We start from the raw sequence: 107390 nt of genomic DNA, 5'->3' as shown, positions 1-107390 counted from the left end.
GGGGGGTGTCTCAGATTCCTGCTTGTCAGGGTCCTATTGGTCCACGGGAGCCCGGAGCGGGGGTCTCAGATTCCTGCTTGGGTCCTTGTTCTCCTGTCCGAGCTCAGGTTTTGTGGCGGGAACTTTTGCCATCTTAAGTAGCCCTTTCTTTCTGCCAGCCCAACAATAAGAAGATAATTTAAGGTTAAATGAGGTCATAAGGGTAGAACCCTGATCTGATAGATTAGACATGAGTAGATTTTGTCTCCCTTTTCTTTCTCTCCTGACCCACTATGGAATGACAAAGTGAGAAGGCAGCTATCTATAAGCCAGGAAGAAAACTCTCACCAGAAACCAAATTGGCCTTGATCTTGGATTCCCAATCTCCACAACTGTAAGAAAGAAATTTCTGTTGTTTAAGATATCCAGTATGTAGTATTTTGTCATAGCAACCTAAGCAGACTAAGATAGCATTCAAAAAGATGAAATACCGAGGAATAAATTTAAGGGGATGAAAAGTTTGTGCACTGAAAACCATAAAATATTGTTGAAAGAAATTAAAGAAAACCTAAATAAATGGAAAGACATCATGCTCATGAATTGGAATACTGAATATTCAACACACCAATACTTGTCAAAGCGATCTACTGATTCAATACAATCCCTATCAAAATCCTACTGGCCTTTTTGCAAAAATGGAAAAGCTGATCCTCAAATTCATATAAAGTTACAAGGGAGCCAAAACAATATTAGAAAAGAAGAACAAGGGGTCCCTGGGTGACTCATTGGGTTAAGCCTCTGACTTCAGCTCAGGTCATGATCTCAGGGTCCTGGGATGGAGCCCCGCATCGGGCTCTCTGCTCAGCAGGGACCCTGCTTCCCCCTCTCTCTCTCCCTGCCTCTCTACCTACTTGTGATCTCTCTCTATGTCAAATAAATAAATAAAATCCTTTAAAAAAAGAAAAGAAAAGAAAAGAAGAACAAAACTGGAGAACTTACACTTTCCCATTTTAAAACTTACTACAAAGCTACAGGAATCAAAACAGTATGGTACAGATTTCTTCCTGCTATCAAAAAACAGAGTTCCCATGAAAACTTTTATAAACTGAAATGGCATAGAGTGAAAAAGCAATTAACATTAATTTACATGGAAATTATTCCCAGACTGAAAAAACAATCTCCTTCAGGCTTTTCAGATACTTTAGGACACATCTTGCTAATGGATGCATAGCATAAATCAAGATTAAGCACAGATGCTCAAAGACACAGTACAAAGCTACGGTGGCTTGATACTGAGATGTAGTTCCCAGGGAAAGAGCTTGGTTGTGCCACTCTTGCTGCTCATGGTGCATGCTGTCTCTATAAAAGCTCACTACAAAACAAATGCTGAATGGTTTTTTTCTCCCTTTTAATCTTTTGTCATAAAAGCAACAATCCTTTTAAGATTTCTTTCAGTTAATGAAAACAGGTACCAATGTAGGTTTTTTGTAAAAGCAAAATGGCATAACACAAATTTTTAAAAAGCAGGGGATACCTACACTGACACAAGATAAACATATAGACCAATGGAGTAAAATTAACAGTCTAGAAACAAACCCATATGTGTATGGCAAATTGATTTTTGATATGGAGGTCAAGACCATTCACTGGGAGTAACAATAGACTCTTCAACAGATAATTCTGGGACAACACGCAAACGAATGAAATGGAATCCCTATGATACAACATATATAAAAACTAACTGAAAGTGAATCAATGACTTAAACATAAGAGCTAAAATCATAAAATTCTTACAAAACCCTAGGAGCAAATCCTATAGAATCAAAATTTAAATGGAGTCACTTATGATGGGGACAAAATGGTATTGGCCAGTGCAGGCACATTAAAGCAAAACAAAACTTAGCCTTTCCTGACAAATTGCAGTAACTTATGGCTCCTCTCAGAAACCAGCCCAGGATAGTGATGCCCCAAAATGCCATGTCTGTTCATGTCATCTTTGGACTTTCTTTTTTCTCCAATTCAGCTACCCTGACACAAATACAAAGACCAATCAACCAATCAAATGAAAAAGCCAAGTAACTTTCATGTTTACCCCATAAACACCTTTTAACTTTAAACTCATTGCTCTCTCAGTGTTGAGTTTCCCGGTTTACAGTTCAAAGAAACTCATCTTTCTGTTTTATTTTACTCAGTGTGCGGAGTGAGGTTTTTTGCAATCCTTATGAATTTGGATTTGGCAATGGGTTTTTAAGTATGACACCAAAAGCACACCATAAGAGAAAAAATAAACTAGGCTTCATCAAAAATTTAAGTTGGTACATCAAAGCAAGAAAGTGAAAAGACAACTTACAGAATGGAAGAAAATATTTGCAAATCATTTATCTGATAAGGATCTAATATCCAGAATATAGAAAGAACTCATAACTTAAACAACAAAGACAACCTAATTAAAAAAGGGGCAAAGGACTTGAATAGACATTTCTCCAAAGATACACAAATGGCCAACACAGACATGAAAAGATGTGCAACATCACTAGCCTTAGGAAAACACAAATCAAAACCACAATAAGATACTATTTCATACCTACTAGGATGATAACTTTTTTTTTTTTTTAAAGAAATTTGGTGAGGATGTGAAGAAATTGGAACCACCACATATTGATTTCTGTTGGTATGTAAAATGTCTTAACCACTGTGGAAAACAATTTTATCAAGTTCTCAAATATTTAAGAATAGAATTACCATATGACTCAGCAATTCCATTCCTAGGTATTTGACAAGCTATCTCCATGGCTCTAGGCTGATTTGTGGGGCATGTACCAACCAGTTGTAGCAAGAATCCTAAGTCAGTTTACAGAGAACTGTATATCTGGATCCACCTGGATATCTGATCACCTTCAATATCTGATCAAACTCTTAGTCCCCACCCTTGGTGTCTGATCACCCTGATTTGCCCTCAGTCAGAATCCCAACAAGTCAGTTTAGCCAGAATGCCTCCTGACCCCTATTTCCTATTAAGAAACTTCCATCCACTGCCCTCCAACTCTGCTCCTCAGCTATAAACCACTACTTGTTCACACTGTATATTTGGAATTGAGCCCAGTTCTATACTGAAGTCTCTTTCCCTCCTTTGCAACAGTTCCTGAATAAAATCTGTTTTCACCACTTGAACTATGTCAGGCTCTGGTTTTCTTTTAGGGTATATTACACCCCACCAAAATTGAAAAAAGGACTCAAATACTACCACACAAATATTCACAGCAGCACTATACACAATAGTTGAAAGGCGTAAATAACCCAAATGGCCATCAATGGACCAATGCATAAAACTGTGGTATATACATACAATGGAACAGAATATAAGCCATAAAAAGGAATTAAGTACTGATACTTGCTACAAGGTGGATGGACCTGGAAAACATTATGCTAAGGGAAAGAAGACAGACACGAAAGAAATCACATGTTCCATTTTTGTGAAATATCCAAATTAGATAAATCTAAAGACTCTAAAAGTAATTGGTGTCTGCTAAGGTCTAAGAGAGGGAAAAATGGAAAGTAAATACTTAATGGGGGTGATGAAAATGTTTTGGAATTAGAGTTGATGGTTGCACAACATCATGAATGTACTAAATGCGACTGAATTATACTCTTAAAATGTTTCATTTTACGTTCTGTGAATTTCGCCTCAATGAGAATGAAGTTTATACCCAACAAAACAAAGTTGTTAAAGGTGCAGAACTGCAATTAGACATTGTCATGTATGCTGATTATTCCCTTTCTGAATTGTTAGAACTCTTCAGTGAGGTTGCTTCTGTTTGTTTTTTGGAATTTTTTAAACATTAAATTCATTAGCATTTGATATATACTATGGAGGGCTGAATGGCATGGACTAGTAACTATAGAAATGGTGACATTCCCTTTCCACTGGGATGCGCTGAGCAATAAAGCTCGTTCCAAGTTTTTCACTCTGAAAATTCAGAAGGGCACCCTACCCACCAAATAGCCACATCCTACCTCGAATTTTACGGAGCCGAATGCCTGGCCTGGGGAGGAGCTTCCCCCCCCACCCCCCCACCTCACCACCTCACCCCCCACCTCACCCCCCTGGTGGGGCCTGAGTCCCCAAGGCTTTGCGGGGACAGCCCTGGCAACACCACCCCTTCTCGCACAAGCCTCTCAAGTGCCGCCCGGCTCTCCCAACTCCACCTCTTCCGCCCGAGGTCCCCAGCTCGCCCCGCCCAGCGCACCAGTCGGAAGTGCGGGCGCCGGAACAGGCCCGGGCTGAATTGCGACGCTTCCGCCAGGGGACGCACGAAAGGAACCTGCAACCCGCAGGGCGGGGCCCTTGCCCGCACGTAGCATTCCAGCCGAGCCAGAGGCGCCGTCATGACGCCCAGCGTGGCGTCTTTCCGCACAGGTGGGCGGTGGCCGGTGGCCGGTGGCTGGTGGCTGGTGGCCGGTGGCGGTTAGGTGGGTGAGAGTGGCGGGCCCGCAGCGGACGGTTATGCGCGCGAGATCTTGGCCGGGGTCAGAGGTGAGCGAGCGGCTTCCCGAGTGGCTTTTCGCCGCTTTCCACAGAGTGGTGATCCCGCAGGAGGAAGGTGTTCCCAGAGACGGGAGCGGGCTGGGCTGAGCCTCCGCACCCCGGGTACTCGCCTCAGTTGCCTCTCGCAGTGTTTCCAAGCAACGGTTTTGGTTGTAGTTTTGACTTTTGGATTCCAGGTACGGGTGTTTCCGGAAATTCCCAAGAATTTCACGTAGCGCTTCTTTGGGAGAGGGTTTCTTGGTATCCATATTGAATAAAGGCTGTTCCTCTTGCTGTTGAGTTGTGGCGTTATGTTGGTAAAGCCTAAATTGTTTCAAAAAAAAAAAAAAATCGAACAGTTAAAGCGTCAGGTGGATCAAGAAAAGCCGTGGAATCAGTTAGGAGTTTTACAGTTGGATTAATTTATTGGCCCTCGCTGTGGTTACCGGGAGTTCAGAATTAAGAGCTATCTGTTCCTGGAAGCCGTCTCCTGTAACCATCGCATCAGGAGGGGCTGCGTTTTCCTGAAGTCCCTGGTAGGAAAATAGTGATTAGCAAGATTTTCGGAGTTAGATTGACTATAGTGTACGAAGGTTTGAGAACCATGATATAAAGTTAGATCAAAATTAAGAAAAAAGATGTACATTATTAGTCTGAGCAGAATTCGATCTTTAAGTGCACCGCTTTTTAAAATCTAAAAACGGGTGCTGGATTGAATGGCCTGAAGGTTGTAAGCTTTAGTAGAAAGAATCTACGATTAAAAAATTGAGAGAGTCTGAATTCCAGTCTGTGGTGTGATCTTGGGAAAATTTTTCGCTTTGGTGCCTTATTTTGTAAAAGGAGACGATAATGACAATGGTCTTTTCACAGGGTTCTGGTAAATCTTATATGCGGTCGTAGAGCTTGGTTTGTAAATTGTATACGTAGTTAATGGTATTAAAAATTTTAAAGTTGGGACGCTTTCCTCTTCCCACCCCTCTCCCCAGTTTAGTGACAGGAGATCTAATTTTAAAATCACCACATTTTGCCTATACCTGGTGTATCTTCATTTTTAGATTCAATGGTCAGAAGTTTTCACCTTAACTTGAACTAGAGCTAGAGCTGTTGGAAGGTAGGATTAGTGTCTTCCTTTTTAAATTATTATTCCTGGAACTTGGATGGTGCCTGTCATTTCTGGGTTTTGTTTGTTGCGTAAACCCAAACTGGCAAAACCTAAGCTTTGGGTTCGCCAAAACCAAACAAAAACAGTTTCACATGGAGAATACTGTTTTCTGTCAGTTGAGAATGTGGTTTTTATAGCTTAGTGGTATGTAGACACACAAGTTAGAGGGAATTAGGTAAAATTAGCCTTTGCATCCCCTGGAGATTTAAAAAAAAAAAAAATGCTGATCCCTAGGCCCTCACACCAGTCAATCAGAATCACTGAAAGGTAGGGCATGAGTATACTACTTTTTTTTTTTTTTTTAAGATTTTATTTATTTATTTGACAGAGAGAGATCACAAGTAGGCAGAGAGGCAGGCAGAGAGAGAGAGGAGGAGGCAGGCTCCCCGCCCAGCAGAGAGCCCGATGTAGGGCTCGATCCCAGGACCCTGGGACCACGACCCGAGCCGAAGGCAGAGGCTTTAACCCACTGAGCCACCCAGGCGCCCCGAGTATACTACTTTTTAAAGCTCCCCAGGTTATTCTGTTGAGCAGCCAGGATGAGAACCCATGTGTTAGAGGAATGAGATTCTTCAGCAGTGTATCCAGTTTGCTTGAAGGAAGGGAAAGGTTAGAAGGACTGGAGCTGTATCTGCAAAATGGAGCTTGGGATATTTGGGGGATCTTTAGAGAACTTTTATCAGCAGGTGTGATGAAGTGTATGATTTGTAAAGTGAACTGTACAGTGACAAAGGGCAGTGGGTAGATTGTTAATTCTAATTCCGTATTATACTGTTATTGTTCCTAATTCCATAGGAACAATAACAGTAGCAGCAGTGGTGGTGAGGAGGAGAAATCTGAAGACATTTGAAGACATTTATTCTTTTCTCTCCCGATGTTAAATATCGTGAAGAAAGCAAGTAATGATTTAATTTGCAAACTTTATTTTACTGCACCTAGTTAAAACTGTACTTTAAATTCAAACTGTACTTTTTAACATTTGGGAAGACTGTGATACGTGATTTTTATTGTTGGTGATTATTCAAAAATGTGTTCAAAAATTTCTGTTTCTTAAGTAATTTTCCTTAGTAACAAAATCATCTGATTTCTCTTAATAGCTTTATGTTAATGTGGGGGGCTTTATTGTTTTTTTTCAGCACTGTAAGATTGATATTAAAGACATGGTTTTCAACCCTCTTCATCAATGCACATAAGTTATCTCTTCTTTTTGGACTTCCATTTTACACCACCATGGTAAGCTAGAGCTCATGATGATCTTATTTGTTTTTAGAGTGTTCTCTTCCTTTATCTCTTTAAAAATATCTGTATTACAGGTACAGAAATACTTATGTATGCCTAAGTTACCCTACCTGGGAAATTATTTAGCAGTCATCTGCAAAATCTTTTCTAGAAAATAGGGGACTCGGGCACCTGGGTGGCTAAGTCGGTTAAGCGGCTGCCTTCGGCTCAGGTCATTGATCCCAGAGTCCTGGGATGGAGTCCCACATTGGGCTCCCTGCTCAGCATGGAGCCTGCTTCTCCCTCTCCCTCTGCCTGCTGCTCTGCCTACTTGTGTTCTCTCTCTGTCTCTCTAACAAATAAGTAAAGTCTTTAAAAAAAAATTTTTTTTTAATGAAATAGGGGACTCATCTCTCAATTGAGTTGTATAATTATGTCTAACTGAGAAAAATAGTGGGTCTGTCCTAATGTTTGTGAAGCATTAAAAAATATTTACTTCTCCTGCCACAATTAAATCACTGGCAAGGAGGATGTGTATAAATACGAATGACTTCGGGGAGGCGTGGGAGGGGGTGGGCACAGGTTTCTCATATTTTAAAGTTCCTCTTAATTTAGATTTTTTTTTTAAGTTTAAAAACAAATGTAACCTGCTTACCACAAATAACGTTTAAAGCAGCATCAATGTTAGCCTTCTAATGGCACATTTCTATTCACTGACTTACAGTCGTTAAGCATATTTGGGGCTGGGCATTTACCTTTTGCCATGAAAAATTTTAAAGAGAAAGGGAAAAGGAATCACTTAATTGTGTTTGAGAGAAGCAGCAGCATTTAACAATGAAAAACTAAACACTGACCACAGTGCTGAAGAAACCTTTGAAAACATTTATCCTCTTTTGATCTTGCATACGCACCACTGCCCTATTAGAGAAAAGTAGAGCTGTCCCACTGCTGATCTCGACTTATATTTTGCATCCATATTAGCTATCACTTCCCTCTCAAGTGTTAGGAGGTTGTGAATAAATGATGCTTATAAACATAAGCAGTCACATCTCACTAGAGCTTTTGAAGTTTTGATTTCAGAAGCATTTTCTTGAGAAGACTGACAACTAAATGTCTTAGAGTATAGTTTGATTATGTTTATTATGATTTTTTATAAAAAATATTTTTATGATCAAAATAATGAAAAGAACCTTATATATTTGTTAAAAGGGTATATCTAGAGTTACAGTCTTTTGCTGGAAAATGGTTCATATTCAAGAATCTCATCTTGAATCCTGGGAACCAATTTTATTAGGAATCTGCTGCTTGTAAGATTATTTTCATAAGTTAAATTGGTATAAATTTTTTTTTTAAAGATTTTATTTATTTATTTGACAGAGAGAGATCACAAGTAGACAGAGAGGCAGGCAGAGAGAGAGAGGGAAGCAGGCTCCCTGCTGAGCAGAGAGCCCGATGCGGGACTCGATCCCAGGACCTTGAGATCATGACCTGAGCCGAAGGCAGCGGCTTAACCCACTGAGCCACCCAGGCGCCTGGTATAAATTTATTTTAACTGAACTTTTTGAAATGATGGCATATTTCACCCTTCTTTCACTTTTACATTTTAGATGTTTGGTAAAGTGAGTGGGTCGTTTTTTGTTTTTTGTTTTTTTAATTGCTGTCTAAAAAAAAACCAGCTGTTTTTGTCATCATATGAATTCTCCATCCCTAGAACTAGGGTGGCAGGGTCACTTAAACCTTTCCATGGTTTCCAAAGGCTGGCAATATTTTTTCCCCCCCTGCCTTCTTGGGATTTTGGTGGGTGCTAATTTTTAACCCATGGAGTTTAGTAGGTAGAGTTACTGGGCTCCACAAAATAAAACACAAAAATTTAGACCCTTACTAGTAAAAAATGAAAGTTCTCTGCCTCTCAACAGAATTAAAAATTAAAGATGATTATCATTGTGAATGAAAAATACTGTAACACTGTATGGTACCCAAACCACAAAATTAGAAAGAAATATCCTTGGTGTTAAATGTGCTTATATAAAACCTAGTTCTGGGGCACCTGGGTGACTCAGTAAGTTACGCCTCTGCCTTTGACTGGGGTCATGATCTCAGGGATCAAGCCCCCCATCAAGCTGCTCCTCCTCCCCCCTTCCCCGCTCTGCCTGCCTCTCTGCCTACTTGTGATCTCTGTCAAATAAATAAAATCTTTAAAAAATAAAAATATAAAACCTAGTACTTCTTATTCTTAGATGTCATTACAGAAGACAGTTTTACAAGTGAGGAAGACAGAGCTTTACCTTCCTTCTCTTGCCTTGATAAAAGGGTCACGAAATGGATGAAGAGTGGGAATCTATTATATATTCTCAAGCCCTACGTGCAGTAGTAAAACTATTATTTCATTAATTTCAGATGCATTTTTCTTTTACATTTTAATATTACTGAATTAATTGAGTCTGCAGTTAAGGACATCTTGCACTTATAATTGGCTGCAGTTGTTTCTTAATATAACCTAGGATACTGATGCATACTTACAGTTAGTGGTAACTTAAAGTCGTTGAAACATGGTAATGATAGCTATCATTTATTGCATTTCTACTGTGCACTGACCTAGAAACCTTATATTATAGATTCTCTGCATTAGAATATCAGGATTATCTTTTTTTTTTTTTTTTTTAAGATTTTATTTATTTGACAGACATAGCGAGAGAGCGAACACAAGCAGGGGGAGTGGTAGAGGGAGAAGCAGGCTTCTGTGAGCAGGGAGCCTGCTGCGGGGCTCAATCCCAGGACCTGGGATCATGACCTGAGCTGAAGGCAGATGCTTAACAACTGAGCCACCTAGGTGCCCCAAGATACGAGGATTTTCTGAATTGGTGTTAGGTACCAATATAACAACACCCCCAATTTCCAGGGTCCCTACCAGATTAGGATAGTTAATCTTTCCTTCACTTTAATTGCATACTTGATGGCTATATGTTTTCCTGAATAGTGCTCTTAGAATGTTGAACTTGAGGTTTATAAAATGGCAGTAGTTTCTGTATCCAACTCTTGGCTCTGTATCAGCCTCTATAAACACTAGCCAGAGAAAATAATTTTAGCATTTCTTACATAATTTATTGTCATAATCAGGTACCCAAAACTGACATGATTTTTCTTTGTAATATATCTTGAACATACAGTGGGGTGGGTGGATATAAAATAAAGGAAAATATCTTAGACATATTTTAGAAAAAACATTTATAAATATTTAATTTAGAAGTGTTATATTAAATTATTTTTTGTGAAAATAACTAATACCAAAAATACCGTTTACTTTTTACAGCAACAAGCTTTAGAACTAGCTTTGGATCGTGCTGAGGTGAGGTGTGACTAAGTTACATATTGAAATAGTGTTGTCTTAATTAACAAAACTCAGTTTTAAGAGATTTTTGTATGTGGTTCTCAACGGAGCATATTAATGTAATTTTAGGATAAGTATGCATATAATTTTGCCATAAATAAAAATGCTTTGGAATGAGGTTTGGCTCGTCTCTTATTTGGAATTCTTAGATGATGTTGTAGAATAAAAATTATTGAACAAAGAATTTCCAAAATTATGTTTTCCTGTTTTGATAAGTTTTGTAATTGCTCAGTTAGAAGGGAAGATAGTTCAAAAATATATAGAGTTCTTGCAGTTGGGTATGCTGTGCATATTCTGAACAACCATAAAACATTTTGAGGATAATTCTCACTTCTGAAACTATATGATTTTGCTTATATCACAGTGAAATATTGTGCTAAATTTTAGTGCAGTTTAAATTTCACTTGTTTGTAATATAAATTTAGAAGTTAGGTAGTTTTTCCTACAAACTATAATTTAATATGAATCGGGACTTGAGTGACTAGTCTTTTTGATCTTAATACAAGTTTTAAGTATTCTTAAAATAGAGCTGTTTGTGCACTAAGCAAAAGGCAAGCTGTTTTCATAAACTTTTCTTTTTTAGTATGTCATTGAAAGTGCCCGACAGAGACCTCCTAAAAGGAAATACCTGTCTAGTGGAAGGTATGCATACTTAATTGATTGATATCTTTGATTATTAGAAATAATGATTGCTACCATTTATTGCATTCCTTCTAGGCACTGTGCTAGAAATGTTACAGGTACTTTAAAGTTGATATTAACTATTGTATTCAATCCCACTTCACCCACAGTGTGGGGGAAATTGAGGAAAAAGTTAGGGAAAATTTCAGAATAGCATTCACTTCATGATAATTATAATATTATAGTCACATTATTTTTCATTAAATTTTAGAAAATCTGTATTTCAAAAACTTTATGACTTATATATTGAAGAATGTGAAAAAGAGCCTGAGGTTAAGGTAAGTGTAATTTTTTTATGTTATTATTGCTTTTAAAATGTAGAGGAAGACGGACATTCGAAGGAGTTAAATTTGAAGCAGTAATGATTTATGTTTTTGTCAGTTAACTAACATCTTTTCCAGCGAGACTAGCCAATTCTGCAGTTGACCCATAACCTTGGCTAATCTGGCACTGGGTAGAGATCACCTGCTTAAGTAAGAGAGGTGAATAGTGTTTGCTGAATAACAGAAAATATTTCCTTGAGTAGCCCAAAGAAGCCAAGTCACCATAAATATTATCATTTGCTTCTTTACCCCTTGAAAAGTGATTTGTAGACCAAAGACAGGAGGAAAAAGGTCACTATTTCCTCATGGTAATTTGTATTAGAAAGTTAAAGCTATTGTAAGGATGTGTAGGAAATTCAGGTGTGATAATAAAAGATTAATTTGGTCACAAAAATTAGTTCAGAGCCATGTTAACTCATTTTTATTTAGTATAAAAATATGGGCAATAAAAATGTAACAAACTTTTGGATTGTTGGGTTATAAGAGCCTTAAAAAGCTCTGTGAGCTTCTTTAAAGATGAATACCATTGTGCTCACTGTGGCAGCACATATGCTAATAATAAGTACCATTTGGGGTGCTTGGGTAGCTCAGTCATAAGCATTGGACTCTTGGTTTCCACTCAGGGGATGATCTCAGTTGTGAGATCGAGCCTGGCATAGAGCCTGCTTAAGATTCTCCCTCTCCCTCTGCCCCTTATGCTCTCTCTCTTAAAAAGAAAAATACCTTTTTACCTGTTAGGCAAAAAATTAGTGGAATGCTAATAGTATCTAGCCTTTAAGATCTTAACATAGGGAAAACAATAAGTATTGAATAAATCTTATGGTATGTTTCTCATAAGTTTTGTTGAGATATAAATGATGTACAATAAATTGCGCATGTTTAAAGTATATTTTGTAAGTTTTGACATAATGTACATCCATTAAACTATGGCCACAATCAATAAATATAGCAAATATATCCATCACCTCAGGGACAGAACTAAGATAGGATACATAAATAAAGATTCTAAATTGGGGTTGGCAACCATTATTTGCCAGATGAATCTAGCCCACTGCATGTTTTTGTAAATGAAGTTTTGTTGGAATCCAGCTGCAGCCATTCATTTCTGTCCTGTCTGTGGCTGAGTTCAAGGTATAACAGCAGAGTTAAGTATTGGCAACACAGACCATACATAGCCTACAAGCCTAAAATACTATCTAGCCCTTTAAGAAAGAAATTTTCTGACCTCTGATTTTTTGCTTACCCCAGAAGTAGAAACCAACTTGTCTTGAAGAGATACTCAATACTGTTCGAATTTATCTAACTGCCTTATGTCAGATTAGAAGGTTTTCTCTACCCTTGAAACTACTTTAAAATTTAGTCTCTCTCTACTAATCTTTTTTTTTTTTTTTTTTTTTTTTTTGGTGGGAGAAAGTGAGAGAGCATGCAGTGGGAAGGTGTAAAGGAAGAGGGAGAAAGACTCTGAAGCAGACTCTGCACTGAGCGTGGAGCCTGACATGGGGCTTGATCTCTAAACCCTGAGATCATGACCTGAGCTAAAACTGAGTCAGCTGCTTAACCAACTGCACCACACAGGTGTGTCCCTATACTCATTCTTCATTAAATAGTTCAACTGTTTTTTTCAATTCTCAAGATGCTGAGGGTTTTTATTCCATGGTTAGAGTAAATCAGTTTATCATTTGTCCCTGCATATAACTGTAGATATACATGTTTAACACAAAATACTTGGGTTTGTTTTTTGAGATCCTGTAAAACTATTCTATTAACTCAATTTTTTGTAAATAAAATTAGATTAAATGATTTCTAATATCTATATATGTGGGTTTCATTTTAAAACATACTCATTTCTAAAATAATGGATTTGGGGGCACCTGCGTGACTCAGTGGGTTAAAGCCTCTGCCTTCGGCTCAGGTCATGATCTCAGGGTCCTGGGATCAAGTCCCCACATCAGGCTCTCTGCTCAGCAGGGAGCCTGCTTCCCTTCCTCTCTCTCTGCCTGCCTCTCTGCCTACTTGTGATTTCTGTCTGTCAAGTAAATAAAAATTTAAAAAATAAAGTAATGTATTTTTAGGTACTATATTTCCCGATGACTTTTTTTTTTTTTTTTTTTTTTTTCACGGAATAGTTTCTAGGGGTGCCTGGGTGGCTCAGTTAGTTAAGCATCTGCCTTTGGCTTAGGACATGATTCCAGAGTCCCGGGACTGACCCTCTCAGGCACCTGGCTCAGAGGGGAGGCTGCTTCTCCCTCTTTCTCTGCCCCTTCCCTTGCTATTGCCTATATCCTCATACCCTTTCTCAAATAAATAAATAAAATCTTTAAAAAGAAAAGTTTCTAAAGAGCTGTTATATTGAGTTTATAGGAAATTGCCTAAATTCCTCACTTCTTACCAGCTAGGTATCTTTGAGCCTAACATTACAACTAAGTAGAGTTTTTGAATTTGTTTATATCTAATTTATGCCAGAAAATATTTTAAAAAGGGGATACTGGTAAGAGTATAATCAAAGCTAATACCCCAAATTCTTTATATGTAGACTTATACTTAAAAGAAACTATGTATATGACATCTATGTTTTATGTATTTGCCCTTAATGGTTTTACATTTTACTCATTTAAATATTTTTGTTTTATTCTACTTGTATGCAAATACATGTATTTTATATATGAGCATTTTTGTTTTTTTATAGATCACTTTTTTCTTTGTGGTATGAACTCATTTGTATAAAACATAGTAGGAGACCAAAATTGAATTTACATAGTTGTGTCTTGTATTTGGTGGCTGTATTGTTTGTGAATCTTCCCCATATATTCAGGATCATAATGTGGAAGGAATACTGAAAGTTTCATTCAAGTCTGAATGAATCAGTATTTTGGGGGCACCTGGGTAGCTCAATGGGTTAAGCCTCTGCCTTCGGCTCAGGTCATGATCTCAGGGTCCTAGGATCAAGCCCCACATCGGGCTCTCTGCTAAGCGGGAAATCTGCTTTCCCACTTCTCTCTCTTCCTGCCTCTCTGCCTATTTGTGATCTCTCTCTGTCAAATAAATAAATAAAATCTTAAAAAAAAAATCAGAGTATTTTTGCTAAGGTTATGCCAGCTTATTTTCATGAGCTCTGCCTCTTTTTAAAGCAGAAATTAAGAAGAAATGTGAATTTGTTAGAGAAGCTTGTTATGCAAGAGACATTGTCCTGTTTAGTGGTCAACCTATACCCAGGAAATGAGGGATACTCTCTGATGCTCAGGGGAAAAAATGGATCAGGTAAGAACCTTCGGAGAGCTGCAGCCACAAAAATCTCTCTGCAAGGCGGGATGTGATCTTTTAGTAGTAGTTTTTTAATCTGTTAAGTGGTCTGTCCCTCAGATCAGTGATGACTTGATAAAAGAAGGCATGAGCCCAAATTTTCCTTTTTACAATGTTTTGTTAGAAAATATGTGTAATATGATTGCCTTCATGAATAAGAATTCTAATTGAGGTAGGTCTTTGAAGTTAAATTATGTAAGACCTAACCTTTATATAATTGTCACAGTTTTCTTTCGCTATTTACATTTTAAGGTAGCGTAAGGTGTTTTATGTCTTTCTTCTGTATTTGAGTATACTCTGAGTCTGAAACCTTGAAAATAAAGCAGCCTCTCTGCCTTTTGAATAATTTTCTTACTTAGTAACATTTATTTCTATTAATATATCTTGAAAATAGAGTTTTGAAATATAAGCACTATTAGATTTCACTAAAGAGACATCTAGAAATTTGATACAGTGATGATGATATGGGTTCTACAAGGAAATCATCCAGTTAAGGATTTTTTTTTCTTTTGTTGATAATTAATTATAAAATGTAACAGAATTTTGTTCTGTATATAAGTGACCATTTTTCATATGAGGTACCAAGTTATCATGCTGATTTTCAGATTAGAGATAAGTAGTCTTCAAGGGACTTTCAGTTACCAGTGTGGGAATTTTCTCATATTCTGATTATTGTATTGCTGGCTGTGGTTTGAATTATGTTGTTAGGCAGATTGTTTTTGTAGTGTGTTGGGGGTTTTCTCCTTTCTGGCCTAAAATTATATACAATTTGCCAAGTGTTTTAGTAGTATGTGAAGTGATTCATTTATAAAACTTAAATAAAGAAGGACCTTAGGAAAGCCTTTGGGATTTATTCTTTTTTTTTTTTTTTTTATGGAAACTCATTTAAATTATATACCTAAGCTTTGCAGTGAGCGTGAACACTTTTCAGAAACTTTATATTTTAATATTAAGATTCTGAGACCATTCGACTGCCTTACGAAGAAGGAGAATTGCTTGAATACTTGGATGCAGAAGAATTACCTCCTATTTTGGTTGATCTCCTAGAAAAATCTCAGGTACAAAATTTTTCTCTTTAAAATGTCATTAGAGAGGCTCCTGGGTGACTCATTTGGTTAAGTATCTGCTTTCGGCTCAGGTCACAATCTCAGGATCCTGGGATGGAGCCCTGCACAGGTAGTCTCCTGCTCCCTATCCCTTTACTGCACCACCCCTCGCCCCTCCCCTCTCGTGCTCTAGCTCTCTGTCAAATAAATAAATCTTATAAAAAAAAATAAATAAATGTCTTTAGATTTGTCAGTTCTGTGGCATTTGTTATAAATAATATTTAATTGTGTTCTTGATGGTGCTGAGAACATGAAGTGAGACATTAGATATAGTTATATGGCAACCCATTTTATTGTGGGATACTCACCCTTTAGGCTGATGAATGAAATGTGTAGATTTAGTTGATCTTTCTAAAATTGCTCTAACAGTTAGTTCATTTGTTGGAAATCTCCCTATATCTACAATCAAGAGTATGGGAGAAACTATTTACTCCTTGGCTGCACTCCAGCAATACTATGTACTTAGGATAAAGAAGCTATCTAATTGGAATTTCCGTTTTCTCCTAGTCCTAGTTAACTAGCATCCACATCTCTTTTCACACTTTCTGCCTGCCTTTCTGTTAAAATAGATGAAGTATTCTGTTCTAAGAAATCTCCTCTGCTCGTATTCTGGATTCTGTTCCTTCTCAGGAATTTGCAGCTTTAATTCCTCTCTTATATCATCTGTTTTCCCCCTTTCTACTAGATGAAAAGCACAAGTATGTTGTACTATATCTCAGCTTTAAAAAAAAAAAAAAAATCCTCCCTTGAACCCATGTCCTTCTCCAGGTACTGTTCTATAATTCTGCTTTTCTTGACAGCAAAGCTGTTCACAAAATTGTATGTAATCATTCTGTCTTTTTTCCTCACATCTCATTCCTTTCTCTGCCTACCTTTTCAGCATTTAATATCACCATTCTACAGAAGCAGCTTTGTCAAGGTGACCAGTGATCTCCAAGGCACTGAATCAACTGGTCACTTTCTGTTCTCATCTTTTTTTTTTTTTTTTTAAGATTTTATTTATTTGTCAGCGAGCGCACAAGCAGGGGGAGCAGCAGTCAGAGGGAGAGGCAGACTCCCTACTGAGCAGGGAGCCCAGTGTAGGACTTGATCTCAGGACCCTGAGATCATAACCTGAGCCGAAAGCAGCCACTTAACTGACTGAGGCACCCAGGCATCCCTTCTGTTCTCATCTTAATTGTTCTCAACAAAATTGGGTGCAAATGACTGCTTCCTTCTTGGCACGCTCTTCTTTTGGCTTCGGAAACATTGCATTCTGGTTTTTCTTTTCTCTCTATTCCTTCTGTCTTCTTAACTGTCATCTTTTTTCCCTTCATAAATGTGTGATGGTTTCAAGATTCAATCCTATGCCTTCTATTTAGTAACAGTCTGTTGCTCAATGATCTCAACCAGTGTCATGAGTTTTAAAATGACATTTAATCCCTTGCTTATCTCTCCATGACTAGTCCATTAAGCTCCAAACTTACATTTACTAGGATATGTAATAGGTTCCTCAAACTTCACATGACGAGAACAGTACTTTTTATTTTCTACCTCTCAGACCAGTTTTAGTTTTCGTAATCCGTGACCCTGCTTTCCCCTTTCACAATCAGTACATCAGCAAATGTCACTTGTACCTTCAAAATATATGTGGTCATGATCTGCTATAGTTACCTTCCTGAACTTTCTGCTTTCATTCTAAAACCCCAGAAATCAGTTCTCCACAGACAGCTAGATTAAGCTTACAAAACCAAAAAGGAAAAAAAAGTTCCCAGCTTAAAATTTTCAGTGTCTTCTGACTGTACAAAACCCCTGCCTCCTTGGCATCATCTCCTGATTCTCATCCCTACTCACTACACTGCAGCCATCCATTGTTCTTTACATACTAAAACACACCAACCTTATTCCTATCTTAAGACCTTTCATCTGTTCTTCCTTGTGTGTGGAATGATCTGTGCATATGTCTGGCGCTTTTGTGAGTCAGGCCTCACCTGAAAAGTCACTTCCTCAGAGAGGTTTTTATCTGAACACACAATCTAAATTCGCTTCTCCCTATTTTATCTCCTTTCTAGCATTCGTCACTACCTAAGATTATCTTGTTTATTTCTGCACATGTTTATTGCCTGTCTTCCCACACTAAGAGTAAATAATTGTCCCACCACTGCTGTATCTGTGAAGCTTCTTGGATAGTGCCTGGCATATAGTTCACATTGTCATGGCTCAATAAATACTTGCTGAAAAGAATGAGCATAGTAAGAAATATAGCAAAGAAAGTCCCCAGTAAAAGTTCTGAAAGGGTAAAAAAACATAATACTGTACGTGACTATGTCAGGTTGTGATTAGCAAGACTTGAGTGATAAAGGTTCTTACTTTTGGACTAGAAAACAGTATGTTTAGCCGAAAATTATTGTTTAAATTCATAGTTCGCTTTCTTCCTTTTATTAATAAAGACAGTCATATTTCTGGAAGTCTTAGCAGAGCAAATAGTAGTTATTTCCAGAAACTGAAACTCTGGCAGAGATGATTGACAATTTAGAACATAGATGGACTTTAGAAAAATGACGAAGTTAGCAAAGTATAGCTGTGACCCAGTAAGCATCAAGACAGCATCTCCAGTGATTTGTTACACTGAAGTATATAAATGCCAGAACTCAATCTATAATTAGAATTCATTAAATGATTTTAAACTTCTTGAGTCATAGTGATGAACATAAAATAATTCCTTAGAAAAGTTTATATAGTGGTAAATCTACCAGTAAGGAAGGCCACTTAAGATTCTGTGAGTGACCGGAAGTATTGCAAAAGTATGTAAAGAACCTGAAACATTGAATGTAAGCACACTTATGTAGACTTTTAAAAAATGACATTTACTTAAATATTTTCACTCAAAACAGGTTAATATTTTTCATTGTGGATGTGTCATAGCAGAAATACGTGACTACAGGCAGTCCAGTAATATGAAGTCTCCTGGTTACCAAAGTAGGCATATTCTCTTACGGCCAACGATGCAGGTAAGGAATGTTTAAATGTTTTAGGGGCTCCTGACTGGCTCAGCTGCTGGAGTGGGTGACTCTTGATATCAGACTTAAAAGTTCAGGTTGGGAGTAGAGATTACTTAAAAATAAAATCTTAAAAAATAAAAGAATGTTAGGTTTTATTTAGAGTTTTATTCATGAAATATCTTCATATGTTTGCATGTCTTTATATTAATATATTTTTTTGTTTTTATTTTTTGTAGACTTTGGTCTGTGATGTACATTCAATAACAAGCGATAATCATAAATGGACCCAGGTTAGTTTGTTTTTAAATCCCAAAGAGACAAAATAAAGGAACAATACTTAACATTAAGTTAAGCAAAAGATATTTTATTTGTAGTTTTATTAAAATGTAAATTTTGAAATTCCTTTATGAGCTTTAGAAATCAGGGGTCTCTTTATCCATGCAGTAATCACTCAAGGAACTAAGCAGTTCCATCCCATTTGCTTTAGGACCATGGTGAAACAGGGTCAGGCTGACCTGATCTGTCCAATGTGTGAAACTTCGTTTTTTAATCCCCTCTCAAACAGAAGAAAAATTATTTGTTTTTGTACCATCGAGACAAATAGATACTGGTTTTCTATAATCTAGGATTCTAAAGCACGTCTAGCCTGTCCTGTTGCCGTTCACACCAGTTGTAGCACTAGAACCTTGAGACTAGCCAGTTAACTGTCCGGTGCTGGCTCAGTATGTATTTGGTGCCCACTCACAAGAGGGTGGATGGACTTCTCTGCTACTGTAGAGAGGAACAGTAACTAAACCAAAGAAAATATCGATAATGAAAATTATCTGCAAGATGTAGTTATGAATAAGATGCCATCATCAGTAACTGTCAAATGTTGGGTTTCAGTTTGGGCTATAATCTTTTTGCCTGCAAGGTTAAAAGCTGTTGAAAGAATATTTAAAACCAAAAAAAAACCCTCATTGGTCACCATAAGAGGTTATTAGGGTGTCAGTTTCTTATTCTGAATGTTGATGAATAAAGGGAGAGATCATAACATTTTATTCTGCTTTTTCTGTGTGAACTGTATGTTAGATAGCCAAATAGTAAATAGGGGAATATTCTTCAGAAAAATTAGATCTTTAAAGTTCTCATGACAAGAAAAAAAAATTTTTGTTGCTGTGGGTAACTGGACTTACTGCGATAGCCATTTTGCAGTGTGTACAAATACCAAATCACTTGTGTACCTGAAAATTAGTATGTCAGTTATACCTCAGTCGAAAAGTGGAAGAACAAACAATTAACCTGGTACAAAGTAATTGTTGGTAGAGGATATTTCTTATAAGCAGATGTGTAGTTTCTGTCTTTGAAAAATACCTGCGTTTTTTGAAAATTGCCACCTGTATCTTTATACAGCGGTTTATTTTCTTAATTTTCTTTCATAAAAACATGGACTTCGAGTTAACTTTTTCAGAGTATAGCACATTCAGATGTTTCAATAATTGTTTCAGTTGTTTTCAATAATTTATTTAAGAAGGTTCCAGTAAGAATCAGGAAGTATAGAAGACATTTAGGCATTTAGACAGTTTAGAATTTATAGAAGACAATTTAGCGTGTAGAAAACCATTTAACATTTCTGATATTGGTGAGAATTTGAATTTCTTTGGGTGAGGTGCATATAAATGGTGCTTTTGTAAGTAATGATTCCAAATAGCAGAAATTTTTAGTTGTGATTTCACGTATTACAGATACTAATAGCATCTCAACTTAATTTCCTTTAAATTTTACCAAAGTAGGCATATTCTCTTACCATTAAATGTTGATGTAGGTTCCATAGCATTCCTGCCTGATGGGTAATCTTAACAGAATTGAAAGGTGCACTTCCAGCTACTTAGCACATATATAGGAATAATTCCAGCTAATAGGTACAAAAGAAATGATGGGTTTTTTTCAAATGTCACTTTTGGAAGTCTTAATAAATTAATCTAGACAACTGTAATTCTTAGGTATAAAAACCATTAGATCATAGGTTCATAGGAATATTTAAAATACAGAGATTTGACCAACCCCACTGATGTAAAAATGGAACACCCGGACATTGTGTTCCTCCTGGTGTGATGCAAGAGAAAGTACGCAGTACACAGTAGTACCAATAAGAATTCTCATCTAAAAAAACAGAACCGGAATTAAATTAAGCTTCTAGATGTAACAGTTTACAAGAAATTCAGGAAATAAAAAAGATTATTAAACGACACAGTGAGAAAGCAACTAGTCAGATCCAGTTAAAGTCCACAAGGAAGTAGTTGCTCAAATCCAACAAACCGATTAATTGCTTGAGAAAAGGGAAAAAAAGTTGGGAGAAGAAGGTGATCACATTACAGAATTTAAAAAAGGAGTTTAAAACAGAAATCAGATACCGTAGGCCTTGTTTGAGTTCAAATTCAAACAAACTAAAACTACACTCTTGAGATAATGGGAAATTTAAAGCCAGACTGGATGTTAGAACTCCTTATCAGTTAGCAATGTATGCTGTAATAGATTATTTTAAAATACTCTAGCAAAACAAAAACATAAGTTACAGAGGGAGTTATTAAATGAAGTTAAGTGTTGGTACATGGGGTCACCAAACTTCTGCTTTTATGTATGTTTGAAAATACCCATAATAAAAAGTTGAAGTATTGAAAGAAGCAGTGTTTGTTTGCAAAAAATCTTACTCAACAATAGTATTGACTCATTTGACTGTAAAAAAATTTAATTGTTGCTATTAAAATATTTCAGTAATTCAAAAAAAAAGGAATGCAGTATTCCTTATGTAATATCAGTAAAACACCTGTGTACACTTTGGAATTGGGTATATAGAGCTTACACAGTATTAGTGTGATCATTTTTAGTCTTGTAAAAAAGTTAAGTTGAGTATAGAATGGGACTGTTAATCTCTGTGTTATTGAAAGTGCTATGATCCAACGTTTTGTAAGCTTTGTGGAAGCATATGATTTTATCTGTTCTGTTCACTACTTAATCCTCAGCTCTTAGAACAGGGCCTAACACATAGTAAGTGCTTGGCAAATATTTGTTGAATTAATGAATTCATTAATGGATTAATGAATAGGCACTCTTAGAACTTGACCATTTGAACACTGTTAGATAACTGAATTTCCATTAATACTTTCATTATGCTGTCAAGTTTTTGACGTTTACAAAAAGGTTGGAACTTGAAATACTGTGTTTTATGTTAGTATGTAACAGTTCCAAGGAATATTTCTAGATTAAGAGATATGTGTGATTTGAAAAACTTAAATCTGTTACCGGCATATGCTCTTATACATTTTAGGAAGATAAACTTTTGCTTGAGAGCCAACTGATCCTAGCTACAGCTGAACCACTGTGTCTTGATCCTTCTATAGCAGTAACCTGCACTGCAAACAGACTGCTTTATAACAAGCAAAAGATGAACACACGCCCAATGAAACGGTAATTGCCTTTGTAGATAGGTAAACCAAAAGATGTTCCTAGGCAAGTAGCTTTAAATTTTGCTATTTATGGTATCTTTCCCTTCCAAAGTATAAAAGTGCTCTGACTTTTTAAGAGCAGGATTTTGGGGGCACCTGGGTGGCTCAGTGGGTTAAGCCTCTGTCTTCGGCTCAGGTCATGATCCCAAAGTCCTGGGATCAAGCCCCACGTCAGGCTCTCTGCTTGGCAGGGAGCCTGCTTCCCCCCTTCTCTCTCTGCCTGCCTCTCTGCCTACTTGTGATCTCTGTCAAATAAATAAATAAATAATCTTTTTAAAAAAAAAAGGATTTAAATGGCCTTATATTACTTTATTTGTGTATTGTGGATTTTTAATACTGTGCTTTATATTGAAGTGGTGCATTCTCTGCATTTTGTGAAAGAAGAAACTTACTAAAGTTTAGAGTCTGTTTACTAAAAAGAGACTGAGAAGAGACAAGAATAAACAAAAAGAATAATTCCTGATTAATTACTAATAACCAATAACCTGTTTGTTTTGTTAATACTGCTTTTAAAGAAACAATTTGTAGTTTATTTTTGAAATCTGATAAAATATCACAGTCTGACAAGTCAGTTTATAACCAGATGCCTTTTTATAACATGGGAAGTCATCTTTAAATGTTTTTGCTCTCTCTTTTGCTTAATATTAACTTGGACTACAGTTATAGTTGGTTCATCATTAAGTACTTTTGACATAATTGTTTTAATGGCCCACTTTGGATAATCGTCAAGTTTAGAGGAGTTCAAAAACCTATCCATTTTTCTAAATTCCTTAATTTACTATGTAAACAGTATATGCTGGGTAAAAGGTACAGTTTCGGAAATAGTGAAGTAAGTTCATATAAGATCTGTCAGCAGCCCTATAAAATCTCTTTGTATCTCTCCACATCTCCATGCCCACTGCTAAATCATTGTTAAAGTCAGCATCCTCTTCATCTTGACTTCTTTTGTAAATTCCTGTTTGATCTTCCTGCTGCTGTGTTTCCTCCCTTTTGATCTATTTGCCACGTAAGCAAACTGGAAAAATCTTTTAAAAACGTCAAAGGAGGTTATATGCCACTACTTGCTTAAATTTCCCTAAGGCTTCCCCCTTTGTATTTTACATTAAATCTAAACACATTACCATTAATCTGTAAGGCTCCTTTCTTACTCTCTGACCTCATCTATTATGTGGACCCTCGTGCTCTAATCACACCTATTTTCTGTTTCTAAAAACAAATTTAAGTTTTTAATTCTTAATTTTAAATTCTTCTCTGTGCTTCAAATATTCATTCCCTGATCTTTCTTTTCTTTTCTCTCTCTTTTTTTTTTTTAAGATTTTATTTATTTATTTGAGAGAGAGCATGAGGGGTAGGGGGCAGAGGGAGAGGAAAAAGCAGATTCCTCACCAAGCAGGAAGCCCACCTTGGGGCTTGATCCTACGGCCCTGAGATCATGACCCAAGCCAAAGGCAGATGCCCAACCACTCGAGCACCCAGGCACCCTCCCTGATCTCATAGCCACTTCTTTCATGCTGTTCATAGCTCAGCTCACACAGCATTTCTTCAGAGTCCAGTCCTTCCTTTTACCTAATTCTGCCGTATCACTGACTCACCACAGTACCCTGTTGTGTTTCGTTTTGTTTTTTCAGTGCTCTTTGAAATGATCTTACCTGTTTACTTGTGAATGGCTGTTTTCCCTTCTGGACTGTCAGCTCCAAGTAACAGGAATTTTGTCTGTCTTATTCATTTTTGTTTTATCAGTCCCTGGGACTTTGCTTGGCAAGCAGTAGTGTTCTACAGATATTTGTGATTGACATATATAATGTTTACTGAATCAAGATTTATTCTGAGTTTCTTTTGTTTAGTTCACTCTCTTAATATTTTAGGTGTTTCAAGAGGTATTCCAGGTCCTCTCTGAATCGGCAACAGGATCTGTCTCATTGTCCACCTCCTCCACAGCTAAAATTACTTGATTTCTTACAAAAAAGGAAGGAAAGAAAAGCAGGTCAACATTATGACCTCAAGATATCTAAAGCAGGAAATGTAAGTATGTGTTTTTTAAATGAAGCTTATTATTATGCCAAAAACTTCGCTCATTTTGAATTTTCAGCATATTAATACTGTTTTTAATTTTCAGTGTGTAGATATGTGGAAGCGAAGTCCCTGTAATTTGGCCATACCTTCTGAAGTGGATGTAAGTCAGTTCATGAATTGCACTTATTTTCGTACAAAGTTCCTAAATTTAACTAATAGCAGCTTATATTCAGGGAAAACAAAGACTCACTTGTTTTAAAAACAGTAATTTTTTTTAAATCAATTGCTCATTTTTAAAATATTTTAGAATATTCTTTCACATTAACTTGTATAAAATTATAACACTTTAATACCTCTGTGTATTGCTATAAAAGGTCTGTGTTTAGGAACAATAAAAGAATTTTGAAATGGGAAAAGATGGTACATTATTACATAATATGTATAAATGTGTTCTTTTTTTCATAATACATCATTATAATTTCCCGGTAATTCTTCTTTTCTCAAATTAGTTAAATGTAAAAATTCACAATAGTGGAGCAGTGGCCAGAATTAGGAACTTCATATTTTTGTTTTCTGCTCATCCATAATATTCATGAGATATAAATAATCAAAAACATAAAAGAGAGGACACCTGGGTGGCTCAGTGGGTTAAAGCCTCTGCCCTCAGCTCAGGTCATGATCCCAGGGTCCTCTCTGCTCAGCAGGGAGCCTGCATCCCCCCCGCCCCCAACCACCCCCCCGCCTGCCTCTCTGCCTACTACTGATCTCTGTCTGTCAAATAAATAAATAAAAATCTTTTAAATAAATAAATAAAAGAGATACTTTGATGACTTGTCCCATATTTCTTTTACTTTCCTATTTCTCCTGTGTTCCTTTCTGTTTTTCACTCAAGTTTTTATAATTGGTTAGTTATTTTAACAGATGTTTGCTTTTCTTCTGCATCCTTGGATAGCTAGCACATGGGCTAGCACATGTACTAGGCTAGCACATTTATTATTCTTATTTTCTGAGATTAAAAGTTTCTGAAAAGCACAAAACCAAAGCCTTCAGAAGTACACTATATATATGACTAGAAGGGAGTATAAGCCACATTATTTTTTGATAACTTACATGTTTCCAGAGGAATGCAGCTTGAGAAGAGATATTAGTGTAAATATCAAAGGGTAGGATTTAGCTTTGGATGGTGACTGGGTATCTAAAGCAGTGCTTCTCAAACTTTAATGTATATCCTAATTACTTTGGCTTGCTTGTTAAAATGCAGAAGTTCTAACTCAGCAAGTCTGAGCTAGAACCTGAGATGCTATAATTTTTCCAGGTTCTCAGGTTGCATGGTGCTGGGGTCCACAGCCTATATTTGAGTAGCAAAATGCTAATATAAAGTTTCTCAGTCTGAGTATATCAGAAGAAGAATCTAGAATACCAGGTAAATGTAGATTTCATGTCCCACTTCAGACCTTCTAATTTAGTCAGCTCTCCAGGGAAAAGACATGGAAATCTGAATTTTTACCCAGTTCCCAGGTGAGCGTGATTTATCTTAAGGTCATGGTTACCAGGAAGATGAGAATACTTGATTCACACAGGCTGGTAGAAGATAATACAAAATATATAATCCATGTCTGATTAGAAAATGGAAAAGGTTCATAAAAATTTTATCAACTTTAATATAACTTACCTAGTCTTTTTCTAGCTTTCTCTACATGTACCTGGCATTCTAGATTCTTCTTCTGATTGACTCAGACTGAGAAACTTTGTATTAGCATTTTGCTTCTCAAATGTAGGCTGTGGACTCCAGTACCAGTTTTGTCCCACCTGTCACAGGAGAACTTTTGTTCCACTAAAACCCAGCCATAGGGAGCGTCAGGGTGGCTCGGTTGGCGAAGCATCTGCCTTTAGCTCCAGTCATGATCCTGGGATCTTGGGATTGAGCTCCACATCAGGCTCCCGGCTCTGTGGGGAGCCTGCTTCTCCATCTTCTTCCCCCCTCTCTCTCAAATAAACAAATAAATAAATAAATAAGTGGTTTAAAAACCCAGCCAAAGGAGAAGATTTTGGTCCTGATGATGTCTGTGACATTCAAACTGTCCCAAAGGACAAATGTAGTATCAAGTTATTGGATAAAAAGAAGAGGCACTGTCAAAAAAAACAGCTGTTTAAAAAAAAAAAAAACAGCTGTTTATTAACCTATTTAATGACAAAAGGGATTCTAATTTTGTTTTTAAAACCAATTGGTCAGATGATCAGGAGACTTACATTAAGCATAGTCGGTGATTTTAGCAATTCGAGAATTTTTGTGCTTGAAGCTGTATTGTATTGTTGAATTACTTGGGCTTTTCTCTTTGGTCACAGTACTGATTCCATTACATCTGCTGTCTCTTGATTGCTTAGGTAGAGAAATATGCTAAAGTGGAAAAGTCCATCAAATCTGATGACTCACAACCAACAGTCTGGCCAGCCCATGTAAGTCCATCCTTGCAGTCTTCTTTCTGATGAGACTGTTTCTGAATTTATTAAACATAAAGTGACTTTACTTTTAGGTTTTTATTTATTTATTTATTTTTTTAATTTAAAGGATATCCTGAGGGTTTAGTGAATTAAAAAACAGTTGTTTAGTTTTGTTTTTCATAAAATATGGTTTAGGGCATTCGTAATATATAACTGAATTTTTACTTCTGTTTCAGTTGCATATTGGTGGTTCTGATTGGTTTTCTGTTTCTAATTAGTAAGTTACTCTAAAGACGATTTGAAATGTTACATATAAGCTTTTCCCTAAGTACAGTAATATTTCTTGTATGTGATAAATAGAAGTAGATCTGTCTTCAAAAGTATTACCCCTTTAATATTTAGTATTTATATTCATATGTCCAGTATATCCAATTTTGCCACATTTCACTTGGGCTTGGTTAACTACCTCATTGGACCCTCATTCTTACACTGCTATATAGAAGAGAATCCTGGGCTTTATTCTCTTTGATGGTCTTAAACAGGTCTGTAGTCAAAATGTAATGTGTCTTCTGTTGCCAGAAGCAAGTTAGTGTGTCGTTTGTTAACTGATTATTTACTGAAGAAGATATTTATCTGGAATGTTCTTTTACAGGATGTAAAAGATGATTATGTATTTGAATGTGAAGCTGGTAATCAGTATCAGAAAACAAAGCTGACCATTTTGCAGTCACTTGGTGATCCACTATACTATGGTAAAATACAGCCATGTAAAGAAGATGAAGAAAATGACAGCCAGATGTCTCCATCCCAGTGAGTTCTGTTAAACACATGTAATTGACAAAATTAGGCATCCGAATTTATCCAGCAGCTACTAATGAACCATTAATAAATAAAAATTTCCCTTTGGGGATTCATTTGTTATTTAAGGACTCTAATTAGATTTGTCAGCAGACAAAAGTAAATTACAGTTACCATGTTGTCCAGGAGTTAAAATAATCTTTTTAAAAACCTAAGGTATACCTGTTTTGAAGGATATATCCCTCTTGTTATATTTAAGTGTTGACACTTTTGACTTCAACCTGTGAGCAGGAACTTGAAGTGTTTCTGAGATAGCAAGTTTACTATAAATGAAGCTGTTAAAGGTGCTTGGTATTATAGCACTGCATTTAAGAACAAAGACTCAGTACATAATATAGTTACTGGCTCTAAAAGAAAATACACATATACACATATTTGATCTTCTAAAACTTACAGACTATAAGTTACTACAAGGTAACAGTATTTAGTTTTGTTTTTATTGTTTGATTATTTGTTTTGTTCTTCAATCAAGTTGATGGCTGTTTCAAAAAGAAGAAACTACAAAGAGGAGCTCAACAAAAAAAGCAGGGGCCAGGACTATGTTAATTTTTTTATAAAGTCTTTCCTTAACACGATACTAAATGAAACAATAGTAGAAATGGATTTTTAAAGACCAGCCTCACCAATATCTAAGTGAAAGTCAATGAAAAGAAATAGTTTCAGTCAAAGAATCATTAGGTAATTTTTTCACATTAGCAGTTTCTATTGTTGAATACTACATAGATCAGATGTTTTGATTACCTGTGTCTTTAAAAATCTTCCCCTTAAGACATATGTTGGTTATTTTAAATTATGAACCTTTCTCAAACATAAGATAATATATGGTTTTTTTCTCATTTTAAAAAAAAAAAAACCAGTTCAAAAGCCAACTGATTAGATCTAACAAGAAGAGAATTGAATTTTTTGCCTTTACATCAGGGACTTGCTGCAAAAATGCTGCATGTTTTGTTACTTCCAGTCATTCTTCCATATTCATAAATTACTTGAGTTAATAACTTTGAAGTTAAAGTTTGAGCTGCATTAACCAAGTTTTTTCTTCTTTTACATTTTATATTTCAGCTCCTCCACAGATGATCATTCAAATTGGTAATTAAAAAATAAACAAATTCACTATTTTAATCTGTTAAGAAATCATATAAATGTCAAATTCTTTAAAAAGACTTGGTAAAGCCATTTTATTGAATTGGCAATAAACTACCTTCCTTGTCTAAAATATATTCTAAGATCTACTCTGTAGACATTATTAATGACTTCAAAAATCAAAGGTTAAAGTGAGAGGAAGGCCAAAGGCCTTGCACACAGTAGTTTAGTGAGTTTTGCTGTAGGGCAGACACTTGTAAGGATGTATAGCACTTGGTAACTCTGAGCTCAGATTTTGTTTTGATACGTAAGTTTTATGCCAAAATACATCTCCCTTAAATTAAATCAGCCAAATTATTCACAGGTATTTTATAATGCATGCAAAACTTGGTCACTGCTTCATAAGTTTAAATGTATTTTTAAAAGTTTTTTTATAATATCTCTGTAGTTTGACTCATTTTATAAAACTGCAGTCACTAAAATACGGAAGCCTTCAAAAGTAATCCCAGCACTCCTTAAGACAACTCTTAACATAATACTTTTCTCTCTTTTAAACATTTCAGGTTTATTATTGGATCAAAGACTGATGCTGAGAGGTAAAAATACTTGTGTTTTTATCTTTAATCGGGATGAATATGTAAAACTTCACTTTTATAGAATAGAGAGAACTCCACTAAGAGTCAAAACTTTGATTTTAGTTATACTTTAAATATTACTAGTGTTTTTTATAGATTTGAGAATTTAACACAAGAATAATGTTTAAAATACAGTGTATTTTAAATAAAGCATAGGGACGCCTGGGTGGCTCAGTGCGTTAAAGCCTCTGCCTTCGGCTCAGGTCATGATCTCAGGGTCCTGGGATCGAGCCCTGCATCGGGCTCTCTGCTCAGCGAGGAGCCTGCTTCCTCCTCTCTCTCTGCCTGCCTCTCTGCCTACTTGTGATCTCTGTCTGTCAAATAAATAAATAAAATCTTTAAAAATAAATAAATAAATAAATAAATAAGAAAGCATAGATACATCTATGGTAGCTAAGGAAGACAATCTCTAAGTAGTACTTTAATCAGAATGTAAGTGAAAGTCAGTGGGTAATTTCTTCGGCTGCTTCTTGGTTAAATAATCCCTGTAATTTCTGTATTAAAAGGAAGATACTTTATGTTTATCTTTAGATTGTTTATTAGCAAAATGTTTTGAGCATTAGCTTGTCATTGAAAAGATTAGAAGAATGTGTTTTTGGCATGAACCTAAATTATTTAGTTTGAATTTTTGTGTTAATTTTGATGGAAATTCTTTTATTAACCGTTATTATTTATTTTCTATAAATTTATGTTTAGAACAGTTACTTAATCCTTACTCACTCCTAATATTCTAGGGTAGTCAATCAGTACCAGGAATTGGTCCAGAATGAAGCCAAATGTCCAGTCAAAATGTCACACAGCTCCAGTGGCTCAGCCAGCTTGAGTCAGCTTTCTCCAGGAAAAGAAACAGAAGTGTGTTTGATTACTTTTTTTTGCCTAATTGTTTCTTAAGGAATCTAAGAAATGTTAAAGACTGTTTTTTTGAGGGATGGGGGATTAAATATTGTTTAATATTTAACTTTCTGTAATGGAAACTTTCAAGTATACACAAAGGTAGAGAGAAAAGTATAATGAACACACCTGTGTATACTAATCACCCGGCTTCAACAGTTTACTCTTTTCCCTGGAAAGATTTAAGAGTGGAAGCTTTGCCTTCAGTTTACCTTTCTGCTCTTCTCTGTCAAACTTTCTCCCCACCTCGTTACTTAGAAATCTTTCCTTCATACTTTATATATACTATAATGTCATGAATCTTCTTAGGTGAAATTATGTATTTTTTGTAACATCTGTAACACCCAGCCTATAACACTAAGAGTACTTTTCAGAGTTTTAAAGTCCATGTTCTCATCTAGACGCTATAGTGGTATTAATTTATGAGTTTCTAATTTGAGCTTAATTTTAATAAGCATGTTTAATGTCCCTGTTTCTTAGCAACCGGAGACTGTATCAGTTCAGTCTTCAGTATTGGGAAAGGGAGTAAAACATCGACCTCCACCCATCAAACTTCCCTCAAGCTCAGGAAATAGTTCTTCAGGTATTACACTTTGGTTTCTGTCATTTGGAGTAAAACACATGGTATAGTCATAATCCATTTTTAAAACTATACAAGTATTATGGCTTACTTAATTCACAGAATTTTGAATTATAAATGTAGGAAATAATTTTTATATTCTTCTAGGTAACTATTTTACACCACAGCAGGCCAGCAGCTTTCTTAAATCTCCAACTCCTCCACCTGCTTCCAAGCCGCCAAGTCTTTCTCGGAAGTCATCTGTGGATCTCAATCAAGTTAGCATGCTTTCTCCAGCTGCCCTGTCACCTGCCAGCTCATCACAAAGTGAGTTATAACTTAAATTCTTCATTAGCTCTTCATTAGCTTTTTGCATTAGTGTTTCTTAAAACAGCTATTTTTTTTTTGACCAGTGAAATACTGAAATCTGAATGTACTATGTACCCAAAATGTATAACTTTTGAGAAGCTTCAGGGGAATCTCTTGTTAATTGTATGTATTATGTGTTTATTGTAATTGTATTTGTTTTTCTGTATCTATGTATGCACTGTGTGTATACCTTACAGATTTACAACCTACACATCTCCTTAAATAATCTTGTTAAATGTGGCAATAAGATTCCAAAATATTTTTTATTCCAGTATTCACTAGGGATCATGTTACATTTTATGTAAACTATGTAGCTGATAAGAAAAAAAATGTCATAAGAGCTGTTGCTGCAGTCCTATCTTTGTATATATGTAAGAAACAAACTAATTCCAAGGTGGTGATAAAATAAACTGAAAGCCGATCTTTCAAAAACACTCCTACACTCTTAAAAATTGTAACCAGTTACTAAAATGTGGTAATAATCATAAGGCATTATTCTGAAAATATTAAAATGTAATTTTTACTACTGAATATTTTTTTTAACATCAAGAAAGCTTATGCAAGAATTCTAGCATTCATTTGGAAGAATTTCTTCAAATTAGAGTTTTCTGAGATATTTAGGTATCAATTTGCAAAAAAGCATTCCAGTTTTTTAGATTTTTTTATAGATAACTAAAGTGTGCTGAAAGTTTTAGTACACTGCACAGTGATAGGGTGGTCTTTGCCTTAGATATAAACATCTTCATCTTGATAGCTCAAAAGGTGTAATTTTTCTGCCTTCTTGTTTTGCACAAAGAAAAATTTATAAATTTCCTGGAAGTCTTATTCACACTTCTTATGTTGTGGGTATGGATTATGTTAATCTACTGCACACAGTTGTTACTTTAAGTAAGGGTTGAGTGACAGCTTCTGGACATTCACATTTCTTTCCTTTCTTTCTGCAGGACATGAAAGCTAAAAAAGAAAACACCTCAAGAGCTTTTGGTTTTATTTTTTTGTTTTTTGTTTTTGTTTTTTTTTAAAAAGTTGATAAACTGTGCATACTTCATTCACAACAGATTTTCTATACATTCTTACATTTAAACAGAAGTACACAGTTACTGTTAAAGATGCAGTATTATCTATCAAATATTTGCTTTATTATTGTGTTTTGTAAATTTGTTTGTCAGGATAAACTTGATGTGTTAGGAATTAAACATGTACATTTAGGTGCCAAATATGATTGTTAACCATATGTAATTTATTAACTATGTTCAGAGTTTATCTCAGACTGTTAGAGAAAATAAGTAATATTTTTAAATGAAGTTCTAAATTAGTGAAATCGTAAATAACGAAAATTAATTTGAATTCCTCTTAAACTTTTTAGGCCAAAGGTAGCATGTAGGAAATTAACTTTTAAATGGGTATTGTGGTAGTATACAAATGTATATTTTTACTGTTACTGTAATAGCATATCTGATGGAATTTTTAGGTGATATACTGCATCCTTAATTGTAATTGAGTGTAGCAACACTCATGTATCATGTGTAGAAATTAACACTTGCAGTTAACTGCTTAAAAAAAAAACTGGAACAAATTGTCAGTGCTAAGTAAGATTCCATTAACCTTATTTTAAAAAGGACTGGCCATTTATAACAAACTAGCAATTTTTATTTTTCTCAATGAGCAGGATCTGGAACTCCTAAGCCATCTACTCCTACACCAACCCCTTCATCGACCCCACACCCTCCTGATGCTCAGAGCTCAACTCCTATTACCCCTTCAGCCACCCCTACTCCCCAAGATTCAGGCTTCACCCCTCAGCCCACTTTGTTAACTCAATTTGCTCAGCAGCAAAGGTCTCTGAGCCAGGCAATGCCTGTAACGACCATTCCTCTTTCCACCATGGTAACATCCATAACTACAGGAACCACGGCCACCCAGGTCATGGCAAACTCTGCTGGACTTAACTTCATCAATGTTGTGGGCTCTGTTTGGTAAGTTTGCATTGATGCCCTGATTTTGGTTGGTTTTTTGTTTTGTGTGTGTGTGTGTGTGTGTGTGTTTTAAGATATTCTCAAATAAATTCTTACTTGTGAAATTAATAAATTGCATATTTCTGAAACTGAAAAATAGTTTAGATATGGATAGAAACTATCTCAACAAATATCTTTTAATTTATGTTTTAATTTTAGGTACCGTATGTATTATATGCACTGACCTGATACTACTACACATTGACAGCAGTATAGATTTTCTTGTTTATCCTCAGTGTTACCATTTTTTAATCCCTTGATTAATGCTTTTACTCTTTTTCAAATTATATTTTAAACCTTGATAAATATACAGTAATTAATTTTAGGTAATCTTACTATCCAGCATAAAAATGAAACAGAGCCCCCAAAACTGATTTAAAACTGAAATACTTAATTATGTATGTTTAGTAGTTTATTTTTTAATCCAGGGAATTAATATGTGACTGAAATTTTCTCTCATAGTGCAAGTTTTAATGCTTTGTCTTATTCTCCTGCAGTGGAGCTCAGGCTTTGATGAGTGGTTCAAACCCTATGCTGGGCTGTAACACTGGTGCCATAACTCCTGCAGGAATAAACCTGAGTGGCCTTCTCCCCTCAGGCGGTCTGCTACCAAATGCATTGCCCGGTGCAATGCAGGCAGCTTCTCAAGCAGGTCAGAATATTGGAAATAATAATCTCTAAAAAATTAAGTACATGCTAATATAAAAATGCCATTTTAAGCATATTATGTACACTTAACATTCTTATTTCTTGAAGCATTATGTACTAGGTATTTCATTTAAAAAGCCCTTGAAGTTCTGGTACTTAAAAACCATTTAGCAATTTTATGAAGAAACTTGGTAAGTTTCTGCAACTTATATCTGCCTTCCAAAATAATAAATTAACTTTGATAGCCTTACTGTCAGTGTAGTCCTCCAATTCCAGGTAAAAGAAATACATTTTGGTAACATAGGTTGTGTGAGAAAGGAAACAGAATGGCAATAAAAAGCCTGGGCTCTGGAACCAGACTGCCTAAGTTTGAATCGTGGTTGTACAACTACTGAATAATCACAGGAAAGTCACTTCACTTTCCTTGTTAATAAAATGAGGGAGAATTATGCTTTGCCTCATAGTTGTGAAGGTTGAATGAGTAAATACAGATCATGTACTTTAAACTGCCTGAGATGTAATAAGCATTCAAAAAAATTTACTGTCCTCATCATAAACAGTAATAGTTTTAGTGCAGTAGGAATTACTGTTACGTATACTGGAAAACAGTTCTAACAATTTATGCTATTTTTTAATGCTGTTTAAAATAATGTTTTGTAATATCTTGGAATAATCCAATTTCTTAAACTGTTGAGAAAAAAACAGGGAAAAGCAAACTTGACAAAGTAAGAAAAATTTATCAAAAAATTTCTGAATTATAAGAAGTCAAACCCAAAGAGTATAATTTAAACAGGTAACATATTGCTGTGATCTCATTTTAATGTTCATAAATGTTAGTGGCAGAAACTCTCGAAATGGAATCATGTGTTGAATTTAGGATGCTTATACTTACTTCTACCAATTAGTTACATGTGGCTGCAGATGGCCACTGTGGGGCCTAAAAGAAGTCACATAATATTTCTCCCTTGATCTCAGTTTCATTTGTTCTAAAATGGGAATAAAAATATATAACTTCAGATGGCCTTAGGAGATGTTAGTGAAGTGATTTGAAAGTGCCTTTGATAAGCAATAAGCATTTGATAGATGACATTAATTTTTAAAAGAATTATGGGGGTGCCTGGGTGGCTCAGTTGGTTAAGTGTCTGCCTTCGGCTCAGGTCATGATCTGAGGGTCCTGGGATCCTCCCTGCTCAGTGGGGAATCTGCCTCTCCCTCTCCCCCTCCTCCACCTTGTTCTCTCTCTGTCTCTCTCTCAAATAAAGTCTTTAAAAATAAATAAAGGAAGGAAGTTATGTCATATCTTTTCATGAGAATTTTTCCTGATGGGGGTATATCAATACTGTAATATTTTAATGTGATATGCTTCTTCAGTTTCTTATTACAAGGCTTTGATACCATAACCTGTGAATGTTCTGCCTTTTATCTTTTTATAATGCAATTACCTGCTGAGAGGACTAAATACATTTTAATTAGTGCTCAAATTGGTATATTTTGTTGGCAAAATATGCACATACTTTGAAACCATGGTCTGCAAACTACGTGAATGGTTACATGTTTAAAGGTTTCCTTAAAAAAAAAAAAAAAAAAAAAAAAGACGGGCACCTGGGTGGCTTAGTGGGTTAAAGCCTCTGCCTGCGGCTCTGGTCATGATCCCAGGGTCTTGGGATCGAGCCCCACCTCGGGCTCTCTGCTCAGCAGGGAGTCTGCTTCCCCCCTCTCTGCCTGCCTCTCTGCCTACTTGTGATATCTGTCTGTCAAATAAATAAATAAAATCTTTAAAAAAAATAAAATAATAAATTAAAAAAAAAAAACAGTGGAGAGGAAGAACATGCCACAGAGGCCATGTGTGGCCCACAAGGCCAGTCCCTGCTTTATGTGCTCTATGTTGCATCACAGATTTTGGGGATAAGTTCAGAAATAACAGCATTGTTTCCTGATCAGTTTTGACAAAACTCAGTGTTAACATTATTATTATTACTATTAGTACTTGAAAAAATAGCAAACAGCACATGGGTTCTCAGAGATGGGATTATTATTGTATATACTACTTAGCACTGAGAAATTTAAATAGATGTCCATACCTGAAATGTATTTGCACAAGAGTGTTAGTTTTATTATATTCATAGTGTCTGCATACTTCCTGATTACTTTCTCTAGCCACAGTCAAAATAGTGGTAAAAGAGATAATCATTTCTGAAATAATAAAATACAAGCTTTATTGCACTTTGAAGATAGTGCATGTTCTTCTACAAATTGAAGGTTTGTAGCAATCCTGCATCAAGCAAGGCTCTTGATTGACATTTTTGCAGTAGCTTTTCCTCCTTTCATTATCTCTGTATCACATTTTGGTAATTCTTGCAGTATTTCCGATTTTTTCATTATTCATTTTTCATAGTCCTCTGTGTTCAGTGATTGTGACACATTGAAAATTCAGTTCATGTACTTTTTAACAAAATATTTTAATTAAGGTTTGTACATTGTGTTTTCAGACATAATGCTATTACACATTTAATAGACTGCAGTATAGTATAAACATAATATACACTGTGAAATCAAAAAATTCATTTGACTTGCTTTATTGCAATACTTACTTTATTGCAGTGGTCTGGAATGGTACCCACAGTATCTTTGAGTTATGCTTATAAAATGTGTATCTGGTGCTCCGTATCTTTGAATAAGATCTTAGTGTTAATAGGTATTGATGATTTTTTTTGTTTTTTTCTAAAAGTATAGAAAAAATAACTGCATCTATGTAGAAAGTACTTAAAACGAATTTATAGATACTAAAGTATAAAATATTTTGAAGTGTAATAACATTTTAATTCTCTCTTGTAACCATGAGTTTTATTTAACAGGTGTTCCATTTGGTTTAAAAAATACTTCAAATCTCAGGCCCTTAAATCTACTCCAGGTAAATGTGATATACTGCTTTTGATTGAAGTTTTTATGCTTGATATCTTTTTTTAATGGTGTATATCTGATCATATAAGCATTTGAAATATTGAAGTCTGTTTGAAGTCTTCTAAGGGTGTGGTTAATTACTGCTTTCTTTGTATGATCATGAGGAAAGTGGACAAAGAGAAAGAATCTGTATCCTGCATACCACACTCATTGGCTCTAGCACCCTGCCTAATCAAGCACTAGCTGTTCAGTGGGGAGAATTAACAACTACCAAGGACTACACTTGCCTACAATAGAAGTAATAGATATACTTAGAAAATAATTCCTCTTTCAGTAGGCATTTTATGTATGTATTATATGTTTTACTGTTTGCTTACAGAAAGATTTTAAAAATAGGTAAGTGTTCTTTTCCAAAGCAGAATATGATTTCATAGCACTATTCCAGGCACCTAACAGTCACTCATAAATGTTTGTCAGCTTACAGTCTGTGTCTAATGATGAGGCATACTTACATGTTAGCAGTGTCAGCATATAAAAAGAGATTGAAAATGGAGAATTTATTAGTACACGTTGTGAACTTAAAATATTCTGGGTGTTATGCTAGGTCCTTTAATTTAAGTATGAGTTCCAGTATAAAGCTACCACACTGGAAAATGGATGGGACTGTCTACAGAGAACTTTTAGAAAAGGTAGACATGAATGTCTGGACACAAAATGGCAGAGCTTTGGATTATTAGGATATAACAGTATCAGACAGGAGCACCTGAGTAGCTCAGTCAGTTAAGCATCTGTCTTAGGCTCAGGCTATGATTCCAGCGTCCAGAGATTTAGCCCCATGTCAGACCTGCTCAGCAGGGAACCTGCTTTTCCCTTCCCCTCTGCCTGCTGCTCCCCCTGCTTGGTGCGTACTCTCTCTCTCTGTCAAATAAGTAAAATTTAAAAAAAGAACAGTACCAGACAAATCAACCCAACCTGGTTTTTAGGAATAACAAATCAGGAAGTATATTTCAAGCCAAAACTTAAAAAAACATTTCTTACACAAAATGCAAATAGTGTCTGTATTTATGGAATGTAATTGCAGAACAGTCCACTTGTAGTATCAACAGACCACAGATCATACTGGTTTATTTAGCCAACTTCTTTGCATATTGCTCTTGGAAAGGAGTGGAATTCCTTAATAGCAATAATTACAAGGAGTAAGTCTACATTTAAGTTACTAAAATTTCCTGCATTTATTATCTTAGCTGATTGAGGAAGGAAGAGTTGACCTATGCTAAATCCAAATTTTCCTAACAATGAGGTTTAGAGATAGTGACTTGAGGACAACCCTTTTTTTTTTTTTTTTTTTTTTTTTTGGCTATGCAGATCTAAGAGTTCTGTAGTTGGGTATTTATTTGCTTGGACTTCTTAATGACTTCGAAGTGCTTCTACAGTAGTCCCCTATTATCCCAGGAAGATGCATTTTCAAGACCCCCAGCAGGTGCCTAAAACATGGATAGAACCAAAACCCTGTATATACTGTTTTTTCCTCTACATACATACTGTTAACCTTAAAAATAAAACTCAGTTATTTTACCAGCAAAATGGTTTTATTTGGGAATAACAGAGAATTGCTTTTTGGGCCAAACAAGCTATAACAAAACCGTAGGGAAGTTCGACAAACGAAAGAGGGGAATGTTATTTTATGATGGAGGAGGAGGAAGCGGAGAAGGTTATTTTGAATGAAGTGCTTTGGAGAAAAGCAAGAGTTCAGGCTGATGACAGCTTCTCATGGGATGGCTGATTTCTTGTCGGAAATGCAGTGTACCTCTTTCCCTGCCAGGGCCTGTCACTTACGATTTTTTTTCCTGTTGAGGATTCTTTTGTTGGGATCTGTAATTGACAGTCTTCCTATAATTGACATTGAGCTTCCTGACTCTAGTCAATCATTTATGTTTTTCACAATACCTTCAGTGAAGTTTAATTTGTGAATTAGACATAGTAAGAGACTAACAGTAATGAAATAGAACAGTGATAATAAGTGTACTGTAATAGAAGTTACGTAAATATGGTTTCTCAAGTACAGGGTACTATACTTACCCTTCTTGTACTGTGAGATGATAAGATCCCTAGTTGATGAGATGAAGTGAGGTGAATGACATAGGTGTTGTGATGTAGTGTTAGGCTACTCTTGACCTGACCATGTCAGGAAGATCATCTACTTCTGGACTTCATTTGACTGTAGTAACTGAAACCAGGGAAAGCAAAACCATGCATGAAGGGAGATTACTATAGCTTAAATGCATTAGGAAGTAAATGGTCTTCCCTTTATTCTGTAAGGCTTTAACCCTCTATAAACCCTCTATAAGGGTTTAACCCTTATAGAATAAAGGGAAGACCATTTACTTCCTAACACATTTGAAAACCATAGTTTTAATATTTAACATGGAGTTTTCGGGATGCTTTAAAAAAGTATTTGGGTTTTTTGTTTGGGGTTTTTTTGTAGCAGTTTAGGTACAGAATGACAAAGCAAGTTAATACCTCTAAACTAAAAATATGGCTATCTAATGTACTTCCATTACAGCTTTAGAATTCCTTACTGTGTTATATAAAAATCCATGCATATGTGGGTTTTGGTAAAGCTAGAACAAACTAGAGAAGTTTTCTTAATATGTATATCACCAGTTTCTTGTTTATACTTTATAATGCGTTTAATGATGTTTTATATTGATGTGTAAGAAGAGTAAAAGCAGTATGTATATTTGGATAGCTAACTATTAAGCAAAATCATAGGTGTTTGAGAATACTTACCTGTGTGAGAGTCTAAAGTAATAGTGATTAAAAGTTGTTTTTAAATACATTTTTTTAAAGGGCAGGGGTATTGGTTTGGTTTGTTTTTTGTTCACCTGTTTCCTCAATCCACAGAAGAATGCCTGATACGTAGTGAATCTTCTGAAAGTGTTTATGAAATAAAGTTTTGGGCGCCTGGGTGGCTCAGTCGGTTCAGCGTCTGCCTTCGGCTCGGGTCATGATCCCAGGGTCCTGGGATCGAGCCCCACATCAGGCTTCCTGTTCCACAGGAGGCCTGCTTCTCCCTCTCCCACTACCCTGCTTGTATTCCCTCTCTCACTGTCTCTCTCTGTGAAATTTAAATAAAAAAAAAAAACTTAAAAAAAATGTGAAATGAGCTAATTAGTTCTTCTTTAAAGCTTCCAGGTGGTTCACTCATTTTTAACACTCTGCAGCAGCAGCAACAGCAGCTCTCTCAGTTTACACCACAGCAGCCTCAGCAACCTACAACTTCTAGTCCTCAACAGCCAGGGGAGCAGGTATGTGCTTTCCAGCCCTCCATTTGCTTTGTATTACAGAATTGTAACTTTTTTTTTTTTTTTTTAATTCCAACCATATTTGACATGGTTTTAGTTCAGACAGACAATTCTTGTTCTGCTTTTATTATCAGTAGCAGTGGTCAGTTATTAGGTACCTATTTCAAATTCTTTTTCTGCCCCTGTAGCCCATACATTTTTTGCCCAGTAATCATCCTTCTGTTTGCAGTGTTTTGTCTCTGTTGGAATAGAAATGTCCATGTTATCATGAAGCTTAGGGCAAAGGGAAGATAGACTTAAATAAATATTTGTATATTGTTAAACAGAACGAAATTGAGTAAGAACTGCAGTAAATTAAAGGAGAAGGAACTACAAGTTTTTGTGAACCCTCACTACACTTTGGAATCCTTAGGGAACTAAAAGTACTGATTCTTGGGTCCCATCACCCCCAGAGTCTCTCTTAGTTCACAAAGATTCCCCAGTTCAGTCTTGGCTGGGTTAAGCTCATCCTCTAGTAGATTCTCAGGAAGGACACATTCAAAACAATTTTTCATTATTCTTTAACACATGAAGGATTACTTGGCTAGATATAAAATTGATTTGCACTTTTTTTTAATTGTGGTAAAATACATGTAATAATTTGCCATCTTCAGTAAAATACACATAATATATAATTTGCCATTTTCATCATTTTAAATATGCATGTTAAGTATATTCATATTGTTAGGCGACCAGTTTCTACAGCATTTCCCTCTTGCAAAATTGAAACTCTGTACCCATTAAATAATAATTTCCTATTTCCCTCTCCTACTAGCCCTGACAACTGTCATTCTCCTGTTTTCTCTGCATTTGACTACTCTAGACAGTATTTGTCTTTCTGTGACTGGTTTACTTCACTTAGCATAATGTGCTCAATGTTATTCCATATTGTATATGTGTGTCAAAATTTCCTTAAAGGCTGAATAATATTCCATTGTATGTATATACCACATTTTGTTTATTTATTCATCTTTAAATAGACAATTTAGATTGCTTCCATCTTTTGGCTGTGGGGAATGATGCTGCTGTGAACATGGGTGTACAAACAGCTAAGTCCCTGCCTTTTTTTTTTTTTTTTCTTTAAGTCCCTGCTTTTCAGTTCTTTTGGATAATACTCAGGAGTGGGATTTTTAATTTTTTGAGGGACCTGCATACTGTTCCATATGACTGTACTGTTTTACATTCTCCCCAGCAGTGCACAAGGGTTTCTGTTTCTCCATATTCTCACAAGTTTTGACACTTGTTATTTTCCGGGGGCTCTTTTTTAATAGTAACTAACCATCCTCATAAATGTAAGGTAATAGCTCATTGTGATTTGTGTTTCCCTGATGATTAATGTTTTTTAACATCTTTTCATATACTTGCTGGTTGTTCATATATCTTATTTGGAGAAATGTCTGCTAAGGTTCTTTTGCTCCTTTTTTAAATCAATATCCAGGTAAATCCTCTCAAGATAAATGTCTTGTAACTTTTGAAATGTTTGACTTAATGTTATTTACTAAAATGTTATTTCAATCACAGTTGTAGGTTGTAGCAAAGGTTGTCTTTTTCAGAGCAAATGTTTTTAGTTTTGATGAAGTCTGAGTTATCAGTTTATCATGCCTTATGTGTTAGGAATGCCTCACCTAGCCCTGTGGCCCAGAGATTTTCTCCTTGTTGTTTTCTAACAGTTCTGTGGCTTTTCATTTACATCTGTGATCTCATTCCAGTTAATTTTTGTATAAGGTGTAAGATTCAGGTTAGAGGGTGAAAGGGATCATTGTTCAATTGCTACACTACTAGTTGTTGAAAAAGCTATCCTTAGTCATTTGAATTACCTTTGCACCTTTGTGTTAAGATAATATTTTCATGGCTCTCTGTGTTCTCTATTCTCTTCCATCTATCTATCTATCTATCCCTGTGTTGGTACCACACTGTCTTGATTAGTATAGACTATATAGTAAGTCTTAAAATCAGGCAGTGTGGTTCCTCCCATTTTATTTTTCAAAACTGCTTTTCTAGATCTTTTTTTTTTCCCCCCATCTAAATTTTAGAATTCTCTTGTCTATAGATAGAGAAAAAAAGAACGTGTTGGGATTTTTAAAGGAATTGAGTTGAACATGTAGGTCAGTTTGAAAGTGACTGTACCATCTTTACTATGTGAATTGCCAGTCTGTGAACACTTTGGTACTCTTTTTACAAGACCTAATGTTGGTATTTTTCACCTTATCGGGGGAAAAAAAATTTCACCAACTCAAAATTGTTTTTCTTTTTGTACAATCACGTATTATTTTTTTATTCAGGGTTCTGAACAAGGTTCAACCAGTCAAGAACAGGCTTTATCTGCTCAGCACGCTGCTGTTATTAACCTTGCTGGAGTAGGAAGTTTCATGCAGTCACAGGCAGCTGGTTGGTATCTTTATACCTTTATATGTTGAATTTACTAAAAATAACTGGTCACATAGGGATCTGAATATTTTAATTATTTCTTTTCCTTCTCTTACAAGCAGTAATGGCGGAAAAAATACGGTTCTATTTAATGCATGAACTAAGTTGATTGATGGTGCTCTCAGTTTTTTTTGTTAATATGACAGTTGATTAAAAGTGTTTTTACCTACATATATTAATAGCAGTTGGAGTTTCCTCACATTACAGTTGGTAAAATTTTATACAATTATCCAACTTACTAGGAAGCTAACTTACTAGGAAACTACCAAAACTGTTTAATCTTCAGTTCTCCTGGGTTACTGAGACTGCATTGTTCTTGATTGCATAATCTTTGGTCTCATTCTGGTAGCTTGCAAATTACATGAATCAAGACTTAATGGTCAGCATAAGTTTTATAAGCCACTTTTATCATTTGTTTAAAAAAATGAGATTATACTAAAATGACTGTTCACCACTTCTAGCAGTAAATGGTGAACCAAAGATTTACCTTTAATGAAGATACCTTGTCACTTAATGACAGTAATTATAACTTTACATTTAATTTAAGTTACTAAGCCATATGTATAAGTAAGCTATGATGGAGTTTGAGGATTGAGTGAACAAACATGTCAACATTTTGAATTATCACTGGGCTTAACTGTCCTATCTCTACAACTCCCAGTGTCTGAATTTAGAATAAGTAGGATCTTACATAATGCCCTATTTTGAGCTTGTGAATTTCCAGATGGAAATTTGTGATCATAAACCTTTACCACCCAAGTTATAAATCTCCTAAAATGGCTGTTGTATATTTTAGTGGAAAGAATTCTAGGCTGAAAAATCATGAGAACATTTCTAGCTCTAGACCTGTCAGTAATTACTTTTGAGTGAGTCACTTAGACCATCTTGACCTGGGGTTTTTTCATCTGTACATTGAGGGGGGTTAAACTGATTACTCTGCCCACCCCACCCCTCAACTTGAAAAGAAAGAAAATATTGCAGTCTTGGTTCAGCACCGTTGTTGGCTAGTAATGTAGACTGAAACTGATTGCAGCATCTTTTGTTTAAAGCTCTTATCCACCAGTTTTATCATTATGGTAGATTGGACTTCTCCCACTCCTTTCCTACTTCATTGATTAGATTTTAAAACAACATACTGTATTTTACGTTTTTGCAAGAAAGCCTTCTCAACAAAATAGCACTAGTATCAAATTTCATTGGGATGCAGGGAAAGGGATATAGTGCTTTGGCACACAGGTACTTCCTTCCCTTTCATATCCAGGAGGTTCTATAATCAGTGGTACCCTCAACTAACAGGAGACTGTACTAAATTTATTCTCAAATGTCTGTGATTTGATACTTAAGATTAATCATACTGATAACTTTTCTATAATTTCATTTTCTGTGTTGTCCTTTTCTAACCCTGGTAGCCTTCAAACTTTTTGACTGGCCTGCTTTCCCCTTCTCCTCTCTGTAGTGTTGTCTCAGCTTGGCTCTGCCGAGAACAGACCTGAGCAAAGCCTTCCTCAGCAGAGATTCCAGCTCTCCTCTGCCTTTCAACAGCAGCAGCAACAGATACAAGTAATCCAGCAACTTCACTCTGATTACATTTTAAAGATATTCTGCTCCAAAGTACTTCAACATACCTTACTCTAGTTTTATTTTACTGTCTTTTAAGACTATACAGTAGTAGGTAAATAATTTAGCAAATTTTACTTAAAAGTCTGACATTTTAGCCAGTCAACTTGGAGCACTGAACATATCTTGTACATTTAAGCCATACTCTTCCTGAGTCAAAATCTTTCATGAAGTGCTGGTGGCACATCAACATACATTTTGTAGTTTGCAGTATTTTTTGAAACAGACATTTGTAAGTGCCAATGGTTAACTTTTTTATATTGTACTGCAGAAAAAGGCAAGTATACCAGTGTTCCTATTAGTAAATGTCATACCTGTTTAAGAAAAATGTTACTCCGTGATTGTAGGAAGTTCGCATATTATAGTTGACTATCTCTGATAATGCAGGGTGGTTTTATATTGCTATAAACTATCATAAAACAAAATAGTAACTGAAGTTGCTGAGTTACTACAATAAAGACTGGCAGGGCAAAGTAACAGAAATATTTTTGAAGTTTACCAAGAACCCATTTTTAAAGCCCTCAGCAGGCTTCTGTGCCACTGGTGCTGTTTGACTGTGCATTGTCTCATTGTGGTATAGTCCCTTTTTGTTATCTTGGTGCTTTCTCCCTTTCAGTTTTGTTGTTTTCATCTCTCAGGAAAAGCACCTTTCCATACCTGCCTGCATTTAACGTAACTTGACTTTTTTTTCCCCTCCCTTTTGCAGCAGTTGCGATTCTTACAGCATCAAATGGCTATGGCAGCAGCAGCAGCACAAACAGCTCAGCTACATCGTCATCGGCATACAGGCAGCCAGTCAAAAAGTAAAATGAAGAGAGGCACACCAACCACTCCAAAATTCTGAGTCTCGCTTTTCTTTTCTCTCTCTCTCTCTCTCTTTTTTAAAACCATAAGAGCATTGAATCAAAGGATTCTGAGTTTCTACTTCCATTTTTGGTTTTGTTTATTCAAATGTGTCAGTATTTTACATTGCTAGATGTACAAACTTTATACAGAAGCACAACCCTATGATTTTTAATTAAAAACGGGAATGGTTTAACGAGCCATTAGGGTTGGTTTGCCTAAGTCATTGCTTTTTACAAATGGTTTCACTGTACATACTACATACGGAAGTGACCTAAGAAATACTAGAAACATCTTTCTGAAGAATGTAGTTTGATATTTATTTAGTATAAAAGGTTTGTGCACAGTGTAACAAATACAGTTTTTACAAATCTGTTTTGGAAATGTGGTGGTGGTTTATTTGGGTTTCATACTCTTAATTACTTCATCCATCAGTTTTTTTACTTCTTTGTGTCTGGTAACTGCTCGACTCATACAGTCCTGAAGTTTAGCTCCAGTCAGCCCACTTCCACCTGAAAAATTATTGTAACAACACTTTCAGTGTCTATCATTTTACATCATATACATCATTTGATGTTGAAAAATATCAACATCAAGTATTAAGACAAAAAATTCAATAATGTTAAGCCAGTGAGACTGTTCCAAGATTTGCAGATTGTGTTTTAACAAGAATTGCAAGTGATTCTGATGCATACAAGTTTTAAGAACCACTGACAGACAAAAATAGATTAAGGAATTTGAGATAACAAAGAAACTGCAGTAAAAAATAAAACCTCTCACATTCCATTTGGTGCCCCCTAATACAGAGAAGCTCACACTGACTTTTTATTTTACATGTTTAGGTTTGAAATGGAAGGAACATGCCTGGTTTGTGAAGACAACATAGCTTGCCTTCCTCATCCATTACTACTGTTAAGGTTCCAGTTGCCAGATGTTCCTCCTCTCCAGTAGGGTCAACTATGAGCAGAGTGCTATTTAAAATACAAGAAAAATATAAATTATTGATCCACAGAACAAATTTTATATACAAAGAATAAAATGAACTTCCAGCCTTTTAGCTTAGGTACTGATGTCTGATTTAAGCACTGAAATAGACCTGGTGGGAAACCAGAAATGTTAATAGCAACCTAACATTATACTACATGTAAGAATCTTTACTTTTCAATTTATAAATATACTAATAAAGTCCTTCACAAATACAGAAGGTAGTCTAAGGTAAATCTTCTATGAAAGAATTAAGAAGATTAACATTACACAGTAATAAGAAAACCAAGAAACAGGGAGAACACAAGATTAATCAAATCAGGATGGTTTTGAAAGTATAAGGCAAAGCTAATAATAATTCTGCAGGGACAACAGTTATAAACCTAGATGTTCAGGGCAAACTAGAATGTATGGTCACCTTAGGTTATTTCCTAAAAAGTCAGAATGCTGAGTAACAATCCATTACCTTAATTACATAATATTTTATACATCTGATTAACTTACTCATCAAATATAGCAAAGGAAGTTGCAACTGGATGAGTTCTAATATTCAAATAACTTTTCTTCTTTAAATTAACTTCTGCTAAACCAGTTTCTTCATTTATAGTAACTTCTGGCAGCTGTACTAGAAAAAGGCAAATACATGAAGTAAGTCTCTCACTCTAACAAATACAGGTTTCTATGCTTTATTCACTCTTCCCTCCTTAAAAACAGAAGTATTTTTTTAATTAGGATAATTAAGGTAAATTTAGTGGATATAAACATGGTTTCTCGTGAATGATGAATCGCTAAACATTAACAAAAACTTTAAAAAGTTTACTGATAATAGTTTAACAAAATAATATTCTGAAACCAAGAAGGAATTGTGCCTTTTATTAAGGTTGCTTACCATTTTTTAAGGCTGCTAACAAAGCAAATGTACAGGCATCCAAGATGTTCCCATCATAGTCGAGGCAAATGATATCACAGTACAGAACCCAAGAAAGCTAAAACAGAATTTATACAAAGTGGGGGTAGAACATGGTATTTGTTTTAACTTACAAACCACAGAATCCTTGGTTAGACAAGCATGATAACCTTTAAGGCTCAAAAACTTAAAAATAAAAACAAACTCTACAAAGTATATTACCAACAAAGTAGACAGGTTTGGTTTAAAAAAAAAAAATTGGCTTTTAACTACTGAACTGACAAGTAACATCTAGATTTCCACTGAAAGCTACAGATGGTAGGAAGAATTTCTGTTTTTGCTGCTAAGTTACCATATAAAAGAAATGCTTTCGGAAGTCCTAAATGAAGTCCAAAACATACTTTCCCCCAGAAACATTAATATATGAAATGGCTAGGCTTTACAATGCTAATAAGTCTGTTTATAATTGAATAGGAAAAGCCTCTAAGTCCTAGTCAGTTTTGTTCTAAGTCTTAGACTTGAAATTAAGACTTGAAATGTATAGTGTAGATTTACTCTAAACACATCAGCTGATCAGATACTAATCTATATGGAATAAACAAGTGACTGAACTATTTGTTGCCAAAGGGAAAAAAAGTTATCTCAGCTTAAAAAGTAGCCCCCAGTTAGGTAATAAATTACTCAAAACTTTTTTTTTTTTTTTTTAAGAACTACATGGTTTATTTAGATAGTTACAGAGTAAGCTAACCAAATTCCATCTTAGGACATTCATATTTAAGGCCACTGGCTTATTATTTTAATTTCCCTGTTCTTTCCCTAAAAACAATTCAGAATTAATAAAACCTTATAGCTTTTTTATTCATCTTACCTTTCCGGGAGAAATGCATAAGTCTTCTTTCTGAATTATCTGTGAACTTGGATTTAATAATAAGCACAATAAATGAAAGGTCAAAAAACATCTGAAAATGAAGGACAGTCAAATGTTCAGAATGATCTTACTTTTCAATGACATCTGCAATGAACTGGCTAGCCACTTGGGCCTCTTCTCCAGGAGGTCCAGACCGAAATCTCGATGAACACAGAGGTGGTAGATCCACATTAGGAACTGAAAGAAACACTCTGGAGCTATGAACTAAACTTCATCTCTGGTTTATGGAAGTGTTAAAGCTATTCTCGATCCACTGCAAATGTGACTATAGCCATAGATAAATTTGCCAAGTGGAAAACATAACACATCAGTTATTTTTTTTATCTTTTTAATACTCTCAGACTTAGATAAAATCTACTTCCAACTTTTTTTTTGCCCCAACACAAATACCAAAAATATAAAAGGATGTTAAGGAAGGCTTCAATCCTAAATCCTTCCGAAAAATAAGATTTCTTCCAAAATACCTCATTCTGTAACAGCAGATAGCCTCTACATTCATACCCAAGTGCCTGCATTTTTAAAATGTTGGTACCTACCATAAAGAAGAGATGGTCCAAGGCAAGAATAAAGTTGCATAGTGGTATAAATGACGAATACTTATGGGAACATAAAAAGTTTGCAATTACGACCCTTTCCTAAGAGATTCTACTTTCTTGGTTGATGACATCTGAATATGCAAAGCTGAAAATTTTACAAAAATTTTGTATCTTGCTATTAGGCTATCTTCTAATTAAACTTTTCAGGACTGTCTGAAAAGTCTCATTCCTATATATTTCTGAATCTTCTCTATTATCTTCAATTCAGCTACTAGGACTGACCTACAATATTACCATTAAATGTGTTAAGTTTTTGTATTAAAATTACAAAACCATTTAACTTACCAACATATCCTTTATCAGGGCCATCTGTTGGTGGTGCTGCAAATTCCTAAAGAAGCAAATACTTCCTATGAAAAAAGCTACTTAATAATTGTGAAGACAGCAATCAGTTATAAAAACCTTCAGCAAAGACCATCTTAGCTAGTTAACTACATCAAGACCATCTACTATGCTTATTAGGGAGTCCTATCAGGCTATATGGACATTGTCACAAATCCTCATATTAGGTCTGCAAGATTAAAAAGGCAGCATAGCTTAGCACTAGATTCTAGTGCTACTAACCAAAATTAAATGGGGCTCTTTAAAAAAAAAAAAAAAATCTGTTTTCTTTCTCTCATTTAGTAGCAAAGAATCTAAATTTAAACCCAAAGTGATCCCTTACACAGCCAAATATGGGAAGTGATAAAGTGATTAAGAGCAAAAGCCTGCGACTCAACTGGTTCAAATGTCAGACCCATACTTTTTGGCTGAGGGATTTTAGTCAAATTGTATAACCTCTTACCATTCAACTTTCTCATGTGAAAAATGAGAAGTTAATAATGACCTACTTTTAGGGATTCTCAATGAGGGTCAAATGAGATAATGTTATGTCCCCAGCATAAAAGCTAGCAACAATTAAGTGCTCAGATCATACTGTTAGATACCACCCCAGCTTTATCACCCTGAGGAAAAATCTGAAGGTTAAGTAATTCACAGTGCAACACAGTGAAAAAAGCACAACCTCTGGAGTCAAAGTTACAGTTCTAGTTCTGTTCCTGGATAAGTTACTGAACCTCATGTAAAACAGAAGACAGAAATTATTCTTCAAATGACTGTTCTCATGATTAAACTGGTAATTCTGTATTAAAGCACCTAATTTAAGCTACCTGGTACATAAAAGGTATTCAGTAAACAGTGGCTCTTCTTACTCCCTCAAGCTTTCTTTGGAGTAGGCTCAATTTTCTACATCATTTGCACAGATTAAATGCTATCACTGGATAAAAGGATGTCACCAAAAATCTCAATAACAATCAAATTCTTAAAGAATTAAAGGTAGGATTTTTAAAACGGTTTCATTTCAGCCTATCTGATGCACGTTCATAAATTAAGTCACTGGACTTGGGTCATTTTTAATCTACTTTGAGTATTAATCTACTTAAAGATGAAAGCTCTTAGGAAATGAAACATACTAAAAAACTGCCTAGTCAACAGAAATATAGGTGTAAAAATTACAATCTAATAACAACTTGAAGCTAATTTGGTAATTCAAATCTCAGTAAGACATATTAAACCTACCGCCTTAATTCCACAAATTACTGTAGTATTTCCCAGCTTCACTAAAGCAGAACCATCTGCAGTACTAATTGAACCTGGAAAGATAATAAAAAAGTCCATGGAAAGTGTTCATTTTCTACATATAATTTTATCCTGCTATGTATCTCAGTTGCTTGTGTAAATTTATTCCTAGCTCAAGTCTTTTTTAAATGATGTGACTATTTTAAAGTACTAGTGTTTTAGGAATTATTCACCTGTTCTTGAATTTGAGTTAATCATTTTCATTCGGTCATAGAACTGTTCTGCAGATAAAGATCTCTTAACACAGAATCACTGGGTTTCCTTATATATGGTAGAATTTGGCTCAAATATTGTTTAAATGATCAGTCTAAAACTCAAGAATGTCATACAGGTTAAACTGGAAAATTCCATGTTCACAACAGAAAGTTAAGTGTAAAATACAAGAAAACCATGTCTTGGAGGTTTTGAAGGAAGAAAGGGGGGAAAACACTTTACAGTCACTTCAAAATTTAAAGATTGAAACAATAGTGAGTTTAAAAAACATCACAAAAATACATTAAAAAAAAGTCTGAAGCAACATCATTCTATTGCAGAATTCAAAGTATCCTCAACGGGGCGCCTGGGTGGCTCAGTGGGTTAAGCCGCTGCCTTCAGCTCAGGTCACGATCTCAGGGTCCTGGGATCGAGCCCCGCATCGGGCTCTCTGCTCAGCAGGGAGCCTGCTTCCTCTCTCTCTCTCTCTCTCTCTCTCTCTGCCTGCCTCTCTGTCTACTTGTGATCTCTCTCTGTCAAATCAATAAATAAAATCTTAAAAAAAAAAAAAAATCCTCACCTATGTTGACAGTTGTGGTTCTGAATTCACCAAGTTCTCTTCCATCAGGACGGCAGTTCTCTTTCTAAATAAATAAATTTGCATAAAGTAAATTACATCTATGTATTTTATACACACCAGGGAAAACACAATAAACCTCATTAATTCACATAATTTGAAAAGAAGCATAGGATACTGTTATCAAAAGGTACAAGCTGTACATAACCATCTTTACTTACCAAAAATCTCCTGTAATACTCCAGAGGTTCCACAGTTCTGAAACATGTTAAAAATATATCTGAGGTAAGTTAATGAATCTTAACATAAATCCAGAAAATGGCAAAGATTTTAGGAGTGTGATGATGCAGCATAAATCTTCCCAATTTGTTACGAAGTTTCTTTCATGAATTCTGATGTTTTGTTGCCACATGTAACTATTAAAAAGAAGTACTCTTGCAGTAGTAATCACACCCAACTGCTGTCCTTAACTCTATTTTACAGTTACAGGTTGGAGCCCAAAGCCTTCAGGCATCTTCAAAAGAATTAATCCAGTTGTTAAAATAATGTCACTTTCGCTCTGAAGCAGGGATTCTTAACATTTAAAAATTACATCTTTATTTTCACTATCCTGTAACTGAAATTTAGCATATCCTCCAATTTTGACTGCAGGCAATAAGCCTTTATAATATATTAGTACCTGCAAATTTAACCACAGAGATTAAATGTTTTCGTTTTTACTTTATAGTAGTCGAAGCTTATGTGCAAACTTTGGAATTCCAGGAGTTACTAGACTCCCCAGTAGAACTTGTTTAAGAATGTTCATTTTTAAAAAGCACGTATATATCACTATATCAAGAACTAGGAATTTATACAAATAGAAGATAGCTGCATCAATACATTGGTTTTCCTTTGGAATCTTATGTATTTTATCCATTTAAAAACTTAACTCTGAGGACAAAAATCTACAGGCTTCACCAGCGTGGCACAAAAAAAGGCTTAAGTAAAACCTTCCGAACAAGGCACAATCCTTTTAGAAATAAACCACGGAGGAAACGAAGCACAGGGTGGCATGTGGTTCTGAAAGAACATTTTAAAAAAGATTACAGCGGTGTCCCCTGGGGCCGCACATCCACTACACCAAGCCACAAGCGCTTGCCGCGGGTACTGAACTCTGTACACAGTCCCTTCCATCTCCCGTCTCACTGCAGAGAAAAAGCCCCCTTTCCTTTCACAACGACCACCTCCAGGTCCTTCCGCCCGTCGCCTACTTCCGTGAGGGAAAGAAATGGGAATCTAGCAGGGTGGCCTCCAGGTGAAAAATATCCCAGCGAAGGGTTAAAGGAAACCTCCAACCGCCGGGGCACAAACACGCGCCCGCCGGCCGCCAACACTCACTTGAACCCGGCCGCCATCTTCCCGCCCGTACGCGTGCGCCTGCGCCGGGCGACTCTGGGCCTCGGGGCCGCGGGTCTACACCGCCCCCAAACATTCGGCAGGGACGCCTGCGCTCTTCGCCCGCTTGCCTCAGATGCAGGGGGCTGGGCGTGGGGAAGGTGGTTTCTGGCCCACCTTTGCTCCGGTGGTTTCTAGCTCCGCACACCTCCAGGCTTCTTTGCTTTGGATGCGTTTTTGACGAATCTGCTCTTATGAAAGAGACGAGTGTGTCTCTTTAGAAACACTCTGGTGGTTCAAGGGTTTAAGAGAAAACTGACCTTATTTCCTAGATTTGAGTATTGAGTGTGGGAGCATTATTTCAGTTTCTGCGTCCCTTCCCGCCTCCGTCTTGGGCTGGGCCCTGGGCTTCTCCTTCCAAGTTACTGGAGAATTATGTAAACTTTTTGTGCGCTCATTATCCGCACCAAGTTACACTTTGCCAGGTCCCCGGAGCGGGCTCCAAAGGAGCGCCTTGTGTTGTAGGCTGTGCTGTGGCTCAGAGCCTCCACCTCCCTCCTAGGTAGGGTTGCCACAGTACAAGACATCCAATTAAATTTGAATGTCAAATAAACAAAGAATTTTTTTTTTCTATGAGTATATGCCAAATAGTACATGTTATTAGTTATTACCAGGGGCTGGGGACAGTGAAGAATGTTTTAGAATTAGATAATGGTGATGGGTGCAGAAAATTGTGAAAGTAATTAGTACCACTATGTATTGTACATTTAGGTTAAAATGGCAAATTTATTGTTGTATCACACTTTTTAAAAACTCGTGTAATATACCAAAACCTTTTGAATGGGTGGGTTGTATGGTGTGTAAATTCTATTTTAACAAGGCTGTCAAAAAACTGTTCATTGCTTACCTAAAATTCAAATTAAGTGGACATTCTGTATTTTTACTTGCCGATTCTGTCAACCCTGCAGTGGAACGCCGGGCCTGCCTTTCCACCGCAGAGCCTCGCTCCGAAGAGCTGCGTGTTTGTCTCCTTGCCGCGAGGGGCGCTGTGGGCGGCGGGCGCCGGGCTGGAGAGGTCCCTCTGCGGGCGGAAGGCGGGGCGGAGCGGCCGAGCTTCCGCGTGTGTGTATGTGCTGGGTAGGGTAGGGCGGCGACCAGGGCATGGAGGATGAGTTCGCTCCTGCTGCAGCTGGCGGTGCTCGGCGTGGCGCTGGCGGCCGCAGCCCTGATACTGGTGAGGAGAGGGATGGGGGACCGACGCGGGCCTAGGCTCCCTGCTGTCTAGGAGACTCGGCCGCAACGCATCCTCTCCTCTGCACAGCCCACTCACTCTTCGACGTGTCCCTTTTCACCACGCTTCTCCCAAGCCTTGACCCCAGGATTTTCTCTCCTAGAATTCCACACCCCCTTTCTTCCCTTCTTTATTTTTATTTTGGAGCTTTACCTCCCTCTGTGCCCAGAACCTTGTACTTTTGTTCACTGTGGGACGTGCTCGCCCAGTCTCTACTCGTCCCTTGGTCCCCGGACCTCTGTCCACCCGCCCTGTCACCCCCGACTTCTCCCGGATCTGCAGCCTATGCAGCTCTGGTTCCACCCGGGAAGGTTTTGAGCTCCCGGGATGTGCGCGCTCCCTGGGCTCATCCTTTTCCTGATGTGGTTAAGCAGATAGAAGGTGGTGACAGAGCATTGACGAGAGCCATCTGTTACAGATCGGAATAAATCAGTGGATCAAGAAGACCAACCAAGGGACACAGTAAGACCAAGAAACACAGGCTTAGTGTTACCATATGTCTGGGAGTCGTTATGTCCCAAAATTAAACACCCTGTATTCGCTGCCTCTAAAGGAGAATTCAGACTAGGATTTTCTTTGCCATTACTCTGGATATAGAAACGTTGTAAACACTTTCTCATACATAAGTAACAGTTTGCCGAGTGAGCTTTCTCATTTATGAGAAATTATATTCCATATAATTTGGAATGAGTCTGCCATCCAGTTCCTACATGGAGAGGTTTCAGGTTCGCCCCCAGATAGCACTGCTAAGGAAGGCCATTCTTCCATCTTGCCAGGTTTGCAAACTCAGTGTGTAGAAACAATTTAATAGAGAAAAAGCAATGTGCCCTGTTTGTCTGGGGGAGAAAGGAGTCCTCTCTCTCCCTTAGTGGTATATGAAGATTTCAGGGGTTATTCAGATTATTGGGCAAGTCACTTTTTTTTTTTTTTTTTTTTGGATGGGGCAGAATTTTGACAGACACCTGGATTGAATCTGCTTGTTGAATCTTATCTATTGCACAGAGTTAAATGGGTGCATTATGAGGGCGTACTGCAAGTATTTGATCTCACTAGCTTGAAGTGATTATAAGGGCTACCATTTATAGAGAATTTATAATATGCTGGGGGTTGTATTCAGTGTTTAACAGAGGGTTATCTCATGTGATCTTTAAAGGAACGCTCTCAAGTGTTATCATTAGCTTCTTTTGATGAGACTGATTGGAGAGAAGAGCTTATGTGTGAAAATGTCACACAGCTACTGGAACTTCATTTGTTTAAAAAGCCACAGCAGGAAATCATTATAAAAAAAATAAATAAGCAAACAAAAAAACCTGGTTTCATATATATCCACACTTTCCATACATACTCTTCCTCACCCCGCTTCCTTTCTGAATTATTCTGAAGCAAATCCAAGACAAAACACTCTATCTGTAAACCCGCAGCATTAATCTCTAAAGACCCCCCCTTTTCTAAATATAACCATAATAAAGTTATAATGGAATCTTAAAAAATTGTAACCATTATTCAGTGATTTCAAGTGTCCTGTCAGTTCAGATACCTCATGTATGTTTTAGTATAGTCATTTTTTTGATTAAGCATTCACATACACTTAGCACTCTGTTGATGTCTCAATTATCTTAATCTGTAACACTTTGTCCTTCTTCTTTGTTTTTTTTTTTTTTCCCTTGTCTTTAATAAGTGGTCATTTGTCCTGTAGAATTTCTCAGAATCTGGGTTTTATTGATTTCATCCCATTGGTGACTTTTAACATCTTACTCTGTCTCCTGAATTTCCTATGAACTGGTAGTAACATTTAGAGACTTAACCAATGCATGTTTGTGTTTTTTAATCAAAAAAAGTATGTGACTGATGCTGAATACTTTGTCTTGTATCATATCAGAAGGCTCATAATATCTGATTTTATCTGGTGTTAAGATGGATCCAGGGGTTCAGGAGTTTTGTTAGCCTGACTCACCAATTCTATAGTTTGTTAACCTAAATCCATTATTTCTCTGGGAGTTGCGAAGTGCAATATTCTAATTGTATCATTCCTTTTTTATGTATTATCTGAAATTCCATAATGAAAAAAGTTTCATTCTCAGCTATTCAATTACTCTGAAATATCTTTCATATGTAAAAGGTAAGATAAAAGGCAAGTTTTCAAAATAATGACATAATTCTCTGGCATCTTACAAAGGGCACTGCTTCCTTTTACTAGGAAACTGAATTTAGAAATCACAATCTGAACACCAGGGTGCAGAATAGGAACTCATAACCACTAGTCAAGATACTGCCTCCATGTTCCTACTAATCAGAGCAAATTCAATTTCAGTATGTACCCAGTGGAATATTAAAAATGGTCACCACATTAAAAATGAGTAGCATTCCAAAAATTTATGACTGTTTTAAAAGGAGAAAGGTACCAGTAGAGATAATGTTCCAAAGAGTGGTTATTTCCAACACTAGTTCACAAATAAATATAGAAGGGAGCTATCTAATGTCAGTAGTGTATGGTGCCAGAGCCTACAAGTTTGATACTTCAAAAAGTAATGTTTTCTGAATTCAAATCTGGGATAAGTGTCAAGAATATGTTCTTAAGCATTGCTGGTCCCTACTATGGGGATAGAGGGGTCTTCCCCACATATTCTGGATCAGTCTAGTCCTACATGGGAGGTCTTCCCTCACTCCATACATTCCACCTGCACTGTGAACTTAATCCTGTGGCACATATAGGCTCCAAGTAGGAATGGGACCTCACTGTGTGTTCGCCAGGGTTTGGGGGTTCAGGGCATCTTAAAATAGATTGCATTTCTATAGTGACTTCCCAATTAGATCTGGGATGATAGAAGCCTGGGGATGACAGGTGGGAAGACATTGGGAGTCTCCTAAGTCATTAGTTCCTTACCAGTGGAAGAAAGGACAATAATTAGTTCATAAGTAAGGGATTTGAATTTTGTTGTCACCTCCAGTCCAGTTAATGGACTAAAAGCAAAAAGCAAATATTCCACCAAAAAAAAAGAAAAAAATCATGTAAATGGTGTATTCTTACATAACAAGTCTAAAAAAAAGTCAACATAGCATGATTTCTTGTTTAACATACCTGCTTTTAGATTTCCTTTGTTGCATTTATAACTGCTACGAAAATGCCACACCTCCATCAACATGAAGACGAGAAGTTCTTCTTAAATGCCAGAGGACAGAAGGAAACATTGCCCAGCATATGGGACTCACCTACCAAACGGCTCTCTGTTGTTGTGCCTTCATATAATGAAGAAAAACGGTGTAAGCCCGATTTCATTTATTGGGTAAGGGTTCATTGGGAAGAAAAGGAAACTTAGAGTATGGACTTTACTGTCTTTGCCAGAAGGTTAATAGATGTGGGCTATAGTGAGTGCATTGTTGTTAGTTGTAGTTCATAAGAGGGGAAACAAAGAGTAGCTGTAAAGGATAGGGTCTACATCATGAAGTCATAGGACTGAAGTATTCTAGAGAAGCCATAAGCCAGATGTGAACAGAAAACAGCCCTTCCAGATGGGAAAAGCTATTGGGGGAGAAGCTTGTTAGACTATTCAGATTTTTTCCATATGTAAACTATGTGTTTGGGGGTGTGGAAAATCGTTTTCAAAACTAATTTTTCATACATTTTTTTTTCTTTAAGTGCCTATAATGATGGACGAAGCTCTGGGCTATCTAGAGGAGAGACAGGTATCGTGTTTTTCCTTTCAATATGATGTCTCTATTTAAAACTAGACTAGGGGCGCCTGGGTGGCTCAGTGGGTTAGGCTGCTGCCTTCGGCTCAGGTCATGATCTCAGGGTCCTGGGATCGAGTCCCACGTCGGGCTCTCTGCTCAGCGGGGAGCCTGCTTCCCTCTCTCTCTCTCTCTCTCTCTCTGCCTGCCTCTCTGTCTACTTGTGATCTCTCTCTGTCAAATAAATAAATAAAATCTTAAAAAAAATAAAATAAAACTAGACTAGATTGGGGCACCTGGGTGTCTCAGTGGGTTGGGCCTCTGCCTTCGGCTCGGGTCATGATCTCAGGCTTCTGGGATCAAGCCCCGCATCGGGCTCTCTGCTCAACAGGGAGCCTGCTTCCCTCTCTCTCTGCCTGCCTCTCTGCCTACTGGTTATCTCTCCGTCAAATAAATAATAAAAAAATAATAATTAAAAAAATAAAAATAAAATTAGGCTAGATCACCAACTTGTAGATCGTAGGCCAGATCTGCTATGAGAGGCAGTGCCTGCCATGGCTGAGCCATCAAGGTCACCAGGCCTCCCATGTTCCCTTGCTGCCTACCGTCAGGTGTTAGCTAGCAAACCCAACACATGACTCCCTGCCTCCAGAAGCAGGTGGATGAACCTAGAACGAACAGAAAGCTGAAATTTCTTATGTACCCTCCCACCCACTTTTTATCTTCTTGCCTGATGATACATTTAAAATTGAGTACGTCTGCAGACTTTGTGTGGCCCCATGATACTGTTTTTACTTTTGTGACTTTTTAAAAAGACATCTATTTGAAAAAGACTTATAATGAAAGTGAAATGGCTCGTTTTTCTTTATTAGTCAGAGGCGTTCCCCTCATTTATTTTCTCTTCTTTCCTCACATAAAGAGAAGAAAAGTAATATGTGTCCTTGTTTCATATCATCAGTTGCTGTTGGACTTTCCTTGGAGAGTTTAAGGAAACAAATGAGCTTTGTGGCTTTTTTTTTTTTTTTTTTTAGAAAATTTCTTGTTTTGATTTACTTTGGTTTTAGGTTTTACATGTAAAAGGAAGATAGAAGATTCATTTAAAGAAAGGGGCACCTGGCTGGCTTGGTATGTGGAGCATGAAACTCTTGGGATTATGAGTCCAAGGCCCATGCTGGGTGTAAAGATTACTTAAAAATAAAATCTTTTAAAAAGAAAAAATAAAAGACGGAAGGAATGGAGCCTTTATTATTATATATGAGGCTCCTATCTCTTCTGTTATGTGGATTCACAAGAACCACAGGAACGACAAGGATTGTTTTTGGTGGAGGGGTTGGGTTTTTGGGTTTTTCTAAGATTTTGTTTGTTTGTTTGTTTGTTTATTTATTTATTTGACAGAGAGAGATGTAGGGGGAGTGAGAGGGGGAGAAGCAGGCTTCCTGCTGAGCATGGATCCTGATGCAGGGCTCGATCCCAGGACCCTGGGATCATAAAGTGAGCTGAAAGCAGATGCTTAATGAGTGAGCCACCCAGGTGCCCCTTGGGATTTTTTAAATGAGAAAACGGGCCAGAAGTTCATAAGGCTAAGAAAAGTGTAGCCAGGTTAGAATTACACTAACCTTTAACCTCACGGACTTTTTTCTCATACATGTTTGTAGCATCTCTCAGAAGTGCTCAGCCCCACAAGCACCAGGCTGCTCCAACCGATTTGGTGTGGGGTGGGTTGCAGGGGAGGAGGGGGACAGGCTCACAGATGTTCAGTCAGTGTTTGCCTTCTGTTCCTATCCAGTGTCTTTCCTCCTTTTTGGTTCTTGGCTTTTTTATTTTATGTGGTTTTTGTACACTTAATTTATATTCATTTTTATACACATCACACTAAAACAATTGTTATTTAAACTCCTTGCAATTTTATCAGAACTCTTCATGGCATTTATGACAAATTGTGGTATTTTATTTTTGTTTCTTACAGAAGCAAGATCCTACATTCACTTATGAAGTGATAGTAGTTGATGATGGCAGCAAAGACCAGACTTCAAAGGTTAGTAAACTTGCTTTTAGGATTGCCAGTAGGTAGAAAAAATAGAATAATTTAGCAGATGTAAAGTCTTCTTTCCACTCATCAGAGAACGTGGACACTGAGCCAGCACTCTCTATTGTTAACAGGGTGGGTTCTCAGAAAGGCAGAGAGATTTCATCTATGGAAAGCTGGAAAACAAACCTGCTATTCCACCACTCCATAGACCAGGGAAGCTTTGAAGATCACCAAGTTGGGAGGAAACATGCACAATTCATCATGGCCACTGGAGCCTTCTTTGCCGGCCGATACGTAGTTCCTTTTTCCTAAGCAGAGTTTTTTTTTCCCCCTTTATGCTCCACTTTGCCTCACAATTTCTAAAGCAGTCATGCAAATAGAAAGATGTCTTCACGTCTGGCTCTGGGTATCAGCTATGTCCTTTGGCATACCTCCATCCAGATTTACCCATGGGATGTAACAAGTGTCTTAGAGTATTGTCCCCTCACGTTCCCGCATTCTTAGACCTATAGCTACTGAGCTGCTAGAAACAATAAAAGCTAGTCTGCCAGGAGTGAGAATAACTTCACACTCCCCATGGAAATGAGGGTCAAAGGGAGAAGACATTGGGGTACCTGGCTGGCTCAGTCAGTAGAGCATGCAACCCTTGATCTTGGAATTGTGAATTTAAGACGCATGCTGGGTGTGGACCCTACCTATAAAAAAGGAAGGGGGTTGCCGCCTGGGTGGCTCATTTGGTTAAGTGTCTAACTCTTGATCTCAGCTCAGGTCTCAGTCTTGGAACGTGAGTTCAGGCCCCACGTTGGGCTCCACAATGGGCATGTAGCCTACTTAAAAAATAAAATAAAGTAAAGAGAGAGGGTGCTGTTGGTGCTGTTGATGAAGAGAGATAAAATAGAAAAACCATGTAGAAAAGCAAAGGGTATGGATAGTGGATTGATGACTGAGTGATGAAGAGATGTACATAGTGAATACAGATCACTATTTGTGGCTTCAATTATAAATCAGAAAGTAATGGCAAGAACACCTGGGTGGCTCTGTGGGTTAAGCTTTCAGCTCTTGGTTTCATCTCAGGTCATAATCTCAGGGTTATGACATCAAGTCTCACAGCAGGATACACACTCGGTGGGGAGTGTGTGACCTCTCTCCCTTTGCCCCTTCCCCCCACTCGCACACACTCCCTCTCTCTCAAAATAAATAATCTTAAAAAGGGCAGGGGGGCACCTGGGTGGCTCGGTGGGTTAAGCCTCTGCCTTCAGCTCAGATCATGACCTCAGGGCCCTGGGATCGAGCCCCGCATTGGGCTCTCTGCTCAGCAGGGAGCCTGCTTCCCGATCTCTCTCTACCTGCTTCTCTGCCTACTTGTGATCTCTCTCTGTCAAATAAATAAATAAAATCTTAAAAAAATTTTTTTTTTAATTGAGTAAAAAGATCTGGGGGGACATGGTCCAGGATATGAGTAACTTCTCTGGGGAGTAAGATCAATTGCTGACAAGTGAGTGAGTTGTTAACCAGTAAGGGCGGGGGGATAGCAATCTCAGGTGTGTAACAGTTGATCAGTGCATGGATTTTATTTTCTCTAGCAGCTCATTAGTGTAAATAAAGGAGTCAGAATAAGAGAGCTGCTGCCTGTTCTGGTAGTACCTCTGCAGGAAAGTGAATTGTGACTTCAATCTAGTGGGTCATTATTGGTTCTTGGCATCGGGAATTCTGGGCCACTAAAACGTACAGTGAGTATAATCTAGTCACAAGGAGAAGGCAACTAGAAGAGCAGTATTTATTTATTTATTTTTTATTTTTTTTTTTTAAAGATTTTATTTATTTATTTGACAGAGATCACAAGTAGACAGAGAGGGAGAGAGAGAGAGAGAGAGAGAAGCAGGCTCCCCGCTGAGCAGAGAGCCCGATGCGGGACTCGATCCCAGGACCCTGAGATCATGACCTGAGCCGAAGGCAGCGGCTCAACCCACTGAGCCACCCAGGCGCCCCAGAAGAGCAGTATTTAAACCAAACTCATAAACGCAGTTTATGTTACTGTCTTGGAATCCAAGTTAATATTATTCTGACTTTTATATAATTTGACAGGTAGCTTTTAAATATTGCCAGAAATATGGAAGTGACAAGGTACGAGTGATAACACTGGTGAAGAATCGCGGGAAAGGCGGAGCTATTAGGATGGTAATACATTGTTTCAATATTTTTTATCTAAAATGTAACCATGTTTTTAATGACTTCTTTTGCGTACCATAGTACATTTGTATTCTACAGCTAGCTAGTTGAATACCATCATTTCTAAGATAGTGGCAAATTAGTTTTAATAAGAACTTCATATAATTTTGTATATATATGTGATCAAATCTTAAAAATCTTGCCATATCTATAACATACTAGGTAATTCAGGAGAATATGCTTATCTTAATCAAAGTTTAAAAATGTTGCCGTGTGCCTCTGTGCGTCTTTGATATAGTTACTGGATGATAAGTTTTAAATGACTTTTTTTTGCAGTTTATAAAATCTGATTTGGGTCTATCCTGATGAAATTTGCAGTCTGCTGTACTTATGGGAGGTACACATGAAGTACTATAGAAATTCCAAAAGGAATAAGTTGCTTTCAGAGTCAGGATACTCTGAAGAAAGACCACAAGTCAAGATAGATCTGTGAAAGAAAATATAAAGAGTGCCTTAAATGATTTAGAGGGTTTATTTTATTTCTGCTCCCCCATAAAGAGAAGTTTAAGTATAGGCAGTCCAGGCCTTGTTCAACATGGTGTCTCAGAAACCCTGCCTCCTAACTTTTCATTCCCTCTTCCTCGTGCACACACCGTGACTCCTGGAGGGCTAGCCATTACAATCACATTCCAGACAGGAAGGAGAAGGGCAAAGGCAGAAGATATATGCTGGCTGGTTTGCCCCCTTTTAGGGAGCTTTCCTAGAAGCTCCACCCAATGACTTCCTTAATTCTCATTGGCGAGAACAGTGTCACAAGGCCACCCCTATTTCCAAGGAAAGCTGAGCAGTGTTTCTAACATTTTCATTCCTGACCTAATCAGAGATCTACTAGTAAAAAAGAAGGAAAGAATAGATATTGAGTAGGTAACTGGCAGTCTCGGGCATGTGTCAAGCAGACTTGACAAAGGAGATATCACCAAAACCAAGTCTCCAACAGTGATGAACACTGGATTCCACTTGGTTATTCCACTTGATTGGTTATTTTGAGTAAATTAACCACTTTAGCATAATTATCACATTTAATCCTCCTCATGTTGTCTCATGAGTTAGGTCATATTTTTTCAATTATGGAGATGTGGGATGTGACGCATAAGTAAGTAAAGTAACTTACTCAGGGTCACATAGTTATTAATAGGTAGAATAAAGGTTTAGATTAGGTTAGTACCCCAGAGTCCATGCTCTTAACCTAACCTCTAGTGTGTGGGAAGAGTTGAGAGAAGAGCATGCCGGTCAGCAAAGTAAGAAAAGACAGAAGTCCACAGACTCTTAAAATGTATACTGGGAGCAGTGAGTTTGCTCTGACTGGGTCATGAGACATGCAAAAAGGAGAAAAAGAAAGTAGGGGATGCAATATCATGGTGGCCTTTAAATCTATCCATTCACTTATTTATTCAACCAACATTGGAGTGCCTACTACATGTCTACTGCTTTAGTAGAGATACTGAGGTGAAGGACAACCAGAAGCACCTAGGTGGCTCAGTCGGTTGAGTGTTCGACTCTTGATTTTGGCTCAGGTTGTGATCTCATGGGTCTGGGATTGAGACCCATGTCAAGCCCTGCATGGAGCTCTGTACACAGTGGGGAGTCTGCTTGAAGATTACCACTGTCTCTGACCCTATCCCCACTTGAGTGTGCATGTTCTCTCTCTCTCTCTCTCTCTCTAAAATAAAAAAAAAAAAAAAAATTAAAAAAAAAAGACAATCATCCTATTCTTAAGGATATCATAGTTTAGTAGTATAAACACTGTAGTAGAAATATATACAAAATGTTGGCACCTTCCATCTGGGAGGAGCAGCAGCAAAGACTTCCCATACAAGGTCACCTCTGCATGGAATCTTTAAGGAGGACTAGGAGTTATCCAGGCAGAAGGTGGTGCAGGGAGCTTGCAGAGGAGGAACATGACCAAAGGTATGAAAGAAAGTGTCACAATAAGGAGCCGCTAGTGGTGCATGTGGGTTGGCTTTATACAGATGAGGTCAGAGAGGTAGATGGGTTCAGATCCTGAACTTTTAGATTAGGGACTTTAAATTACTGTCACGTTTGACAGAGTGACAGCAGCCAGCGCAGCAGTGTAAGTGAGGTACAAAGAATCGTTATTTGGATCATAATGGTGACATAGCAGCAGAAGAGGAGAGGACAAATGTTGTGGGGGGAAGGGGGTAAAAATGAGGTAAAATTGTATCATGTGATCAGGGAAAGGAATAATTTAACTATGGCCTTGGGTGACAGGGGAGGAGGATGTCATTTATAGAAGGAATGAAACACCAGAGGAGAAGCTGGTTTAAAAGACAGTATCTTTACTTGAGTTTGAGCCATGGAGTTTGAGATACCAAGTAGTGGTATCCAGAATAGCCTGGTAGAGTGTAAGTGAGTAATTCACATGCATCAGATGATAGTTGGACCCATTAAGTTGGTGAGGACAACCAGAAACCAAGCCTTGGGGAAACGAAGCACGTAGTGATGAGGCCTCTGAGCAGTGAGAGGAGATAGGGTGGGATTGAATGGAGAAGAATGGGAGGCACCAACATAGACTGCTTTTTTCAACAAGTTTGGCAGTGAAGTAAAAGCCATCGTTGGTACAGTGGGGAGTAGCAGTCATTAAAGAACCTCCTTTAGGGGTGTCTGGGTGAATCTAGTTGTTAAGTGTCTGCCTTCAGCTCAGGTCATGATCCCAGGGTCCTAGGATCCACCCCTGCATTGGGGGCTCCCCTGCTCAGCAGGAAGCCTGCTTCTCCCACTTCCCCTGCTTGTGTTACCTCTCTCGCTGTCTCTGTCAAGTAAAATCTTTAAAAACAAACAAACAAACAAAAAAACCTCCTTTAAAAATAATAAAGTGGCTTAGACAAGATTGAAAGCCAAAGACATTTTTCTATAATGCTAAATTATTACCACCAGTTCACCCTTAATGTGTATCTTTGAAATAAGCCTTTGGTTTTTTGAGAGGATTTTTTGTTTGTTTGTTTGTTTGTCTTTTTGTCTAGATGTTAAACAAAACATTTCTATTTCACTTTTTCACCTATATCCTAATGGTTATGATTTTTTAAAAATTACAGAAACTAATTAGTGGGTTTATCCTGAGAATAAATTATCAAAATTTTGTCTACATTTTTATTTATCTTACTTAAACTGTTGTGATATCACAAACAATAAATTCAGTCAAGTAGACCATGAGTTGATGTATAGTTTATTTCCATGTGAAATAAACACCCATAGAGCCATATTTTACACAAAACACCAATCAATTCAATATTGAGAGGCATAATTTTGCTAAGTCTCAGACCCCTCAAATAACATAAACTAGTGTTTGCATATATCCACATTTCCTAAATTTTAATGATATTCCATATTTCTTTATTCAGTAATTAATCTAAACTAATTTAGATTCCAGGGGCACCTGGAATAAGATTGGTTAAGCATCTGCCTTCAGCTCAAGTCATGATCTTAGGGTCCTGGGATTGAGCTCTATGCCAGGCTCCCTGATCAGCAGGGAATCTGCTTCTCTCTCTGCCTCTGCTACTACCCCTGCTTGTGTTCTCCTCTCTCTCTCTCTCTCTCTCACAAATAAATAAAATCTTTAAAAAAAAACACTTTAGATTCCATAATAAGGAATACAAAAGATCTATTATCTTAGGATATGTTTCACAGCAAGTTTGTATATATTACATTTGTTCAACCCACCTGTAAATACTTTCTTCAGATGCTGCCCTGAAGTAGACCAGATACATATACAATACATACATAATGTATATGATAGCTATTTTACTTTTTTGTTTTTATTGATGTAGGTTATCTTTTACTTGTTGAAATCTATTTTCTTATCATGTTTTATAAGGTATTAATGGTACGATCTCACAGAGTTTTTTAAATCATTAAATAGCATTAGATACATTAAGATGGATCTTACCTATGGGATGTTTTCAGGGAACTTTGGCCTCCTGCCATTTTCACACCCAATATTAGATATTAGACTATCCAATATTAGATATTTTAAGTAAAGCAAAACAGACCGATATGTCATTGGATTTAACCTTAATTTTAAGCAACTTTCTTTTAATCGAAATGTTTATATATGCAGGGTATATTCAGTTCTCGAGGAGAAAAAATCCTTATGGCAGATGCAGATGGAGCCACAAAGTTTCCAGATGTTGAGAAATTAGAAAAAGGACTGAATGATCTACAGCCTTGGCCTGTGAGTATAAGAACATAATTTAAATGATCTTCAATCAAGAAAACAGGTAGTCTAAAGTAACATTAAAATGGAATTTACATATAAGTTAAAAAATTGATGCTTCTTTTGGTGTGAAATTCCTATATACAACTCCACAGAAAAGCTATGCATTTTATTATAAACATTACTGATGGTCTGAGATTTACTTGACAATTACTTATTTAATAAATTAGCCATCTCTGTCAATTTTCAATCACTGCTACCAAAGTTTTAATATTTATTATACATATTCAGCAAAGCCTTTTATTTAAAAGCATAGGCTGAGCCTCCCAGGTAAAGATGTGAAACAAAACTGGATCACAGAATGCTTGTTCCTGATGAAACGAACAAACCCAAGGAGCAACCACTCAGAAGAGATTGTGTGCAACTACATTGCCATAATTTCAAAAAGTGGAGATTGACTTTCACCCAGCATAATGCATTTGAGATCCATCCATATTACTGATCTTGTCAATAATTTTTCCTTTTAATTGCTAAGCGATATTCCATTATATAGGAGTATGACAGTTTGTTTATCCATTCAACTGCTGAAGGACATTTGCATTGTCTCCAGCATTTGGTAATTATGAAAAAAGCCAGTACGAACATTTTGTTTAAAAAAAAAAAAGGTGAAGTTGAGGAAAGAAAAATTCTGATGCCATTTCCACCTTTAAAAGGCCATTTAGAAAAAATGAATTTACCAAATTCTGAGCTTTTTACCAAATAATCCCAATCTGGAGAGAATCAGACTGAGAGAATGAGTAAGCACCATAGGACAACATTAAACAGCACACCTACCTACGATCACACAGTATCTCAGAATTTCAACAGAAGCAAGAAAAATTGCTAGGGCTTGCTCTTTTCAGGGCTTCAAGCTAAGTTTAGGGCATAGATCCATGTGACTAAATCCGTTCTTCAGTGGAGTGTATCCTTGTATAGGACATAAAAAAAAAATCTCACAACACCAAGAAACCCAAATAACCCAACAAAGCTATATTGGGCTTTAGGGGGTGCTCCCTCCCTCCCACACATATAATATTCAGGCCTTGAAACTCTAGTTCAGAGGGGACAAACAGGTGATACAAAAAGTACAAGTTACCCCTGCTATCCAGAAGGAGAGAATTTTCATTCGTAAGCCAAATGGCATAAAGCAAAGAAGCAATTAACATTAATTTATACAGCAATTTTTTTTAATGTTCCCAGACCCAAAAATAACCTCTCTTGGGCTTTTCTAACACCCTAAAAACACATCTCGCTAACAGACACACAAAATAAATCAGGGTAAAGCAGAGATGCTCACAGACAAGGTTCAAAGCTATGGAGGCTGGATGCTGAGATGCTGGGGAAGGAGCTGGGTGGGGCAGCTGCTCAGTTTGCCGCAAAACAAATGCTAAACACTGTCTGTGCTTTTTGCTTCTTTCCTGTAATAGTGAAAAGCCTCTTCATATTTCTTTCAGTTAGCAAGAACAGGTACTAATGCTGGTCTTTCATAAAAGCCCCGTGACCTGACATGAGCTTTTAAAACCAGGGGATACCTGTCTATCAAGGAAAATTCCCTTATACTCTCCAAGAGCTACCCTTGTTAGTCACGACAAAGTGAAAGAAATGTCAGCTGCACCAACATATTACTATAGAAAAAGAACTGAAGTTTCATACAATAGAAAGATAAACTCCAAATGAAAGCCAGTATAATCCAAGAAAAGGGATAAAATTGCATGAAAGTATTTTTGCTGGAGAAATAATGAAAATAAGAATTCAGCAACTTAGGTATTGGAAGGAGAGATGACAAAACAACAGAATGGTATTAGATAAATTACAAAAGTAAAGAAACAAATAGAGGGCCGAACTAAGGTCAATAAATAGAACTATCCATGAACGAAATAGACCTAATTTAGAATTTATTATTATATATTTGTTAAAATAATCCCTGTTCATTATAACAAGAACTGAACAATAAGAAAAGTAAAACCCCCAAAAGCAGAACATTTAATAGTTAAAAAACCTCATATCCTTCCTAGAAATAAATATGTGTATTTAATTTTATGGCTTTTCACAAGTATTGCATTTCTCCTTTCACCATCACTGACTTCCCTTTTCTATCTAGTAGTTTTTCTTTAAAGATATTAAATGAGGGGCGCCTGGGTGGCTTAGTGGGTTAAAGCCTCTGCCTTCAGCTCAGGTCATGATCTCAGGGCCCTGGGATCGAGCCCCAGAGCAGGGAGCCTGCTTCCCCCTCTCTCTCTGCCTGCTGTCTGCCTACTTGTGATCTCTGTGAAACAAATAAATCTTTTTAAAAATTAAAAAAAAAGATATTAAATGCATTAACTAATAACAATCCATAAAAATTATTTCTGAAAATATCCCTTTCATCTGTGCTATTCAAAAGAGTAGGTACCTGCCACATGTGGCTATTTAAATTTAAATTAATTAAATAAAATTATAGTTCCTCACTAAATTTTGAATTCTAGTTCTCACTAGCTACATTTCATATACTTGTGGCTAGTAGATATCTTATTGGCTAACACAGATCTTGAGCGTTTCCATCATCACAGAAGTTTTATTTCACATTACTGCTTTATGCCATATGATATGAAATTATTATTGGATATGTTATATGTTCACTATTACTTAAAAAGTATTTCTTCTTCCACCTCTTAGTGAATCATGATAAGCTAAAAGAATATCCAACTAGTACAGTTGTTAGGTTTGATTTCCTAGTTCTCCCCAGAGAACCCACAAAGATTTGGTAAATGTTTCTTCTGCATTATGACTTCAGCTTGGGGGGTCCATGAGTAGGAAGGAGGCTGGATGGTCTCAAATTGTTTGCAGATGACTTTATGTCATTCTACAGTAATGCAAAGAAAAATTAAATGATGTAGCCAAAGTTACAGGGTGAATGAGAAAAATCTGGCCCTTCTGTGAATCCAGTTTCCTTTCTACAACTCTGAAAAGGAAAGGAAAGGTTTCAAAGTGTGTGGATCAACTCAATAATAATTATTTTTGAGGGGTGCCTGGGTGGCTCAGTGGGTTAAAGCCTCTGCCTTCGGCTCAGGTCACGATCCCAGGGTCTTGGGATCGAGCCCCACGTCGGGCTCTCTGCTCTGCAGGGAGCCTGCTTCCTTCTCTCTGTCTCTGCCTGCCTCTCTGCCTGCTTGTGATCTCTGTCAAATAGATAAATAAAATCTTTAAAAAAATTATTTTTTAATTGGGATCCCTGTGTACTTATCCTTCTGATAAAGCTTATAAGTAGCCAGGCATTGCTCTCAGAAGACTTGCACTCTGAAGCTAACACTCATAGAGGAATTAGAAGGAATCTTCTTAATTATCTAATTCAGTTGTTGGCACACTTCTTTTATTTTTATTTTATTTTATTTTATTTTTGGATTTTACTTATTTATTTGACAGACAGAGATCACAAGTAGGCAGAGAGGCAGGCAGAGAGAGGGGAAGGGAAGCAGGCTCCTGGGTGAGCAGAGAGCCCGATGTGGGGCTGGATCCCAGGACCCTGGGATCGTGACCTGAGCCGGAGGCAGAGGCTTTAACCCACTGAGCCACCCAGTCGCCCCTGGCACACTTTTTCTGTAAAGGGCCATAGAGTAAATATTTTCAGCTTTAAAGCCATATAGTCTCTGTTGCAACTACTCAAACCTGGCAGTAGCACAAAAGCAGACCTAGATAATACATAACTGAATGACCATGCCTGTGTTGCAAGAAAAGTTTATTCACAAAACCAAGCTGCAGGCCAGGTTTGGGCCACAGGCTATACATTACAAACCCTTGGTCTACTTCAATCATTTATCCAACATTGGAAACTTTTTATAGCTACCAAATGATCTTTCAGTCTCTGCTTGCATAGTTAATAGTGATGCCCAAGCAGCCCATCAGTCTCAACTCAGTCACAAAGTTCCTCTTTACATTAAATGCAAATATGCCTCCTTTTAATCACCCCCTTTGGTTGGTTCTGTTTTTCAGAGTGACACAAACTAGTGTCCTGTACTTCTTTGTGACAGCCCTTTAAAGAGAAAGCTGTTTTCTGTGTGGTCTTCTCTATTTTAGGCTGTCAGTAGTTCTTTCAGGTTTTAAAACAGCATTTTTCTGTCATCATCCTGATCATTACCCACTGAAGGTGCTTCAATGAGTATGGATCTGGTTACCACATTTACGTAGTTACCTCACATGGCCAACTCTTCTGTATGCATTGCCATTGCACCTTGTCTCCCCATCCTCAAACTGGCACAAACGTATCCTCAAATCGTGTTTGTTTTGCCTTGTTTTATTTAGGAATGGAAGTGTGACTGCATTAAACATTAGCATTAAAAATGTTCGATTTGCATTTGTCAGGGTGTAGGACTTTTTTCCTATCTTTAATGCAATTGCCATTCTGTTCTCAATTCATTTAAGTCACAAATTTGATAAGCATGAATCGTATATGTTCCCTTAAGACCTAATAATTGACTAGAACAGTTCTGGAAATAATGAAACAAGAACGTGGGTTCCAAAGTAGTCAAATCCTATAATGGCTACATAACTAACTCACTAGATGGCAGTAGTTAGCTTCAGTATCTTCTGTGTTAGTGTGTTTGTTGACTCTCCAGATGTAATGGCTTCTAATGTTTTCTCAGCTGATACTATTTTTAATTGCAACAAAAAGAAATTTATTACTACTTTGTGCTTGTATTTCCACTTACAGTGCCGGACAGATTATCCTTAGATTATCCTTAATGTATTTAGAAAAGTTACTTGCAATTTCTTCTCCAAAGAAGATCTTTTAAGGTTTTAAACTAAATGTGTAATTTAAATGGAGCTTTGTATAATACACAAAAAAAATAGGGATTTCTATTTGGTTCCAAATATTTTATCTGTTATCTTTTTTCTTTACGTACAAAGCTTTACTCCCAGCTTTTCAATTTCTTAACCAGTAGTTATGCTACCTCTTTTAATAAAATATGCTTTTATAGTAATTTTTCTAAGCAAAATATATGATGATCATTTATTGAGTAGCTTAATTATAAAAATAGAATTAAAACTCCCTAAACAGGCAAAATAGATGACAAGAAATAGGCACTCCGTAACCATAGAGTAATTCCTCAAGCTGTGACTTGGATCTTGGATTTCCATTTAGTCATAGTTCCAGTAAACTTAGTTTTTAGGTTTTGAAGTCCACAAATGATGAAAGGTAACAGATATGGAGTAAAACTGCATTGAGAAAAACTACAGGAAAAAGATACTAACCGTCCCACCTTCAACACACATACCTCTCAGTCTGGAGTGATTGCTAACTAATGTCCCTAAATGTTCCTTTGTCTTTAATATAGTAGTCCTGGGCCAAGTTTGGTTTGGGGACCCTAACACTTCATACATATATGCATGGTTTGGCTTTTCCTTAAACGAGAATATGACAATTACTGTTTCTCCTCTTTTTTTTTGGCCGTGGGCAAGTCTAAAAGCCAAGTATATCTGTGTCACCTTCTCAGATGGCCAAGCATCCAAAAGAAATCCCTTAACTTTCCAAATCATTTGTTTTATAGACCCGGCAGTTACACAAGCATTTTGCTGAGATCTTTGTGAAAATCCAACAAGGCAGAATACAAAAATTAAGAAAGATAGTCTTGAAAATGTAAAAAGAGGTAGATTGTTCTCGGTGGAACTTTCAGGACAGTCTGTCTCAGCAGATCACACAGTGAAGGACACGAGCTGCCTACCAAAGCAGGTGTATAATGCCAACAAACATGGTTTGAAAGTGGGTATCTCTTAAGATCAGGGAAAGCAAACTTTTTCTCTGAAGGGCCAGAGGGTAAATATTTTAAGCTTTGTAGATCACATATGGTCTCTGTTGCAATACTCTTTTTTTTAACAACACTTGAAAAACCATTCTTGCTCATAGATCATGCAAAAGCAGGCAGTAGGCCGGCTTTGGCCCACAGGCCATAGTTTACCAACCTTGTTCTAGAAGACTGAAACCTTAACATTAACCAAAATTTCTGCTGACCACAAAGATTTTCATAAATTTAATATCCTCATGATTGTCAAGAGAAAATTCTCTTAATTTGAAAGGCAGGGGAGGACACCTGGGTGGCTCAGTCGGTTGAGCATCTGATTCTTAATTTCAGTGGGGTTGCGATCTCAGGGTCGTGGGCTCCACCCTCACACCAGGCTCCCTGCTTGAGGATTGTTTTCCTCTCCCTCTGCCCCTCCCCCTGCTTGTCCACCCTCTCTCTTTCTCTCTCTCTTTCTCTCTCAAATAAATAAATAAATCTTTAAAAAATAAAAATAAAAAACTCAGGGAAATAATAAGGCACCTTTCATCAAATAAAAAGAAAAAAAGAATAAAGTTGCCAAATTTATCAGGTGAGTCTGTGCAGATTAATACAATATTTTTATAGAACAAGTTCAAAATAAGAACCAAAAGGTTTAAATAATTCACATCCATTGATTGAATAATACATATCCCTTGACTCAGCTTTGAGAAGTTTACCTTAAGGAAATAATTAAGAATGTGTATAAAATAAATTTTCAAGGATTTTTTTTCCTTATTTTAAAAATATATTTAATATATTATAATTTCTTAGAGGAAACATTAAAAATGACTTAAAGTGTTAAATATTCATTTACACAGTTAAATTCATTATCATATAGAATGCTATTCAGCATATACAATTAAGTGAAAAAATAAGTTTTAAATATCTGATATCTATATAGATAGCTGTAGCCCTAGTATCTAGTTATCTATCTAATAAATAATGTATTAACATCAGTTGTCTCTGGATAGTGGGAGTGTAGATATCTTTTCAAAGTTTTATTTTTCTTCAGATTGATTTTTTTCAAGTTACCTCTGCACCCAACATGGAGCTCAAATTCACAACTCCGAGACCAAGAGTTGCATGCTCTTTCCAATTAAGCCAGCCAGACACCCTTATTTTTTGTTTTTAATAATGAACATTTACTGCTTTTGAGAAAAAAGGGGGATAGGATTTTTTTTTAATCAAAATATAGTTTTTTAATAAATAAAACTTTTTCTTAACTCAGAACTTCACTTTATATGCTAAGTTTTCCATTTCTGCCCACCTTCGATGAATATGATTAATTTTACTATCTGACTTTTCTTTTACTAATTTCTAAATTGTTGCAACTTTATTTCTGTATATCCACCTCATTTGGAGTCACATTTGCCTTTGGAGTACTTATGTCAATTCCCATTTCCACTTCATATGTTTCTTTTTTTTTTTTTTTAAGATTTTATTTATTTATTTGACAGACTGAGATAACAAGCAGGCAGAGAGGCAGGCAGAGAGAGAGGGGGAAGCAGGCTCCCTGCTGAGCAGAGAGCCCGATGTGGGGCTCGATCCCAGGACCCTGGGATCATGACCTGAGCTGAAGGCAGAGGCTTAACCCACTGAGCCACCCAGGCGCCCCCACTTCTTATGTTTCTTAATTGTGGGTGTGGAGCTCAAATGCTCCTAGGTTCAGACTGCATATAACTTTGGGCAAGTTAATCCACCCACCTCATTTCTTCATCACTGACAAATGGACAGTAGCCATAAGTTCATAATCCTGAGGTAATGATTAAAATTTTAAAAAATTTATGGTTAACTGTTTAGCATATGTTCAACACTTAATAACCATTACCTCTAATTATTAACATAGTCTTTGTGCTTGATTTTTCAGAGCTAATTCTAATGTTACTGCTAATAATTGTTGATATAAATTAACACTATTTAGTTCTTCTAGTCTATTCCTTCTCTCCAGTGAATTGTGAGGAAATACTTAAATGGAGAAGTACTAGGTAAGAGATTCTGATGGAGCATTTCTTTCTAGAAGACAATATGGTACCACTTTTTACCACTTTTAAAAGCTACCTGTCATAGTAACTGAAGTATTCATTTCAACACCCACAAAAAAATTAGCAATACTCTGAAAGAGGCTTAAAAGAGACTTCATGTTTACATACATTTTCTAATACGAGCTGTTTTAAAAGCAAGACTATCTTTTCCTGAAGAATAGCTAACTGTTCTAAAAGCTGTTTAGATGAATTCCTTATGATGGAGAGGTCAATACCAGGGATTCAGTTCTTACATCAGAACCGCAGATATACAAACTTCTCCTAAAAGCTTTTAGAGACTTACACTGAGAGAAAAAAATTTTAAACAAAATCCTTTGTTGTTTTAATTTGTTTTTAGTTTAATTGACATTTTAATCCTACTCAGTCTCTGAAAGGTAGAAAGGGGTCCTTTCCCACCCCACCCCCCATCTAATACTCGGTAACATTGCTGCTCTTCTTGGATTTTACTTTGAAGCTTATTTGCCATATACTGTCTGAACTTTTTACATGATTCTTCCTTAAGAAAAGCATTCTCTGGGGCACCTGGGTGGCTCAGCCAGTTAAGCCGCTGCCTTCAGTTCAGGTCTTGATTCCAGGGTCTTGGGATCGAGCCCTGCGTCGGGCACCCTGCTCAGCAGAGAGCCTGCTTCCCCCTCTCCCACTGCCTGCCGCTCTGCCTGCTTGTGCTGTCTCTCTGTCAAATAAATGAATAAAATCTTAAAAAAAAAAAAAAAAAGAGAGAGAAAGGAAGGAAGGAAGGAAGGAAGGAAAAGCATTCTCTCCCTTCCTGGTAAAGTACCTCTGCCAGAAAAAGGGAAGAAAGTATTCCTACTACTAACTAGTAGGCAAAGTATGTAACCATAATTTCCAAAAGAAAATATACAAGCCACTAAAATTTCACCCAAGTTTACCCTTTTATTATAAAGAAAAGAAAATTAAATCACATGTGGTTTTATTTTCCCCTTATAGAATTAACAAATTTAAAATGAGAATAATTAGAACTGGCAAGGATTTGATGAAGTAGTCAATATCATACCCATTTAGTGGTATAATATAAAGAGCCTTTCAAAGAATAATTGGGAACATAAACATTTAATGTTCAGTTTAGTGTTCATACGTTCAGTTTAGTATTCTGCTTCTATGACTTTTTCCAAAGGAGGAGATCCAAAACATTCATTTTTTAAATGTTCATACATTCCGTGTAGTATTCTGCTACTATGACTTTTTCCAAAGGAGGAGATCCAAAATACAAATTGAGTTTTATATTCAAAGATGTTCTTTTGGTCACCTTTCTAAAAGCAAATTAGAAATAGTCAACACATAGGCAAACAGTGAAAATATGGTGAATCATTATGGTGAAATATAATATTGCCCTCACCATTGACACAAAAAAGAAAGACAGACATGTAATTCTGCTAAAGTTCTTGAAAAGTAAACCTGAATTTTATCAAGCTTCTAACAACCAGTTTACAGGAAATATAGGAGAGAGAGGAACATGATAAATGTCAGCAATGTGGGTACAGTCCACAAAATCCAACATCTAGGAAATTCTACAAACTAATTGCATAGTGTCTTCAACAAATAGAGTATACGAAGAAAATTAAACCAAAGTGGGGGGAACACACGGGCAAAAGAAATATCAACTAATTTGTATAAATTTTATTTGGCTCTTGATTCAAATAAACTGAAAACATTTATGAGATAAGTGGACAAATCTGGAAACTGTACCTGGTGGTATTAAAGAATTATTGTTTTAGTTGTGATAGTGCTATTGTGTTTGAAATATATAGCAATTTATAATGGGATGCCTAGAATTTGTTGGATAGGATAGTGATGAGGAGCTTTAGAGGAAGCAATATTGGCCATGTATTGGTATTTTTTTTTCTTTTTTTTTTTTAGTGTATCAATAATTGTTGAGCCAGATTATGGGCACATGGGGACTTCATTTTCCTAGTCTTTCTGCTTTTGTGTATTGTTTGAAAATACTTACAATAAAAATTTGAAAAATAATGACTTGAATATAAGAAATTTTTAGGTTATTTTGAATGAAAAAACTGATATGTAGGTAAATTTCAGCTCTGGTTCTAAATGCAGAGAGGGAGAAAACACTAGGAAATAAATAAAAGTACTATAAATGGCTGCTTTTAGGTAGTGAGATTATACATGACTTTTTCTCTTTATAATAAAGTTTTATTGTAGGTAAATTTATATGCTTGCCTTTTTTTTCCTACAATATGCACTTTTAGTTTTATTTATTTTGATGAATAATTCAAAAGTCAAATGGCACAAGAAGATATACAGTGAAGGGAGGCCTGCCCTTCATTTCTCAGCCACTCAGTTACTCTCAGAAGTAACCAGTGTTAATTTCTTGTATATCCATCTGGAAGATGTATATATGTTTTCTTTATTTAAAAATGTGAACTGTTACACTATTCAGTGTTCTCTTGTTCCACTTAACAATGTATCCTGGGGATTGAGCCATATTTATACAGCTAAGTCCTTCCTCATTCTTTCACGGTGTCATAACTAATGCCTTTGGATAGACATGCAAGTTTGCTGCTTCAAACAACACTGAAATGATTAACCCTACTTGAAAGTCCTTTCATACATATGAAGTTTATTTAAAGGAAAAATTCTTAGTTGTGAAATTGCTGGATCAGATTATATGTATATTTGTAGTCTTGATAATTTTCATATTCCTGTCTGTAGGGTGTGTAGGCACCATATTGTAAACACTGATAGGTTTTATTTGCATTGCTCTTGGGATACATGTGATTGAGGATGTTTTCAGTTGTTTAAGAGCTATTTTCACTTCCTCTTTTATGAACACTGTATTCATAACCTTTGCCTCTTTTCCAGCTGAGTTCTCAGGCTACTTTTATAATAATTCATAGGGGCACTTTAGCATTTTGGAAATAATCCTTTTGTCTATAATATAAATTACCAATATTTACCCCCAATTTATGTGTCTTTTAATTTTTTTAAAGATTTAATTTATTTGAGAGGGAGAGACAGAGAATGAGCAAGTGAGAGAGAGAGAGAGAGAGAGAGAGAAATAAAGCACCAGCTAGGGGAGGGGCAGAGAAGCAGACTTCCGGTTGAACAGGGAACCCAACACGGGACTTGATCCTAGGACTCTGGGATCAAGACCTGAGCCAAAGGCAGATGCTTAACTAACTGAGCCACCCAGGCACCCCTATGTGTCTTTTAATTTTGAATATGCTTGGATTTTTGTTTTGCTATACAATTTTTTAAAAATTTATTGTCAAATTGTTTTTTCTTTTTTCTTTTTTTTTTTTTTAAGATTTTTTATTTATTTGTCAGAGAGAGAGAGTGCACACAGGCAGGCAGAGTGGCAGGCAGAGGCAGAGGGAGAAGGAGGCTCCCCGCCGAGCAAGGAGCCCGAAGTGGGACTTGATCCCAGGACGCCGGGATCATGACCTGAGCCGAAGGCAGCCGCTTAACCAACCGAGCCACCCAGGCGTTCCTCAAATAGATTTTTCTTCTAGATTTTGTGTACTTATGCTTTCCTTGAGATCATTTAAAAAATTATTCCTGATATTTTACACTTAAATCTTTCATGTATCTGAAATATATCCTACTATTTAGTATGAGGCTCAGGTTCAGCTTAATTTGGTTTCCAAGTAGCTACCTAGATGTCCCACAGCATTTATCAGTTCTTTTCCCTACTGATTGAAAATGTCATCTTTATCATATTCTAAGTATCCATATTGTATGTGTGTGTGTAAGTGTCTGGCCTTTCCATTCTGGTCCATGGATTTATCTGTTCACATTGTAATACCTTTGTTTTAAATACTATAGCTTTACAATATATATTAAATCCTCATTCTTAGAATTTTCCTGGCTCTTCTGGTTTTTTATTTTACAATATTAACTATAAAAATTAGCTTATCAAGTTCAGTGAGAAATTATTTTTAATATTTCTATTGGTATGACCTTAAAGATTAATTTTAAAAAAAAGATTAATTTTAATTAAAATTAAAATTAATTTTAATTAATTTTTTAATCTAAAATTAATTAATTTTTGATACTGTTATCACATCTGCTCATCCATGTTCATGGTATGCCTTTCTATGTGTTGGGTTCTTTTATTTTCCTTGGTAGCTTGTATATGTGTTCTTTATTTGGGTATTGCCACATTTTTTAATAAAGTTTATTTCCAGAGTTTGCTTTCTTATTGATGTTACAAATACCATCTTCCGTTCTATTTTCTGATTGTACATATGCAGACTAAAGTATTATATATATATATCTTGATCTGTGCCCACTCATCATCTTAAATTCCCTTAATATGTGTAGTAGTTTTTCAGTTGATAATCTTGGATTTCCCAGAATGTAATGATTATGTATAATCATAGCATTTACAGATACCTTTTTTTCTAATACCACTATTTTTCCTTCTAACTATGTTAATACAGTATTTTTAATTAGAAGAATCACTTAAAAATAAGAATTTTCAAGTCATACATGTCCCTAATATCTACCCTGTTGTCCTCTTAGTAAGTATAACTAGGCTTATTGAAGCTGTATATATTCTGAACACCTAAGTAAACCTTTAAAGATATTTAATGTTACTTTTAAAAAAAAATCAGTATCTTAAAAATGAGATAATCTCATTGAAAATAAATATTTTTAGTAGTGATATTTAATTACTGAAAAATCATTTTATTGCTTTTTCCTCAGGAACAAATGGCTATTGCATGTGGATCTCGAGCTCATTTGGAAAAAGAATCAATTGCTCAGGTGAGGCTTTCACTGACAGGCATGATCAGCAAGTTTTTTTCTCTTTTTTTCATATTCCTTAGCAAAAAAATAAGCTTTCATGTTTAATCTCATAAAAATGAGTTTGCTTTCAAAGGAAGAAAAATTTTTAATATTGGAAGGTTTGTGAAAGCACATTTAGGAATCGAGTTTTTGTGTTACTATTTTTTAATGTGTACAAAAAGGATGTAGATGTCACTTTGACTTAGGATGCAAGCAGCTCTTTTTTATTTTTTTTTAAGATACAAAAGTTCCCATTCAGTTCTAATATAAGGCAAACTTCTAAATGATGCATTTTTGAACCTTTCAACTTGCCTTTAGTTTTTCTCATATTGGCACACACTTTAAGTACTGTATTTTGGGTTTCATTTAAAGTTTTTTGTTTTCTTTTTTTTTTTTTAACTTTATTCCTGTTAGAAAATTACTGTACCTTAAAATTTAACAAGTTGTAACTGCCTTCAATTAAGACACTAAATTCTTCATTTTGTAATTTGTATATTAGGCTAGAAAAGCTGGAGTAACTTGGGAGGAGAAATATATTAAAGAATTATTCTGTGCAATTTTTTTTTAAGATTTATTTGACAGAGATCACAAGTAGGCAGAGAGGCAGGCAGAGATAGGAGGAAGCAGGCTCCCTGCTGAGCAGAGAGCCCGATGTGGGACTCCATCCCAGGACCCTGGGATCATGACCTGAGCCAAAGGCAGAGGCTTTAACCCACTAAGCCACCCAGGCGCCCTGTGCAATGTTTTTTATTTTATTTTTTCACTTAAAAATCTGGGTCCAGTGTGTCAAGCCCAGTAATTGTCTGTTATATTCTTTTTTTTTTTTAAGATTTTATTTATTTATTCAACAGAGAGAGAGAGAGAGATCACAAGTAGGCAGAGAAAGAGGGGGAAGCAGGCTCCCCGCCAAGCAGAGAGTCCAATGCGGGGGCTCGATCCCAGGACCCCAAGACCATGACCCGAGCTGAAGGCAGAGGCTCAACCCACTGACCCACCCAGGTGCCCCTGTCTGTTATAGTCTTAATGTTTCATCTACTAGAGTGCCCAAATAAATCAAGAATAAAGCAATATTTTTCAATGCAAGGTCAGAATTGCCTGGGAAGTTTTGTTTTGTTTTGTTTTAAACATGCATATTTCTGGGCCAATCCCAGACACACTGAATCAGACTAGTGGGATAGACCAGGAATCTGCATTTTTTTACATTTTCCCAGGTCAACTTAATGCATACCAGAGTTTGAGAACCAGTGGAATAAAAGGCTGAATCTTTCCCTCAACAATTCTGCAGTAAGATACAAAGAAATTAAATTTTTTTTTCAAGATATACTGATGGCAGCGTCATAGAACCCCTTGAGGATTATGCTCAAGATTCTTCTTTCCTTAAGAAATAAATTAATAGGGACGCCTGGGTGGCTCAGTTGGTTAAGCGGCTGCCTTCGGCTCAGGTCATGATCCCGGCGTCCTGGGATCAAGTCCCACTTCGGGCTCCTTGCTCGGCAGGGAGCCTGCTTCTCCCTCTGCCTCTGCCTGCCACTCTGCCTGCCTGTGCTCCCTCGCTCTCTCTCCCTTTCTCTCTCTCTCTGACAAATAAATAAATAAAATCTTAAAAAAAAAAAAGGAAAGAAAAAGAAATAAAATAATATCTTCAGCATCTGATCCAATGTTCTGTGTCTGTATGGACTCTCTATAGTATTTGGAAAAGGTAATCTGTTAACCATAAAGAGTATCATACTACTAGAAGTTAAAATTGAAAGATTGGTTAGTGGTTAGCTAGTCCAGCTTCATCACTTTACTGATACACAAGGGATAAGGAAAGGAAAAGTACATGTCCAAGATGTTTATATTATTTTATAATTATACAATAGAAACTATAAAATACTAAATCCCAACAATAGAAAATATTACAGATATTTCTCCTGGATGGAATATCATGCAGCAAATAAGACATGATAGTGGACACTATATAATAACGCAGGAAAATATCCAAAATACTAGATTGTATTTAAAAAAAAGAATATAGTATTGTAAATACAGCATAATTACTTATGTAACAATATCTGTGCAAACAAAAACACTTAAGACTATGCCACTATTAATGTTTTTTTTTTTTTTTTAAAGATTTTATTTGTTCGACAGACAGCACAAGTAGGCAGAGAGGCAGGCAGAGAGAGAGGAGGAAGCAGGCTCCCTGCTGAATAGAGAGCCCGATGCGGGGCTCGATCCCAGGACCCTGAGATCATGACCCGAGCTGAAGGCAGAGGCTTCAACCCACTGAGCCACCCAGGTGCCCCTATTAACGGTTTTAATGTATAATTTTTTTCCTTTTTAAAAAATATTGGAGAAAAGAAGGATAATCCCTTTGGTGAAGCTAAAAAAGATACAACAAAATAGGAAGCAAGAGAGTAACAATTAGGAAGCTAGTGAAATAATCTCTAGGCGAGAGATAACTGGGGCCTGTATTTATTGTTCGTGGCAGGAGAAAGGAACCAAGTTTTTGGTTTTGCTTTTAGTGGTGTAAATTCTTTTCATTTAGAACTTCCATTAGTTGAAAACTGAATTTTTCCTGGCAATAGTATTTAAATATAACTGTGCTATTGTCTAAATCTCCTTTGTATCTAGGACTGCTTTTAGTCAGACCTCAAGGGATCTATCCCAGGATCTATGTATTTATCATTTATTTTGTCATCCATTCATCTGTTCCTCCATCTCTAAAACCTAGTGGTTGATGTCGTGCCTTCGAAGCCCACAGAATCAGCTGCTATTCTGTAGAAAAGAAGGACAAGCTGATCCACTGGCGAGAAACCTGCAATAGTCTACTGCAGACGTTATGCATCACTGCTGCTCAGTAGGCTTGTAGTTCAGGTCCTGTGTCTTGTCGTAGAACCCTACCTGCCTTACACAAGCTCATCTCCACCTGCCGCACATGCAAGAAAGTGCAGTATGGCCTTCCCTTCCTGAGCCATTCCAGTTTTCTCTAAAGATGCTACACATAGTCTGAACCCTTGCATATGGTGATCAGTCTGTAGACAGTGAGAAGATTACGAAAGAATTAAGATAGTGAACAGCAACTTCAATAGCTTAATTGTATAGTTTCCAGATCTCTCTTTCCTGAATACTTTTAGACATATCCTCTGTTAATCCTACCATCTGTCTGCTGCTCTCTTGGAAGGCAAACATGACACGTCACCACTGGAGTCCTTACCATCTTCAGTGTATCCGCATGCCATGTGTTCTGGATAATAGTTATAACAGGGATGTTTATATTGTCTTGGCATTCTTGGATTTATCATTTTTAAAGGATTCAAAGTAGACTCCTTTAGTGTTTATTTGATATCTTTAGATTTTCTTTGAAGAGTCTTGGCTTAAGTCTTGGGACTTCTTTGAATTTAAGATAATTTAAGTACCAGTCAGCTTTAAATTTCACCTGAATTCCTTATTTACATTTCATTAACATTAGAGAGATTATTGTTAATATTAAAGTAGTGAGTGTCTTCTCTTCATATTTTTAAATGTCTACTTCAGAAGTTTTTATAATGTTACTCTATGACTGTTAGTTTCATTGAACTAACTCTGTTCCATAATATATTTTTAGAAGTCTTCTAAGATATTTTACAAGGTTATAAAAATTAAAGGGAGATGCTCTTGTTTGTAGTTTACCTTGTTATGCTTTAAATATGTTAGAAGTCAAATAAGGTCTTCATGTGAACCCCACGTGTTTCTGTTTTGTTTTGTTTTGTTTTGTTTTTTAATAACCATTATCTTAAAGCAAACAAAAATCTATTAAGATCCAAGCAAAAGTAGTCATGGGATATTTTCATTTGGTAACCAGTAAGCTCACCTAAATCACATTAAAAATCATTCAAGGAGAATGGTTTATAGGCATTATTTTTTCTACCGTTTAATTTTAATTTTTCTATCTTTCAATTTCTATTTGTTCCTTTCCTAAGCATAAGTGCTCTTTTGGAGGTTTAATCAGTCAACCAGTATTTATTGGAAATATTTTATATGGAAGGCACTGAGCAAGTTGTTGTGAAATTACCAAAGTATTTTAAGATGAGGTTTCTGCCCTATCTGCTTAGAGAGGTAAGACCTATTTACATCAGAACATAACTAATGATTCCAGGTAATAAATGGGAAGTGCTAGATCCTTTCACAAAGTTTATTTTACAGTTTACAAACATCTTGTCTAATTGCTCTTCCAAATTGGTAACCAATTTATATTCCCACTAGTGGAGCACTCCCTTTGCTCCATATCCTAACAAAAGATTTAATGCTTTGATTCTTTTTAGCGTTTGCCAGTTTGATTGGTGTAACACGGCATCATTCTGTAGTTAAAATTTGGTCTTATTGGTCACTAATGAGAATGACCATTGTTTTATATGTTTATAAGTCTCTTTTGTGTCCTTTTCTGTGAGCTGCTCTTAGACTGTGTCCAATTTGCTTTATGACTGTACTTTTTATTTTTTATTACTAAAGAGTTCTAAAATGTTATCTTTCTAATGTAGGAAGAATGGATACTAATTTTTAATTACATGTACTGCAGATATTTTGTTTCACTGTGTTATTTGATTTTTTCCTTTTTGACATGAAACATAATAAAAACACATACAAGTATACATACACACACACACACAGACACTTAAAAAGAAGTTTGTTTCACATACCTGCCCTATGTAATACACAAATGAAGTTGTAGTCAGGAGGTTAAAAGTGAGCTCTCAAGCTTTCTTCCTTTATTAAAAACATTTATTGAGTTCCTGTTACTGTCTGTTCCAAACGCTTGGCTAAAGACTTGATTATTATTTCACTTAATCTTTTTTTTTTTTTTAAGATTTTATTTATATTTTTTTGAGAGTGAGACAACGGCAAGAGAGGGAACACAAGCAGGGGGAGTGGGAGAGAGAGAATAGGCTTCCCGCAGAGTGAGGAACCTGATGTGGGGCTCAGTCCCAGTACTCTGGGATCATGACCTGAGCCGAAGGCAGATGCTTAACAACCAAGCCACCCAGACACCCTATCTCATTTAATCTTTACAATTACTTTGTGAAGTGGGCATTTTCTTTCCCATTTGATAGATGAGGAAAGTGGGATGGAGAGAGTTGAAGTAACTTGCTCGAGGTCACCCTCCTAATTATTAATGCAGCCAGGGTTCAAATACAGATCTGCTCAGGTCAGTGGCTTTCTCTGCTTTGTCCTGGTATCACTTAGTCATGTTTCTGTTTGATGATGATAGAAAAAGCCAGTAAATGAAGAATGATACTAAAGATTACAGTTCTAAAAAGCAAAAACCAAAAGGAGGAAGAGAAATATTAAATAGTTTGAAATAGTAAATGTTCTACATAGACTCTCAGTAGGTTGCCAATGTGCATATATAGTGTATCATTCCATGGATTTATTATGCTGTAGAAAATTTTAAGAGATTCTTTATTTTAATCCTAAATATAAGAGTCTTGAATACAATAATAATTAATGATCTGTTATTTTTATGTTTTAAAGTTTGCAGTACTTAATAAATAATGGAATATTATGTCACGTACTACTAATAAAATTAATTACTAATAATGTGAATACTCAGGATTAAAGACTACTTAAGTTGAATATCCAAAGTATTAAGAAACTTAATCATTAAAATCTATTTATCAGATATGTGTCATACCTAACTGGAGAGACTATTGTTTCAGATTCCTTCTTAGTCTGTGACTTTTGTGACACTCTGCTATACTTTTTTGATCAATTCTCATTAACTAGGCATAGAACTTTAGGTTTAAATCATAGTGTTTTATATCTCCAAGATATTCCAATAACTGTCACCTTTTAAAAAAATATTTTATTTATTTGAGAGAGCAAGTGAGTATGAGCCAGGGGGCGGGGTGCAGAGGGAGAGGGAGAAGCAGACTCCCCGCTGAGTAGGGATCCCAACCCCTGGCTCGACCCCAGGACCCAGAGATCATGACCTGAGTTGAAGGCAGCCGCTTAACTAATGGAGCCACCCAGGCACCCCATCTGTCACCTTTTTGAAACTGAAATATATCTGGGACAAAGAGGCATAAAATGTATAGATGAATGAGATGCTCTCCTTGCTCATAGTAGCCCAAAACAGTTATAGTATGCTCCTGGTAGATTAAAGCCCTGACCTCACAGGTACTGTGATTCTTGTCTGATTCTTTTTGAACCTGTGAGAAAGGAGTAACCATTTCCCTGGTACCTCTGCCCTGCCCTAAGCAGTAGGCACCCTCAAAGTTTCAGTAATACACTTCGCCAGTGAAGCTAATGCAAGTGGTGTTCTTAAGTAAGATCTACCCAGCCAATTAAATATTAAAATACAGTTGTCTACAGCCAGTTGTTTTCAATGGTCCTTTATAGATCAATGGAAAAGTCCTTTATATTTTCTCTTTGTTTCAGCGTTCTTACTTCCGTACTCTGCTCATGTATGGGTTCCACTTTCTGGTGTGGTTCCTATGTGTCAAAGGAATCAGAGACACACAGTGTGGATTCAAATTATTTACTCGAGAAGCAGCTTCGCGGACGTTTTCGTCTCTACACATTGAACGATGGTAAGTTCCTGACCAGATGTACAGGGCATGTCTCACACAGCAGCTCCTCCACAGCCTGAGAAGCAGCCCTGTATTCTGAGAATGAACACTGAGCTTTAAACAGAACTGACACTTGTATGTGTAAAATTAATCCGTATCTTTATTCTGTTACTGAGTTGGATCTTATTTTCAAAATCTCAAACTACACATACGGCATAAAGATAATTTATTCCCCTTAGTTGTGGACAGTACAAATCAAAAGTCCTAAAAACATCCTGTTTCTTTAGGCTTCCGTATTTTCCTTTGAAGAGAAAGAAAGTTCAGAAGTACCAGAATGGAAGAGAGCCCCTCCTTTTTCTTTTCCTTCTTTCCTTTTCAGTAGTAAGTTCCCTCTCCTGCCTGTGACCAACCAGTCTTTCGACCTCTGCATCCCCTTCTACCTTCTTAAGAACTTCATCCTGTTCACTTATTTGTCTTGTCTTTTCCTGTCAACTGCATTTTTCCCATCAGTTTCTAAAACAAGTTTAAATTTCTCTTGCTATTAAAAAAAAAACTCTCGGGGTGCCTGGGTGGCTCAGTGGGTTAAGGCCTCTGCCTTCGGCTCAGGTCATGATCCCAGGGTCCTGGCTCTCTGCTCCAAAGGGATCCTGCTTCCTCCTCTCTCTCTCTGCCTGCCTCTCTGCCTGCTTATGATCTCTGTCTGTCAAATAGATAAATAAAATCTTTAAAAAAAACTCTCTCCATTGACACCACCCCCCAGCTCCAGCCCTCTTTCACAGCCAGCCTTTTCTTGAAAGAGTGCTCTGTGCCTTCTGTTTTCTCTCTTCCCACTAATGCTATTCACTCCACCTCAGTATGGATTTTCCCCATCCCTCCATCTCAGCATCTAGGGACCTCCTGTCATGAAATCCAGTGGTCAAGTTTGATATGACCACTTAGTGTCTTAATTAACCCATCAGCAGTGTTCTGTACTTCTGAATGCTCTCTCTTGACATATCCTGGTTATCCCAGACCTCGCCTCAGCTCTCCGCCTGCTTAGTGAATGACACGGATACACGGGAGCTTGAAACCTTGCAGTCTGCTCGGACATTCCCCACAGCCCCTCCATATATCCAGTCCATGACCCCGGCCTGTTGATTTTAGCTTTTATGCCCCTTCGCTTCTCTTAATCTTCTCTACCACCAGCAGGACGCCATTATTGCCTTTGCTGTAGCCCTAGGAGTCTTTTCAAATTTAAAAGTGATCAGATCCACCTCTTTTGCTTACAATCCTCAGTGGCTTCTCAGTGCCTTCCTGTGGCCTTAAGAGGTACAGAATAATCTGTCTCCCCATGGGGACCCTTCCTTTCTCAATTTCTTCTTCAGTTCTTCCTTAGGACAACCAACACTCACCCTCCAAACCAGATCATCAAGGTATAGTTACAAGGCTGGGCAGGCAGGTGCCTGGGTGGCTCAGTTGATTAAGTGTCTGCCTTCAGCTCAGGTCATGATCCTGGAGTCCTGAGATCCAGCCCCGCATGGAGCTCCCTGCTCAGTGGGGAGTGTGCTTCTCCCTCTGTTCCTTCCCCACCACTCGTGCTCTCTCTCTCAAAAACAAATAAATAAAATCTTTAAAAGAAAAAAAAAAATAGACTGGGCAGGCATCTCTGGTCCAAAATTAAAGACCTATGGGGCACCTTGGTGGCTCAGTCAGTTAAGCATCTGCCCTCTTCAGCTCAGGTCATGATCTCAGGGTCCTGGGACTGAGCCCCACGTCAGGCTCCCTGCTCAGTGGGGAGTCTGCTTAAGATTCTCTCTGCCTCTGCCTCTCCCCCTCACCAGGCGTGCTCGCTCTCTCTCTCTCATAAATAAATAAAATCTTGGGGCACCTGGGTGGCTCAGTGGATTAAAGCCTCTGCCTTCGGCTCAGGTCATGATCTCAGGGTCCTGGGATCGAGCCCTGCATTGGGCTCTCTGCTCAGCAGGGAGCCTGCTTCCCCTCCTTCTCTCTCTACCTGCTTGTGATCTCTGTTTGTCAAATAAATAAATAAAAATCTTAAAAAAAAAAAAAAGAAACTATATTTAAATAAATAAATAAATAAAATCTTAATGGATAATAATAAAATGGATTCCTTGCAATGTACTTTCTTCTGAGGAATACTTCTTTTTTAAATCAATGTTATGCATGTTAATAACTTGAAGTCCATTCCATAAGGCTTATACTAAAAAATCATTCTCCCTTGCCCCATCTCCCTCGGTCTCCAATTCCTACCCCCTAACTATATCACTTTCAACTCTGCTGTTTCTTTTTTTTTTTTTTTAAAGATTTTATTTATTTATCTGATAGACAGAGATCATAAGTAGGCAGAGAGGCAGGCAGAGAGAGAGGAGGAAGCAGGCTCTCCGCTGAGCAGAGAGCCCGATGTGGGGCTCGATCCCAGGACCCTGGGATCATGCCCTGAGCCGAAGGCAAAGGCTTAACCCACTGAGCCACCCAGGCACCCTCAACTCTGCTGTTTCTTTGTGGTATTTGCTTTCCTATTCAAAATAATTGGTTTGCATAGCCCTGTCTCCGTTTTTCAATTTTAGATATTACTTTCCAAAATAAATCAACAGATATGTATGTAGTTCTCTTAAACCCCCGTACACCCTCCACACGTATCCTCCTAATGCAGTTTCTACATAATTTGTGGTTAGATCACTACTGATTGGTATAGCTGTGTAAAGATAATTCGTATTTGAGCCAAAGTGTGTGATATGATTATATTACCTGTCTTGTTGGGCTCACACTCCATGTGGAGTAGGAAGTATGTCCATATGGTCCCATGCTGCAGATCATGCATCAGTTTCACCTTTTTCTTGGAGACATCCTGTCGGCTCTCACCTGTCCAGCTGTTCTCTGGCCTGCTGCACAGTTCCTGTTCTTCCTTTTCCTTGTTTCACACCGCGATTGCAGTAGAGCACATCCTGTTAAACTTCCTAAACATAAGAGAAAGGGTGAGACCCTGCATGTGATCCTGCCTTTAGTCTCCCCTCACATTTGCCTAATTGCTGGAGGAAGCATTCTAGGTTGGAAATCATTTTTCCTCAGGATTTTAAAACCATTGCCTTATTGTCTTTGGCACCCAGTGTTTCTGTGGAGAGGTCCACTTCTGACAGTAATCTGAATCTCAGTTCTTTGTCTATGCATGTTGTTCCCATCTCCTTTTGGAAGCTTTTTCTCCAGTGTTTTGAAAGACCATGATTTCCAGGACTTAATGTGGCTCTTTTTCATGCATCTTGTTGAGCATGTGGTAGCTGCTCCAGATCTGCAAACCTGTACCCTTTTTCCTCTTCCCACCTGTAAAACAGATGTGGAACCTCTTTCCTCACATTGTCTAGTATGGTCCTGAAAAGCTCATCAGAAGCTGTGTGCGTGGGCGGAGAACTCTGATCAACTGGTTGATGTCACTACAGACTAAGTAACAGAGCCACTTGGTGTGGGAAACTCCCAGCTGTCACTATCTTTTGGGCTGGTTGTTTTCACGTTTCTTGTCTCTTGATTTCCTGCCTGAGAAATAGAAGCCTGGCTGCCAGCATTCACAGCACGAACTTGAGGAAAAGAGAATCTCCTAGAGATTTTCTGTGAGTCCTCCCTTTTGAAGCCCCCCCCCCCCACCACAACCGCCACTTACAGACATCATCTGCAGCGAGGCCAATGATGCCTGAGCCTTTGGGGGGCTCTGCGGTAGCCATTCGTCCGTTCTAGGCTTCTCCCGTTGTCATAGTCTGTGTTTCCTACTTACCAGTTTACCAGCTACTTAACAAGTTTCCGATATTTTTTTATTACTTTCATCTCTTCTTTGTTCTTATGTGTTTATTCCAGGATTGTTGTTTTAATTTTTAGTGGGATTTCAGGAGGGAGCAGTAGGGTATGTGTGTGTCTGCTGTGTTTAACAGATTATTGACATGCTCTTTGTTCTTCGTGAAAATATCTGTGAGCTCACAGCTATACCAGGAACTGAGTAACAAAAGAAAACAGTGGCTCTGCCCTCCCTACATCTGCAAAAACACATGAAGGCATCTGAGTTGGAAACTAACCCTTATGCTGTTTCTGTACAATAGCATAAGGCTCTATCTAGAAATACGTGGAATTTTAGTTATGTTTTCTTTGGTAACAGATTGGTCTCTTGTAATATGGTGATGTGAACTATACTTTTTTTTTTTAACTATACTTTTATTTTTAAGTAAACATCTTCATGTCTTAAAATGGTAAAAGAAGAGAAGGGTAGAGTAAAAGTAATAGTAGAAGACGACTAGCCCTTTCAATTTTTTTAATATAAATTCAATTAATCAGTGCTTCTTTCTCCACTCCTTTCTACTCATCATTCTTACGTTGTTTTATGTCTTTGGTAAGTCACTATATGCTGATATCCTTAGAACAATTAATAATCTTTTTCAGATTATTGAATATCATTGGAACTAATTCAGCATTTTAGGTTTTTTTTTTTTTGGTGTTGTGGTAAAGGAGAGAATTAAGGGTTAACCAGGCTTAATATTCAAATAATTTCCTCCTTTCTTGAGTGTCCCAGGCTAGTTAACAGAAGTTTTACACAGTCCTCTTAACACAAAGAATGCTTTTGTAGATGGTTTTATCATCTTAAGTAAATATTTTATTAGGATAAGAAAAAGCATTAAGTGTTTTTTAAAAAAAAATAGTTTTCATATTGAATTATCCAAATACTTGGGATTAAACTAGTCACAGAATGGACAGTAGTAGTTTTGTGGCCAGGAAGACAAAGCTCCAAAATTCAAGTTGTCTGGGATCAGGAAAGCAAACAGAAGTGGGTTTTAGGTATTTTCTTGTTTGTGCTAATATTTTAGAACCCATCCCTGGAAGTCTGAAGTGTGTTCCATGAAGTCTAGAAAGTCGGGGCAAGGGCTTGCTTAACAGAACAAGATGAAAGCCAAACAGTAAAGGCCTCCAGCACTTTCGGTTACAAGAGCATGAAGAAGGTTTCACAGGCAGTGGTGCTTCTTCCTGAGCTCACTGCCAGTGAGAAGAAGAAACTGGTTTCAGAGAATCTGTAAGCAGAATCCAGGAAAACTTCTAAGTCAGGATTCAGAAACTCTAGGGTTAGCAGATTTCACCTAAACCAAGAGGTAACTGAGGAGGAGCTTTCAGAGCCTTTCATAGGGAGAAGGAAGGATGAACTGGGAATTCAGACTAGAAATGATCTTAACAAGTTAAAATGAGATAATATATATAATTCCCATGTATGTATGTCCTTAAATCAAAGAGCATTTCAGACTAATCTTAAGTGCCTTTTCACTGCAACAGCTGGCAGTACTATCTTGCCCAGAATGGCATGGGGAAAGGAAAAGGAAAAAGCAAGTCCCTAGGCAACCCTGTATTTCAAAAAGAAACCTTGGGGCACCTGGGTGGCTCAGTTGGTTAAGCACCTGCCTTTGGCTCAGGTCATGATTGTGGAGTCCTGGGCCGAGTCCCACATTAGCTCCCTGCTCAGCAGGGGAGTCTGCTTCTACTTCTCCATGTTCTCTCTCCCCCTCTCAAATAAATAAATAAAAATCTTTTTAAAATAAACAAATAAATAAACCTTGATCCTTTGGTGGTAGAGGAATATAATCAAGCGACTCTAAAGTGTCTGACAACATTTTCTCCAACAGATCCTCAGAGTTCTGTTTTATTAGCTCTCTGAATCAGTTGAAAATGCTATCAATTCTGTACCTTGAGCTAGTTAAACCTGGGATTGAAAACCATCAATCTTGAAAATTTTCATAATTAAATTTTCTCTTAGAGCCCAACAGGCCAATTTTATCTCTAGGAGTTTCTGAGTTATGATAGAGACACCATATTTCTCATTTAAATGTTATACAGTGACACACTAAATTATTTACCTTGAAGCTCCTGAACTACTTAACCTTTTATATGACCTGTGAATCCAACTTTCAGTTTTACTCTATAAGCTATATATATGCCTTATAAACTTCTGTAAAGCATGCCAAGGTAGAGATTTAATTACACTCTCTTTGTCTTTTTAAAAATAAAAATCAATATATTTTCTGTTTCAGGGCATTTGATGTAGAATTACTTTACATAGCACAGTTCTTTAAAATTCCAATAGCAGAAATTGCTGTCAACTGGACTGAAATTGAAGGTGAGTATGTTGTTGATGTTACCGCTGATCTTAAGTGGGGCTGGGGAGTAGGCGACAATACAGTTGTGCAGTAAAGTTAGCTGGCTGCCCCCAACAGGGCTTACTCAGCTGACCTGAGAGGGGCAGTTCCATAGAAAATTCTTCTCCTAATCCCCTCCACCCTCCAGATGGCTTACTGCCTTCTCTCTCCCTGCAGTCTCTTCCTGGGGTCTTCCGTAGGCCTAATACCCAGCCCAGGAAATTCAGTAAAACTTCTACAGCAGACAGGATCATGGCAATTGAGGCTAGAAGCAAGGTTGAGAAGTCTTTGAGATAAATTTTATTTGCATCCCCTTTTATTTAATATTATCTTATTTCATTACTCAGTCGATACTGAGTACCCACAAGCCACCATGCAGAGCTAGATAAGGAATTATAAAATGTAAAAATCTCTAAGATCTCTCATAATGAGAAATCTATCATAATTCTTAATAATTCCTGTTTGAAAAAGGTTAGACTGCTTATAATTTGTAGAGCTTAAAATATATTCTAGTTTTCTCCTTCGCTTACCTTAGAATGCTCCAAAATTAATTCACAGTGTGGAAGCAGTTAACAGTCACCTGGAGACTTCAAAGTCACCCCTCCCTTGCTGGGCATGGCCCCCGTAGAAAGTCATTGTTGTAATATGCCATTATTGTTCTGTAACCATGGATGTTTAGGAACAGGAGAAGGTCTGCTGATCATTCAAACTATATAGTCTAGAACAAATTCAGACCTCTTGGAGTCTTCCTGAATCAAAGTTAACTTAAAAATTTTAACTACTTTTCCATAGTAGCCTGGATCAAAGGGGATTAAAAAGCCAGTAAAGGATTGCTCAGATTTTTAAGGATCTACTATGTTGATCTATGCTCAGCATAGACTCTGTGGGAAGTTGAAGTGGGAAAAAGTAAAAAATGTGTTTCATATTTACCACATTTGCTCATGTGCATTTCAGAGATAGTTGTGTATTACTTTTCATTAACGGGCATTCAATAAGTAGTTCCATGTTACTCATTCCCAGAATCCTTGGCCGTATACCCTCAGTCCCTATAATAGAGCCATCTGAAATCTCCACAATTTAGATCCTTTCCAGTTTCATTTAACTTCCAAGATGTTTTGTTTTTGTTGTTATTAGAGAAACCACTAAATTCAGCTTTGAAGATGTTTAATTCTTTTGTAAATGATTTAAATAAAATTAAGGTAGATGTGTTAATTAACTTGACAATGGTAATCATTTTACAGTATTATATATACATGTATATGTATGTATATATCAAATACATTCTGCACTTTAAATATATTTCAATTTTATTTGTCAATTATATCTCAATAAAGTTGGGGGGGGGGGAAGAAAAGGAAGAAGCTAGAGTATTTGGGCTTAAATCTAGAAAACTGTCAGTGATTAGTATTTTGATATTGGCCATGACTCATTACCATCTAGCATCCCAGTTACCATGACCTGCAGTCTCTCCTCTTGACTTAATATAAAAAACAGTTCCATGGGATAAAATCAAGGCATGTAAGCTTTTAAAACATGCTCCAGGAGTCAGATCTCCTATAGTCAGCTGGACGTGGTCTTCTGCCATTTGGCAACCACTGGACAAGAAGATGTCCTAGCTAAGATGGTATTTGTTTTAGCTGATTGAGAGTCTTTGGTAGAATTAGAATAAAAACTGGGTTTTTGGGGCACCTGGGTGGCTCAGTGGGTTAAAGCCTCTGCCTTCGGCTCAGGTCATGATTCCAGGGTCCTGGGATCGAGCCCCGCATCGGGCTCTCTGCTCAGCAGAGAGCCTGCTTCCTCCTCTCTCTCTCTCTCTCTGCTTCTCTGCCTACTTGTGATCTCTGTCAAAATAAATAAATAAAATCTTAAAAAAAAAAAAACTGGGTTTTTATCTTGGATTTCCCAGATTATTAATTTATATTATATGTGGAAATGTACCTGCTTCTCTGCAGTACATGAGACTGAAAAGTAGCATGTAAAACATGAAAATTTGTCCTAAAAAATGATTTTTAAATATACCAATGGAAGTAAATATATATATACATAAATACATGCATATATGCATACATAATTTTAAAAATAAGGTGACTAGAAGGTCACAAATGTCATGTAGATGCACTTCTAAAATATAATTTTAAACTGATATATTTTCTCCAGAGTTTACTTAAGTTAATTCATTTTTAATTATTTTTAAATCATAGGTTCTAAATTAGTTCCATTTTGGAGCTGGCTGCAAATGGGCAAGGACCTAATTTTTATACGACTTCGATATTTAACTGGTGCCTGGAGGCTTGAACAAACCAAGAAGATGAATTAGGTTATTTCCCATCTTTGTATTCTTATGTATCAGTGTCAACACATTTCATTTGAAATTAAAATTTTAAATAAACCTGGAATAAATGTATGCCATTGTCTGCCTTTTGGTAATTTTAAAGAATTAACTGCCATAACTAAAAATGCTTATACCCCTTTTGGACCAAAAAAATTAAAGGTATTTGTAACAAAGTCAGATTTTCTTTTTGCTTTGGCAATTTTGTTTATTCAGATCAATTATCATTATAATTCTGAGAAATGCAACTTTTAAACAGAAGAGAGAATCAGTTATTCCTACTCTGAAGTACCTGCATAATTCTCATGAACTTAAGTAAATATAAACCACAATCATGTATCTGTGCTCAGAGGTTTAAAAATCAAATTAGCATATGTTTAAATATATATGAATTTATCAGTATTAAATCCATATTTCAACTTCTTCAATTCTAGGAAATTACATGTTAAGGAAAGGATACAGGTTTTGTCACAAAAGCATCCACTTCCTTACATAGTCTTATTTCTCTCCTTCCCAGTTTTACTGACAGATGCACTTATTCTCTTACCTCTGGGCAATGCGTGCTCTTGAGTTCATATTATTAGAAACTGGAAATTCTTTATTAAGAAGAGAAAGTTTTGGAGGTGCCTCACTGGTTCAGTTAGTAGAGCATGTGATTCTTGATCTTGGGGTTGTGAGTTTGAGCCCCACACTTGGTGTACAGCTTACTTAAGAGAAAGAAAGTTTTGTAATATTAATAAATATTTACACTTAATATCAGAAGCCTGTGTTTTTGAGTTACTACAAAGATTAATGAATAGCAATTGTAATTTACCCCTAAAATTTAGAATTAGACTTTCTGATGTTTCAGAGAAACTAATAATGATATCTAGCATTTATTGAATGCTTACTGTATGCCTGCTACTGTTCTAAGCACTTGGTATATAATGATTCACTTTTATTTTTTGTTAAAGATTTTATTTATTTTTTGTCAGAGTGAGAGAGAGAAAGCACAGGAAGGGAAAGCAGCAGGCAGAGGGAGAAGGAGGCTCCCTGCCGAGCAAGGAGCCCAGTGTGAGACTTGATCCCAGGACTCTGGGATCATGACTGGAGCCGAAGGCAGGCACTTAACCGACTAAGCCACCCAGGCATCTGTCCCTGCACTCACTTTCATAATGGAAGAGGAAACAGGCATAAAGTAGTTACTTACCAAGGTCACATAGCTTAGAAACAGTGGAGTCATGATTCTAGCTCCTGTAGTCTGGGTCCAAAGCCTACACTCTAATGATTATGTTACTTCAGTTTCTGAAACTGAAAATTGGAGATACCGGAGTAGAAAGTTTCAGAAGTACACTAAATAAAATATTTTAAAGACAAGACTTAGGGGCGCCTGGGTGGCTCAGTCGATTAAGTATCTGCCTTTGGCTTAGGTCATAATCCCAGGGTCCTGGGATTGAGGCCCACATCAGGCTCTCTCCCTCTGTCTCTCCCACAGCTTGTGCTCTCTCTCTCGTTCATTCTCTCTCAAATAAACAAAATCTTTAAAATAGGGGCGCCTGGGTGGCTCAGTGGGTTAAAGCCTCTGCCTTCGGCTCAGGTCATGATCCCAGGGTTCTGGGATTGAGCCGGGCTCTCTGCTCAGCAGGGAGCCTGCTTCCTCCTCTCTCTCTGCCTGCCTCTCTGCTTACTTGTGATCTCTGTCAAATAAATAAATCTTTTTAAAAAATTAATTAATTAATTAAAGACAAGACTTAAGTAAAAAAGTAAATAAGCTGAAAAATGTCTCCTCCCCAGAAGTTTTAATAACAGTTCTATGATCACATCTGCAGGAGACATTAAGTTCCTTGAAAACAGAAACCCGTTCTTACCTTAGTATCCCCAGCACAGTGCTTAGCCTATAGTAGACACTGACTGCTGATTAAGTGAATAAACAAACTCCATTTACTACCAGATTTTAAGAGCATTAAACTCCCTAAACGAAGAGAACAAAGCAAGCCTTATGCAAGTAGAAATGATAGAAAGCCAATAGGAGAAGAATGATATTAGCATTTAAAAGAGTTGAAAGTACAAACCTAAACCAAAAATAAGATCTTTCATGAAACTATAATAAAAATAAAATAATTTATAGGCATACCTTGTTTTTTACAAATGAAAGCTTTGGTCACCCCGTGTTGAGCAAGTCTCAGTGCCATTTTTTCAACAGCATTTGTTCAATCCATGCCTGTCACATTTTGGTAATTATAATATTTCAAAATTTGTCATTATTTGTTATGGTGATCTGTAATCAGGGATTATTACTCACTGAAAGCTCAGGTGATGGTTACCATTTCTTAACAATGAAATAATTTTTAATTAAGGTGTGTATTTTTTTTTTTAGATATAATGCTGTTATACACTTAACAGACTACAGAATAAGGTAAACATAACTATTACAATGGGAAACAAAAAAATTCATTTGACTCATCTTACTGCAATATTTGCTTTATTGCAGTGGTTTGGAACCAAACCCATGATACAGCTGAGGTATGCTTGTGTTGCTCTTTGCAAGCTAGTGATAAAAATGCATGTTTAAAGCACATAGAAATTTTGAGAGGGAAGCATCAATACTCTTATGTAGTTCATTCACGAACACTATTAAGAAAGGGTTCTGATATCCTTGATGCCAATTTACCTTTCTAAGCCCATATTCACCTAGGTTAACAGCATAGTGTAGACTCTGAGGCACTCTGTAAGAGAAAATGTAGTTTTTGTTGACATCACAGAGCCTGCTAACAAAATAACAAGCAGCCATAGCAAAAGTGAAAATATCGACTACATTTTACATGTATTAACTTAGTCTGGTCAAACAAATCTATCTTATAAGAATAATTACCCACATTTCAGAAATTAATAAATAGACTGGGCCCAAGGTCCCACAAGTAGCCAATAGTTGTTCTTCTAAATAAAAAACAGGAAATATAAAGGATCATGGGACATGATCATGATTAAAACTGAGAGGATAAGCTCATTACAATCAGACAACTTGACCATTTATTTTTTACCTTCTGACTTGTTCTTACAGAATGTTTAATATGGAGTTTGACGTGAAGTTACATCTGGTTAATCAGTAATTCCATGTCTCTCCATTGTTATGTACTTCCACCATTCATGGTTGATTCTTCATTTCTATTTTCCATCTTCTTTATTCAGTTATAATTTCCTCAAGAGCAGAAACCTTGCTTTTTCTTTTATGTGTGTGTCACAGAGCATCCTAAATTGTGATTGTTCAATAAAGTTTTCCGAAATGGTTAGACAATGCCACCATTTCGATTCACTTGTCAAAAAAAAAAAATTACAGAAATGAGTTTATCCACTTTATTGTCAGCTAAACCCCCTGAAGTAGCCACCTAGTAGGCTGCTCTGTTTTTGTGCAATCTCAAAATCCATCAAATCTACAAATTTATGATTTCATTATGTTAACCCAGTAAAGGACTTTGTGAAGTGATACATTTGTAATTCACTGATTTTGAATAAAACTCTAGGTAGTGGGGCACCTGGGTGGCTCAGTGTGTTAAGCCTCTGCCTTCACTTAAGGTCATGATCTCAGGGTCCTGGGATCAAGCCCCTCATCGGGCTCTCTGCTCAGCAGGGAGACTGCTTCCCCCTCTCTCTCTGCCTGCTGCTCTGCTTACTTGTGATCTCTCTCTGTCAAATAAATAAATAAAATCTTAAAAAAAAAAAACTCTAGGTAGTATTTTGATGGTCACAAAAAAGCATTATCTTTACAGATTTGATCCCATCTAAGCGTTCTTTCTTATATAATATAGACAGATAGATATAGATATTACAGATATATAAGGGTTTTTTTAACTCAATTTTTAAAAATTTGATATATAGGTGTTTTTTCTTAACTGTATCAAATGATACAGTAATCAAGTGTTCTATATTTGCAATCAAAAACTGATCCTATCCTTGCCTTCTGAGGACTTTGCATTTTAAGGGCATGATGCCTACAAATCCTACCTATAGAAACCCATGCCTGGAAGCGTTCCCCTTTCTTCAACTCATAAAATCAAGCCAGCTTAAAAGTCAGTTGTTTGGAACCCATAAGGTGTTTCCCATGAAAATCATATCAGAAAAGTATGGTTAAGTCCTTACAGCAGTCTGAAACACATGTAAATCTATAATATACCTGAACTACCCTGTACTAGTCTGTAGTAATACCTGACCATGATGTGCAGTGCCATTTCTTTGGAGAAACTATTCATTTTCCAAGTGGGAATGCCAGGGAATTATCTTGACCCACGGCCTCTAGGAACCACAATGAAAAGTCAGGCACGCAGCAGCGGGTTTAAATCTCACTGCAGCTTCTGCAGAGGCTGTGGGCAACTTCCCCCACCTACGAGGGTCTGATGAGCAAGGGCTCCCATGGTAATCAGCAGAAGCCTGCTTATAGTATGACATCAGAAGGTAGACAGTCCTACAGAAAGGACAGAGGGCAGAGCAAGGACCAAGAGTGACAGCAGTGATCTTTATCTGAAAAGTATCACAATACACCTCAGAAATACTCCTGGGAAATGAAGTTATGTACACTACCTCTCTGACCCATGAATGTTGACACTAACAAGATAATGTGTTCCTGCGTGTGCATGTGTGTGTCTGTGTGTGTGTGTGTGTGTGTGTGTCTGTGATGAAGGTAGAGGGCAGGTGACTGTCAACGTAACTCTTTCCACTATGAGAACAGGGACAGTAAAACTAGGCCCCAAATGGCATAGTGCCCACAAACATGCCCCACCCAAACAGTGGCATGAATTTAAATTTGAATCCTCCAAAATAAAAATGAAGAGAAAGTACAAGTCCTTAAAGTAACAATATTTACAACTGTCACGTTTTCAAAGGAAAGGAACTTTTGCAGTGCCTGGGGGGTGCAGCTGGTTGAGCATCTAGCTCTTGGTTTTGGCTCGGGTAATGATCTCAGGGTCCTGGGACCAGCGGGGAGCCTGAGTGGGATTTTCTCTTCTCTCTGCCCCTCCCACTGTGCTCGCTCTCAAATAATTACATAAATCTTTAAAAAAAGATATATATATATATGTATGTATATATACATATACATATATATCTTTTATAAATCACTTGTTCATTCTATCATTTGCTCAGTAAGTACATACATATTGAATGCCTGGCTTTTAAGAATTGTTGGACAGATTTATTATACAATTAGGAGAAAATCAATTGCAGTACCACATTTAAGATTTGTCTACCCTCAAATAGTCAACTTGGAAAGAAAATATGAAGCATTTAATAGCAATTCAAATAATAGCAATTCAAATAAATCAAAAAATACGGCCAGATATGTTCCGTGGAAAACTTAAATCCTTGCCATTCAAAATTAGAATTTTCCCTAAATTATTATATTTCTATGGGACTTTATATGCATGATGTACAACTTTGACGGAAGTAATAATACCTCCACCTGGGAAGATAGTTTATATCCTCTCAGTTCCTTTTGCTCTTTGTCATTCTTCTGAAATAAACTTAGAATAGCAGTCCTACTCACAATTTTCACTGTATTCCTTGAGATCTAAAGAAGTATTTTCTTGAAAATTTTAGTGGAAGGGCCACTTAAATCAGGATAATTATTCCATGACAACAAAAAATTAAAATAAATACTCCCACTTCTGGAAAGGTGGAGTAAATGGCTTTATCTATCTCTCTTGCTAAGTACAGATAATACCCCTGGACTATATAAAAGAAACATAAGTAAACTCTGAAAGGCACAAAAAGAAGGTAGACTGTCTAGAGACCTTGAGACATATGGAAGGACATGGTGGTGACTTCCTTGGCTTTTCTTTCTGTCTCATATATCCCAGACTTGTAGGTGACGCAGTCACCTAAAAATGCTGATGGGCACAAAAAAAGAAAAAGTCCCTAAAATGCATCTCTCTCTTGCCAAAAGACCATGTAAGGAGCAAGATCAGCAAAACAAAAAACCTTCAGACAGTAACTGCTCCATTCCAGTCAAACACTACAGAAAAAAATGGTGGCCCCACCCTTGCTGACAATAGCAAAGGCTGAACGGGGAACGGAGACTGGTACCCTCATGATGCTGTAATAAGGCACCTGAACACCCTTAGCAGGGTGAGTCAGAGAAGGCCAAGTAGGGAGCAGGACTTACGTTCCCACCAGCCAGTAATGTGTCCTCTGCCTCTGGACATTAGTGGAGATACTACGGGATCCTCTCTTTCACTCCCATCCCTTCCTAACTGGGTAAGAAGTTGTTTCACCTTCCCACCACCACCACCACAATGAGATGGTGTCAAAGGAGGCCTCATTTCCTCTGGTAGTCTACCAGTAACAAAGCCACCTTTACCACAGTCACAATGAAGACCATGTAGCCAGAACTCCCATCCTTCTAACAGTAATAAGTAGCCTCCCTTTCCTTTTGGTATCTATAAGGGCCAAGTGCGGAATCGGTAGTTACACCTCCTCCTGAGAATATAACAAGACAGACATGCTCCCTCTTCCTTTGCTGGAGTAATGTCAGAAAAAGCTATTTAATACGAAAGGTTTAACTGTTAAGTGAGATCCAGAGTCTAAGAAAAAATTTAAAAAAAAAAAAAGTCCAGGTTTCAAGAGAGAATCAAACATCAAAACAAGAACAGAAGAATCTCAACTTGAATAAAAATAATCAGTAGATGCCAACACTGAGAATACAGAAATATGAGAATTATCTGACAATGATTTTAAAGCAGCCATCCTAAAAATGCTACAATGCAATTATAAGCATGCTTGAAATGAATGAAAAAAAAAAAAAGCCTTAGAGGGGAAAAAATAAAGAAAGAGAAAAAAGAAAAGAAAACAAAAGAAAATCTCAGTAAAGAAAAAGAAGATCTCAAAAACTAAATGGAAATTTCAGAATTGAAAAACATAGTAACTAAAATTAAAATCTCGTGGATGGCTCAACAGTAGAATGAAGCTGATGAAGGAAAGAGTCAGAAACCTGAAAGATAAATAGAAATTTTCAATCTGGTAAAAAAAAAAAAAAAAGAAAAGAAAAAAGATAGATAGATAAAAGCCTCAGGAACCTTTGAAACTATAGAAAGATCTAACATTTGTGTCATCAAAGTTCCTGCAAGGGGTAAAAAAGTACTTGAGGAAATAATGGCCCAAAACTCAAACCTGACAAGAAACATAAAACTACAGATTCCGATTCCTTATAGGGTAAGTTCCCCAAAGACACATCATAATTAAACTTCTGAAAACTACAGACAGAATACTCTTGAAATCTTGAAAGCCATCAGAAAAAAAAAAAAAAAATAGCATGTTACCTGTAGTGAGAAAACAATGAGAATTACAGAATTTACCATCATTCACCATGAAGGTCAGAAGGATGTGGCACAGTATTTTTTGAATGCTAATAAAAAGGAACTTTCAATACAGATCCTTACACTTAGGGGAAAAAAATCCTTCAAGTATGAAAGGGAAAATCAAGACAATCTCAGATGAAGACAAAGGAAAGCTTAAAGAACTTAGCACCCACAGACCTACCAAAGCATTAAATAAACAAAGTTCTCCAAATGGAAAGAAAACATTAAAAGAAACTTGGAACATTAAGAAGGAAGAAAGCTTATGATAAGCAAAATACTGGTAAATACAAAGACTCTCCTATTCCCCTAGACTTTTAAAATTATGTTTGAAGGTGAAAGCAAATATTATAACTATCTGATGTTATAAGTGTATGTAGAGGAATATATAACGCAATTATATAATTTTAAATAAGGGAGGGTAGAGGACTAAGAACAGAGGTTATGTTTCTGTATTTCCTTCTAACTGGTAAAATAACAGTAGGCTGTGATAAATTATGTATACATAATGTAATACCTAGAGCAATCACTTAAAAAGCTATATAAAACATATATTCAAAGAGACTACAAATAAATCAAAATGGAATTCTAAAAATTGTCCAAGTAACCCACAGGACAGCAGAAAAAGAAAACAGAGAAACAAAAAACAGAACAACCATACAACAAAAAATATAATAGCAGATAAGCTCCAACAAATGAATAATATGTTACATTAAATGAGATGGTCTAAATTCAACAAATAAAAGACACAAGATTGGCAGAGAGGATTTAAAAACATGACACAACTATATAGTGTATCTACAAGATACTCACTACAAATATAACAACATAGACATACCTAAACTAAAACAATAGAAAAATATATATCATATAAACCTGAATCAAGGAGGAAAGCAGGAGTGGCTATCATATCAGATAAAGTGTCTTTAGCTTGAAAAAAATTACAAGAAACACAAAGGAACATTATATAATAATCATAAAAAGATTCAATGCACCAAGAACACATAGAAATCTTAAATGTGTGTGCTCCAAAAAACAGAGTCACAACATATGTGAAGCCAAAATTGATAGAACTAAAAGGGAAAATAGACAAATTATAGTAGGAGGCTTCAGTACTCTTCTGTCAACAAATGATTTAAAAAAAAAAAAAAACTACACATAAAATCAGCAATAATATAGAAAACACCACCAACAACTAACAGGATCTAATAGACATTTATAGAAAGTTTCACCCAGCAGCTGCAGAATATATATTCTCTTCAAATGCTGATGGAACATATATCAAGATAGATCATATCTTTGACCATAAAACAAACTTCAACAAATGAAAGAACCGAAATCACACAGAGTGTACTGTCCAATACAACAGATGAAACTAAAAGTTAACAGCAGAAACAGAACAGGAAAATCTCCGCCTAAACACTTGGAAACTAAACAGCACCATTCTAAATAATGCAAGGGTCAAAGAGGAAGTCCCAAGGGATGGATGGATATTTGACTGAATACATATATACATATATATATGTGTATACATATACATATATACATATGAATGAAAATGAAAAGAGAATATAAAAAATTTGTGAGACACAGCCAAAGAAGAGCTGAGAGATTAATTTATAGCACTCAATGCAGAGAAGAGAGAAGACACTGTCATCAGTAACATGAGTGAAAGAGAAGGTATCACTACAGATCCAACAGACATTAAAAAGATAATAAGGGAATACTACAAGTACATACACATAAATTTGGCAACTTAGATGAAATAGACTACTTCCCTGGAAAAACATATAGTACAGTGCGCCTATGAGACAGATAATTTGAATAGCTATAGCCCCACGTTATTAAAGAAATTGAATAAGAAATTTAAAAAAAGAAATATTCAGCTTAGATAATTTCACTGGAAACTTCTACCAAACATTTAAATAATTAACACCAATTCTACATACTCTGTTCTAGAAAATAAAGAAGAGGAAAACACTTCCCAATTCATTTCATGAAATATTTCCTTGATATCAAAACCAGACAAAGAAAGTACAAAAAAAAAACCTACAGAACAATATCTTTTATGAATATAGACACAAAAATCCTTAATAAGATATTACCTCATAAAATTCTTCTGTATGTAAAAAAAATTATATACCATGATCAAGTGTGGCTTATTACAGGGATGTAAGGGTGGATCAATATTTCAAAATCAATCAATGTAATACATTGTGTATAATAAAATTATAATACACCATAATACATGAAAAAGAAAAATTATCAATTATTTCAGAAAAAAATGTAAAGTTCAACATCCATTCATGATAAATGCCCTCAGAAAAATAGGACTAGAAGGGAACTTCCTCAGTTTGATAAAGAGAATTGACATCTACAGATAACATTAAATGTAATAGTGGGGGCGCCTGGGTGGCTCAATTTGTTAAGTGACTGCCTTAGGCTCAGGTCATGATCCTGGAGTCCCAGTATGGAGTCCCGGGATGGAGTCTGCATCAGACTCCCTGCAGGGAGTCTGCTTCTCCCTCTGACCCTCTCCCTTCTCCTGCCCTCTCTCTCTCATGCTCTCTCTTTCTCTCAAATAAATAAAATCTAAAAAAAAATGTAATAGCAAAAAAAAATAATAATGCTTTGTTCTAACGTCAGGAAAAATCAAGGCTGCCCACTTTCATCACTGTTATTAAATATAGTTCTGAAAGTTCTAATCAACGCAATAAGGCAAGAAAAAGGGAAAAAGGATATAGGTGAGAAAGTAGGAAATAAAACTGTCCATATTCGTAGATGACATGAGTCATTGTTTAAATAAAATAAAACTGTCCATATTTGTAGATGACATGAGTCATTGTTTACATAAAAAAATCCCAAGGAATCTTTAAAAAAAAAGAAAAAAAAATCCAAAAACTAACAAGTGAGTTCAGCAAGGTCACAGGATACAAGATAAACATATCATTATCAATTTACTTATATATACTAGCAGTGGGGACTAACACATGGACACTGAAAATACAGACAACAAAAGCAAAATAGACAAATGTGACTACATCAAACTTAAAAATTTCTGTTCATCAAAGGAGTGCAAGGTCAAACTACAGAAGGGGAGAAAATATTTGCAAATTATATAAGAAACTCCCACAACACATTGGGAAAAAAAAAATAGCTCTTTTTAAAAATGGTCAAAAGAATAAATGATTCTCCAAAGAAGATACACAAATGGCCAACAAGCATACGAAAAGATACTGAACATTACTAAAATTAAGAGCAAGACAAATCAAAATTAAGATACCACATCATACTCATTAAGATGGTCATTTTTTTTTTTTTAAAGATTTTATTTATTGGGGCACCTGGGTGGCTCAGTGGGTTAAAGCCTCTGCCTTCGGCTCAGGTCATGATCCCAGGGTCCTGGGTTCGAGCCTCACATCGGGCTCTCTGCTCAGTAAGGAGCCTGCTTCCCTTCCTCTCTCTCTGCCTGCCTCTCTGCCTACTTGTGATCTCTGTCTGTCAAATAAATAAAAATTTATTTATTTGTCAGAGAGACAGAGAGAGAGATAGAGAGAGAGAGAGCAAGCATAGGCAGGCAGAGTGGCAGGCAGAGGCAGAAGGAGAAGCAGGCTCCCTGTCAAGCAAGGAACCCATTCTGGGACTCGATCCCAGGACACTGGAATCATGACCAGAGCTGAAGGCAGCTGCTTAGCCGACTGAACCACTTAGGCGTCCCAAGATTGCCACTATTAAAAGAAAAGAAAGTAACAAGTGTTGGCAAGGATGCAGAGAAATTGAAACTCTTGTGTATTGTTGGTGGGAATGTAAAATGGTGCAGCCAAATGGAAAACAATATGGAGGTTCCTCAAAAATTAAAAACAGAATTACCATATGATCCAGCAGTCTCACATCTAGGTATATACCCAAAAGAATCCAAAGAATTCAAAACGGGATTTAAAAGAGGTATTTGCACACCCATGTTCACTGCAGCATTATTCACATTAACCAGGAGGTGGAAGCCACTGATTGATAAACCGAGTAAAGATGATGTGGTATATCTATACAATGGAATATTATGGAGACCTACAGAAGGAAAACCTGTCCTACAACATGGATGAACCTCGAGGACCTTATGCTAAGTGAATAAGCCAGTCACAGAAAGACAAATACAATATAATACCACTTATATGAAGTATCTGAAATAGTCAAAATCATCGAAATAGGAGGTAGAAAAGTGGATGCCAAGGGCTGGGTGGGGGGACTGAAGAGAGGAAATAGTACTTAATGGTTATGAATGATCAATTTTGCAAAATGAAGAGTTCTAAAGATCTGCTGTACAACAATGTGAATATACTTAACTCTACTAAACTGTATACTTAAAATGGTTAAGAAGATTAAAAAAAATTCAGTCTCTTCTAGTCCCTAAAGAACATGTTACTAAGCAACAACTTGAATGAATGGATGAATTAGATCACTTTTCCAATTCAACTTCAAGTACCAGGAAGACATGAGGTGTAGTGGTTAAATGTGTGGACTTTGGAGTCAGGCAGACTGGAGCGTGAATTCTGAGTCAGACACTTGGGGACATTTGGTTATGCCTCAGTTTCCTCAACCGCAAAATGAGATAATAATTCTCATCCTGAGATGTCATGAGGGTGAAACAAGGTGACATGCATAAAGCCTAACCTGGTCCTTGCAGGGAGAAGCTCACAACAGGAGATAGCTTTCACTCTTCACCACCAAATCAAGATGCTTTAGGACTCCCTTGTTGCAAACCCAGAATACTTATTTGGTGATATTCGTAACTAACAATATTATTCTGTCTACGGCCATACCACCCTGAATCGCCCAAACTCATCTGATCTACTAACATTATTTTTCCTATTTATCCAACAAGTTTGACCGTTCTCTTAAAACACTGAGATTTTCATATGTAGACCTATTATGCTGCACATAGTAGGCATTCTGGGCTGCCTTTCCAATGCAGCGGCACTCTGCTGCAAAGACAGCACCTACAGCGCTGCATCCCCCCAGACTGTGCATATGTGGGGGCTCTTTACCTATGAGCTAGTGGTCATTCAGATTCACTTCTCAAGATGTAGCTGAAATTTCACTTCTGCGGAGACTCCCTGACACCTCCCTTGTGCCTTCACCCCTCAATGACACACAGGGTTACTGTATGATAATCATTGATACGTGCGTCTTTCCTAGTGAGACCTAGTTTCCTTAGGACCAGCGCTCTGTGTTCATGTGATTAGTCCAGGGACCTGTGCTCAGGAAAGTGTTTAACACTGGCTATGGACTGAATAAATGGCTTGAAAAAGAAGTTCAAAGTGGAGTCAGAAAAAGTGCAGGGTTAGGACAGAATTACAGATGAAATGTATAAAAGAAACTAAAAGTGGGAGGGGTATGTACGCAACAATTCCTAGTTATGGCTCTGAGTAGGACCACTATAATGCTAGATCAAACATCGGGTACAGCAGGTGAACAAAGTGGAATCTTTGTATCCATGATTACTACAGCCTTTGTCATGATCACATCCTATGCTGAGCATCTTAACACAGGAAAAGGACTCCTCTCCCTATCCTGTCCTATCCCTGTTCTATAGGCTGTGGCGGGAGCTCACGTTGCATCAAGTCCTTGCGGTTCAGAAAACCGGGAGCTTAGTTTCACCATGGTTTTCAGGTCTTGAACCAATATTTTACTGGAGATTCGACTAAATCACAACCTGTGACTGAGTCTCACCCATCCTATGATTCCCATCACATAGTTTTCTGGTGAAAGTTCTAGCCAGCCTAAGATTGCAGCTAATCAAGAAACCAAGAAGAAAAAAATCTAGCAGAGTCTGGATTTCCAATTACATGGATAGTCAGCTTCTGAAAAATGGAGTATCCAACACTGAGCCTTCTTTCCTGGAGTGGGCCTTTTCTCCTTGGAACTCACCAGATCTTACTGTTCTTGTATATAATAGATTAACTTTCTTTTTATTTATTTATTTATTTATTTGACAAATAAATCTATAATAAATAAATAATAAATAAACAATAAATAAATAAATTTATTTATTTGACAAATAAATTTTGACAAAGAGATCACAAGTAGGTGGCGGGGGGGTGGGGTGGGGAAGCAGGCTCCCCGCTGAGCAGAAAGCCAGGACCCCCGAGATCACGACCGGAGCTGAAGGCAGAGGCTCAACCCACTGAGCCACCCGGGCGCCCCATAGATTAACTTTCTATATTAGGTTTCAGAAATAAATGATAGGAATTGTATAAGTGACAGGCTAACTTTTAAGTGCCAAAATTTCTTGGTATGTAAATGAAAATGTACAGAAAAAGCAGACTACACACACTCAAAGAATCTGCAAATCCAAGTCCTGCCAAGAGCCAAGAGAATTCTGTGAACTTAAAAAGACTCCATGCCAGAAGCATGAGCTAGCATTGCGGAGGTTATAATTTCTTGCTCTGCATTGTGTCCTCTGCATTGTCTAATGCACATAAGGAAACTGAAATAGTGACTGGGCCATTTCTTTTCTCAGTAACATTGAAAACAAAACAAAAACAACGTGAGCCACAAGGTCACTAGTCCTGAGGATCTAATTAGTTTACTTGCCGTAAAGTGCACATCAAGTGTAACCTGTAGTTTTTAAGCTGTCCAAATGTCTCCTGGTGTTGCACACCCACAGCATTTTCAAACTTAACACCCAGCCTGGAGCAGAGGTAGAGGTAAATGGGCCAGGTGTAGAATGAGAGCTTAAACTCCGGTTTAAGGTTCAACCACAAACACTGTTTTAAACAAGGTCATTGCTCAACCACAACAGTATGGTAATGCAAAAATGGTATCTGCTGGGGAAAGAAAGTGCAGTGCTTTGAGAACTAGAAACAAGCAGGTAAATTCAAAGCCTTGCATTTACATTACATGGAGGACCAACTTTCCTATACACAGGAGCAAAGGGAATACTGTCTTCTTGTCACTTAATGCTACCTTTGCCTCTCCTGTTAAATGCCTTTTCCATGAAGAGGAACTAGGTGATGGGGAATCAAAGGCCATCAGTATGTTGGTGGCACTGCCTAAATGTATT

General features: G+C 36.8%; 3 protein-coding genes across 16 annotated transcripts; 2 read left to right on the top strand and 1 right to left on the bottom strand.

The window, feature by feature from the left end:
* The first annotated feature begins 4236 nt into the window (after window positions 1-4236).
* Window positions 4237-45174, top strand: SUPT20H (SPT20 homolog, SAGA complex component). 13 transcript variants are annotated; one of them, XM_032880092.1, is made up of 26 exons: window positions 4237-4396; window positions 6803-6899; window positions 10195-10230; window positions 10856-10914; window positions 11165-11231; window positions 14405-14534; window positions 15531-15634; window positions 18556-18672; window positions 18900-18953; window positions 21971-22110; window positions 24014-24170; window positions 24265-24321; window positions 26547-26618; window positions 27256-27413; window positions 28521-28547; window positions 29105-29137; window positions 29911-30028; window positions 30548-30650; window positions 30795-30953; window positions 32665-32971; window positions 33508-33662; window positions 36514-36569; window positions 39748-39867; window positions 42186-42291; window positions 43787-43890; window positions 44654-45174. In XM_032880092.1, exons 2-26 carry the CDS (start codon window positions 6897-6899, stop codon window positions 44789-44791), a joined length of 2580 nt encoding a protein of 859 aa, XP_032735983.1. In that variant the 5' UTR covers window positions 4237-4396; window positions 6803-6896; the 3' UTR covers window positions 44792-45174. The 13 variants fall into 13 exon arrangements, with proteins under 13 accessions (XP_032735983.1, XP_032735984.1, XP_032735991.1 ...); XM_032880093.1 differs by lacking the exon at window positions 4237-4396 and adding an exon at window positions 4431-4513; XM_032880100.1 differs by lacking the exon at window positions 4237-4396 and adding an exon at window positions 4577-4701 and having other exon boundaries at window positions 14408-14534; window positions 32902-32971.
* EXOSC8 (exosome component 8) lies at window positions 45097-52075 on the bottom strand. The gene is made up of 11 exons (XM_032880104.1): window positions 51969-52075; window positions 50813-50849; window positions 50595-50658; window positions 49763-49836; window positions 48491-48536; window positions 47681-47786; window positions 47550-47595; window positions 46664-46760; window positions 46279-46399; window positions 45655-45761; window positions 45097-45302 (listed from the first exon to the last, which is right to left on the bottom strand). The coding sequence occupies exons 1-11, from the start codon at window positions 51983-51985 to the stop codon at window positions 45187-45189; spliced, it is 831 nt and encodes a 276-aa protein (XP_032735995.1). The 5' UTR covers window positions 51986-52075; the 3' UTR covers window positions 45097-45186.
* A 988-nt stretch (window positions 52076-53063) lies between these two features.
* Window positions 53064-93184, top strand: ALG5 (ALG5 dolichyl-phosphate beta-glucosyltransferase). 2 transcript variants are annotated; one of them, XM_032880089.1, is made up of 10 exons: window positions 53064-53199; window positions 56346-56517; window positions 56894-56940; window positions 58892-58960; window positions 61040-61132; window positions 65259-65372; window positions 77914-77973; window positions 84394-84545; window positions 90575-90660; window positions 92881-93184. In XM_032880089.1, exons 1-10 carry the CDS (start codon window positions 53134-53136, stop codon window positions 92994-92996), a joined length of 975 nt encoding a protein of 324 aa, XP_032735980.1. In that variant the 5' UTR covers window positions 53064-53133; the 3' UTR covers window positions 92997-93184. The 2 variants fall into 2 exon arrangements, with proteins under 2 accessions (XP_032735980.1, XP_032735981.1); XM_032880090.1 differs by lacking the exon at window positions 53064-53199 and having other exon boundaries at window positions 56403-56515.
* The last annotated feature ends 14206 nt before the right edge of the window (window positions 93185-107390 follow it).

The sequence above is a fragment of the Lontra canadensis genome, unplaced genomic scaffold (genome assembly GCF_010015895.1).
Source record: "Lontra canadensis isolate GAN:19392208 unplaced genomic scaffold, GSC_riverotter_1.0 scaffold67, whole genome shotgun sequence".
Lineage (NCBI taxonomy): Eukaryota > Metazoa > Chordata > Mammalia > Carnivora > Mustelidae > Lontra > Lontra canadensis.
The sequence above is the reverse complement of the archived record's forward strand: the minus strand, read 5'-3'. Positions and strand labels throughout refer to the sequence as shown.

What these genes read in the sequence shown, in the direction of transcription:
- SUPT20H (XM_032880092.1), top strand. An exon ending in ACAGATGATCATTCAAATTG is followed by an intron (nt 28,548 to 29,104) that starts GTAATTAAAAAA and finishes TAAACATTTCAG; the next exon opens with GTTTATTATTGGATCAAAGA. An exon ending in ACCTGCCAGCTCATCACAAA is followed by an intron (nt 30,954 to 32,664) that starts GTGAGTTATAAC and finishes CTCAATGAGCAG; the next exon opens with GATCTGGAACTCCTAAGCCA.
- EXOSC8 (XM_032880104.1), bottom strand. An exon ending in TATGCATTTCTCCCGGAAAG is followed by an intron (nt 46,761 to 47,549) that starts GTAAGATGAATA and finishes ATTCTGTTTTAG; the next exon opens with CTTTCTTGGGTTCTGTACTG. An exon ending in TCCTTTGCTATATTTGATGA is followed by an intron (nt 45,762 to 46,278) that starts GTAAGTTAATCA and finishes TATTTTAAATAG; the next exon opens with CACTCTGCTCATAGTTGACC.
- ALG5 (XM_032880089.1), top strand. Translation starts at nt 53,134, where the DNA reads ATGAGTTCGCTCCTGCTGCAGCTGGCGGTGCTCGGCGTGGCGCTGGCG. An exon ending in ATATAATGAAGAAAAACGGT is followed by an intron (nt 56,518 to 56,893) that starts GTAAGCCCGATT and finishes TTTTTCTTTAAG; the next exon opens with TGCCTATAATGATGGACGAA. An exon ending in TCTCTACACATTGAACGATG is followed by an intron (nt 84,546 to 90,574) that starts GTAAGTTCCTGA and finishes TTTCTGTTTCAG; the next exon opens with GGCATTTGATGTAGAATTAC.